The sequence below is a fragment of the Somniosus microcephalus genome, unplaced genomic scaffold, assembly GCF_052327205.1.
Source record: "Somniosus microcephalus isolate GS21.2 unplaced genomic scaffold, FLI_Smic_1.0 scaffold4, whole genome shotgun sequence".
Lineage (NCBI taxonomy): Eukaryota > Metazoa > Chordata > Chondrichthyes > Squaliformes > Somniosidae > Somniosus > Somniosus microcephalus.
The window spans coordinates 1082358-1226536 of NW_028225191.1; the positions used below are offsets into that span (position 1 = coordinate 1082358).

The following is a 144179-nucleotide window of genomic DNA, read 5'->3' on the forward strand; positions in this document are numbered from 1 at the left end:
GCCTCTGGTGATCCCTCGCAGGTCCGCTGCCTCTCCGGTCTCGGGGCTCTGTACTAAGTATCGCCTTACTCTATCTTGCACTGGTCCTGGTCTTAAACACATACTTTGGTTCTGTCTTCACAAAGGAGGGCACAAATAACCTCCCAGAGATGTTGGGGAACATAGGGTCTGATGAAAGGGTGGAACTGAAAGAAATCATTATCTGTAGGGAAATGGTGTTCGGGAAATTGATGGGATTGAAGGCCGATAAATCCCCAGAGCCTGATAATCTACATCCTAGGGTACTTAAGGAAGTGGCCCTAGAAATAGTAGATGCATTGCTGGTCATCTTCCAACATTCGATGGAATCTGGAACAGTACCCATGGATTGGCGGGTAGCTACTGTTACCCCACTATTCAAAAAAGGTGGTCGAGAGAAAACGGGGAATTATAGACTGGTAAGCCTGACATCGGTAGTGGGGAAAATGCTAGAGTCCATTATAAAGGATGTAATAGCAGAGCACTTGGGGAAAAAAGTGACCGGATCGGACAAAGTCAACATGGATTTACAAAAGGTAAATCATGCTTGACTAATTTACTGGAATTTTTTGAGGATGTAACTGGTAAAATAGATAAGGGAGAACCAGTGAATGTGGTGTATTTGGATTTTCAAAAGGCTTTTGATAAGGTCCCGCATAAGAGATTAGCGTGTAAAGTTAAGGCACATGGGATTGGGGGCAAGGTATTGAATTGGATAGAGAACTGGTTGGCAGACAGGAAGCAAAGAGTTGGAATAAACGTCTCTTTTTCCGAGTGGCAGGCAGTGACTAGTGGGGTACCGCAGGGATTGGTCCTAGGACCCCAGCTATTCACAATATATATTAATGATCTGGACGAGGGAACTAGATGTAATATCTCCAAGTTTGCAGACGACACAAAGCTGGGTGGGTGTGTGTGCTGTGAGGAGGATGCTGAGAAACTCCAGGATGATTTGGACAGGTTGGGTGATTGGGCAGAAGCATGGCAGATGCAATATTACATGGATAAATGCGAGGATATCCACTTGGTGTCAAAACCAGTAAGGCAGATTATTATCTGAATGGCAATAGATTGGGAGAAGGGGAAGTGCAACGAGACCTGGGCGTCCTTGTGCACCAGTCGCTGAAGGTAAGCATGCAGGTGCAGCAGGCGGTTAAGAAGGCAAATGGTACGTTGGCCTTCATAGCGAGAGGGTTTGAGTACAAGAACAAGGATGTCTTGTTGCAGTTGTACAGGGCCTTGGTGAGACCACACCTTGAGTATTGTGTGCAGTTTTGGTCACCTTATCTGAGGAAGGAAGTTCTTGCCATGGAGGGAGTGCAGTGAAGATTCACCAGACTGATACCTGGGATGGCAGGAATGACATATGAGGAGAGATTGGGTCGATTGGGCTTATACTCGCTGGAGTTTAGAAGAATGAGAGGGAATCCCATTGAAACGTATAAAAATTCTAACAGTACTGGACAGATTGGATGCAGGAAGGATGTTCCCGATGGCGGGTAAGTCCAGAACCAGGGGTCACAGTCTAAGGATAAGGAGTAAGCCATTTAGGACAGAGATGAGGAGGAATTTCTTCACCCAGAGAGTGGTGAACCTGTGGAATTCTCTACCACAGAAGGCAGTTGAGGCCAATTCATTAAATATATTCAAGAAGGAGTTGGATATATTTCTTAAGGCTAATGGGATCAAGGGATATGGGGAGAAGGCAGGGACCGGGTACTGAATTTGGATGATCAGCCATGATCTCATTGAATGGCGGAGCAGGCTCGAGGGGCCGGATGGCCGACTCCTGCCCCTATCTTCTATGTGTCTATGCAATGGAGGACCCACCATCCGTGGTTAACTAAAAAAGTTAAAGATAGTATTAAACTTAAAGAAAAAGCATATAATTGTGCAAAGATGGCTGGCAGGTCAGAAGATTGGACAGAATATAAAAAACAGCAAAGAATGACTAAAAGATTAATAAGGAGAGAAAAATTAGAGTGCCAGAGAAAGCTAGCTAGAAATATAAACACAGACAGTAAGAGTTTCTATAGATATTTAAAAAAGAAAAGAGTTAACAAAGTGAGCATTGGTCCTATAGAAAGTGAGTCTGGGGAATTAATAATGGAAAATAAGGAGATGGCAGTTGAATTGAACAGGTATTTTGCATCGGTCATCACTATAGAGGATTCAAGTAACTTCCCAGAAATAGCTGTAAATCAGGAAATGGAAGGGAGGGAGGAACTGAAGAAAATTACAATCACCAGGGAAGTGGTACTGAGCAAATTGTTGGAGCTGTGGGCTGACAAGTCCCCGGGTCCTGATGGACTTCATCCTAGGGTCTTAAAAGAAGTGGCTAGTGAGATAGTTGATGCATTGGTTTTAATTTTCCAAAATTCCCTAGATTCGGGGAAGGTTCCATTAGATTGGAAAATAGCAAATGTAACTCCTTTATTCAAAAAGGGAGGGAGACAGAAAGCAGGAAACTACAGGCCAGTTAGCTTAACATCTGTCATAGGGAAGATGTTAGAAGCTATTATTGAAGACGTTATCGCAGGGCACTTGGAAAAGTTCAAGGTAATCAGGCAGAGTCAACATGGTTTTGTGAAAGGGAAATCATGTTTAACCAATTTATTGGAGTTCTTTGAGGAAGTAACATGTGCTGTGGATAAAGGGGAACTGGTGGATGTACTGTACTTAGATTTCCAGAAGGCATTTGATGAAGTGCCACATCAAAGGTTATTGCAGAAAATTAAAGTTCATGGTGTAGGGAGTAACATGTTGGCATGGATAGAAGATTGGCTAGCTAATAGGAAACAGAGAGTAGGCATAAATGGGTCATTTTCTGGTTGGCAAGATGTAACGAGTGGTGTGCCACAGAGATCAGTGCTGGGACCTCAACTTTTTACAATTTATATAAATGACTTGGATGAAGGGACCGAAGGCATGGTTGCTAAATTTGCTGATGACACAAAGATAGGTAGGAAAGTAAATTGTGAGGAGGACATAAGGAGGCTACAAAGGGATATAGATAAGTTAATTGAGTGGGCAAATATCTGGCAAATGGAGTGTAATGTGGGAAAATGTGAAGTTGTCCATTTTGGCAGGAAGAATAAAAAAGAAGCATATTATCTAAATGGTGAGAGATTGCAGAGCTCTGAGATGCAGAGGGATCTGGGTGTCCTAATGCATGAATCGCAAAAGGTTAGTGTTCAGGTACAACAAGTAATCAGGAAAGCTAATAGAATGTTATTGTTTATTGCAAGGGAAACTGAATACAAAAGTAGGGAGGTTATGCTTCAGTTATACAGGGCATTGGTGAGACCACATCTGGAGCACTGTGTACAGTATTGGTCTCCTTATTTAAGGAAGGATGTAAATGCGTTGGAAGCAGTTCAGAGAAGGTTTACTAGACTAATACCTGGAATGGGCGGGTTGTCTTATGAGGAAAGGTTGGACAGGCTAGGCTTGTATCCGCTGGAGTTTAGAAGAGTAAGAGGTGACTTGATTGAAACATATAAGATCCTGAGGGGTCTGGACAGGGTGGATGTGGAGAGGATGTTTCCTCTTGTGGGAGAATCTAGAACTAGGGGTCACTGTTTAAAAATAAGGGGTCACCCATTTAAGACAGAGATGAGGAGAATTTTTTTCTCAGAGGGTCGTGAGTATTTCGAACTCTCTTCCTCAGAGGGCGGTGGAAGCAGAGTCTTTGAATATTTTTAAGGCAGAGGTAGATAGATTCTTGATAAGCAAGGGGGTGAAAGGTTATCGGGGGTAGGTGGGAATGTGGAGTAATCAGATCAGCCATGATCTTATTGAATGGCGGAGCAGGCTCGAGGGGCCGAGTGGCCGACTCCTGCTCCTAATTCGTATGTTCGTATGTAACCTATGCAGCAGCTGGGGCCTGAAAATCAGCTTCACTGCCCCTGGGCTGGGAAAGAGGGACATGAGGTAACATTCTCCCTCTTACCCCTTTCTACACTTCTTTTACAGGGTTTTAGAAGTGGAGCATTTACAGACAGGAAGCTCAGACCGAACATCACGTCAAGAACAGACAGAGTCGCTCAATTCATCAGGACCTGATTCAGTCGCTCCTCCAATCTGCTGGTACACCAGCGAGTTCACACTAATGCAAGACCTTTTAAATGTTCTGAGTGTGGGAAGAGCTTCAAAATATACAAGTACCTGAAGCAACACCAGTGACTACACACTGGGGAGAGCCCATTCACCGGCCCCGTGTTCCAGAAGGGATTCACTCAGTCATCCGCTCCGATGATACACCAGCAAGATCACACTGGGGAGAGACCTTTAACCCGCTCCGTGTGTGGGAAGCGATTAATTGCACCCTCCGTGCTGCTGAGACACCAGCTTGTCCACACCAATGTGAGACTGTTGACCTGCTCTGTGTTTTTGAAGCGATTCTCTCATTCTGCCACCCTCCTGAGACACCAGCTTGTTCACACTGATGAGAGACCGATTAAATGTTCTGACTGTGGGAAGAGATTTAAAAGGTCCCAGGATCTGAAGAGACACCAGCTGGAGAGAGCAGGAGAGATTCTGTTCACCTGCTCCGTGTGTGGGAAGAGATTCACTCGGTCCTCAAATCTGCTGGCACACCAGCAAGTTCACACTGGGGAGAGGCCAGTGAAACATTCTGACTGTAGGAAAAGCTTTCAAATATCCCAGGAGCTAAAGAGACACCACGTGGAGACAACAGGAAAGAGACCGTTCACCTGTTCCGTGTGTGGGAAGGGATTCACTCAGCCATCAAACCTGTTGAGACACCAGCAATATCACACTGATGAGAGACCATTTAAATGTTCTGACTGTGGGAAGAGCTTTAAAACCTCTGGGGATCTGAAGAAACACCAGTTGATTCACACCGATGAGAGACCATTTACATGTTCTGTCTGTGGAATGAGCTTTAAAAGCTCCAGGAATCTGAAGGGACACCAGCGTACTCACACTGGGGAGAGGCCATTCACCTGCTCCGTGTGTGGGAAGGGATTCACTCGGTCATCCAACCTGCTGGAACACCAGCGAGTTCACACTGATGAGAGACCATTTAAATGCTCTAACTGTGGGAAGAGCTTTAAAAGCTCCGGAGAGCTGAAGATACACCAGCGAGTTCACACTGGTGAGAGGCCATTCACCTGCTCCGTGTGTGGGAAGGGATTCACTCAGTCATCTAACCGGCTGACACACCAGCGAGTTCACACTGATGAGAGACCATTTAAATGTTCTGACTGTGGGAAGAGCTTTAAAACCTCTGGGGATCTGAAGGTACACCAGTTGGTTCACACTGAGGAGAGACCGTTTAAATGTTCTGACTGTGGGAAAAGGTTTAAAAGGTCCGGAGATCTGAAGGAACACCAGCGTACTCACACTGGGGAGAGGCCGTTCACCTGCTCCGTGTGTGGGAAGGGATTCACTCGGTCATCCCACCTGCTGCCACACCAGCAAGTTCACACTGATGAGAGACCATTTAAATGCTCTGACTGTGGTAAGAGCTTTAAAAGCCCCGGGGAGCTGAAGAGACACCAGCGAGTTCACACTGTTCTGTAGCACAGGGCCCTGCAGACAGCTGGGGTGACATGAACGTGGAATTGATGAATGTTTTATAAATTCCTGTACTGTTGTTTAATCTTTCAAGCTGTTGTGCTGATGATTCCCTTCGATTGACTGTTGATGGTGTTACATAGAATGTACAGGCCATTGGGCCCAACTGGTCCATGCCGGTGTTTATGCCCCACACCCACCCTACTTCAATTAACCCAATCAACATCTCCTCCCATTCCTTTCTCCCTTGTGTGGCTTCCCCATAAATCCATCTGTGCTGTTCACCTCAACTACTCCCTGTGGTAGCGAGTTCCCCATTCTCACCATTCTCTGGGTAAAGACATTTCTCCTGAATTCATTACTGGATTTATTAGTGACTATTTTAAGTTTGTGCCCTCATAACTATGATGAGACTCTGTTAAGCTGACCAGTATGTTGTTGTACTTTGTCTTTTTCTGATGAATTAAACATTACTGAGCCCTTGTACGCATGATATGGGATGAAGTTTTTTTTTATTCGTTCATGGGATGTGGGCGTCGCTGGCAAGGCCAGCATTTATTGCCCATCCCTAATTGCCCTTGAGAAGGTGGTGGTGAGCCGCCTTCTTGAACCGCTGCTGTCCGTGTGGTGAAGGTACTCCCACAGTGCTGTCAGGGAGGGAGTTCCAGGACTTTGACCCAGCGCCGATGAAGGAATGGCAATATACTTCCAAGTCAGAATGGTGTTTGACTTGGAGTTGGTGGTCATAGAGTCATAGAGTTATACAGCACAGAAAGAGGCCCTTCGGCCCATCGTGTCTGCACCGGCCATCAAGCCCCGTCTATTCTAATCCCATTTTCCAGCACTTGGTCCGTAGCCTTGTATGCTATGGCGGTTCAAGTACTCATCTAAATGCTTCTTGAACGTTGTGAGGGTTCCTGCCTCTACCACCCTTTCAGGCAGTGAGTTCCAGATTCCAACCACCCGCTGGGTGAAAAAGTTCTTCCTCAAATCCCCTCTAAACCTCCTGCCCCTTACCTTGGTTATTGACCCCTTTACTAAGGGGAAAAGTTCCTTTCTATCTACCCTATCTATGCCCCTCATAATTTTGTACACCTCAATCAGGTCCCCCCTCAGCCTTCTCTGCTCTAAGGAAAACAACCCCAGCCTGTCCAGTCTCTCTTCATAGCTGAAGCACTCCAGCCCAGGTAACATCCTGGTGAATCTCCTCTGCACCCTCTCCAATGCAATCACATCCTTCCTATAGTGTGGCGACCAGAACTGCACACAGTATTCAAGCTGTGGCCTAACTAGCGTTTTGTACAGCTCCATCATAACCTCCCTGCTCTTATATTCTGTGCTTCAGCTAATGAAGGCAAGTATCCCATATGCCTTTTTAACCACCTTATCTACCTGTCCTGCTGCCTTCAGGGATATATGTATTCTATCAGGTGTTCCCCTGCACCTGCTGCCCTTGTCCTTCTAGGTAGAAGAGGTCGCGGGTTTGGGAGGTGCTGCCGAAGAAGCCTTGGCGAGTTGTTGCAGTGCATCTTGTAGATGGTACACACTGCAGCCACGGTGCACCAGTGGTGGAGGGAGTGAATGTTTAAGGTGGTGGATGGGATGCCAATCAAGCGGGCTGCTTTGTCTTGGGTGGTGTCGAGCTTTTTGAGTGTTGTTGGAGCTGCACTCATCCAGACAAGTGGAGAGTATTCCATCACACTCCTGACTTGTGCCTTGTAGATGGTGGAAAGGCTTTGGGGAGTCAGGAGGTGAGACACTCGCCGCAGAATACCTAGCCTGTGACCTGCTCTTGTAACCACAGTATTTATGTGGCTGGTCCAGTTAAGTTTCTGGTCAATGGTGACCCCCAGGAAGTTGATGGTGGGGGATTCAGCGATGGTAATGCCGTTGAATGTCAAGGGGCGGTGGTTAGATGCTTGCTTGTCGGTGATAGTCGTTGCCTGGCACTTGTGTGGAGCGAATGTTACCTGCCACTTATCAGCTCAAGTGTTGAGTCTCAAGGGGTTTTATACCCTTATCTATATAACAATTAAGAAGGACTCCGGGGTGGAGAGTTTAGTTAACGGCCATTTTATTTAAAATGTGCTTCTTCACTCTATGCACTACATTTCCCATAGTGCATTGCAAATCACCACTACGGTATCCCATGTGGGACAATTCTAATACACATTCAAAATACACAACATATTTCCTCCCCCTTAAAATAGAATGTCCACAAAACAGAATGACTGAAAATGACTATAACTTTGGAAGAGAGGGTAGACTGCCTCTACATTCCGTTAACCCTGGTGATTATTCTGCCCCATGCACACAGGTTAGCACTAACTGTAACTAAGGTGCTCTGGAGGCTGCCTTTCTCTTTGGGGGTAACGCCTAGTCTCGGGAGCAGGCTCTGGCTGGCTCTCCCGTGACCCTGCAGGCGTGGCTTCCTCCCTCGATGGCACAAGAGTGGATGGTGCCACTGTCTCAGGGTCGGATGACCAGTCCCTGCTGGAGCCCCCAGCAGGTCCTTGATCCTCTGCTTCTTGGGTTACCTGTGGCGACTATCTTGGCAGTAACTGGTCTACATGCCGTCTCCATGTTCGGTCGTCTCCGGTGCGGACTCGGTATGAAACGGGGCCCGTCTTTTGAATGACCGTAGCCGGGACCTACCACCCCGGGGTGGTGTAGTTATGCGCGAGGACTTTGCCCCCCACCACAAAGTGTTCTTTGGACCTCTGAGCTCGTCTGCTGACTTGATCCTGCTGATTGGCGTGCACCACTGTTTCTGTGGACGTTGGCCTCAGCAGGTCAAGGCGTGTCCGTAGCTGCCTTCCCATGAGTAGGTAAGCAGGAGATGCTCCAGTCATAGCATGAGGCGTGTTTCGGTATTTCAGCAAGAAAGCATTCAGGCGCTGCTTTAGAGGAGCATCACTTCTTGCAGCTTTCAACGTGCGTTTCAGCATTCTGACAAACATCTCCACCAATCCATTCATGGATGGATGATAAGGCGTGGAGAATGTGTGCTGGATTCCATTGCTCTTGAGGAACTCCTCCATCTCCTGGGATGTGAACTGTGTTCCATTGTCGGTTACTGTCAGGGTTGGGGTCACGAGGCCGTGCAGACACGGGGCCGTGCTGTCCGGGCGAGGCTGGTTCTGGACCCAAGTGCAGACAAACGAGGCGAGAAGCAGATATGCTGTCTTAAATAACAGTACTTTACTAGAATCACACAGGTAAACAGTTACAAAACATAGGAGCTCAAGACAAGCTACCACATAGGCAAATGGCTAGTCAAGATAGGAACTCAAGACAAGCTACCATGAGGCAACCGACTTGTTAAGACTGAGCTCAAGACAAGCTACCCCAGGGCAACCGGCTTGTCAAGATAGGAACTCAAGACAAGCTACCACAGGGCAACCAGCTTGTGCAAAGTGAGCACCTTATCAAGACTAAGCAACTTGTCAGCACCTTGTCAAGACCGAGAACAACGGGAAGAACCACAGAACTTAAATACAAGCAAAAACATAACACAGATAAACAGTTATAGACATAGGAGCTCAAGACAAGCAACCACTAAGGCAACCGGCTTGTCAAGGCAAGCTACCACAGGGCAACAGGCTTGTCGAGACAGAGCACCTTGTCAAGACCAACTCCCTTGTCAGGACTGAGCACAGAGGGAAGAAACCACAGAACTTAAATACAAGCAAAAACAGGTGAAACCAATAAACCAGATAAAAGGCAGTTAAGTAATAAACAGGAGAAACAAGTAACAATTAACAAAGGGAAACCAACCAGTGAAGGTGCCATCTAGGGGTTATTGAAGGAACTGACCGGCACCCTCACCATTACGATCTGCTCCGGCGGACCAAATCGCCCGAACATCTCTCTCAGAGTCTCGATGGTTTTCTCCGTAGTGGTAGTGGACATTACTGCAACCTCCGGCCATTTGGAATGGGAGTCCACCACGACCAGGAACATCACTCCTTCCACTGGTCCCGCGAAGTCCAAATGGATCCGTTGCCACGGTGTCGCTGGCCATTCCCATGGATGCAGTGGCGCTGCTCTTGGCGTATCCCTGGTTGTCTCGCATGATGGACATGATTTCGCTTCAACTTCAATTTCATGATCCAGACCGGGCCACCAGAAGTAGCTTCATGCCAGCTCCTTCATCTGGACAATACCACAATGTCCTGAGTGCAGCCCGTTGAGGACATGTTTCCGCAGCTTTGGTGGTATGATCACTCGCATGCCCCAAAGGAGGCATTCTGACGTGACAGACAACTCCTTCCCTCTTGACAGGTAAGGTAGGAGCTCAGGTGGTGCATCTGACACCCGTGATCCATCTCCTCGCATCACTCGATCCAGCACCTTGGATAGTGTAGGGCCCACTCTGGTCTCTTTCTTGACCTGCCGGGCTGTGACAGGGGCATTGCTCACCATGTCAAAGTAGAAAATCTTCTGCTCACAGCCTTCAGAGGGCACAGGCAGCGGAAGTCTTGACAATCCATCCGCATTGCCATGTGCTGCTGACCTCCGGTATTTGATGTTGTAATTGTGTGCGCTTAACATCAGCGCCCAGCGCTGCATCCTGCATGCTGCCAGGGAGGGTATTCCTGTGTGTGGACCAAAGATCGATGTCCGAGGATGATGATCCATCAGCAAGGTGAATTTCCTTCCGAACAAGTAGTGATGGAACTTTTTGATTCCAAAGATGATGCCCAAAGCCTCTTTTTCGATCTGCGGGTATTTCACCTCCGCCTTGCTCAGGGACCTTGACGCGAATGCAATCAGCTTCTCTTCACCTGAGGGAAAGATGTGGGGCACGACCGCGCTGACGCCATAAGGCGACGCGTCACAGGCCAGCTGAATCTGCAACGACGGGTCAAAGTACGTCAACACTCTGGGGTCAGTCAAAGCTGCTTTGGCTTTCTTGAATGCAGCTTCGCACTCCTTCGTCCATGCCCAGGCCTTGCCTTGACACAGCAACTCATGTAATGGCTTCAACAGTGATGCCAGCTGTGGAATAAACTTTCTGTAATAGTTCAGGAGACCTAAGAATGACCACAGCTGGCCGACATTTGTAGGTGCAGGAGCGTCGGCAATGACTTTCACTTTCGACGGTGCTGTGTGTAGGCCGTCCGCGTCGATGACATGGCCTAGGTACTCCACTGATGGCTTGAAAAATTCGCATTTGTCCTTGCGAACACGTAAGCCATATTCTTCAAGTCTTCCCAGTGTCTTCGTCAGGTTCTGCAGATGTTCGTTGTCGTCCTTTCCTGTAAGAAGTTACACAACACCAGGTTATAGTCCAACAGTTTTATTTGAAATCACAAGCTTTCGGAGCGCTGCTCCTTCGTCAGGTGAAGTGGAGAGATGCATAAAGACACAGCTTATATAGTCAGAGAATAATGCCAGATGATTACAGGTAATCTTTCTGTGGTGATTATTCTTGTTTTATAAGAAGCATTGTAATTGGTTGCCTGTTTTCCTGCCTTGAGATATATGCTGTAAACTCATTGGTAGTTGATGTCATGTGACCTGTGGTGGCCATCTTAAATTCAGTTCAATTCAGTTCTCCACAGTTTTGGTTGAGACTGGGTGCTTAAGATGTGCTGCTGGTTTTTAAGGTTAATAAAGCCTAGCTTTTGAAAGGCAATCTACTCTTCATTTCAATTTATTAACCTTTTGCTATAATGGAATGATATCTTCAACCGGAACGATTTAATGCTGACCCTAATTCTGCAGGAGTGGATGATCAATGGAAACATTGGTATCGTACATTTAAATTTTTTTTGGGTGTGTTGGATCAGCAATCTCTAAAGTTGGATATACTAATCAACTACATTGCTCCAGATGTGTACAAGTATATTTTGGACTGTGAAACTTATGAATTGGCTATTGCTACGTTGGAAAAAAAATTTGTTAAACCCAAAAATGAGGTATTTGCACGTCACCTTTTATCTGCCCATAGGCAGCAGGCGGGAGAATCCTTGGATGCTTATTTACAAGCACTTCGGCGCCTTGGTGCTAACTGTAATTATAAGGCCGTGTCTGCAGAAGAATATAAGGAAGAGTCGGTACGGGATGCATTTATTAATGGATTACTGTCTAGATCAATTCGTCAGCGGTTATTAGAAAATAAGACCTTGGATCTCAAGAGTGCTTTTGAGCAAGCCTCTACATTGGATTTGGCTCAGAGAAGTTCGGATTCTTATGCTCTTTTTGATCGGCCTGCGACCGTGGTTTCGGCAGTTCTGGATGAAAAGGAATTATGTGGACTTAATAGGAGTGGTTTACCAGATTCCGAAACAGTTTCTACTTCGGCAGCTGTTGCCTCTAGGATTCAGAAGTATTATTTTTGCGGGAATGCCCGGCACCCCCGTCTGAAGTGCCCTGCCTGGGAGGCTGTGTGTAGTAAATGCGGCAAGGGAGGTCATTACGCACGTGTTTGCAAATCGGTTGCCTGCTCTGCGACCATTCAGCCTTTAGGGCGTTTATTGCATCAGTTTCTGCCGCCTTTGCCCATGGCCTAAACAAAGCTATAGTTATGGCCCAAGTTAATGGGTTAGAAGTGAAGGCCCTTATAGATACGGGCAGTACTGAGAGCTTTATAAGTCTTCAGTTTGTGAGGGAGAAGCGTTTTAAAATTTCGCCTGTTACCTATCAGGTGTGTATGGCTCAGACGACTCTCACCTCACAAGTAGCTGGTTGTTGCCTTGTGAAATTAATTCTCCTAGGTAATACGTATACTGATATACGCCTTTCTGTTCTGCCTAATCTCTGTGCGGATATTTTGATTGGTCATGATGTGCTTCAATTACATGAGTCTCTCAGTCTTTCTTTTGGAGGAACTAAGCCACCTTTGTCTATTTGTGGATTAACTTCTTTATCCATTTCTCCATTATCACTTTTTTCTAATTTGATGCTGGACTGTAAGCCAATTGCTACCAAGTCAAGAAGGTATAGCAGTCAGGATAAAGAATTTATTAATTCTGAAGTTCAACGTCTTTTATCGGAAGGAATCATTGAACCTAGTTTTTCGCCTTGGCGGGCACAGGTAGTTGTCACCACTAATGAGAGACATAAGAAGCAAATGGTGATAGACTACTCTCAAACTATTAACAGGTATACTCAATTAGATGCGTACCCCCTGCCTAAGATTGATGAGCTTATCAATAAAGTATCTCAATATAAGGTTTTTAGCACTATTGACCTAAAGAGTGCTTATCATCAGATTCCTATCGTTAAGAGGGACCAACCATATACGGCCTTTGAGGCTGGCGGAAAGCTGTATCAGTTTCGCCGAGTACCATTTGGTGTTACTAACGGTGTTGCCTGTTTTCAACGGGCAATGGATGCTTTTATAAGTGATAACTCTCTCTCTGATACCTTTTCATATTTAGATGACATCACGGTGTGTGGCAAATCAAGGGTGGAGCATGATTTTAATTTAGAAAGATTCCTTCAAGCTGCGGAAAAAGTTGGCCTAACTTTCAATAAAGAGAAGTGTATCTTTTCGACCACCAAGGTAAATTTACTGGGGTATATTATCTCGGGAAACAAGATTAAACCAGATCCAGAACGGCTGCGACCACTGATTGATTTACCTTGTCCTACTAATTCTAAGGCTTTGCAACGAGTTGTTGGACTGTTTTCTTATTATTCTAATTGGATTGCAAACTTCTCGCAGAAGATTCGGCCCCTTATTCAGGTTACGACATATCCTCTATCATGGGAGGCTAGGATGTGTTTTGATAATCTTAAAAAGGATATCCTTGGAGCAGTTGTGCATTCTATTGATGAGCAGGTTCCCTTTGTGATTGAGATGGACACTTCCGATTTTGCAATTGGGGCTACTCTGAACCAAAATGGAAGACCTGTGGCCTTTTTCTCACGTACTCTGAACAATAGTGAGAAGAGACATTCATCAATAGAGAAAGAGGCGTACGCAATAGTAGAAGCACTGCGTAAATGGAGACATTATTTATCGGGGTGACATTTTACGTTAGTAACTGACCAAAAATCTGTGTCCTTCATGTTTGATGTCAAACATTTTGGAAAGATTAAGAATGATAAAATAATGAGGTGGAGGATTGAGTTGGCATGCTACCATTTTGATATAGTTTATCGTCCGGGGAAGGATAATGTTGCCGCTGATGCGCTGTCGAGGGCTTATTGTTCTGTGATTCACGGAGATACGCTTATTAATCTTCATAATGCTTTGTGCCATCCTGGTGTTACGAGGATGATACACTTCGTATGCAGTAAGAATTTGCCCTTTTCAGTTGAAGACGTCAAGCGGATGACTTCGTCATGCTCTGTCTGTGCTCGGTGTAAACCGAATTTCTTTAAGCCTCAACGAGCTCATCTTATAAAGGCTACTTCTCCTTTTGAACGTTTGAGCGTCGATTTTAAGGGGCCTCTTCCTTCAACGACTCAGAATCTATATATATTTACTGTTGTGGATGAGTTTTCAAGGTTCCCTTTTGCTTTTCCTTTTGCAGATGTATCAGCTGCTACAGTTATCAAATGTCTGACTCAACTTTTTGTCATCTTTGGGATGCCTGCGTATATCCATTCGGATCAGGGAAGTTCTTTTATGTCTTCCCAGTTGAAGGAATACCTCCAGAGTCGGGGAATTTCTACTAGCAGAACTACCCCGTATAATCCCCAGGGTAATGGACAGTGCGAACGATACAATGGGGTGATCTGGAAGGCAGTTATGTTGGCTTTGACATCCCGGAACCTTAAGAATACACAGTGGGAAATGGTGCTGCCTGATGCCCTGCATTCCATTAGATCATTGCTTTCAACGGCTACTAATGTGACTCCCCATGAAAGGCTCTTTAACTATCCACGGAGATCCACTACGGGATATTTGGTACCTTCATGGCTTACTATGCGGGGACCTGTGCTGCTCCGACGCCATGTTAGACTGTCAAAGTATGATCCTTTAGTGGAGGAGGTGGAGCTATTGGAGGCAAATTCCCAATATGCTCACATTCGATTCCAAGATGGGAAAGAAAGTACGGTTTCAGTTAAAGACTTAGCTCCTTGTGGTGGCCAGCCCTCTTCTGAGGATATTATCAATAGCCATAATTCAGATAATGTTGATGTCGTCACAGATACTACGAATATTTCCAATCCGATTGCAGACACTTACAATTCTCTTAGTCTGCCCCCGATGGATATTCATGACCCTCCCAGTTTACCTTCTAATAGGACTTCCAATCCGGAAACCGTTGATAATCGGGATATTGATAGCCTCCCTGCAGAAGATATTTCTGTGTCTCCTGGTGTGGGAGGGCAAGGAACTTCAAGGTTAAGAAGGTCGACACGAACAAGATATCCGGTTGACCGATTAAAAATGGACTTTTAAAATAATTTGATAGTAAAATTTTTAAATTGTTGAAACATTATACATGTATTGTTTTAGTCATAAATAACTAATTGTAAATTGTAAAGGCTACCTAGGTTGAAGTATATTTTAAAAGGAGGGGTGAATGTGGTGATTATTCTTGTTTTATAAGAAGCATTGTAATTGGTTGCCTGTTTTCCTGCCTTGAGATATATGCTGTAAACTCATTGGTAGTTGATGTCATGTGACCTGTGGTGGCCATCTTAAATTCAGTTCAATTCAGTTCTCCACAGTTTTGGTTGAGACTGGGTGCTTAAGATGTGCTGCTGGTTTTTAAGGTTAATAAAGCCTAGCTTTTGAAAGGCAATCTACTCTTCATTTCACTTTCTAACTGCCATTTGTCGCACCTCGGCAGAGAGATAATCACAGCGATCAAAGGTGTGAATGGTGTCCAAACAGGTTAGTCAGGAAAACATTACATCAAAGAACAATGAGGTGGGGTCACAAGGGGTCAAATGTTGCAGATGCTGAGGTCTGTACGAAAAACAAAAAACAGACCGAAAAACATTTTTTTTGCTGGAAATCACAGCAGGTCCGGCCGCATCTGTGTAGAGAGAACAAGCCAATGACGACTCGAGTCTAGGTGACCCTACGTCAGGTGGGGTTACATGTAGCGTGACATGAACCCAAGATCGCGGTTGAGGCCGTCCTCATGAGTGCGGAACTTGGCTATCAGTTTCTGCTTGGCGATTTTGCATTGTCGTGTGTGTCTCGAAGGCCGCCTTGGAGAATGCTTACCCGAAGATCAGAGGCTGAATGTCCTTGACTGCTGAAGTCAAGTCAAGTCAAGCTGAACTGGGAGGGAACACACCTGCCTGGCGATTGTTGCGCGGTGTCCGTTCATCCGTTGTCGCAGTGTCTGCATGGTCTCACCAATGTATCATGCTCCGGGGCATCCTTTCCTGCAACGTATGAGGTAGACAACGTTGGCCGAGTCACATGAGTATGTACCATGTACCTGGTGGGTGGTGTCCTCACGTGTGATGATGGTATCTGTGTTGATGATCTGGCATGTCTTGCAGAGGTTGCCGTGGCAGGGTTGTGTGGTGTCGTGGTCGCTGTTCTCCTGAAAGCTGGGTAATTTGCTGCGAACGATGGTCTGTTTGAGGTTAGGCGGCTGTTTGAAGGCGAGTAGTGGAGGCGTGGGGATGGCCTTAGTGAGGTGTTCATCATCATTGATGACATGTTGAAGGCTGCGAAGAACATGGCGTAGTTTCTCCGCTCTGGGGAAGTACTGGACGACAAAGGGTACTCTGTTGGTTGTGTCCCGTGTTTGTCTTCTGAGGAGGTCGGTGCGATTTTTTTGCTGTGGCCCATCGGAACTGTCGATCGACGAGTCGAGCGTCATATCCCATTCTTACGGGGGCGTCTTTCAGCGTCTGTAGGTGTCCATCGCGTTCCTCCTCGTCTGAGCAGATCCTGTGTATTCGCAGGGCTTGTCCATAGGGGATGGCTTCTTTAATGTGGTTAGGGTGGAAGCTGGAGAAGTGGAGCATCGTGAGGTTGTCCGTGGGCTTGCGGTAGAGTGAAGTGCTGAGGTGTCCGTCTTTGATGGAGATTCGTGTGTCCAAGAATGAAACGGATTCTGAGGAGTAGTCCATGGTGAGTTTGATGGTGGGATGGAACTTGTTGATGTTATCGTGTAGTCTTTTCAGTGATTCTTCGCCGTGGGTCCATAGGAAGAAAATGTCGTCGATGTATCTGGCGTATAGCATTGGTTGGAGGTCCTGTGCAGCGAAGAAGTCTTGCTCGAACTTGTGCATGAAGATGTTGGCGTATTGGGGTGCGAATTTTGTCCCCATGGCTGTTCTGTGTGTTTGGGTAAAGAACTGGTTGTCGAAGGTGAAGACATTGTGGTCAAGGATGAAGCGGATGAGTTGTAGGATGGCGTCTGGAGATTGGCTGTTGTTGGTGTTCAGTACTGAGGCTGTCGCAGCGATGCCGTCATCGTGGGGGATACTGGTGTAGAGTGCCGAGACGTCCATCGTGGCAAGGAGTGTTCCTGGTTCAACTGATCCGTGGGTGCTGAGTTTCTGTAAGAAGTCTGTAGTGTCACGACAGAAGCTGGGGGTTCCCTGTACGATGGGTTTCAGTATGCCCTCGACGTATCCAGAGAGGTTCTCACACAGGGTTCCGTTGCCTGATACGACAGGACGTCCGGGTGTGTTGGCTTTGTGTATCTTTGGGAGGCAGTAGAAGTCTCCCACGTGGGGAATACATGGGATGAGAGCGCGTAGGATGTTTTGAAGGTCTGGATCAAAGGTCTTGATCAGTCTGTTGAGTTGGCGGGTGTGTTCTTTGGTCGGATCTGCGGGTAACTATCTGTAGTGTTCCTGGTTGTCCAGTTGTCGGTATGCTTCTTTGCAATAGTCCGTCCTGTTCTGTATGACGATGGCTCCTCCTTTGTCTGCTGGTTTGATGACGATGTTGCGGTTGGTCTTGAGAGCGTGGATGGTGTTGCGTTGTGCTCGGGTGACATTCTGGACTGTCTTGTGAGTGCGGCTGATGAATCTGGCATTGATGCATCTCCTGACAGCTTGAGCATACATATCAAGCTTAGGGCAGTGACCCTCCGGAGAGGTCCAATTTGACTATTTCTTCTTCGGTTGTTGCACTGCGGATCCCTCTGTCTGCTGTTCCGGATCATTGGTTGTCTCATTGGGTTCGCTGCTGACATCTTGGGATTTGTGGAAGAATTCCCGGTGCCTCATTCTCCTAATGAATTCCTCCGTGTCTGCCGCGAGACCGATGGGGTCCATTTTGGTGGTGGGGCAGAAATTGAGCCCTCGGCTGAGAACTTCAATTTCGTCTGGTTGAAGGGTGTAGTCGGACAAGTTGACGATGGACTTCCCTGTGGTTTCAACCGTGGTACCGGGGGCGGCTTGGTTGCTGCTGGTGGTGATGCCGAGTTTCTCAAGCTTCCTGTTCTTGGTGTGCATGTAGGCAGTGTAGTTCCGTTGCCTTGTCTGTTTGGCAGTGTCTCGTAGCTGGTCTGCTGTGTCCTGAGCACAGGCTGAGAATATGGACTCTATCTCGGTTTCGAGGTTGCGGCGTCTGCTGTAGAGCTGGTGTACGAGATGGTTGAGGAGTGTGCGAGAGGTACGACGGCAGAGTCTCTCAGCGTAGTGTGTGTTGTAGGTCGACTTGAGTGGGTTCGTGATCTGTAGTCCTTTTGGGATCTTGTCTGCTTTCTTGCATCTCTCTAGAAACTTGATGTCTGTGTCGATATGCGCGATCTTCTTGGAGATCCTCTCCACTTTGAGCCGGCAGTTTGTGGTGTCGATAGTAGTCATGGTGTGGAGATGCCGGAGTTGGACTGGGGTGGACAAATGTAAGAAGTCACACAACACCAGGTTATAGTCCAACAGTTTTATTTGAAATCACAAGCTTTCGGAGCGCTGCTCCTTCGTCAGATGAAGTGGAGAGATGCATAAAGACACAGCTTATATAGTCAGAGAATAATGCCAGATGATAACAGGTAATCTTTCTAACTACCATTTGTCGCACCTCAGCAGAGAGATAATCACAGCGATCAAAGGTGTGAATGGTGTCCAAACAGGTCAGTCAGGAAAACATTACATCAAAGAACAATGAGGTGGGGTCACAAGGGGTTAAATGTTGCAGATGCTGGGGTCTGTATGAAAAACAAAAAACAGACCAAAAAACATTTTTTTTGCTGGAAATCACAGCAGGTCCGGCCGCATCTGTGTAGAGAGAACAAGCCAATGACGACTCGAGTCTGGGTGACCCTACATCAGGTGGGGTTACATGTAGCATGACATGAACCCAAGATCGCGGTTGAGGCCGTCCTCATGAGTGCGGAACTTGGCTATCAGTTTCTGCTCAGCGATTTTGCGTTGTCGTGTGTCTCGAAGGCCGCCTTGGAGAATGCTTACCCGAAGATCGGAGGCTGAATGTCCTTGACTGCTGAAGTGTTCCCTGACTGGGAGGGAACACTCCTGCCTGGCGATTGTTGCGCAGTGTCCGTTCATCCGTTGTCGCAGTGTCTGCATGGTCTCGCCGATGTACCATGCTCCGGGGCATCCTTTCCTGCAACGTATGAGGTAGACAACGTTGGCCGAGTCACATGAGTATGTACCATGTACCTGGTGGGTGGTGTCCTCACATGTGATGATGGTATCTGTGTTGATGATCTGGCATGTCTTGCAGAGGTTGCTGTGGCAGGGTTGTGTGGTGTCGTGGTCGCTGTTCTCCTGAAAGCTGGGTAATTTGCTGCGAACGATGGTCTGTTTGAGGTTAGGTGGCTGTTTGAAGGCGAGTAGTGGAGGCACGGGGATGGCCTTAGCGAGGTGTTCATCATCATCGATGACATGTTGAAGGCTGCGAAGAACATGGCATAGTTTCTCCGCTCCGGGGAAGTACTGGACGATGAAGGGTACTCTGTTGGTTGTGTCCCGTGTTTGTCTTCTGATGATTTCCTGTGACAAGGATATCGTCGAGATAACATTGTACCCCTGGAATGCCGCTTAAGATCTGGTCCATAGTCCGCTGAAACAATGCTGGTGCTGACGTTGTACCAAAGGGTAGGTGACAGTACCTGTAGAGGCCCTTGTGGGTGGCGATGGTGAGGTACTTCTGTGAGTCCTCTTCTACATGCATCTGCAAGTAGGCTTGGCATAGATCAATCTTGCTAAACTTCTGACCACCTGCTAGACCCGCGAAAAGATCTTCAATGATGGGGAGGGGGTACTGTTCAGCTGAGAGCACAGGATTCACTGTTACTTTGAAATCTCCACATAAGCGAACCACGCCGTCACTCTTCATCACTGGTACCACGGGCGTGGCCACTCACTGTGTAAAACCAGCACCAGGACCCCTATCTTGACCAGACACTCCAGGTTAGCCTCCACCTTTGGTCTGAGGGCGTAGGGAACGTTCCTGGCCTTCAGGAATCGTGGCTGGCTGTCAGGCTTCACCTTGAGTTTGACCGTAATCCCCTTCATACTCCCCAATTCTCCGTCAAAGACAGCCGTATGCTTTGTCAACACTGCCGCTAGCCCCACCTCTTCGACTGACACCACATTCACTTTTTTCCAATCCAGATGAATTTTCTCCAACCATTGCCTGCCCATCAGGGATGGATAGTCACCCTTGACCACGTAAACTGGCAGCATCACAGTTTGTCCATTAAGCTCCACCTTGACCTCCGTCTTACCCAGCATTGGGACCGTTTCCCCAGTGTAGGTCTTTAAGATGAGCTTGGCCGGCTTCAGTGATAGGTGGTTCAGTTTTTCTTTGAATAGATTCTCTGAAATCAAGGAGACAGCGGCCCCCGTATCCATTTTGACCGGTATTCCCTCTAGTAGTGGAGTGACTCCATTCACCGTTAACACATGGAGATTCAGCTCCCCATCAGAGTCTGTGTCACTGTCTTCCTGTTCTTGTTTCACCATGTGTAGGTTTCTCTTTTTAGAACGCCAGTTGGATGCGTTTCCTTGTTTGTTTTTGTGTGTCTCTGTGTAGGATTGTTTGCTTTGCCCTTTACACACACGTTCAATGTGTCCTTTCTTTTCACATTTCTGACAGGTCAGGTCTTTACACCAGCATTCAGATGGCTGATGACCTGACCTACATCTGTAACACTCTCTGGCGCCACTTGCATGCTTATCCGGTGTAGCTGCTACCCTGTGCACTCTTGTTGCAGCCCCCAACAGCTGTGCATCTTTAGCTGCTAACTCCATAGACACAGCGAGCTCCACTGCTGACTTAAGCGTCCGTTTGTCAGTCGTGAGTAAGCACTTCTGTGTTGCTTCACATCTTAATCCACACACAAACCTATCACGGACAGTGTCATTTAGAGTTTCACCAAACTCATGATGCTCAGTTAGCTTCTTTAGCACTGCAACATATTCGGCTATGGACTCACCCTCCCCTTGGTTTTGTTTGTGAAACCTGAACCTCTCAGCAATCAGCAGCGGCTTGGGTGCGTAATGTGTTTCCAAAACTTCCACAATCTGATCATATGTCTTAGCGCCGGGCTTATCCGGGTGCATCAAACTCCATAACAAGCCAAATGTTTTTGCTCCGATCACACTGAGGAACATCACCACTTTCACGTCATCTTTAATGCCATTTGCAGACACAAAAAATCCGAAACGCTCTGTATAAGCACTCCATTGCTCCGCCGTTTCATCAAATGGTCCAAACGCACAGCCATTTTTAAAATTTTTATTTTAGTCCTTTTCCTCCACTTCATTTCACTGTATCATTACTCTCCCCCTTCTTATTTGTGTAACACATGAACCGCCACCTTTACGAGGTGATTTCATCAGCACTAAACTGCGGGCGCGCCATTAAGGAAAGACAGGAATTTCTTACTTTAAACATCGCCGATTCCAGTGCAAAGTGATGCGCAAGTCCCTCGTCCTCATCGCCAGTTTTGTTGTGTCTCAAGGCATTTTAGACCCTTATCTATATAACAATTAAGGAGGACTCCGGGGTGGAGAGTTTAGTTAATGGCCATTTTATTTAAAATGTGCTTCTTCACTCAATGCACTGCATTTCCCATAGTGCATTGCAAATCACCACTATGGTATCCCATGTGGGACAATTCTAATACACATTCAAAATACACAACACCAAGCCTGAATGTCGTCCAGGTCTTGTTGCATGCGGGCATGGACGGCTTCATTATCTGAGGAGTTGCAAATGGAACTGAATACTGTGCAGTTATCAGCGAACATCCCCACTTCTGACCTTATGTTGGAGGGAAGGTCATTGATGAAGCAGTTGAAGATGGTTGGGCCGAGGACACTGCCCTCAGGAACTCCTGCAGCGATATCCTGGGGCTGTGATGATTGACCTCCAACCACCACAACCATCTTCCTTTGTGCTCGGTCTGACTCCAGCCAGTGGAGAGTTTCCCCCCGACTGACTAGCATTGAGGTAATAGTGAGAGTAATAAGGGAAGCGAAACAGGACATTAGAAATAAATGAGAGACAAGGAAAGAAAAACTAAAGATCAAAGTAAGAAAGAGACAAACGAAGGAGATGAGAAGAAAAGAATTTGAGGAGAAAGTGAGTGATGATAAGAAACATTGACATTTCAAAAATGAGACAGGAGAGGAGAAGATAAGTAAGAAGAAAGAAAGATCTTGAATATGTACAGCACCTTTCACAATTTCAGGACATCTCCAAGCGCTGTGCAGCAATTGCAGGACTTCTGACATGTGGTCATGTAGGAATGTAATGTAGCAGCCAATTAGAGAGAGATGAGTAGAGAAAGAGCAGGAAATGAAAATATACGGACAAAATGAGGGACGTAGTTTTTAAAAATTTGTTCATGGGATCTGGGTGTCGCTGGTAATGCCAGCATTTATTGCCCATCCCTAATTGCCCTTGAGAAAGTGGTGGGGAGCCGCCTTCTTGAACTGCTGCAGTCCGTGTGGTGAAGGTACTCCCACAGTGCTGTTCGGGAGGGAGTTCCAGGATTTTGACCCAGCGACGACGAAGGATCGGCGATATACTTCCAAGTCAGGATGGTGTGTAACATGGAGGGGAACCTGGAGGTAGTGGTGTTCCCATGCACCTGCTGCCCTTGTCCTTCTAGTTGGTAGAGGTCACAGAGTCATAACGGCACAAAAGGAGGCCATTCGGCCCATCGAGTCCATGCCAGCTCTCTGTAGAGCAATCCAGTCAGTCCCATTCCCCCGCTCTATCCCCGTAGCCCTGCAAGTTTATTTCCCTCAAGTGCCTATCCAGTCTCCCCTTGAAAACATTGAATGTCTCCGCTTCCACCACTTCCGTCAGCAGTGAGTTCCAGGTCATCACCACTCGCTGCGTAAAAAAGTTTTTCCTCACAGGCCCCTGTATCTCTTGCCCAAAACCTTAAATCTGTGTCCCCTAGTCCTTGTACCATCAACTAGTGGGCACAGCCTTTCCCCGTCTAGCCTATCCAAACCCGTCATAATCTTGCACAGCTCTATCAAATCACCCCTCAACCTCTTTTACTCTAATGACAACAAATCCAGCTTCTCCAACCTGTCCTTGTAGCGAAGATCCCCCATCCCCGGAACCATTCTGGTAAATCTCCTCTACACCCTCTCAATGGCCTTCACATCCTTCCTAAAGTGCGGTGACAAAAACTGGACGCAATACTCCAGTTGTGGCCTAACTAGCGCTTTATAAAGGTTCAGCATAACTTCTGAGGCGCGAGTTGGGTAGGATTGATTGGGGAATGTCACTCAAAGGGTTGACGGTGGATAGGCAATGGCAAACATTCAAAGACCGCATGGATGAACTACAGAATTTGTTCATCCCAGTTTGGCATAAAAATAAAACAAAAATGGTGACTCAACCGTGGCTAACAAGGGAAATTAGGGATAGCATAAGATCCAAGGAGAGGACATATAAGTTGGCCAGAAAAAGCAGTAAACCTGAGGATTGGGAGCAGTTTAGGATTCAACAAAGGAGGACAAAGGGATTAATCAAGAACGGGAAAATAGAATATGAGAGTAAGCTTGCCGGGAACATAAAAACTGACTGTAAAAGCTTTTATAGATATGTGAAGAGAAAAAGATTGGTGAAGTCAAGCGTAGGTCCCTTGCAGTCAGAATCAGGGGAATTTATAATGGGGAACAAAGAAATGGCTGACCAATTAAATACATATTTTGGTTCTGTCTTCACAAAGGAGGACACAAATAACCTCCCAGAGATATTGGGGAATATAGGGTCTGATGAAAGGGAGGAACTGAAAGAAATCAGCATTTGTAGGGAAATTGTGTTAGGGAAATTGATGGGATTGAAGGCCGATAAATCCCCAGGGCCTGATAATCTACATCCGAGGGTACTTAAGGAAGTGGCCCTAGAAATAGTAGATGCATTGCTGATCATCTTCTAACATTCAATGGAATCTGGAACAGTACCCATGGATTGGAGGGTAGCTAATGTTACCCCACTATTCAAAAAAGGTGGCAGAGAGAAAACGGTAAGCCTGACATCGGTAGTGGGGAAAATGCTAGAGTCCATTATAAAAGATGTAATAGCAGAGCACTTGGAAAACAGTGACAGGATCAGACAAAGTCAACTTGGATTTACAAAAGGTAAATCATGCTTGACTAATCTCCTGGAATTTTTTGAGGATGTAACTGGTAAAATAGATAAGGGAGAACCAGTGGATGTGGTGTATTTGGACTTTCAGAAGGCTTTCGATAAGGTCCCGCATAAGAGATTAGCGTGTAAAGTTAAGGCACATGGGATTGGGGGCAAGGTATTGACTTGGATAGAGAACTGGTTGGCAGACAGAAAGCAAAGAGTTGGAATAAACGGGTCTTTTTCCAAGTGGCAGGCAGTGACTAGTGGGGTACTGCAGGGATCGGTCCTTGGACCCCAGCTATTCACAATATATATTAATGATCTAGACAAGGGAACTAGATGTAATATCTCCAAATCTGCAGACGACACAAAGCTGGGTGGGCGTGTGTGCTGTGAGGAGGATGCCGAGAAACTCCAGGATGATTTGGACAGGTTGGGTGATTGGGCAAAAGCATGGCAGATGCAATATAATGTGGATAAATGTGAGGTTATCCACTTTGGTGGCAAAAACAGGAAGGCAGATTATTATCTGAATGGCAATAGATTGGGAGAAGGAGAAGTGCAACGAGACCTGGGTGTCCTTGTGCACCAGTCGCTGAAGGTAAGCATGCAGGTGCAACAGGAGGTTAAGAAGGGAAATGGTATGTTGGCCTTCGTAGTGAGAGGGTTTGAGTACAGGAACAAGGATGTCTTGCTGCAGTTGTACAGGGCCTTGGTGAGACCACATCTTGAGTATTGTGTGCAGTTTTGGTCGCCTTATCTGAGGAAGGATGTTCTTGCCATGGAAGGAGATCAGCGAAGATTCACCAGGCTGATACCTGGGATGGCAGGAATGACGTATGAGGAGAGATTGGGTCGACTGGGCTTGTACTCGCTGGAGTTTAGAAGAATGAGAGGGGATCTCATTGAAACTTATAAAATTCTGACAGGACTGGACAGACTGGATGCAGGAAGGATGTTCCCGATGGTCGGGGAGTCCAGAACCAGGAGTCACAGTCTAAGGATAAGGGGCAGGCAATTTATGACAGAAATTAGGAGGAATTTCTTCACCCAGAGAGTGGTGAACCTGTGGAATTCTCTACCACAGAAGACAGTGGAGGCCAGTTCATTAAATATATTCAAGAAGGAGTTTGATATATTTCTTAAGGCTAAAGTGGTCAAGGGGTATGGAGAGAAGGCAGGGACAGGGTACTGAGTTTGGATGATCAGCCATGATCGCATTGAATGGCGGAGCAGGCTCGAGGGGCCGAATGGCCTACTCCTGCTCCTGTCTTCTATGTTCCTATGTTTCTATATACTTGCATTGGAGGAAGTTCAGAGAAGGTTCACGAGGTTGATTCTGGAGATGAAGGGGTTGTCTTATGAGGAAAGGTTGGGCAGGTTGGGCCGATACTCATTGGAGTTTAGAAGAATGAGAGGGGATCTTATTGAAACATAAGATTCTGAGGGGGCTCGACAGGGTGGATGCTGAGAGGATGTTTCCCCTCGTGGGGGAATCTAGAACTCGGGGGCATAGTCTCAGAATAAGGGGGTCGCCCATTAAGACGGAGATGAGGAGGAATTTCTTCTCTGAGGGCCGTGAATCTTTGGAATTCTCTACCCCAGAGAGCTGTGGAGGCGGAGTCACTGAATATATTCAAGGCTGAGACAGACAGATGTTTGAACTACAGGGGGGTCGAGGGTTGTGGGGAACAGGCAGAAAAGTGGAGGTGAGGCCGAGATCAGATCAGCCATGATCTTATTGAATGGTGGAGCAGGCTCGAGGGGCCGAATGGCCGACTCCTGCTCCTGTTCCTTATGTTCTTATTCTTACGATTTACAGACGGGAAACTCAAACAAAACTTCCTATCAAGATCTGAGAGAGTCACTCGATTCATCAGGACCTGAAATTCATCGGCCTTTGAGTGCGGAAGGAGAAATGTTTGTTCTGTCTGTGGGAAAAGTTTTCAAACATCAGTGTGAGTGGAAAAGCACCGACACACACACACCCACCCGAGTGAGAGTGTTCCAGTGCACTGAGCACCGACACACACACACCCACCTGAGTGAGAGTGTTCCAGTGTACTGAGCACCGACACACACACACCCACCCGAGTGAGAGTGTTCCAGTGCACTGAGCACCGACACACACACACACCCACCTGAGTGAGAGTATTCCAGTGCACTGACTGTGGAAAGAGGTTTAACCAGTTACACAGCCTGAAAAAACATCGCACCATTCACAGCGGGGAGAATCCGTATACGTGTTCTGTGTGTGGACGAGGCTTCAACTGATCGTCCAACCTGGAGAGACACAAGGATACCCGCACCACGGAGAAACGGTGGAAATGTGGGGACTGTGGGAAGGGATTTGACCGCCCATCCCAGCTGAAATCTCATCGACGCAGTCACACCGGGGAGAGGCCGTTCACCTGCTCCGAGTGTGGGAAGGGATTTACTCTGTTTTCCAGACTCCACTTACACCAGTGAGTTCACACTGGGGAGAGACCTTTTAAATGCTGTGACTGTGGGAACTGCTTTAAAATCTCTGCGGATCTAATTAAACAGCAGCTTGTTCACACTGATGAAAGACCGTTGAGTTGCACTCAGTGCGAGAAGAGCTTCAGGCAGTCATCTCACCTCATTCAACACCAGCGAATTCACACTGGGGAGAGGCCGTTCACCTGCTCTGTGTGTGGGAATGGATTCACTTCTGCATCCAACCTGCTGAGACACCAGCGAGTTCACACTGGGGAGAGGATATTCACCTGCTCTGTGTGTGGGAAGGGATTCACTCAGTCCTCCAACCTGCCGAGACACCAGTGAGTTCACACTGGGGAGAGGATATTCACCTGCTCTGTGTGTGGGAAGGGATTCACTCAGTCCTCCAACCTGCTGAGACACCAGCAAGTTCACAAGTGACTGGAGGGGTTAGATTCTGATGTTAATCACATCCTTTGTTTGTTTGTGCTGATGTTAATAACCCCTATAACTGGGCTGGAGTTTAAGTTTCTGGATATCTGTCAAACCAGTTTTGGTGTAAACACATCCTGTGTTGTGTTCTTTATTTCTGTAAGATAGGAGGAGACGAATTGATGTCCTTTCTCTTTCCAGATTATTTCAGTTTTTCTACCTTCAGTTACTCTCATGGACAAGTCCCAGCTCCCCATACCTTCCAGAGTGCCTCTCCTAGCCTTGGGATCCAGGGAAGGTGTCTGTTTTGGTGTAAATTTATTTATAAGTACTTCCAGAAGACATTTGATAAAGTCCCACACAAGAGACTGTTATCTAAGGTAGAAGCCCACGGAAATGAGGGCAAATTATTGACCTGGTTAGGAAATTGACTGAGTGGCAAGAGACGGAGAGTAGGGATAATGGGCCGGACTCCAATTGGCAGGATGTGACGAGTGGTGTCCCGCAGGGATCTGTGCTGGGGCTCAACTATTCACTGTGTTTATTAACGACTTAGATGATGGCATAGAACGTCATATATCCAAATTTGCCAATGACACAAAGATAGGCGGCATTGTAGGCAGTTTGGATGAAAGCATAAAATTACAAAGGGATATTGACAGATTAAGTGAATGGCAAATGGATTTCAATGTAGGCAAATGTGAGATCATCCACTTTGGACCTAAAAAGGATCGAACAGGGTCCTTTTTAAATGGTGAAAAGCTGAAAACAGTGGAGGTCCAAAGAGACTTGGGGGTCGAGGTACAGAGATCATTCAAATGTCATGAACAGGTACAGAGAATAATCAGAAAGGCGAATGGAATGCTGGCCTTTCTATCTGGAGGACTAGAATAGAAGGGAGGAGAAGTTATGCTGCAGCTACACAGAACCCTGGTGAGACCAGACCTGGAGCACTGTGAGCAGTTCTGGGCACCTCACCTGTCACTTTAATTCTCCGCTCCACTCCCTCTCTGTCCTCGGCCTCTTACACTATTCCAACGAAGCTCAACGTAAGCTCGAGGAACAGCACCTCATCTTTCGATCAGGCACTTTACAGACTTCTGGACTCAACATAGAAACATAGAAGATAGGAGCAGGAGTCGGCCATTCGACCCCTCGAGCCTGCTCCGCCATTCAATGAGATCATGGCTGTTCATCCAAACTCAGTACCCGGTCGCTGCTTTCTCCCCATATCCCTTGATCCCTTTAGCCTTAAGAAATATATCCAACTCCTTCTTGAATATATTTAATGAATTGGCCTCAACTGCCCTCTGTGGCAGAGAATTCCACAGGTTCACCACTCTCTGGGTGAAGAAATTCCTCCTCATCTCTGTCCTAAATGGCTCACCCCTTATCCTTAGACTGTGACCCCTGGTTCTGGACTCCCCGACCATTGGGAACATCCCTCCAGCATCTAGTCTGTCTAGTCCTGATAGAATTTTATAAGTTTCAATGAGATCCCCACTCATTCTTCTAAACTCCAGTGAGTATAAGCCCAATCGACCCAATCTCTCCTCATACGTCATTCCTGCCATCCCAGGTATCAGCCTGGTGAATCTTCACTGCACTCCCTCCATGGCAAGAACATCCTTCCTCAGATAAGGCGACCAAAACTGCACACAATACTCAAGGTGTGGTCTCACCAAGGCCCTGTACAACTGCAGCAAGACATCCTTGTTCCTGTACTCAAACCCTCTCACTACGAAGGCCAACATACCATTTGCCTTCTTAACCGCCTGCTGCACCTGCATGCTTACCTTCAGCGATTGGTGCACAAGGACACCCAGGTCTCGTTGCACTTCCTCTTTTCTCAATCTATTGCCATTCAGATAATAATCTGCCTTCCTGTTTTTGACACCAAAGTGGATAATCTCGCATTTATCCACATTATACTGCCATGCATCTGCCCAATCACCCAACCTGTCCAAATCATACTGGAGTTTCTCGGCATCCTCCTCACAGCACACACGCCCACCCAGCTTTATGTCATCTGCAAACTTGGAGATATTACATCTAGTTCCCTCGTCTAGATCATTAATATATATTGTGAATAGCTGGGGTCCTAGGACCGATCCCTGTGGTACCCCACTAGTCACTGCCTGCCACTCAGAAAAAGACCTGTTTATTCCAACTCTTTGCTTCCTGTCTGCCAACCAGTTCTCTATCCAAGTCAGTGCCTTGCCCCCAATCCCATGTGTTTTAACTTTGCACGCTAATCTCTTTTGTGGGACCTTATCGAAAGCCTTCTGAAAGTCCAAATACACCACATCTACTGGTTCTCCCTGATCTATTCTACCAGTTACATCCTCAAAAAATTCCAGTGGATCAGAGAAGCATGATTTACCTTTTGTAAATCCATGTTGACTTTGTCCGATCCTGTCACTGTTTTACAAGTGCTCTGCTAATACATCTTTTATAATGGACTCTAATACTCTAGAGGGAGCTTTACTCTGCATCTAACTCGTGCTGTTCCTGCCCTGGGAGTGTTTGATGGGACAGTGTAGAGGGAGCTTTGCTCTGTATCTAACCTGTGCTGTACCTGCCCTGGGAGTGTTTGATGGGACAGTGTAGAGGGAGCTTTACTCTGTATCTAACCCGTGCTGTACCTGGCCTGGGAGTGTTTGATGGGATAATACAGAGGGAACTTTACTCTGTATCTAACCTATGCTGCACCAGCCCTGGGAGTGTTTGATGGGGACAGTGTAGAGGGAGCTTTACTCTGTATCTAACCCGTGCTGTACCTGCCCTGGGAGTGTTTGATGGGACAGTGTAGAGGGAGCTTTATTATGTATCTAACCCGTGCTGTACCTGGCCTGGGAGTGTTTGATGGGGACAGTGTAGAGGGAGCTTTACTCTGTATCTAACCCGTGCTGTACCTGCCCTGGGAGTGTTTGATGGGACAGTGTAGAGGGAGCTTTACTCTGTATCTAACCCATGCTGTACCTGGCCTGGGAGTGTTTGATGGGACAGTGTAGAGGGAGCTTTACTCTGTATCTAACCCGTGCTGTACCTGCCCTGGGAGTTTTTGATGGGACAGTGTAGAGGGAGCTTTACTCTGTATCTAACCCGTGCTGTACCTGCCCTGGGAGTGTTTGATGGGACAGTGTAGAGGGAGCTTTATTATGTATCTAACCCGTGCTGTACCTGGCCTGGGAGTGTTTGATGGGACAGTGTAGAGGGAGCTTTATTCTGTATCTAACCCATGCTGTACCTGCCCTGGGAGTGTTTGATGGGACAGTGTAGAGGGAGCTTTACACTGTGTCTAACCCATGCTGTACCTCCCCTGGGAGTGTTTGATGGGACAGTGTAGAGGGAGCTTTACGCTGTATCTAACCCGTGCTGTACCTGCCCTGGGATTGTTTGATGGGGCAGTGTAGGGGGAGCTTTACACTGTATCTAACCCGTGCTGTACCTGCCCTGGGAGTGTTTGATGGGATAATACAGAGGGAGCCTATTGCCCATGATGCACCCTCCAATTAATGCTCCGATGGTCCCAGCACTTGATCCCCCTGAAGATCCCTTCACTTATTGGCTCTGGTGCCCTTCCTGTTACAGGGAATAGACCTGTTTCAGAGCACAAAGGAGGGAGAGGTAATATCCTTGCCGTATCCCAAACACCATTCCCACAAACCGTCTCTCTCTGCCAAAGCAGGAGGGAGAAACACTCAGATATAAAGTGAGGGGAGACTTTCTGGAGTATAAAGCAAGAGGTTGAAATGGGGCCTTTGAATAGTGGGACCTCACATTCAGAGGATGGGAGGGAGAATTTATCAGTGGTAATTTTGGGAGTCAGTGCTCCCTGCCTGGAGTCTCAGTACGCGGGAGCAGGGTTGGAGACGGGACTGATTGTACAACCTGCGTTCATGCCCAGTGAGACTGCACACCAGGAGCAAAGCCTGGTCATGTGACTCTGCAATACCTAGAGTGGGAGGGGTTTGGGCTGCTTTGTGACATGGTCCCTGGCTCCTTTCTGATGTCACCTGGAGATGGTTTACGTCCCTGGTTACGCAGCATCAGTGGGAGTCACTTTGGGTGGAGCTGGACATGTAGTCTGTTTTCAAAGGATTTGGGAAATAGATATGTTTGGCCCAGAAATTCGGGTCGGAGGCTTCCCGTGGGTGCAAGCCTCCGACCTGCACTTACCTAGCACGCCGGCCGTTGTGCTGTGGGCCCGCGTGGGATTCCGATCCTGGGCCTCCTCCAACTGCCGGCGCGCAGTGCTTGCGTATCCCGGGACGCAGTTAGTTTGAAGCATCCCCTGGGATCACGTGGGCCATGGAGAGCCAATGGTAGCCCATTCATAAATTTGACAGGAAGAGCTGTCAAAACTATAAATACTATAAGCCCCAAAACATCACTAAAGCTTCAAATACATTTTTAGAAAAACATCACATTTTTAAAATAACTATAAATTACATAAAATAACTATTTTAAACAATAATTTAAATTTTTGAAAAAATTAATTACATTTTCTAACGGGGCTAAAAATAAACTTACCTTTCTTTAAAGTATTTAAAAATAATAAACCTGTGGAAAAAATGTTCTAACTTTAATTAATTCACCACTTACCTTGTTAAAAGCAGGCCTTGCGACAGCTTTTCACATGTGTAACTCCTGGAGACTTACCTTCCCGGAGAAACCTGGAGAAAAAACGGAATTTCCAGGCGCACGCGCTGCCTCTCCGGCGCACGCGTTCGACCTCTGAACCCCTTCCTTTAAGGGAACGGAAGTTCCGGTTTCCCGCGTACGCGCAGTGCATAAGAACATCAGAAATAGGAGCAGGAGTAGGCCAATCGGCCCCTCGAGCCTGTTCCGCCATTCAATAAAATCATGGCTGATCTGATCCTAACCGCCAATCCACTATCACAGAACCATCTCCTGAATCTAACAGAATTAGACACACGAAATAGGAGCAGGATCAGGCTACACGGCCCCTGGGCCCGCTCCGCTACCCACAGGGCCATGGCCGATCCGAACCTAGACTCATGTCCAAATTCCTGCCCGCTCCCCGTAACCCTTAATTCCCTTTACTTCTAGGAAACTGTCTATTTCTGTTTTAAATTTATGTAACGATGTAGCTTCTACAGCTTTTTGGGGCAGCATATTCCATGGACCTACCACCCTCTGAGTGAAGTAGTTCCTCCTCATCTCAGTTTTGAAAGAGCAGCCCCTTATTCTAACACTATGCCCCCAGTTCTAGTTTCACCCATCATCGGGAACATCCTCCCCGCATCCACCCGATCCAACCCCTTCACAATCTTATATGTTTCAATAAGATCGCCTCTCATTCTTCTGAACTCCAATGAGTAGAGTCCCAATCTACTCAACCTCTCCTCATATGTCCATCCCCTCATCCCCGGGATTAACCGAGTGAACCTTCTTTGTACTGACTCGAGAGCAAGTATGTCCTTTCTTAAGTATGGACACCAAAACTGTACGCAGTATTCCAGGTGCGGTCTCACCAATACCTTGTACAACTGAAGCAATACCTCCCTATTTTTATATTCTATCCCCCTAGCAATGAAAGCCAACATTCCATTGGCCTTCTTAATCACTTGCTGCACCTGCATACTAACCTTTTGAGTTTCGTGCACCAGGACCCCCAGATCCCTTTGTACTTCAGTACTTTCCAGTTTCTTGCCATTAAGATAATAACTTGCTCTACGATTTTTCCTGCCAAAGTGCATAACCTCACACTTTCCAGTATTGTATTCCATCTGCCAAATCTCTGCCCACTTACTTAGCCTGTCGATGTCCCCTTGCAGGTCTTTTATGTCCTCCTCACTCACTACTTTCCCTCCCATGTTAGTATCATCTGCAAACTTTGATATGTTACACTCGGTCCCCTCCTCCAAATTGTTAATATAGATTGTAAAGAGTTGGGGACCCAGCACTGACCCCTGCGGAACACCACTAGTTACTGATTGCCAGTCTGAGAATGAACCATTTATCCCAACTCTCTGCCTTCTGTTAGATAGCCAATCCTTTATCCATGCCAGAATATTACCCCCAATCCCGTGATTTTTTATCTTAAGCAATAATCTTTTGTGTGGCACCTTGTCAAATGCCTTTTGGAAGTCTAAATACACTACGTCCACTGGTTCCCCTTTATCCACCCTATACGTTACTTCCTCAAAGAACTCCAGCAAATTTGTCAAACATGACTTCCCCTTCATAAAACCATGCTGACTTTGTCCTATTAAATTATGATTATGCAAATGTCCTGTTACTGTCTCCTTCATAATGGACTCCAAAATTTTACCTACCACAGATGTTAGGCTAACCGGTCTATAGTTTCCAGCCTTCTGTCTACTGCCCTTTTTAAATAAGGGTGTTACATTAGCAGTTTTCCAGTCTGCCGGGACCTTTGCCGAGTCCAGGGAGTTTTGGAAAATTATTACCAATGCATCCACAATCGCTACCGCCACTTCCCTCAAGACCCTAGGATGTAAGCCATCAGGTCCAGGTAATTTATCCGCCTTGAGTCCCATTATTTTACCGAGTACCACTTCCTTAGTGATTTTGATCGTGTTTAGCTCCTCCCCCCCCTTTCGCCCCCTGTTTGTCCAGTGTTGGGATAGTCTTAGTGTCTTCTACTGTAAAGACTGATGTAAAATATTCATTCAGTGTTTTTGCCATCTCCATATTTCCCACCATTAATTTCCCGGTCTCATCCTCTAAGGGACCAACATTTACTTTAGCCACCCTTTTTCTTTTTATATAACTACAAAAACTCTTACTATCTGTTTTTATATTTTTTGCCAATTTACTTTCATAATCTATCTTCCCTTTCTTAATCAATCTTTTTGTTATTTATTGCTGTCTTTTAAAGTTTTCCCAATCCTCTATCCTCTCACTAGATTTGGCTACCTTATATGCCCTTGTTTTTAGTCGAATACTATCCTTAATTTCTTTACTTAGCCACGGATGGCTGTCTTTTCTTTTACACCCTTTTCTTCTCAGTGGAATATATATTTTTTGGAAGTTGTAAAATAACTCCTTAAATGTACACCACTGATCATGTATCGTCTTACCCTTTAATCTATTTTCCCACTCCCCTCTACTCAATTCCGCTCTCATACCTTCATAGTCTCCTTTATTCAAGCTTAGCACGCTTGTTTGAGATCCAACCTTCTCACCCTCTAATTGAATATGGAATTCAACCATGTTATGGTCACTCATTCCAAGGGGATCCTTTACTAGGACATTTTTAATTAATCCCGTCTCGTTACACAGGACCAGATCTAAGGTTGCTTGCCCCCTGGTCGGTTCAGTTACATACTGCTCAAGAAACCCATCCCTAATACACTCAATGAACTCATCCTCAAGGCTGCCCTGCCCAATTTGATTTGTCCAATTAATATGATAGTTAAAATCCCCCATAATTATAGATGTTCCCTTATTGCAAGCCTCAACTATTTCCTGATTAGTACTCCGTCCAACAGAGATGCCACTGTTCGGAGGCCTGTAGACTACGCCCACTAGTGTTTTTTTCCCGTTATTATTCCTTACCTCCACCCAAACTGTTTCATTATCCTGATCTTTTGACCCAATATCATTTCTCTGTATTACAGTGATTCCTTCCTTTATTAACATAGCCACCCCACCTCCCCTTCCTTCTTGCCTGTCCTTCCTGATCATTAAATAACCTGGTATGTTTAATTCCCAGGCATTGTCACCCTGCAGCCATGTTTCTGTAATGGCCACAAGATCATACCCATATGTAGTTATTTGTGCCATTAACTCATCTATTTTGTTACGAATGCTACGTGCATTCAGATAGAGAACTTTCAAAGATGTTTTGTGACACTTAGTTCCTGCTTTTGCCCTTTTTATTACTTTACCTTTTACTCCATACCTTCTGCCCCTTCCTGACACGCTCTGGTTTTTAATTTCCCCACTGCTACCTAAGTCTATGACCTTCTCTGTTGTCATTTTTATTATTTGCTCTCTAGGAACCTCCCCCCCCACTAGTTAGTTTAAAGCCCTCTCTGCAGCCCTAGTTATATGATCCGCCAGGACTCTAGTCCCAGCACTGGCCAAGTGAAGCCCGTCCCAATGGAACAGCTCCCTCCTGCCCCAGTACTGGTGCCAGTGTCCCAGGAAGCAAAACCCATTTCTCCCACACCAGTCTTTGAGCCACGCATTTAACTCTCTAATTTTATTTGGCCTAGCCAAATTTGCTCGTGGCTCAGGTAATAATCCAGAGATTATTACCCTTGTGGTTCTGCTTTTTAATTTGGCCCCTAGCTGCTCAAACTCCCTCAGCAGAACCTCCTTCCTTGTCCTATCTATGTCGTTGGTACCAACATGGACCACGACAACTGGATCCTCCCCCTCCCACTCCAAGTTTCTCTCCAGTCCAGAGGAGATGTCCTTAACCCTGGCACCGGGCAGGCAACACAGCCTCCGGGACTCTCGCTCTCGGCTGCAAAGAACTCTATCTATCCCCCTAACGATACTATCCCCTACCACTACAACATTTCTTTTAACTCCCCCCACTTGAATGGCCCCCTGCTCCACGGTGCTGTGGCCAGGTTGCTCATCCTCCCTGCAGTCCCTGCTCCCCTCCCCACAGGGAGTAAGAGCCTCGAACCTGTTGGACAAGTTCAAGGGCTGCGGCTCCTCCAACACTACCTCCTGGATCCCCGTACCTGCCTCACTTCTAGTCACACCATCCTGACCCTGGCCACGGACTACATCTGAATTAATTAATCTAATTGGTGTGACTACCTCGTGATACACAGAGTCCAGGTAACTCTCCCCCTCCCTGATGTGTCTCAGTGTTTGAAGCTCGGACTCCAGCTCTTCAACACGGAGCCGGAGTTCCTCGAGCAGCCAACACTTACTGCAAATGTGATCACCGTGAGCATCAATGGTGTTCACCAGCTCCCACATATTGCAGTAGCAACACATCACCTGATCTCCCATTCTATGTAATTAATTAAATTTATTAATATTATTTTTAAATATCCTCTGCCCCGATTCTAGATGGTGAATATCACACCTTAAAAACTATAAACCAAAGAGATTTAAGCTTAAAAGGGAGAAATACTTACCAACCAATCACTTACCCGCTTTCTGGTGACGTCACACTTGGATTACTTTTTACCTCTCTCCTTCCAGACTGGAGACTGGAGACTGGTAAAACTTACCTGGTCTCTGGGACTTTTATAGCCCCGCTCTGCCGCTCAGGATTCCCGCCGACGCTGTGAGGCCTTACCTGGTCTCTGGGACTTTTATAGCCCCGCTCTGCCACTCGAGATTCCCGCCGACGCTGTGAGGCCTTACCTGGTCTCTGGGACTTTTATAGCCCCGCTCTGCCGCTCAGGATTCCCGCCGACGCTGTGAGGCCTTACCTGGTCTCTGGGACTTTTATAGCCCCGCTCTGCCGCTCAGGATTCCCGCCGACGCTGTGAGGCTTTACCTGGTCTCTGGGACTTTTATAGCCCCGCTCTGCCGCTCAGGATTCCCGCCGACGTTGTGAGGCCTTACCTGGTCTCTGGGACTTTTATAGCCCCGCTCTGCCGCTCAGGATTCCCGCCGACGCTGTGAGGCCTTACCTGGTCTCTGGGACTTTTATAGCCCCGCTCTGCCGCTCAGGATTCCCGCCGACGCTGTGAGGCCTTACCTGGCCTCTAGGACTTTTATAGCCCCGCTCTGCCGCTCAGGATTCCCGCCGACGCTGTGAGGCCTTACCTGGCCTCTGGGACTTTTATAGCCCTGCTCTGCTGCTCGAGATTCCCGCCGACGCTGTGAGGCCTTACCTGGTCTCTGGGGCCTTTTATAGCCCCGCTCTGCTGCTCGAGATTCCCGCCGACGCTGTGATGCCTTACCTGGTCTCTGGGGCCTTTTATAGCCCCGCTCTGCCGCTCAGGTTTCCCGCCGACGCTGTGAGGCCTTACCTGGTCTCTGGGGACTTTTATACCCCGCTCTGCCGCTCAGGTTTCCTGCCGACGCATGCATGAAACCGGCACTTCCTTTGGGCCTACGGGTGAGTACCCAGCGCGTACTCACCCGTGGAGACCCGAATTTCTGGGCCAGGTTATTTTGTCATTTTCCTTTGATGTAGTTAAAATATATTATTATGGTGTATAAAAGGAGCATGGTTTTCAACAGTTTGCCAGAGTGTACTCAAAAGATACAGAAACGGGTAAAGTCACTCTCTGTGATGACCGATCACCTTTATTGATGCACAGTAACGTCTGTTCCGTATACTCCACTACGAAGTCTCGTGCTTACTGGAAACGTGTTGTTGTGAGCCAGAGGGGAAAGGAGGTTGCTTAACAAAAGGCGCTATAGAAATGCAAGTCGTTCTTTTCTTTCTGCATCTCCAGATAGAATTGCGAGAATGAAAACGACAGGAATCGTGTTCAATGGTTTCTAGATTTTATTGACAGGACACCTCCTGCAGAATCCACACTTTGATTGTGATTATTTGCTGGGCATCTTGATACCGCTCTCCAGTTGCAGTTGACACACGAAGAAAGAATTGGCAAGTTCGGCCAAGCAATGCCACAAGTTTTTTCTATTAGTTCATTCGTGAGAAATGAGTGTCACTGGCAAGGCCGGCATTTATTTCCCCATTCCCCAGTTGGCCCAAGAAGGTGGTGGTGGACCTTCATCGTTGTAAAGGTTTGATACAACTGAGTTGCTGACTAGGCCACTTCAGATGGTAATTAAGAGTCAACAATGTTGTTGCGAGACTGGAGTCACATATACAACATGATGAATTTATATAGCGCCTTTAACATAGCACAATGTCCCAAGGCGCTTCACAGGAGCGTCAACCAGACACAAACTTGACCCCGAGCCACACAAGGAAATATTTGGACAGGTTGGTCATGGAGGTAGGTTTAAATGAGCATCTTAACGGAGGAGAGAGAAGTAGAGAGGTTTAGGGAGGGGATTCCAGATCTTAGGGCCGGGAGAGCTGAAGGCACGGCCGTCGATGGAGGGGCGAAGGAAGTGTGGGATGCACAAGAGGCCAGAATTAGAGGAGCGCAGGGTTGTGGGGCCGCCGGAGAAGGTTACAGAGATGGGGAGGGGTGAAGGAAGTGGGGGATGCGCAAGAGGGCCAATGTAGGAAGAACGCAGAGAACTCAGACAGTTGGAGGGCTGCAGAGGATTACAGAGTTGAGGGGAACGATGAATGATCCCGGAAGGCAGCTGGATTGAGAAGCATCGAGAGCGTCCCAGCTCGAATGTCGACCCGTCGGCTCAGAGCCGGCAGTGAAAGCCTCCGCCCACCACGATGGTCTCCCCAGTGATGTAGGTGGCGTCCTGCGAGCAGAGGAAGGAGACTGTACCGGCGCACTCCTCCGGCTCACCAATCCGGCGCATGGCGATGCTCTTCTCGAACCGCCGGCGTGAGCCCTCATCTGACCACAGGGCAGAGCTGAAGTCGGTCTTGATGATGCCGGGGGCCAGGCAGTTGACCCGGATGTTGGCGGGCCCCAGCTCGTCGGCCAGCACCTTGGTCAGGCCCAGCAGCGCTGTCTTGCTGACGCTGTAGGGCCCGATGGCGGGGAAGGGCTGGTAGCCGGCGGTGGAGCTCACCAGCACGATGGAGCCCCCACCTTGCCGCTCCATGTGTGGCACCACCAGCTGGGCCAAGAGGAAGGGGGCCTTGACGTTGACCTCGAAGATCTTGTCCCAGGCCTCCTCCGGGCAGTCCAGGGTCCTCCCGGCGAAGGGGTTGACAGCGGCGTTGCAGACCAGGATGTCGATGGCTCCGTGGCGCCTCAGTGTCCCACTGACAAGCTCCTCCAGGTCCGCCCGCTTGCCCGCGTGGCAGACGGTGCCCGAGACCTCCAGCCCCTCGGCCCGCAGCTGGCCCAGGGCACTGTCCACGTTGGCCTGCTTGCGGCTGCTGATGACCACCCGGGCCCCATCCCGGGCCAGGCGCCGGGCGATGGCCAGCCCAATGCCCCGGGTGGAGGCAGTCACCAGGGCCACTTTGCCAGTCAACAGTGCAGGGTGCATGGTGGCAACAGCGGGGACTCTGACCCCTTTCTTCGGTCAAGTGTTTGTCTGCCGCCCTCAATGGGCGGGGTCAGGGCTCAGCCAATGGGAGCCCGACCTCCGCGCCGAGGCCTCTGGGACTTGTAGTCTCCCCAGCGCCACCCACGTGTCCCCAGGGGCCAATCAGGAGCCAGCCAGGTGAAGCTGTCCAATCAGCGCCCGGGAGGGCCGGGCAGGGCTGCTTGGCTGCGAGGAAAATGGCGGCGGTAGACGGGAAACGGCGCTTTAATTATCTCCAACCACCGGACGGAAAGCATCCATCGCCCTGATCGGGGTCGCCGCTGAGCAGCGGAGAACATTACCCCAGGGGCCGGCCGCCCCCCCCCGCCCCATCAAACCACCGCACCGAGGGGAGGGCGCCCGGAGCGGCGAGGCAGAAAATGGCGGCGCCGCTTTCCTCCCCGTCCTTCTAGGCCCCGCCAACCCTCAGCGCCGCCGCTCGTCATTGGATAAACCACATGTCACTCAGCAGCCTCTTGGCCAATGAATGAGCAACAAACGGTGGAGGGGCGGGGCGGGAGCCCGGCTCCAATTGTCAGCCAATGGCTCAGTGAGCAGCGCCCTCGCCTCCGAGTCACAGGGTCCCGGGTTAGAGTCCCGCCCACCCTCAGCGCCGCGGCTCGCCATTGGATAACCCGCATGTCACTCAGCAGCCTCTTGGCCAACGAATGAGCAACAAACGGGGGCGGGGCGGGCAGTGCCCTCGCCTCTGAGTCAGAGAGTCCCAGGATCGAATCCCACCGCCGACCTCATTACAAACCTTGATCCAAACATGGACAAATGGAGCTAAATTGCAATTTTACTAAGAGTTCATCAGGATATAACAAGCAGGGTGAGTAAAGCTCCCTCGACACTGTCCCATCAAACACTCCCAGGGCAGGTACAGCACGGGTTAGATACAGAGTAAAGCTACCTCTACACTGTCCCATCAAACACTCCCAGGGCAGGTACAGCACGGGTTAGATGCAGAGTAAAGCTCCCGCTACACTGTCCCATCAAACCCTCCCAGGGCAGGTACAGCACGGGTTAGATACAGAGTAAATCACCCTCTACATTGTCCCATCAAACACTTCCAGGGCAGGTACAGCACGGGTTAGAAACAGAGTAAAGCTCCCTCTACACTGTCCCATCAAACACTCCCAGGGCAGGTACAGCACGGGTTAGATACAGAGTAAAGCTCCCTCTACACTGTCCCATCAAACACTCCCAGGGCAGGTACAGCACGGGTTAGATGCAGAGTAAAGCTCCCTCTACACTGTCCCATCAAACACTCCCAGGGCAGGTACAGCACGGGTTAGATGCAGAGTAAAGCTCCCTCTACAATGTCCCAGTGAACACTCCCAGGGCAGGTACAGCACAGGTTAGATACAGAGTAAAGCTCCCTCTACACTGTCCTATATAACACTCCCAGGGCAGTTATAGCATGGGTAAGTTACAGAGTAAAGTTCCCTCTATACTGTCCCATCAAGTACTTCCAGTGTAGGTACAGCACGGGTTAAATACAGAGTAAAGCTCCCTCTACACTGTCCCATCAAACACTCCCAGGGCAGGTACAGCATGAGTTAGATACAGAGTAAAGCTCCCTCTACACTGTCCCCAGCACACACTCCCAGGGCAGGTACAGCACAGGTTAGATACAGAGTAAAGCTCCCTCTACACTTTCCCATCAAACACTCCCAGGGCAGGTACAGCATGGGTTAGATACAGAGTGAAGCTCCCTCTACACTGCCCCATCGAACACTGCCAGGGCAGGTACAGCATGGGTTATATGCAGAGTAAGGCTCCCTCTACACTGTCCCATCAAACACTCCCAGGGCAGGTACAGCACGGGTTATATACAGAGTAAAGCTCCCTCTACACTGTCCCATCAAACACTCCCAGGGCAGGTACAACACGGGTTAGATACAGAGTAAAGCTCCCTCTACACTGTCCCATCAAACACTCCCAGGGCAGGTACAGCACGTGTTAGATACAGAGTAAAGCTCCCTCTACACTGTCCCATCAAACACTACCAGGACAGGTACAGCACGCATTAGATACAGAGTAAAGCTCCCTGTACACTGCCCCATCAAACACTGCCAGGGCAGGTACAGCACGGGTTATATACAGAATAAATCTCCCTCTACACTGTCCCATCAAACACTCACAGGGCAGGTACAGCATGGGTTATATACAGCGTAAAGCTCCCTCTACAATGTCCCATCAAACACTCCCAAGGCAGGAACAGCATGGGTTAGAATCAGAGTAAAGCTCCCACTACACTGTCCCATTAAACACTCCCAGGGCAGGTACAGCACGGGTTAGATACAGAGTAAAGCTCCCTCTACACTGTCCCATCAAACACCCCCAGGGCAGGTACAGCACGGGTTAGATACAGAGTAAAGGTCCCTCTACACCGTCCCATCAAACACCCCTGGGGCAGGGACAGCATGGGTCAGATACAGAGTAAAGCAGCCCCTACACTTTCCCATCAAGCACTCCTAGGACAAGTACAGCATGAGTTAGATACAGAGTAAAGCTCCCTCTACACTGTCCCATCAAACACTGCCAGTTCAGGTACAGCACGGGTAAAATACAGAGTAAAGCTCCCTCTACACTGTCCCATCAAACACTCCCAGGGCAGGTACAGCATGGGTTAGATACAGAGTAAAGCTCCCTCTACACTGTCCCATCAAACACTCCCAGGGCAGGTATAGCACGGGTTAGATACAGAATAAAGCTCCCGCTACACTGTCCCATCAAACACTCCCAGGGCAGGTACAGCACGGGTTATATACACAGTAAAACTCCCTCTGCAATGAACCATCAAACACTCCCAAGGCAGGTACAGCGCGGGTTAGATACAGAGTAGAGGTCCCTCTACACTGTCCCATCAAACACCCCTGGGGCAGGTACAGCATGGGTTAGATACAGAGTAAAGCTCCCTCTACACTGTCCCATCAAACACTCCCAGGGCAGGAACAGCACGGGTTAGATACAGATGTAACCCCTTCACAGTTCTCTAGATATATGTGAGATGTGGTCTCTGTTGTGGACAGTATTCTATAGTCCAGTAAGGAGATCACTACTACAATGGCTTAATTCTAATTATCTTACTTTATAGTTTTAACGTCAGACAGTATAAGAAGATTACGGGTCAATGACCTAAATTAGACATTTGCATACATTAGAATGAATCTAGACATAATAAACATACATTCTCCATTTATATGGATTCAAAGGAGAATCTGTCCCTGTGTCCAAATTCGAGTGCACTCTTTCGTTGGCGCACTTAAGTTGGAGCTCATGGTATGTATAATGTCTGCAAGACTTACGACTCCGAACCCCTTCGTTGAATTCTCTTCACGATCACTGAATCCCACTTTGAGTTCTGGATGCAGAGCTACTAATACGAAGGGCGGCGGCCGAGTTTGGAAGCCCGGGATGGGATGCGGCAGCCATTTGCCTCCTGAGCCCTCTTTTCAGAGCTCCTGCCCTCTTTTCTTCCAGTCGCTCGCGTTTCCCGCTCGAAAAACCCGACTCCACCCCTTCCTCCTGGGGTTTCTGCCTGGAGACTGCGCAGCCTCACTGTCTGCAACAGTTGATACTGGTGCAGAATTATGGAAAGTCTGCTCTTAGTCACATTGTGTCCTTAAAAGTTCTTGCCGTACCTTCACATGGGCAACTTTAACCCAGGGATTTATAACAATGATAATACAGTGTCTAAGTTAAAGATTGATAACCATACTTAGCGTACATAACATTTCCAGTGGGTATTACACTCCCCCCCTATCAAATATAGGCATGTCCCCATGACTAATGAACTTTACACATAAGTGGTTGCATGCTTCCCAACCATGTATAAAGGGAGGTAACATATCGAACCGTAGGGGCTATCATTACACTTGGCACTCCTAGTGTACTGTATGTCAATCTTTCAGGAACCTTCTTAACTCGCTGTGAGCTCCTTATTTCAGATACCCGGTCTTCAGTTCTTTCAACTACGTTGGAGGCGTTGGTTCCTTTGTTATCATGCCTTTCAGTCTCTTTTATCTCCTTCTCGGAAGCATCTGGTTCTTCCCAGACCATGTCCAAGTCTGAGCTAAATGGTTCAGACAATTCATCCAGATTCTGTCTTATGCGTCTTTCTGGGAGGTCGTACCATAGATCCCATTCTTCATCTTCCGACTCATCAGGTTCCTCATGATCCACACACTGTGTCATGGGTTTTCTGTCTTCTGGAACAAAGTTTTCCTGGTTTCTCGTTTTTTTCCTTCTTCTTCTCTGCAGTGTTCTCCTACTAGGTGTCGGCTCATTATCCGCTGGCGGATCCAGACGCACTTGCTGTCCCAATGGCAGGATATGATTCCAGTGCAGTATTTTTATGGGTCCATTCCCACCTGCAGGTTTTAGCCGAAACACAGGTAGTTGTGACATTTGACTTTCAACAATGTAAGGTGTAGAAGCCCAGCGGTCTGCTAACTTATGTTTCCCTTGAAGTCCTAGGTTCCGTATGAGAACTCGGTCACCAGGCATGAGTTGGGAAAAACAGATCTTCTGGTCATACCTCTGCTTATTTCCTTTATTCTGTTTGGCAGAAACAGACTCAGCAAGTTCATAAGCAGCTTGCAATTCCTTTCTCATGTCAGACACATACTTGAGGTAAGTTCTCTGTGATGTGCCATCACTGGATACTCCGAAACACAAATCCACCGGCATCCTCGCTTCACGTCCAAACATGAGGTAGTACGGTGAAAAACCAGTAGCGTCATTTCGGGTACAATTATAAGAATGAACAAGATGTCCAATGTGCCGACTCCACTTGTTCTTTCGCTTTGAATCCAGCGTTCCAAGCATGTCTAACAAAGTACGGTTAAACCGCTCAGGTTGAGGATCTCCCTGAGGATGGTATGGAGTTGTTCTTGACTTCTCAATCCCGAGCATGGACAACAACTCATGTATAAGTCTACTTTCAAAGTCTCTACCTTGATCACTGTGTATTCACTTTGGCAGTCCATAGTGGATGAAGTATTTCTCCCACAACACTTTGGCAACGGTGGATGCTTTCTGATCCTTTGTGGGAAAAGCTTGGGCGTAGCGAGTATAATGACCTGTAATGACCAAGACATTTGCGGTATTGCTGGAATCGGGTTCGATGGACAGAAAATCCATACAGACAAGGTCTAGAGGTCCATCACTTTGCATGTGAAACAGAGGAGCAACTCTTTTAGGTAAAGTCTTTCTCTGGACACAGCGTGCACAGGACTTGCAGAACTCCTCAACCGCAGACTTCATACGCGGCCAATAGAATCTGTCCTTGACCAACCCATAGGTCTTATCTACTCCCAGATGACCTGTGTCATCATGCAAAGACTTCATCACTATTTCCCTGTACTTTTCAGCCAGGACCAACTGTGAATGACATGGTTTAGTGGGTGGGTGAGTGATTCTACACAACACTCCCTCTTTAATTTCCAAGTGGTCCCATTCTCTTAGGAGCAGATGACAGTCAGGATGTTTTGATTTGTCGATCTGTGTAATATCACCCAGACGGAGAGCTGAAAACACCTCATGAATACAGGGATCCTCCTGTTGTGCTTTGGATATTTCAGATGAACACAACATGGGTAAGTTTTGTACATCCAAACTGGAAAGGTTGCAAAATGCCTGGGGAATAGCATGCATTGACGCTCCCAAGTGGTCAATCTCTCGGGCATGAAATGAATTCTTTGGTCCAGATACCACAGACGTCTGACACATTACTTTCACATCTGCTGAAGCAACATCTTTCCACTCTGGTTTCTGGTAGTGTGGGCGACGAGACAGAGCATCTGCATCAATGTTCTGGTTCCCAGGTCTGTACCTGAGACTAAAGTCGTAAGCAGATAGTGCAGCAAGCCAGCGGTGGCCGGTGGCATCAAGTTTTGCCGAAGTCAACACATAGGTTAATGGATTATTGTCTGTCCTCACTTCAAACTTCGCTCCATACAGATAATCCTGCAGCTTATCCACCACCCCCCACTTCAATGCCAAGAATTCTAGCTTATGAGCTGGGTAGTTACGCTCCGATGGCGTAAGACTGCGACTGATGAACGCTACGGGTCTCAGCCCTGCTCCTTGGTCCTGATACAACACACCACCCAACCCTTCTTGACTGGCATCCACGTGTAGCACATATGGCAGCTGTGGGTTTGCAAAAGCCAACACGGGGGCTTGAGTAAGACTTTGCTTTAAGGTGTGAAAGGCCTCTTCGCATTTCTCATCCCATCTAACACCAAAAGGCTCAGAGGGTTTGAAGTAGTCCTTGTTCTCTTTACCTTTAGCCTTTTTCTTCCTCTCGGCTGGTGGGAGGTAACCAGCCAGCAGCTGATTCAGAGGATGGGCCACTTTGGAGTAATCCTGCACAAAGCGCCTGTAATATCCGCAGAACCCAAGAAATGACCGCAAGGCAGTCACTGTGTTTGGTTTGGGCCATGTGGTAACAGCTTCGATCTTGGATGGATCTGTGGCTACTCCATCCTGTGATACAATATGCCCCACATAGGACACGGATGTTTGGCAAACTGACACTTGTCCAATGATAGCTTGAGACCTGCATCCTCCAGGCGACCAAGCACTTTCAGCAACCGAGCTTCGTGTTCTTCAAGGGTTGCCCCAAACACAATGATATCATCCAAGTACACCAATACTTCGAGCAAGTTCATGTCCCCAACTGTTTGTTCCATTATTCTTTGAAAAGTTGCTGGAGTGCCTGAAACTCCCTGTGGCATCCTTTCAAATTGGTAGAACCCAACTGGACATATAAAGGCTGTCTTTTCTTTGTCCGATTCACTCATCGGTATTTGGTAGTATCCACTTCTGAGATCCAACACACTGAACCACTTGCTTCCATTAAGACAAGCCAGTGCATCCTCAATTCTTGGAACGGTGTATTGGTCGGGAATAGTACGTCTGTTAAGCGTCCTAAAGTCCACACACATCCGAATCTTTCCATTCTTTTTCCTCACCACCACTATAGGAGATGCATAAGGACTCCTGGACTCGGTAATGATCTCAGCTTCTTTTAACTGCGACAGGTGCTGTCTCACTGCTTCGATGTCAGCTGGTGCCAGCCGTCGAGACCTCTCCCGAAAGGGTTTATCCTCGGTAATTCTGATAGAATGGCGAGTACTCTTACTACAACCAACATCAAACTCATGAGTAGAGAAAACTCCTCTCCGCTCCATCATCTTCCTGACTAATCGGTCCTTCCATTCTTTAGGAACGAATGAATCTCCAAAGTTGAAGGAGGAGGGTGTCAGATCTCCAGTTGAGTTAACTTTGGACTCTTCCTTCACATGTGACGACAGCACATTTACAGGAAACAGATGCGCAATCGGCATTCCTTTCCTCAATGTGATTCCTTTGCCTGACATATTCCTCACGGTCACTGTAACTCTCCTTGACATCACAGCTGTCGGGGTCTGCAACTCTGGTCTCACCAGAAGCTCATTTGGAAACCGTGACTCTTCTGCAGGATCATCAGGTGACTCTATCAGAATGGCTTCAGTACCTGGCGTTCCAGGGAATTTTGGTATCCCAGGGATTCTAGCCACTCCTCCAGGACACAGGGTGATAGGTTTGGCTCGAACGTACCACACAGTTCCTCTTTTGCTATCATCTACATCGGAAGAAAGTTCAGGCAGTTTCTCAAAAGCCTTTTTGAAAACAGGGTGAATGTTGTTAAGTCTGTGTGTTATAGTGATAATTACTACACAGACTACAAGAGTAAATTCAACAGGTCTTTACTGGTTGGAGGTAGGGACTATACTGAATACAATATTACTACACAGTGCTTATATACCGGTGTGGTCACCACCGGTATTACGTATACAGCAGCCAGAGAAAGTAGTACATCTCTTAAGGTGGAACAGGCTTAAGTTCTCTTAAGGTGGAACAGGTTACATACACCACAATCCTCCCTTTTTAGCTTAACAGTCATATCCCCATTTAACATAACATAATAACATATATACATATATAACTTCAGGTATAACAGTTCAAAGGTTCAGTCTCTCAGGAGGCTTTCTGATGCGGCTTGGATAACGCCTCTCAGTAGTCTCTGATTCTTGTTGTTGAGGTGCCTCCTCTATTTGGTTTCCAATGTATTGGGTGTCATCATCATCAAGTACATTCCCTGCCGAGGTAGATGCTTCAGGTTCATTAACGTCTTCCACAGTTGTCTCTGTCACAACCATGGGTTCGACCCTTGCTCTCGACTCTACCAGTTGATCCGCATGACGCCTTATCACATTATGACCAATATCTACTGTGTACATCAGAGGTCCTTGTCTGGCCCGAATTGTTCCGGACTGCCATTTTTCGTTTCCATAGCCCCTTGCCAACACTGGTTGTCCTATGTCGAAAGTTCGAGTGGTCTTGTTGTTAATATGCCGAAACTGTTTGTTTTCCACTTCCCTCCGCACATTTGGTTTTAACAAGTCCAACTTGGACCGCAACCTCCTGTTATAAAACATCATGGCAGGACTTTGGTTAGTCACTGCATGATCGGCGTTTCGATATGACATCAGGAACTTGTCGACCTTGTGTTGCAGCGGAATCTGATCATCGTTCATGGCCTTAATTGCCTTTTTGAATGTCTGGACAAATCTTTCAGCCAACCCGTTTGTCGCCGGATGATATGGGGCAGAGGTATAATGTTTTACTCCATTCTTCTTTTAAGAATTGTCAGAATTCTTCCGATACAAACTGTGGTCCGTTGTCCGAACAGATCTGTTCTGGCAATCCGTTCCTTGCGAATATTGTTCTTAACACCGCAATTGTCTTTTCTGAAGTAGTGGTATTCATCTTGATGACTTCTGGCCATTTGGAATGTGCGTCCACCATGATTAGGAACATGGAGTCCATGAATGGACCAGCAAAGTCAATGTGTATGCGTTGCCATGGGGCTGAAGGCCATTCCCATGGGTGTAGCGGTGCTATCGGAGGTGCATTTTGCACTTTTTGGCACCCAGCGCAGCTTTTCGTTAACTCCTCAATCTGTTGGTCAATACCCGGCCACCATACATAAGCCCTAGCAAGACTTTTCATTTTAACTCCCCCCAGATGACCTTCATGCAGTTCATTTAAAACTCTTTCCCTTAACTTGGGAGGAATAATCACTCTTGTCCCGTACATCAAAGTACCATGGCAGACGGACAGCTGGTCTCGCCTTGCCGAAAATGCCGGTAACAGAGGATCACCCCGTGTTGGCCATCCTATCACTGTCACCTCGTAGACTCTGGACAGTGTCGGGTCGTTCCTGGTTTCTCTTTCAATACTTGCATTGGTGACTGGTAAACACTCGATGATGGTCGAATGAAATAACTCAACAGGGTCAACTTTCGTCATGTCTTCTTCTTCAGGTAGTGGCAGGCGCGACAGCCCATCAGCATTGCCATGCTGTTTCGTACCTTTGAATTCTATTTGATATTGATGTGCCCCTAGGAAAAGAGACCATCTCTGGAGACGCTGCGCTGCCATCACCGAAACACCCTTCTTAGGGTTAAAAATGGATACTAACGGTTGATGGTCTGTCAGAAGTGTGAATTTTTGGCCCTGCAGGTAATGATTAAACTTCTTCACTCCCCATACAAGGCTAAGAGCCTCCCTATCGATCTGCGCATAGTTGCGCTCAGCGGAGGTCAATGATCTGGATGCAAACGCGACTGGCCTTTCCGTGCCATTTGGCAACTTGTGTGAGAGTACTGCCCCAATACCATATGGAGAAGCATCACAAGCCAACCGAATAGGCAGTGTCGGGTTGAAGTGAGCCAACACTTCCTCTGAGGTGATCAATTCTTTGCTTTTGTGAAATGCCTTCTTACAGTTTTCGCCCCATTCCCATGGTACCCCTTTCTGTAAAAGAGCGTTTAACGGGTGCAGTACCGTGGATAGATTTGGCAGAAATTTATGGTAATAGTTAATTAATCCTAGAAACGACCTCAACTGAGAGACATTCTCCGGAGCGGGAGCCTTTACAACTGCCTCAATCTTGTCAGGAGACTTATGAAGCCCCTCCCGGTCAATGACATGGCCACAGTACGAGATCCGCTTCTGGAAGAACTCACATTTCTGCCGATTTACTCTAAGTCCATACTCTTTCAGTCTGTTGAGCACCAGTTCCAAGTTTGCGAGATGTTGTTCATCACCATCACCTGTGATCAGAATATCGTCCAGGTAACATTGTGTGCCTGGAATTCCCTGTAATACCTGCTCCATGGCCCTCTGCCAAATTGCTGGAGCCGATGCCACTCCAAAAACCAGCCTATTGTACCAGTACAACCCTCGATGCGTGTTGATCGTGAGGTATTGGCATGACTCTTCCTCAACCTCCATATGCAAGTACGCCTGCGCCAGGTCTATCTTGGTGAAGTGTTTCCCGCCAGACAAGGAAGCGAAAATATCCTCAATCCATGGAAGCGGATACTGCACCGTGTGAAGCACCGGATTAACGGTGATTTTGAAATCTCCACAGATGCGAACCTTCCCTGGATCTCCTGGCTTGTTGCTCGCAGGACATTTCATAACGGGAACAATGGGCGTAGCCCACTCACTCCAATCTACCTTAGACAGTACACCTGAACGTTCTAGTGCTTCCAGTTCCGCTTCAACAGTAGGTCGTATTGCATAGGGTACCGGTCTGGCTTTAAAAAATTTTGGTTGTGCATGTTCATCAATCTTGATGTTTGCCGTAGTTCCTCTCAGTGTTCCCAGTCCCTGCTGGAACACCTCTTTAGCATCATCCAATATTCTGGACAATCGTTTAGGTTTGACATCTGTTTCCCCGGCATCTACCGTTAGTGCCTTCAAGGAGTGCCAGTCCATATTCATTTTCCTAATCCACTCCCGTCCTAGTAGTGGTGGACCTCCTTCAGGTAGCACATATAAGTCCATTACTTGGCTTTCTTCGCCCTTGTGGACCACTTCTACCTCTATTTTTCCGATGGGGTACACTCTTTGCCCCGTGTATGTTTTCAATATAATCTCCGTATCCTGTAGGGGAATATGTTGGAATAACCTTCTGTAATCTTTCTTATTCATGACCGTCAATGCCGATCCAGTGTCCAATTCCATTTTTACTTGGACTCCTGCTATCTGAAGAGTGACCCAAATTGTTTGGAGATCTGCATCCTTACCAACGTTGTGTACTCTTAAGCTATCCAGTTCATTACTGCTAGCGTCTGAATCTGACTTCTGTTCGGTCAAACTGTTCTTTGTCACCTTGTGTACCTTTGCGTATTTTCCTTGCGGTGACTTTTTGTTGCTGGTCTTCTTTCCTGACCGGCATACTTTAGCTATGTGGCCAAGCCTGCCACACGTTCTGCATTCTTGGTTTTTAAACCAACACTGGTTCTGATCGTGCGTTGTCTTTCCACAACGATAACATTTGACAGAACTCAAACCCAATTTGTTTGTGCCGAGTTCCGGTGACCGTAGCTGCATTACTGCCGTGCCTCTCGCTGCAGCTTCGTGTGCTGCTGCCATAGTGACTGCCTTCTCAAGCGTCAGCTCATTCTCCTCGAGCAGTCGCTTTTGTGTATCCTGTTTAAATGAACCACACACAAATTTATCTCGTAGTGCCTCTGTCAGTCCCGTTCCAAACTGACAATATTTTACTAGCTTACGTAATTCCATCAAATATTCAGCATTGCTTTCATTCTGCAGCTGCCTTCTGTCATAAAATTTAAATCGTTCCGCTAGCATCAGCGGCGTGGGGTTTAGATGATTTTTCAGGACAGTAACAATCTCATCGAACGTCTTATCCGCCGGTTCATCTGGTGATAACAGGTGTTTCAATTGCCCGTATGTCTTCGCACCCATTAAATTTAATAATGTTAGTGCTTTATCTGCATCAGGAATTTTATTTGCCTTACAATAATTTTGTATGCATTCTACATACATGGCCCAATCTTCGATGTCACTATCAAAGGTATTAATGTTCCCATGTTTAGGCATCGTTGCAATTTATTGTATTTTTATGTTATCCAAGATGGCGGCTTCCCGCTCTTGTCGTCGTCCTCTGCCCACAAAATGGCGGTTTTCCCACGCTTGGCGGTCTTCAACCGTCCCCCGACGCTGTCTCCGCTTCACCGTGGCTCTCGCACCTTCAGTTTCCCCAGACGCTGCGCCTTTTAGCCCGAATGCGGCCCTTATCTCCGGTCGCGATCGATCTCACCGCCCTTATTCCTCCGTCTTCCCTCCCCGTCTGTACAGCCAACGCGGTTGACTTTCTGTCGCGCCGCTGCCCGGCTTACCCACCACCGAGGTAGAAAGAAGAAAGCTGACAGTCGCTGATGGAGGTTTCGAGGTCAGGATGTCTTCTGCACTCCGGTTTCGCGATGCCTGCCGCTCGACGTGTCTTCCAGTAGGGTGATGAGGGTGGAAACCTCTCTTCGACGTCCTGTCTGTGGACGAAGCCGCCGTGGAAATAACTGCCGCAGGGTAAGAATTGGACTCGTCGCCCCTGTTAAGTCTGTGTGTTATAGTGATAATTACTACACAGACTACAAGAGTAAATTCAACAGGTCTTTACTGGTTGGAGGTCGGGACTATACTGAATACAATATCACTACACAGTACTTATATACCGGTGGTCACCACCGGTATTACGTATACAGCAGCCAGAGAAAGTAGTACATCTCTTAAGGTGGAACAGGCTTAAGTTCTCTTAAGGTGGAACAGGTTACATACACCACAACAGTGACCATAATTCGGTGACCGTGACCATAATTCGGTGACAGTGACCATAATTCGGTGAGATTTAAAGTAGTCATGGAAAAGGACAAAGATGGACCGGAAATAAAGGTTCTAAATTGGGGGAAGGACGATTTTAATATGATAAGGCAGGATCTGGCCAAAGTGGACTGGGATCAGCTACTTGTCGGAAAATCCACACCAGAGCAGTGGGAGTCTTTCAGAAAGGAAAGAGAGAGAGTACAACGCCAGCATGTTCCTGTAAAGGTCAAGGGTGGGACCAACAAGCCCAGGGAGCCCTGGATGTCAAGGGACATACAAGAATGGTTTAGGGAAAAAAGGGAGGCTTTTGGCAGATACAAAGGACTAAGAACAGTGGAAGCCCTAGAGGAGTATAGAAAGTGCAGGGGGGTACTTAAAAAAGAAATTAGGAGAACGAAGAGGGGTCATGAAAAAACACTGGCAGGCAAAATAAAGGAAAATCCCACGGTGTTTTATTAGTATATTAAAGGCAAGAGGAAAACCAGGGAAAGAGTAGAGCCCATTAGGGACCAAAGTGGCAATCTGTGTGTAGAGCCAGAAGATGTAGGTGAGGTTTTAAATTAATATTTTGCATCTGTGTTCACTATGGAGAAGGACGATGCAGGCATAGAAATCAGGCAGGGGGATTGTGATATACTTGAACAAATTAGTATTGAGAGGGAGGAGGTACTCGTGGTTTTAGCGGGCTTAAAAGTGGATAAACCCCCAGGCCCAGATGAGATGTATCCCAGGCTGCTGTGAGAGGCAAGGGAGGAGATTGCAGGGGCTCTGACACAAATTTTCAGAACCTCTCTGGCCACAGGGGAGGTGCCAGAGGACTGGAGAACAGCTAACGTAGTACCATTATTCAAGAAGGGTAGTAGTAGGGATAAACCAGGGCATTACAGGCCAGTGAGCCTAACATCAGTGGTAGGGAAATTATTGGAAAAAATTCTGAGGGACAGAATTAGTCTCCACTTGGAGAGGCAAGGATTAATCAAGGATAGTCAGCATGGCTTTGTCAGGGGGAGATCATGTCTAACCAATTTGATTGAATTTTGAGAGGGGGTGACTAGGTGTGTGCATGAGGGTAGTGCAGTTGAAGTAGTCTACATGGACTTCAGTAAGGCTTTTGACAAAGTCCCACATGGGAGACTGGTCAAGAAGGTAAGAGCCCATGGGATCCAGGGCAATTTGGCACATTGGATCTAAAATTGGCTTAGTGGCAGGAGGCAGAGGGTGATGGTCAAAGGTTGTTTTTGTGACTGGAAGCCTGTGTCCAGTGGTGTACCGCAGGGATCGGTGCTGGGTCCTTTGCTGCTTGTAGTGTACATTAATGATTTAGATATGAATGTAGGAGGTATGATCAGTAAGTTCGCTGATGACACGAAAATTGGTGGAGTGGTAAATAGCGAGTTGGGAAGCCTCAGGCTACAGGAGAATATAGACGGGTTGGTTAGATGGGCAGCACAGTGGCAAATGGAATTTAACCCTGAAAAGTGTGAGGTGATGCATTTTGGGAGGACTAACAAGGGAATACACAATGAATGGTAGGACCCTAGGAAGGACAGAGGATCAGCGGGACCTTGGTGTGCATGTACACAGATCCCTGAGAGCAGCAGGACAGCTAGATAGGGTGGTTAAGAAGGCATATAGGATACTTGCCTTCATTAGCCGAGGCATAGAATATAAGAGCAGGGAGGTTATGATGGAGCTGTACAAAACGCTAGTTAGGCCACAGCTGGAATACTGTTTGCAGTTCTGGTCGCCACACTATAGGAAGGATGTGATTGCATTGGAGAGGGTGCCGAGGAGATTCACCAGGGTGTTACCTGGGCTGGAGCGCTTCAGCTATGAAGAGAGACTGGACAGGCTGGGGTTGTTTTCCTTAGAGCAGGGAAGGCTGAGGGGGGACCTGATTGAGGTGTACAAAATTATGAGGGGCATAGATAGGGTAGATAGAAAGGAACTTTTCCCCTTAGTAGAGGGGTCAATAACAAGGGGCATAGATTCAAGGTAAGGGGCAGGAGGTTTAGAGGGGATTTGAGGAAAAACTTTTTCACCCAGAGGGTGGTTGGAATCTGGAACTCACTGCCTGCAAGGGTGGTAGAGGCAGGAACCCTCACAACATTCAAGAAGCATTTAGATGAGCACTTGAAACGCCATAGCATGCAAGGCTACGGACCAAGTGCTGGAAAATGGGATTAGAATAGACAGGGCTTGGTGGCCGGCGCGGGCACGATGGGCCGAAGGGCCCCTTTCTGTGCTGTATAAATCTATGACTCTATGGTAGCACTCTTGCCTCTGAGGCATAAGGTTGTGGGTTCAAGTCCCACTCCAGAGACTTGAGCACAAAAATTCAGGCTGACACTCCAGTGCAGTACTGAGGCACTGTCAGAGGTGGCGTCTTTCGGATGAGACATTAAACTGAGGCCCTGTCTGCTCTCTCAGGTGGATGTAAAAGATCCCATGGCACAATTTTGAGAAAGAAAGACTTGTATTTATATAGTGCTTTCATGACCAGCAGACGTCTTGAAGTGCTTTACAGCCAATGAAGTACGTTTGAGGTGTAATCACTGTTGTAATGTGGGAAAGAGCAGGGGAAATATCCCCGGTGTCCGAGCCAATGTTTATCCCTCAATCAATGGAACAAAAGGATAATAGCAAAATACTGCGGATGCTGGAAATCTGAAATAACAACAGGAAATGCTGGAAACACTCAGCAGGCCAGGCAACATCCGTAGAGAGAGAAACAGAGTTAACAAAAAGATAGATTATCTGGTCATTATCACATTGCTGTTTGTGGGAGCTTGCTGTGCGCTATTTGACTGCCGCATTTCTTACATTACAACAGTGACTACACTTCAAAAGTACTTCATTGGCTGTAAAGCACTTTGGGACGTCCGGTGGTGTTGAAAGGCGCTATAGAAATGCAAGTGTTTCTTTCTTCACTGGTCTCACCAGCGACCTCTACTGGCTGATGGTTGATTGACAGCCGAGAGTCCACGCATGCGCACAGGGAGCAGCGGTTTGGGCCGAGTCCGGCACAGTGACCCCTCCCGGTCACCAAGGGCAACAACCGCGCATGCCCAGAGGAGACCAGCCCCCTCCCCCATTCAGAGCTGCACCTGCGCACTCGGATCCTGCCGGACGGAGTCAGCGCGGGACATTCCGGGGAAAGCCCTTGGTGTCGGGTCCAGAGTCGCGATCGGTGACGCAAAGTGAGTTTTCTCCGGTCCGATTGGGTGGAGATTCGTGCGGGGTGCGGGGGGAGGGGTGGATCGGGAAAGAACAAAGAGAAATAGAAAAACCTGAGAGTCGGCGAGGCCCCGGACCAAGCGGCGTCAGTTGGACGGCGCACGTGACCTCCTCGGGGACACGTGACCCAGCTCAGGGCCTGATTGACGGGAGCTTCTGACCAATAGGGAGCGAGCGGGGCGGGGCTGGAGGAGCGAGCCGGCGGCGGGTCCTCCAACCAATCGGGGAGCCTGAGGGGCGGGACTTGCGCCGGCTGATTGTCTGATCCGCAGGGCAGCGAGTTTCTCCAGTCCCTTGTTCAGGGCCCGGGGCCAGGGGAGGCTGTGGGCCTTTATTCCCCGCATTGGACACAAGGCTCTTTGGCTCACAACACACTGGCTCAGGTTTTAATAGAGACTTTTTAAATTCATCAATAAAAGCAGATAAACCCCGTGCTTCTGTGGAACAAACTTTCTAATATTTTATAGAATCATAGAATGGTTACAGCACAGAAGGAGGCCATTCAGCCCGTCGAGCCCGTGCCGGCTCTCTGCAAGACCACTTCAGCGAGTCCCACTCCCCGCCCTTTCCCCGTAACCCTGCACATTTCTTTACTTCAGGCATTTATCCAATTCCCTTTTGAAAGCTGTGATTGAATCTGCCTCCACCACTCTTTCAGGCAGTGCATTCCAGATCCTAACCATTCACTGAGTAAAAAAGTTTTTCCTCATGTCGCCTTTGGTTCTTCTGCCAATCACCTTAAATCTGTGTCCTCTGGTTCGCGACCGTTCTGCCAATGTGAACAGTTTCTATCTACTCTGTCCAGAACCCTCATCATTTTGAGCACCTCTATCAAATTTCCTCTCAACCTTCTCTACTCGAAGGAGAACAACCCCAACTTCTCGAGTCTATCCACGTAACTGAAGTCCCTCATCCCTGGAACCATTCTTGTAAATCTTTTCTGCACCCTCTCTGAGGCCTTCACATCCTTCCCAAAGTGCGGTGCCCAGAATTGGACACAATACTCCAGTTGAGGCCGAACCAGTGTTTTATAAAGGTTCATCATAACCTCCTTGCTTTTGTACTCTATACCTCTATTTATTAAGCCCAGGATCCCGTATGCTTTTTTAACCACTTTCTCAACCTGCCCTGCCACCTTCAATTATTTGTGCACACATACCCCCAGGTCTCTCTGTTCCTGCACCCACTTTAGGATTGTACCCTTTAGTTTATATTGCCTCTCCTCATTCTTCCTACCAAAATATATCAGTTCGCACTTTTCTGCGTTAAATTTCATCTCCCATGTGTCCGCCCATTCCACCAGCCTGTCTATGTCCTCTTGAAGTCTATCACTATCCTCCTCACTGTTCACTATACTTCCAAGTTCTGTGTCATCTGCATATTTTGAAACTGTGCCCTGTGCACCCAAGTCAAAGTCATTAATATATATCAAGAAAAGCACTGATCCTAGTACCGACCCCTGGGGAACACCACTGTGTACCTTCCTCCAGTCTGAAAAACAACCGTCCACCACTACTCTCTGTTTCCTGTCACTTTGCCAATTTTGTATCCATGCTGCCACTGTCCCTATTATTCCATGGGTATCAACTTTGCTGGTAAGCCTAGTATGTGGCTCTTTGTCGAACGCCTTTTGGAAATCCATGTACACCACGTTAACCGCATTGCCCTCATCAACCCTCTCTGTTACCTCATCAAAAAACTCAATCAGAATCAGAGCGGCCGGGCCCCAGCACCAGGAAACCCAGGGTGCAGCGCCTCCCCCATCCGAGCCGCCGCTTCCCGGTTTCTGCAGCCGGTTCCACCAAGTCCAACTCGGGACAAAGGACAGGAGCCAGGCTCCCAGAATGGCCCGTGGCCCCGGAGAGCATTTGCACTCTCAGCGGGGACATCATCGCGTTGGATAGAGCGGTTTCTGGGGCGCGGTGATTGTGGGTGCTGCGGCCACCATTAGTCAACAGCTGTGGGGAAGAGTTTTATTGCAGGTGATGGCAGGTAGGTCCCTGGCCGCCTGTGTAGGTCTTTTTGTTGCTTCAGTTTGAACTGGAATGGAGATGGAGGAGAAGCTGCTGGGTTTAACCCCCAGTACTTCTGAGCCCAGGAGGACCCAACAATTTCCAATGTGTGACAGTCAAGGGTGGTGGATTCTGGGGGAGATTAGGTTGTTACACAGACACTGTCCCTACAATGTAAAAGAGTATTGTTTTAGGAATAAGTATTTCTGTAGAGGCTTTTAATCCATTTTACATATACAGATTTGTTTTAATTCATTCTTGGGATGTGGGCGTCGCTCGCAAGACCAGAATATGTTGCCAATTCCCATCTTCCCGTTGAGGTGATGGTGGGTGACTTTTTTTAAAATTCACTGATGGGATGTGGGCGTCGCTGGCTGGCTAGGCCAGCATTTATTGCCCATCCCTAATTGCCCTTGAGAAGATGGTGGTGGGCCGCCTTCTTGAACCGCTGTGTGGTGTGGTGAAGGTACTCCCACAATGCTGTTGTGTAAGGAGTTCCAGGATTTTCACCCAGTGATGATGTAGCAACAGCGATATATGTCCAAGTCAGAATGGTGTGTGACTGGGAGAACTTGGAGGTGATGGTGCTCCCATGCACCTTCTGCCTTTGTCCTTCTAGGTGCTGGAGGTTGCGGGTTTTGGAGGTTCTGTCAAAGTTCTGGTCGAGTTGCAGATGTATAAAGTCCGTCTCCTTCACCCCCTCCCACTCCCACCTCTCTCTCTCTCTCTCCTCCCATAGAGGCCAGAGGCCCAGACCAGGTGGCAGATTCCCTTCAGCGAGGGACATTAGTGAACCAGTGGGATTTTATGACAATCCGGCAGCTTTCATGGTCACTTTTTTCTAGTGCTGGCCCCACAAACAACCAGATTCATTGAGCTCAATTTCACAACCTGCCTCTTTAGTGGGTTCTCTCTCACGCTCCGTTTTAAATTCATTTTACAGGGTATTAGAAGGGGAGGATTTGCAGACAGGAAACTCAAACCAAACATCACGTCAAGATCTGACAGTCACTCGATTCATCAGGAACTGAATATCATCGGCCTTTGAATATGGAAGCAAAAAGCACCGTTCACATCGGGGAGAGGCCGTTCACCTGCTCCGAGTGTGGGAAGGGATTCACTAATTCATCCCGCCTGCTGAGACACCAGCGAGTTCACACTGATGAGAGACCTTTTAACTGCTCGGACTGTGGGAAGTGCTTTAAAAGTTCCGGGGCACTGATACACCATCAACGTGTTCACACTGGGGAGAGACCGTTCAGGTGCTCGCACTGCGGGACTGGGTTTGGGCAGTCATCTGACCTCACTGTACACCAGCGAGTTCACACTGGGGAGAGGCCATTCACCTGCTCCGTGTGTGGGAAGGGATTCACTCGCTCATCCCACCTGCTGACACACCAGCGAGTTCATACTGGGGAGAGGCCATTCACCTGCTCCGTGTGTGGGAAGGGATTCGCTCGTTCATCCACCCTGCTGATACACCAGCGAGTTCACACTGATGAGAGACCTTTTAAATGCTCGGACTGTGGGAAGTGCTATAAAGTGTCCGGGGAACTGATACGCCATCAACGTGTTCACACTGATGAGAGACCGTTCAGGTGCTCTCACTGCGGGACTGGGTTCAGGCGATCATCTGACCTCACTGTACACCTGTGCACTCACACTGGGGAGAGGCCGTTCACCTGCTCTCACTGCGGGACTGGGTTTAGGCAGTCATCTGAGCTCACTATACACCAGCGCACTCACACTGGGGAGCAGCCGTTCACCTGCTCCGTGTGTGGGAAGGGATTCACTCGCTCATCCCACCTGCTGACACACCAGCGCACTCACACTGTGGAGAGGCCATTCACCTGCCCCGAGTGTGGGAAGGGATTCACTGAGTCATCCACCCTGCTGACACACCAGCGAGTTCACACTGGGGAGAGGCCGTTCACCTGCCCCGAGTGTGGGAAGGGATTCACTCAGTCATCCCACCTGCTGAGACACCAGCGAGTTCACACTGGGGAGAGGCCGTTCACCTGCCCTGAGTGTGGGAAGGGATTCACTCAGTCATCCAACCTACTGACACACCAGCGAGTTCACAAGTGACTGCAGGGATTGGATTCTGTTGTTGCTGCTGTTAATCACATTCAGGACTGAACCATGTTCATTCTGACAGGTGGGGATTGTTTCTGCTGATGTTAATAAGTCCGGGAACTGGGCTGGAGTTTAATATTCTGGATAGATGTCAAATAAATCAGCTTTGTGTTAAACACATTGTTGCAGATTTTCTTCTTTCCCACCTGAGTGTTTAGCATCACCTGGCTGGAGCTCAGAAAGGACAATCTGGGGGAGGATCGTACGGTGGGAACAGAACTCCAGCCTGGACACAGTCCTTCAGGGCCACACTGAGAGGGGCAAACGGCACTTTGGTCTTTCTCGTCTCTCTTCACTGACAGCAAAGTTACCGTGCGGGTTAATCTTGAGGCGTGTGCGAAATGTGTCCCAGCTGCTCTCTGCCATGGTTTAGAGCTCTTAGACACGGAACTGGAGGCTCCTTTACGAATGTAGCCCAGTGCTTTTTATTTAATGGCCTTATTAACCTGTGTTGCTACTTTTAGTGATTTGTGTATCTGTATCCCTGGATCCCTCTGCTCCTCCAGCCCATTTAGACTATTAGGGGGAAATTCGGTGGCGCCCCCTTTGGGTCGCTAACGTCACCGGGGCTAATTTTAGCGCCCTGAAAAAGTTAGCGCCCCTGTGCATTAAATTCAGTGGTAGCGCCCCAGGCAGGAGGCGGGGTGGTACTGGAAGCACTCCCCTCCCTCTTGAGGCGCTACCAGTGAATTTCACGGTGCTTTGTGTAACATCGCCATACCCATCGGCACATAGCACCATGTTATAGCAGACCTCCCTCCCTGACTAAAGGGGAGGGGCCTAGCACTGCGCACACCGGGGCCCTGCTGGGCCACTGGGGAACGGGGTGTTGGATCAAGAGGAGCGCCGGGCTGAGAGATCGTGGCCGGCACCCTGAAGAATAAAGGGGAAACATAGAAACATAGAAGATAGGAGCAGGAGTAGGCCATTCGGCCCTTTGAGCCTGCTCCGCCATTCAATGAGATCATGGCTGATCATCCAAATTCAGTACCCTGTCCCTGCCTTCTCCCCATATCCCTTGATCCCTTTAGCCTTAAGAAATATATCCAACTCTTTTTGAATATATTTAATGAACTGGCCTCCACCGCCCTCTGTGGCAGAGAATTCCACAGGTTCACCACTCTCTGGGTGAAGAAATTCCTCCTGATTTCAGTCCTACATGGCTTACCCCTTATCCTTAGACTATGACCCCTGGTTCTGGACTCCCCGGCAATCATAAAAATCCTTCCTGCATCTACTCTGTCCAGACCTGACAGAATTTTATAGGTTTCGATGAGATCCCCTCTCATTCTTCTAAACTCCAGTGAGTATAATCCCAATCGACACAATCTCTCCTCATACGTCATTCCTGCCATCCCAGGTATCAGCCTGGTGAATCTTCGCTGCACTCCTTCCATGGCAAGAACGTCCTTCCTCAGGTAAGGCGACCAAAACTGCACACAATACTCAAGGTGCGGTCTCACCAAGGCCCTGTACAACTGTAGCAAGACATCCTTATTCCTGTACTCGAACCCTCTTGCTACGAAGGCCAACACACCATTTGCCTTCTTAACTGCCTGCTGCACCTGCATGCTTACCTTCAGCGACTGGTGCACAAGAACACCCAGGTCTCTTTGCACTTCCCCCTTCTCCCAATCTATTGCCATTCAAATAATAATCTGCCTTCCTGTTTTTGCCACCAAAGTGGATAACCTCACATTTATCCACATTATAGTGCATTTGCCATGTTTCTGCCCAATCACCCAATCTGTCCAAATCGTACTGGAGTTTCACGACATCCTCCTCACAGCTTACCCTCCCACCCAGCTTTGTGTCGTCTGCAAATTTGGAGATATTACATCCAATTCCCCCATCCAGATCATTAATATATATTGTGAACAGCTGGAGTCCTAGGACCGATCCTTGCGGTACCCCACTCGTCACTGCCTGCCACTCGGAAAACGACCCGTTTATTCCAACTCTTTGCTTTCTGTCCACCAACCAGTTCTCTATCCAGGTCAATACCTTGCCCCCAATCCCATGTGCCTCAATTTTGCACGCTAATCTCTTATGTGGGACCTTATCGAAAGCCTTCTGAAAGTCCAAATACACCACATCCACTGGTTCTCCCTTATCTATTTTACCAGTTACATCCTCAAAAAATTCCAGTAGATTAGTCAAGCACAATTTACCTTTTGTAAATCCATGTTGACTTTGTCCGATCCTGTCACTGCTTTCCAAGTGCTCTGCTATTACATCTTTTATAATAGACTCTAGCATTTTCCCCATGACCGATGTCAGGCTTACCGGACTATAATTTCCCGCTTTTTCTCTACCACCTTTTTTGAATAGTGGGGTAACATTAGCTACCCTCCAATCCATGGGTACTGTTCCAGAGTCTATCGAGTTCTGGAAGATGACCAGCAATGCATCTACTATTTCTAGGTCCACTTCCTTAAGTACCCTGGGATGTAGATTATCAGGCTCTGGGGATTTATCGGCTTTCAGTCCCATCAATTTTCCTAACTCCATTTCCCGACAAATACTGATTTCTTTCAGTTCCACCCTTTCATCAGGCCCTATGTCCCCCGGCATCTCTGGGAGGTTATTTGTGTCCTCCTTTGTGAAGACAGAACCAAAGTATGAATTTAGTTGGTCTGCCATTTCTTTGTTTCCCATTATAAATTCCCCTGATTCTGACTGCAAGGGACCTATGCTTGACTTCACCAATCTTTTTCTCTTCACATATCTATAAAAGCTTTTACAGTCAGTTTTTATGTTCCCTGATAGCTTACTCTCATATTCTATTTTCCCTTTCTTAATTAATCCCTTTGTCCTCCTTTGTTGAATCCTAAACTGCTCCCAATCCTCAGGATTATTGCTTTTTCTGGCCAATTTATATGTCATCTCCTTGGATCTTATGCTATCCCTAATTTCCCTTGTTAGCCACGGTTGAGTCACCTTTTTTGTTTTATTTTTATGCCAAACTGGGATGAACAAATTCTGTAGCTCATCCATTCGGTCTTTGAATGTTTGCCATTGCCTATCCACCGTCAACCCTTTGAGTGCCATTCCCCAATCAATCCTACCCAACTCGCTCCTCAGACCATCGTAGTTTCCTTTATTTAAATTGAGGACCCTAGTCTCTGAGTCAACTACTTCATTCTCTATCTTAATGAAGAATTCGATCATATTATGATCGCTCAGACACAAGGGGCCTCGTACAAAATAAAAAGTTGCCGCCCGACACCTGCCCTTTAAGTGGCGTCGCCATGGTTGCAGGAACGACCCCTGACCCTGTCAGACATATCGTCCAGCGATAGGTCAGGGGTCGCAACCCAAGTTTGCAGCCGGGGTGCTGCGCATGGCGATGACGTCATTGCCGGCGGTGCAGTGCCGCGGGGCGCTACTGGCTACCGCCACCGCTAACCTCCCGCTGATTATCACAGGAGGCACAAAGCAACCCAATTTCACCCCCTTGTCCAAGTAGTGAGTGGCCTCCATATTCTTCCCACCAAAACACACCACCTCACACTGACCTATAGTGAAATTCATTAACACACCACCTCATACTGATCTACAGTGAAATTCATTTGCCAATTACATGCTCATTCTGAAATTTATTAATGTCTTCTTGCATTTTGTTTTCCTCAGTATTAACTCTACCTCCCAATTTGGTGTCATCGACAAACTTTGAAATTGTTCTTCTGATTCCCGAGTCCTAATCGTTTATGAACAACAGTGATCCCAGCACCGATCCCTGTGGAACTCCACTTCCCACCTTTTGCCAGTCTGAGTAGCTGCTCCCAACCCCATCTCTCTGTTTTCTGTTTTGTGACCAGCTTGCTATATCAATAAACAGTATGTAAGATCGACAAGATGACCAAGGTCAGGCCGTGTGGAGTGAAGGGCCCGGCAGCAGAATGAATGGAAAGCTGGCTACAAAACAGAAATCAGAGGGTTGGAGTTAAGGGAAGTTTGTTGCGATCTTTCCATCCATTCTGCTGCCTGGCCCTTGACTCCACATGGCCTGACTGTGGTCATCTTGTGGACCGTACATACTGCAGACACAGTGCACCAGTGGTGGAGGAGGTGGATATTGAGTCCTGTGGCAGGGGCGTCCCTGACAGGGTTACAGATCCTTCAGCCACTGGAGCAACATGGAGGCTCTTGTTCGGGGCCTGAGGCCCACCCTGGGTGTTTGTAAAGCGGATAATGTTGAGTGTTTTAATAATGGGGCTCGGGGCCTACCTGCAGTTTATTAATCTCCCGACCCCGCTCCCGCCGACCAGCAGCTCCGCCCGGCGACCGCGCGGGGCTTTCTTTGTAAAGTCAGTGAGGGAAACATGACCCGGGCCCACGGCCTGATTGACGGGAGCTTCTGACCAATAGGGAGTGAGCGGGGTGGGGCTGGAGGAGCGAGCTTGCGGTGGGTCCTCCAACCAATTGGGGAGCCCGCGGGGCGGGACTTGTGCCGGCTGATTGTCTGATCCGCAGGGCAGCGAGTTTCTCCAGTCCCTTGTTCAGGGCCCGGGGCCAGGGGAGGCTGTGGGCCTTTATTCCCCTCATTGGACACAAGGCTCTTTGGCTCACAACACACTGGCTCAGATTGCAATACAGACTTTTTTAATTCATGAATAAAAGCAGATAAACCTCGTGCTTCTGTGGCACAAACTTTTTAATATTTGGGAGTAAAAGTACAAGTTTTTGTCCCTCTGGGGAATTTGTTATTAGTTTCAGGAAACAACAACCACTTGTATTTATAAAGCGCCTTTAATGTAGTGAAACATCCCAAGGTTCTTCACAGGAGCGTTAGAAAACAAAATCTGACACCGAGCCACATAAAGCGATATTCGGGCAGATGATCAAAAGCTTGGTCAAAGAAGTAGGTTTAAAGAAGGAGAGAGAGGTAGAGAGATGGAGAGGTTTAGGGAAGGAATTCCAGAGCTTAGGGCCCAGGCAGCTGAAGGCACGGCCACCAATGTGGAGCGATTAAAATCGGGGATGCTCAAGAGGCCGGAATTAGAGGAGCACAAATATCTCGGAAGGTTGTAGGGGCTGGAAGAGATTCCAGAGATAGGGAGGGGCGAGGCCACGGAGGGATTTGAAAACCAGGATGAGAATTTTAAGGATGAGACACTTGAGGAAAAGCAGGGAGTGGGGGAGGGTCAAGCCCTTATGGGACAGGGTCGCTAATTCTGTTCTGGGACAGTTACTGGGACAGACTGTATCTCCCCTCTCCTCCACACAGGGATTTGTGGGAGTTAAAGGGACAGTAATTCTCCTTGTTTTGCGAGATTGTAATTAAAGGGACACTGCTCTGAGATGGCTGCGAACTTTTAGTTCCGCCAGCCTTTCTAAAACATCTTCCTTTTTTGAGGATCTGTGTGAACAGGCTGGTGACTCAGCAGGTGGGATGAGCTCTGAAACATCTTTGCACAGTCAGATCATTTAAAGGGTCTCTCATCGGTTCTGGGGCAGGAGGGATCTGGTTAACAGTGATCACAATATCATTAGGTTTAAAGTAGTTATGGAAAGGGACAAAATAAAATCAACGGTGAAAATACCCAGCTGGAAGAGAGTCAATTTCAGTGATTTGAGAAGGGATCGAGCACAGGTGGACTGGAAACAAAGATTGTCCAGGAAAACAGTGAATGACCAATGGCAGGTCTTCAAGGCTGAGATAGTTCTGGTACAAACCAAGCATAAGGAGGGAAGATAGGCCATCCAAAGCTGGAGCTCCCGATGACAAAGGATATCGAGGTTAGAATAAAACAGAAAAAGGAGGTTTACGACAAATGTCAGGTACAGAATAGAGTCAAAAACCAGGCAGAATACAGAGAGTGCGGGGGAAATTGAAACAGGATTTAAGGGCAAAGAGAATATGAGAAAAGATTAGGGGGTAACATAAAAGGGAAAAAATCTTCTATAAACGTGAAAAGTAAAAGGATAGTTAAAGGAATGGTGGGACCGATCAGCGACCAAATAGGGGCTCATCATAAGAACATAAGAAATAGGAGCAGGAGTCGGCCATTTGGCCCCTCGAGCCTGCTCCGCCATTTAATGAGATCATGGCTGATCTGATCTTGGGTTCAGCTCCATTTCCCCGCCCACTCCCCATAACCCACCACTCCCTTATTGTTCCAAAATCTGTCTATCTCCACCTTAAATGTATTTAATGACCCAGCCTCCACAGCTCTCTGGGGCAGAGAATCCCACAGATTTACGACCCTCGGAGAGAAGAAATTCCTCCTCATCTCAGTTCTAAAAGGGCGACCCTTTATTCTGAAACTGTGCCCCCGAGTTCTAGATTCCCCACGAGGGGAAACATCCTCTCTGCATCTACCCTGTCGAGCCCCCTCAGTATCTTATATGTTTCAATAAGATCACCTCTCATTCTTCTAAACTCCAATGAGTATCGGCCCAGCCTGCTCAACCTTTCCTCATAAGTCAACCCCCTCACCCCAGGAATCAATCTCGTGAACCGTCTCTGAACTGCCTCCAATGCAAGTATATCCCTCCTTAAATAAGGAGACCAAAACTGCATGCTAACTTTTTGTGTTTCATGAAAAAGGACCCCCAGGTCACTCTGTACTGCAGCATTTTGTAATCTCTCTCCATTTAAATAATGATTTGCTTCAGTACCCTGTCCCTGCCTTCTCCCCATATCCCTTGATCCCTTTAGCCTTAAGAAATATATCCAACTCCTTCTTGAATATATTTAATGAATTGGCCTCTACTGCCTTCTGTGGTAGAGAATTCCACAGGTTCACCACTCTCTGGGTGAAGAAATTCCTCCTCATCTCTGTCCTAAATGGCTTACCCCTTATCCTTAGACTGTGACCCCTGGTTCTGGACTCCCCCGCCATCGGGAACATCCTTCCTGCATTTGACCCATTTATCCTGACTCTCTGTTTTCTGTTAGTTAGCCAATCCTCTATCCATGCTAATATATTACCCTCAACCCCGTGAGCTCTTATCGTGTGCAGTAACCTTTTATGTGGCACCTTATCGAATGCCCTCTGGAAATCCAAATGCACATCCGCTGGTTCCCCTTTATCCACCCTATTCATTACATCATCAAAGAACTCCAGCAAATTTGTCAACATGATTTCCGTTTCATAAAACCATGCTGACTCTGCTTGACTGTATTATGATCATACGGAGGCAGAGGGCGTGGCTGAGGTACTGAATGAGTACTTTGCATCTGTCTCCACAAAAGAAGAGGATGAAGTTAATGTCGCAGTAGAGGAGGGGGGAGTAGAGAAATTGGATAAAAATGGATAGAAAGGAGGTGCTAAATAGGTTGTCATCACTCAAAGTTAACAAGTCACCCGGTCCAGATGCGATGCATCCTAGGTTGCTGAGGGAAGCTAGGGTGGAGATAGCAGAAGCTCCGACCACAATCTTTCAATCTCCCTCAGATATATGGGATTGGTGCCAGAAGACTGGAGCATAGCAAATGTTACACCCCTGTTTAAAAAAGGGGAGAGGGATAAACCTGGTAACTACAGGCCAATCAGTCTAATGTCAGTGGTGGGTGAACGACTGGAGACCACTGTCAAGGACAAAACAGGCCAACATCCCCAGCATCGAAGCTTTGACCATGCTTGTTCAGCTCCGATGGGCGGGTCACATTGTCCGCATGCCCAGTACGAGACTCCCAAAACAAGCGCTCCACTCAGAGCTCCGACACGGCAAGAGAGCCCCAGGTGGGCAGAGGAAACGCTTCAAGGACACCCTCAAAGCCTCCTTGAAAACGTGCAACATCCCCACCGACACCTGTGAATCCCTGGCCCAAGACCGCACAAAGTGGAGAAGCATCCGGGAAGGTGCCGAACACCTCGAGTCTCTCCGCCGGGAGCAAGGGGAAGCCAAACGCAAGGAGCGCACATCAACCCACCCACCCGCCCCTTCAACCACTGTCTGCCCCACCTGTGACAGAGACTGTAGGTCCCGCATTGGACTCACCAGTCACCTGAGAACTCATTTTTAATGTGGAAGCAAGTCATCCTCGGTTCCGAGGGACTGCCTAAGAAGAAGATATAATTGGAGTAAGACTTCTTTACTCCTGTACTCAAATCCTCTTGTAATGAAGGCCAGCATAGCATTTGCCTTCTTAACCGCCTTTCATGACCACCGGACGTCCCAAAGCGCTTTACAGCCAATGAAGTACTTTTGAAGTGTAGTCACTGTTGTAATGTGGGAAACGTGGCAGTCAATTTGCGCACAGCAAGCTCCCACAAACAGCAATGTGATAATGACCAGATAATCTGTTTCTTCATCATGTTGATTGAGGGATAAATATTGGGCTCAAAACACCGGGGATAACTTCTTCGAAATAGCACCACGGGATCTTTTACGTCCACCTGAGGGGGCAGACGGGGGCCTCGGTTTAACGTCTCATCCGTAAGACGGCACCTCCGATACTGCAGCGCTCCTTCATTACTGCCCCTCCGACAATGCGGCGCTCCACATTACAGCCCCTCCGACAATGCGGCACTCCCTCAGTACCACCCCTCCAACAGTGCGGCGCTCCCACAGTACAGCCCCTCCGATAGAGCAGCACTCCCTCAGTATTGCCCCTCCGACAGTGCAGAGCTCCCTCGGTACTGCCCCTCCGACAGTGCAGCACTCCCTCAGTACTGCCCCTCCGACTGTGCGGCGCTCCCTCAGTACTGACCCTCCAACAGTGCGGCACTCTCCCAGTACTGCCCCTCCGACAGTGCGGCGCTCCCTCAGTATTGCCCCTCCGACAGTGCAGCGCTCCCTTAGTACTGCCCCTCCGACATTGCGGCGCTCCCTCAGTACTGACCTTCCGACAGTGCGGCTCTCCCTCAGTACTGCCCCTCCGACAGTGCAGCGCTCCCTCAGTACTGCCCCTCCGACATTGCGGCGCTCCCTCACTACTGACCCTCCAACAGTGCAGCGCTCCCTCAGTACTGCCCCTCCGACAGTGCAGCGCTCCCTCAGTACTGGCCCTCCGACAGTGCAACGCTCCCTCAGTACTGCCCCTCCGACAGTGCGGCGCTCCCTCAGTACTGCCCCTCCGACAGTGCAACGCTCCCTCAGTACTGCACTGGAGTGTCAGCCTCGCTTTATGTGCTCAAGTCCCTGGAGCGGGATTTGAACCCACAACCTTCTGACTCTGCTATCCACTGAGCCACAGCTGACTCCAGTCTTTTACACAGTTTCATCATAACTTCCTTGCTTTTGCACTCTACGCCTCTCCTAAAGCAGGGGAGTTATGATGAATTGTTGAACAGTTTTTTTTGCAGAGTGACCCAGGCTGTGTGTAGGAAACAATTTTGCATTTGAAAGAAGCTTGTATTGTGAAGCTTGTGCCCCTTTGCCAGGCCCGCTGCCTGCGGCCCCTCTCCCAGATTCCAGCCCCAGCTCTGTGCTGACTGAGCTGCTCTCACCTGGGGACAGCGCGTCACAATCGGCCCCAGCGCACCTGAGCTGGAAACCAAGGTCCCGCCCCCTTGCCGCGCCGCCATTGGTTGGAGGACCAGACCGCCCAGTTCAGTCCTCCCAGCTCAGCCCGCTTCCTATTGGTCAGCGCTCCCGTCAGTGAGAGGCCCGGGCCGGCCTCCATCCACCTGAATGGGCCTCTTCCTCTGATGGCATCACAATCGGGCCCCAGCCCACCAGTACGATAGCAAAATACTGCAGATGCTGGAAATCCGAAATAACAACAAAAAATGCTGGAAAAACTCAGCAGGTCAGGCAACATCCGTGGAGAGAAATTTGAGTTGACGTTTCAGGTTGAGACCCTTCTTCAAAACTGAAAATAAAATAAAACAGATCGAAGGCAGTGCTGCGATCGAACAGAAGAACTAAAAGAGACAATAAAAGGTATTCGAACCCAGACGAGATGGTAATAGGCCAGTGGGAGACAAAAGGCAGCTGAGATTAGGTGTGAAGTGTACTGACAGGTAAGAGACAGCTGCCAGGTGGGAGAGAGAAACAAAAGGAAAGGCGGGGGGGGGGGGGTGCGGGGAAAGAGACCCAAAACAAAGGGGTGGAAAAAATTATAAGTAAAAAGGTAATAGGGGCCGAGGTTATGATCTGAAATTGTCTTCCGGTCGTCTGTCATTTTAATTCACCGCTCCATTCCAACTCAGACCTCACCATCCTTCGCCTCTTCCATCGTTCCACGGAAGCTCAACGTGAACTCGAGGAACAGCACCTCATCTTCCGATTAGGCACTTTGCAGCCTTCTGGACTCAATATCAAGTTCAACAATTTCAGATCATAACCTCGGCCCCTATTACCTTTTTACTTATAATTTTTTCCACACCTTTGTTTTGGGTCTTCCCCGCCCCCCCCCCTTTCTGTTTGTTTCTCTCTCCCACCTGGCAGCTGTCTCTTACCTGCCAGTACACTTCACACCTAATCTCAGCTGCCTTTTGTCTCCACTGGCCTATTACCATCTCATCTGGGTTCGAATACCTTTTATTGTCTCTTAGTTCTTTTGTTCGATCGCAGCACTGCCTTCGATCTATTTTCCTTTATTTTCAGTTTTGAACAAGGGTCTCAACCCGAAACGTCAACTCAAATTTCTCTCCACGGATGTTGCCTGACCTGCTGAGTTTTTCCAGCATTTTCTGTTGTTATTCCCAGCCCACCAGCGCCGGGGAGGAAGGTCCCATCCCCTAGCCGCACCACCATTGGTTGGAGGACCAAGCCACCCAGTTCAGTCCTCTTCCTGTTGATCAGCACTCCCGTCAGTCAGAATCACATTGCTCCGGCTCACTCCGCTCCCCCCCCACGCGGTGCAATCCACTCCGTTCGGCGTCCGCAGAGGTCCCGCCCGCCTCTCAGGTTTGGTTTTTCTCGTAGTTTACTTCATAATCTCGCTCTCCGCTCCCCCCGTCACCTCAATTTAAATTGCTTCCCCAAACACTTTACTCTACCCCGGCCGCTGATTCCGCCTCTTCCCCGGGCCCGGCCATCCGTCTGCTACCCGGAGGCCCCGCGCAGGCGCACTGGCAGCCTCGTGTTGTGGTGAGGGGGCCGAATGAGCATGCGCGGCCCCGCCTCTCCACATTTAAAGGGACATCCACCCCTCCACATTTAAAGGGACATCCACCCTCTCCCCTCCACATTTAAAGGGACAACCACCCCCTCCACAATGAAAGGGACACCCACCCCCTCTACATTTAAAGGGATGCCCACCTTCTCCACATTTAAAGGGACTCCCGCCCCCCTTTCATTGTTTCTTCAGATTAAACAAAGAAGAAACATAGAAGATAGGAACAGGGGTCGGCCATTTGGCCCCTCGAGCCTGCTCCGCCATTCAATGAGATCATGACTGATCATCCAAACTCAGTGCCCTGTCCCTGCTTTCTCCCCATATCCCTTGATCCCTTTAGCCTTAAGAAATATATCCAACTCCTTCTTGAATATATTTAATGAATTGGCCTCTACTGCCTTCTATGGTAGAGAATTCCATAGGTTCACCACTCTCTGGGTGAAGAAATTCCTCTTCATCTCTAAGTCTAAGGATAAGGGGTAAGCCATTTAGGACAGAGATGAGGAGGAATTTCTTCACCCAGAGAGTGGTGAACCTGTGGAATTCTCTACCACACAAGGCAATTGAGGCCAATTCATTAAATGTATTCAAGGAGTTAGATATATTTCTTAAGGCTAAAGGGATCAAGAGATATGGGGAGAAGACAGGGACAGGGTACTGAATTTGGATCATCAGCCATGATCTCATTGAATGGCGGAGCAGGCTCGAGGGGCCGAATGGCCTACTCCTGCTCCTATCTTCTATGTTTCTATTTATCTGTTCAGCCTTGGTCAGCCTGCAAAAACTCTGAAATGTTTAATAATGAAATCAGGGAGTCAAAAAGCTGAGGTGAGGCAGTTTAAAAAGACAGTCCCTGACCAGAGATTGCTGGATGCTGACACTCGGTGCTCACGAGGATAGAATGTCCCATTCCCCAGGCACGGACATCCAGCACCTCGATCACAGCAACAATTCACAAAACAACGGCAATACAACTTGGAGCAGAGACGGTTAATTGGAGTTGTGATCGAGGTGCTCAAAATTATCAGGGGTTTTGATCGAGCAAACAAGGAGAAGCTGTTGTCACTGGCAGGAGGGTCGGTAACGAGAGGACACAGATTTCAGATCATTGGCAAAAGAATCTAGAGAGGAAATGAGGAGACTTTTTTTACTCAGCGAATTGTGATGATCTGGAATGCACTGCCTGAATGGGAGGTGGAAGCAGATTCAATAGTAACTTTCAAAAGGGAATTGGATATATACTAAAGGCAGAAATTTGCAGGGCTGTGGGGAAAGAGCAGGGCAGTGGGACTAATTGCATCGCTCTTTCAGAGAGCCGGCACCAGCACGATGGGCCGTAAGGCATCCTACTGTGCTCTATGATTCTATAACATCAGCTTCTCTCTGCTCACCAGTACTGAGAGAACAGGGAATAATCTTTAAATCCAGCCGAGTTATTGGGGGCTCTTAACATTAACAAGCCCCAGTTGCCTGAATTAACATGGTTCAGTCCTGGATGTGATTAAAGGCATCGGACACAGTGGAATCGAACCACCGCAGTCACACTGTGGACACTCTGGTGTGTCAGCGGATGGGATACACCAGGGAATCCCTTTCCACACACTGAGGTTGACTCTAATGATCGGGAGTCCCAGGGTTTCGGATACCAGATAATCAAGCTCACAAGAACACAAATTGTCTCTCCAGACTTTATTAAGAGCGCTGCATAACACAGATCGGGTGATAATTCCCTCAATCTGGAGAATAGAAGTACAGTGGATTCGCGCGCGATCTTCTCGAGTCTGTTCCAACTGACAACGGCTTAAGTGGCCTGTTCTTATACACAAGCTTGGTTACCGCTCAGGAAATGGGATTGTTTGGACCCGTCTGTTGACCGCCTCCTGAACTCCTGCTAACTCAGGGAATTTAGTCCATCTGTGACCAGACTATAACCACAAGCCCGTCTGGTTATCACACCTATACGGTCCATGAGGTTATTATCAGATTCACACCCAGACGTTGTGCCTTCACTTGTCTGGCACTTCATCCCATAACACGGGTACAGGGGCTCAGTAATGTTTCATTCATCAGAAAAAGACAAAGTACAACAACATACTGGTCAGCTTAACAGAATCTCATCATATTTATGGGGCTATAAATAAAAAAGTCACTAATAAATCCAGGAGGGAATTCAGGAGAAACTTCTTTACCCAGAGAGTGATGAGAATGTGGAACTCGCTACCACAAGGAGTAGTTGTGGACAGCTTTAAGTTCCTCGGAGTCCACATCACGGAAGACCTCTCCTGGTCCTTCAATACCTCCTCTCTGGTGAAGAAGGCCCAGCAGCGCCTATATTTCCTAAGGAGGCTGAAGAGATGTAACCTGTCACCCCTGATCCTCTCTAACTTTTACCGCTGCACAATAGAGAGCATCCTGACGAACTGTATCACAGTATGGTATGGCAGCTGTAGCTACTATGACCGGAAAGCCCTGCAGCGGGTAGTCAAAACTGCCCAACGCATTACCGGCACCCGGCTACCGACCATAGAGCACATATACCAGAAACGCTGTTTACGGAGGTCACGGTCCATCACCAAAGACCCTACCCACCCCAGCCACAGTATGTTCGCCCTCCTGCCATCTGGGAGACGCTACAGATGCATTCGCACCCGTACGACCAGATTTAGGAACAGCTTCTTTCCCAGGGCTGTCATCCTACTGAACTCCACAAATAAACTCTAAAGCCTGCACATCTGCCAATGCACTTTATTATGGTTATGTTTATGTTAATGTATTACAAGCCAAATGTATGTTGAATGTTTAAATGTCTTAATCTAAATGTACATTCTCGGGAGCCGCAAGCCTACATTTCGTTGTACTGCACTTGTGCACTAACAATGACAATAAAGTTGATTATTATTATTATTGAGGCCAATGGTATAGATGTATTTAAGGAGAAGCCAGATAAACATAGGAGGATATGTCGGAGGAGGCTCGTGTGGAGCATAAACCCCGGCATGGACCAGTTGGGCCGAATGGCCTGTTTCTGTGATGTACATTCAATGTAATAACATGAACAGTCCACCGGCGCGCTCGAGGCCTTCCGTGACCGGTGGGTACCGGAGGGACTGGCGTGCATCATCACCACCGAAAATAGAATTTTAATTTAATTTATGTTTCCTTTAAACTTTTTTTGGTTATGTTACAGGTTTTATTGGTTGTGATGGTTGACTTTTAATAGGCAATTGCCTGTGATAAGGAGAAAAACAAAAATAACATTAACAGTCAAATCAAGGAAATCATCAGCACAACAGATTGAAAGATTAAACAATAGTACAAGAATTTATAAAACATTCTTCCATTCCACGTTCATGTCACCCCAGCTGTTTGCAGGGCCCTGCGCTACAGAACAGTGTGAACTCGCTGGTGTCTCAGCAGGTGATTGGAGCGTTTAAAGCTCTTCCCACAGTCAGAACATTTAAACGCTCTCTCATCAGTGCGAACTCGCTGGTGTTGCTTCAGGTCCCCAGATGCTTTAAAGCTCTTCCCACAGTCAGAACATTTAAATGATTTCTCATCAGTGTGAACAAGATGGTGTCGCTTCAGGGCCCCGGAGTATTTAAAGCTCTTCTGACAGACAGAACATTTAAATGGTTTCTCATCAGTGTGAACAAGCTGGTGTGTGGTCAGAGCCCCAGAGCATTTAAAGCTCTTCCCGCAGTCAGAACATTTAAACGGTCTCTCATCAGTGTGAACAAGCTGGTGTTCCTTCACATCCCCAGGGTGTTTAAAGCTCTTCTGACAGACCGAACATTTAAATGGTTTCTCATCAGTGTGAACAAGCTGATGTGTGGTCAGAGCCCCAGAGCATTTAAAGCTCTTCCCACAGTCAGAACATGTAAAGGCTCTCTCATCAGTGTGAACAAGCTGGTGTTCCTTCAGATCCCTGGTGCATTTAAAGCTCTTCTGACAGACCGAACATTTAAATGGTTTCTCATCAGTGTGAACAAGCTGGTGTCTCAGCAGGGTAGATGAATCAGAGAATCCCTTCCCACACACAGAGCAGGGAAATGGCCTCTCCCCAGTGTGAACTCGCTGGTGTCTGGTCAGAACCCTGGAGGTTTTAAAACTCTTCCCACAGTCAGAACATGTAAACGGACTCTCATCGGTGTGAACAAGCTGGTGTCTGGTCACAGCCCCGGAGTATTTGAAGCTCTTCCCACAGTCAGAACATTTAAACGCTCTCTCATCGGAGTGAGCTTGCTGGTGTCTCAGCAGGTGGGATGGATAAACAAATCCCTTCCCACACACGGAGCAGGTGAACGGACTGTCCCCAGGGTGACTGCGCCGATGAGCATCTGACGCAGATGGGGAACTGAATCTCTTCCCGCTGTCCCCACCTTTACCCGGTTTCTCCCCGGTGTGACGGTGCACGTGTCTCGCCAAGGCAGGCAATCGGCTGAAGGCGAGTCCACACATGGAACACGTGTGTGGTTTGTCAGCACTGCAATCGCTGCTCTCTCCTTCCATGTGCAAAGGCCGATGATATTCAGGCCCTGATGAATCGAGTGACTCTGTCTGATCCTGAGGTGATGTTTGGTCTGAGCTTACTGTCTGCAAATGCTCCATTTCTGAAACCCTGTAAAAGGAGTGTAGAAAGTAGTAAGAGGGAGAATGTTGTCTCATGTCGCTCTTTCCCAGCCCAGGGGTAGTGAAGCTGATTTTCAGGTTCCAGTTGTCCCCAGGTGAGAGCAGATCAGTCAGCACAGAGCTGGGGCTGGAATCTGGGAGAGGGGCCGCAGGCAGCACAGAGCTGGAGCTGGAATCTGGGAGAGTGGCCGCAGGCAGCACAGAGCTGGGGCTGGAATCTTGGAGAGGGGCCGCAGGCAGCACAGAGCTGGGGCTGGAATCTGGGAGAGGGGCCGCAGGCAGCACAGAGCTGGGGCTGGAATCTGGGAGAGGGGCAGCAGGCAGCACAGAGCTGGGGCTGGAATCTGGGAGAGGGGCCGCAGGCAGCACAGAGCTGGGGCTGGAATCTGGGAGAGGGGCAGCAGTCAGCACAGAGCTGGAGCTGGAATCTGGGAGAGGGGCCGCAGGCAGCACAGAGCTGGAGCTGGATTCTGGGAGAGGGGCCACAGGCAGCGGGCCTGGCAAAGGGACAATCACTGATTGAATAATAAACAGGGGTAAGGGCACACTAACCTCACATCAGATATATCTATAGCTTAAGTAGACAGATTTTAAGCCAAACGATGGGACTGATGGCTGCAATTCCTGTGCCATGCGGGAACTCCGGGACGCTTCACATGTCCTGGTGAACCGCGTGTGCAGGAAGCGCCTCCAGTGGCTGGAACTCGAGCTCAGGGTCTCTGAGCTTGGGGAACGGCTGCAGTCACTGCCGGGCAGACGGGAGGCTGAGAGTTTCCTGGAGCGCACGTTCCAGGAGGTGGTCACCCCGCAGCCACAGAGAGTTTGTGGGAATTGTAACTGGGTGGCCGCCCAGCAGGGTTTGAGGAGGCAAGGCAGTGCAGGAATCCCCCGGGAGTGCGGCGCTCTCAAACCGGTTTTCAGTGCTGAATCCCGGTGAGGGTGACGACACCTCGGGGGGGGGGGGAGGGGAGTGCAGTCTAGAGCACATCCACTGCACTGTGGGGCAAGGCCAATTTCAGTGGGATGAGAATGGATCTGGCCCGGGTAAATTGGAATCAAAGATTGGCAGGCAAAACTGTAGAGGAACAATGGGCTGCCTTTAAAGAGGAAATAATTCAGGTACAGTCGAGGTACATTCCCACTAAGGGGAAATGTAGGGCAACTAAAGTCAGAGCTCCCTGGATGACGAAAGAGATAGAGAGTAAGATGAAGCAGAAAAAGAGCGTGTATGACAGATGTCAGGTCGAGAATACATCTGAGAATCAGGCTAAATATAGAAAGTTCAGAGGAGAAGTGAAAAAGAAAATACGAAGGGCAAAGAGAGAGCCTGAGAATAGAATAGCAGCTAACATAAAAGGTAATCCAAAAGTCTTCTATAGGCATATAAATAATAAACAGGTAGTTAGAGGAGGGGTGGGACCGATTAGGGACCAAAAAGGAGACCTACGCACGGAGGCAGAGGGTAAGGCTGAGGTACTAAATCAGTACTTTGCATCTGTCTTCACCAAGGAAGAAGATGCTGCCATAGACATAGTGAAGGAGGAGGTAGAGGAGATACTGGATGGGAGAAAATTGATAAAGACAAGGTACTAGAAAGGCTGGCTGTACTTAAAGTAAATAAGTCACCAGGACCGGATGGGAGGCATCCTAGTACGCTGAGGGAAGTGAAGGAAGAAATTGCGGAGGTACTGGCCATAACCTTCCAAATCCTCATTAGAAACTGGGGTGGTGCCAGAGGACTGGAGAATTGCAAATGTCACACCCTTGTTCAAAAAAGGGTGTAAGGACAAACCCAGCAACCACGGGCCAGTCATTTTGACCTCGGGAGTGGGGAAGCTTTTAGAAACAAAAATCAGGGACAAAATTAACAGTGTGGATTAATTAAGGAAAGCCAGCATGGATTTGTTAAAGGTAAATCGTGTTTAACCAACTTGATGGAGTTTTTTGATGAGGTAACAGAGAGGGTTGATCACAGAATCACAGAAACCCCACAGTGCAGATAGAGGCCATTTCGGCCCATCGAGCCTGCACCGACACATGCCCCACCCGATCCCCGTAACAACTACACCAACACATGTCCCACCCTATCCCCGTAACCCCACGTATTTTATCCCCCTAACACTAAGGGTCAATTTATCATAGCCAATCAACCTAACCCGCACATCTTTGGACTGTGGGAGGAAACCGGAGCACCCGGAGAAAACCAACGCAAACACGGGGAGAATGTGCAAACTCCACACAGACAGTCGCCCGAGGCCGGATTCGAACCCGGGTCCCTGGTGCTGTGAGGCAACAGTGCTAACCACTATGCCACCATTGATGAGGGCACTGCGGTTGACGTGGTGTGCATGGATTTCCAAGGCGTTCGACAAAGTGCCACATAATAGGCTTACCAGCAAAGTTGAAGCCCATGGAATAAAAGGGACAGTGGCTGCCTGGATAGGGAATTGGCTAAGTGACAGGAAACAGTGAGTAGTGGTGAACGGTTGTTTTTCAGACTGGAGGAAGGTACACAGTGGCGTTCCCCAGGGGTCGGTTCTAGGGCCACTGCTTTTCTTGATATATATTAATGACTTGGATGTGGGTGTACAAGGCACAATTTCAAAATCTGCAGATGACACAGAACTTGGAAGTATAGTGAACAGTGAGGAGGATAGTGATAGACTTCAAGTGGACATAGACAGGCTGGTGGAATGGGCGGACACGTAGCAGATTAAATTTAATGCAGAAAAGTGTGAAGTGATACGTTTTGGTAGAAAGAATGAGGAGAGGAAATCTAAACTAAAGGGTACAATCCTAAAGTGGGTGCATGAACAGAGAGACCTGGGGGTATATGTGCACAAATCATTGAATGTGGCAGGGCAGGTTGAGAAAGCAGTTAAAAAAGCTTACGGGAACCTGGGCTTCATGAATAGAGGTATAGAGTACAGAAGTGTGAAATTATGATGAAACTGTATAAAACACTGGTTCGACCTCAACTGGAGTATTGTGTCCAATTCTGGGCACCGCACTTTAGGAAGGATGTGAAGGCCTTAGAGAGGGTGCAGAAAAGATTTACGAGAATGATTCCAGGGATGAGGGACTTCAGTTACATTGATAGACTGGAGAAGCTGGGGTTGTTCTCCTTGGAGCAGAGAAGATTGAGAGGAGATTTGATAGAGGTGTTCAAAATCAAGAGGGGTCTGGACAGAGTAGATAGAGAGAAACTCTTCCAATTGGCAGAGGGGTCGAGAACCAGAGGACACAGATTTAAGGTGATTGACAAAAGAACCACAGGCGACATGAGGAAAAACTTTTTTACGCAGCGAGTGGTTAGGATCTGGAATGCACTGCCTGAAAGGGTGGTGGAGGCAGATTCAATCACCGCTTTCAAAAGGGAATTGGATAAGTACCTGAAAGAGAAATATTGCAGGACTTCAGATTCCTGGGGCAGGAGGGACCAGTTCTGGGGCAGGAGGGACCTGTCCAAGGTGGACGGGTTGCACCTCAACAGAGCTGGGACCAATGTCCTCATGGGGCGGTTAACTAGTGCTGTGGGGGAGGGTTTAAATTAATTTGACAGGGGGATGGGCACCAGGATGAAACATTAGAGAGGAGAAACAAGGTGAAGAGAGGACTGGGAGAGACAAGTAGCACCAGAGGGACAGAACTGCTGGTCATCTTCCAAAATTCGATAGTCTCTGGAACAGTTCCCATGGATTGGCGGGTAGCTAATGTTACCCCAGTATTCAAAAAAGGTGGTAGAGAGAAAACGGGAAATTATAGACCGGTAAGCCTGACATCGGTAGTGGGGAAAATGCTAGAGTCCATTATAAAAGATGTAATAGCAAAGCACTTGGAAAACAGTGACAGGATCGGACAAAGTCAACATGGATTCACAAAAGGTAAATCGTGCTTGACTAATCTACTGGAATTTTTTGAGGATGTAACTGGTAGAATAGATAAGGGAGAACCAGTGGATGTGGTGTATTTGGACATTCAGAAGGCTTTCGATAAGGTCCCGCATAAGAGATTAAAGTGTAAAGTTAAGGCACATGGGATTGGGGGCAAGGGACTGACTTGGATAAAGAACTGGTTGGCAGACAGGAAGCAAAGAGTTGGAATAAACGGCTCTTTTTCCGAGTGGCAGGCAGTGACTAGTGGGGTACTGCAGGGATCGGTCCTAGGACCCCAGCTATTCACAATATATATAAAATGATGATCTATACAAGGGAACTAAATGTAATATCTCCAAGCTTGCAGACGACACAAAGCTGGGTGGGCGTGTGTGCTGTGAGGAGGATGCCGAGAAACTCCAGTATAATTTGGACAGGTAGGGTGATTGGGCAGAAGCATGGCAGATGCAGTATAATGTGGATAAATGCGAGGTTATCCACTTTGGTGGCAAAAACAGGAAGGCAGATTATTATCTGAACGGCAATAGATTGGAAGAAGGGGAAGTGCAGCGAGACCTGGGTGTCCTTGTGCACCAGTCGCTGAAGGTAAACATGCAGGTGCAGCAGGCGGTCAAGAAGGCAAATGGTATGTTGGCCTTCATAGCGAGAGGGTTCGAGTACAAGAACAAGGATTTCATGCTGCAGTTGTACAGGGCCTTGGTGAGACCACACCTTGAGTATTGTGTGCAGTTTTGGTCGCCTTATCTGAGGAAGGGTGTCCTTGTCATGGAGGGAGTGCGGCGAAGATTCACCAGACTGATACCTGGGATGGCAGGAATGACGTATGAGGAGAGATTGGATCGATTAGACTTATACTCACTGGAGTTTAGAAGAATGAGAGGGGATCTCATTGAAACTTATAAAATTCTAACAGGACTGGACAGACTGGATGCAGGAAGAATGTTGCTGATGGCCGGGGTGTCCAGAACCAGGGGTCACAGTCTCAGGATAAGGAGTAAGCCATTTAGGACAGAGATGAGGAGGAATTTCTTCACCCAGAGAGTGGTGAACCTGTGGAATTCTCTACCACAGAAGGCAGTAGAGGCCAATTCATTAAATATATTCAAGAAGGAGTTGGATATATTTCTTAAGGCTAAAGGGATCAAGGGATATGGGGAGAAGGCAGGGACAGGGTACCGAAATTGGATGATCAGCCATGATCTCATTGAATGGCGGAGCAGGCTCGAGGGGCCGAATGGCCTACTCCTGCTCCTATCTTCTATGTTTCTATGAACCCCAGGACCAGGCCCCTATGGGGAATAGGTATGCAGATCTAGGCGCAAAAGTAGCTGCGAAGAAATGCAACCAGAGGACGCGTTCAAAAACAAAATAAGTATGGTCATGATAGTGGGGTACAGGAAGTGAATATAATGGAGCTACAAGAAAATACAAGTAAAGAGCAAAAGAAGAAATGGAGACAAGCTGGCGCGCAATTACAAGATGGAATTTGGAAATGGGGCCCACGTAACCAGGTGGTGGCACCGGAATGTTGTAGACAACAACTGATGGCGCTATACCATGGTGTAACACATACTGGCAGAAGTAACATGTTGCACCTACTGACACAGTACTGGTGGTGGCCACAGATAGGTCGAGAAGTAGCGAAATATTGCCACCGCTGTATAATATGCGCAAGAATAATGTAGGACAGAGATGTAGAGTTAGAGTAGCAAACCAACCCAGGCCCCAAGGACCCTGGGAAAACTTACAAATTGACTTTACCGGCCCCTTAGCGCAGGACCGGGGGAAGAAATATTGCCTGGTAATAATTGACCAATTTACCAGGTGGGTGGAAGCCTTTGCCACCTGAGACTGCTCTGCAAAAACAGGTGCACTAATATTGGCTACCGAGGTTATACCCCATTGGGGAGTGCCTCTGCAAATTGACTCAGACAACGGCACTCATTTCACCGGCAAAATAATGAAAGAAATCTGTAAGCTGCTACATGTGACACAAAAATATCACATACCATATCACCCCCAGAGCTCGGGGATGGTAGAAAGAATGAATAGGACACTGAAAAACGCACCGACAAAAGCCATCCAAGAAACAGGGAAGGGATGGTCGGAATTATTACCCAGCATACTAATGAGGCTGCGAGCCACCCCAGGACGAACGACCGGACTGACCCCCTATGAATTAATGACAGGACGAGCTATGAGACTACCAGAGGATTTGGCTGGAGGGGTGGGAGAACCAGGACCAGTACAAGATAGATTAAGGCGATACTTAGTACAACTATTCTAAGCATAGTCTTAGAATAAGGGGCTGCTCTTTCAAAACTGAGATGAGGAGGAACTACTTCACGCAGAGGGTGGTAGGTCCATGGAATATGCTGCCCCAAAAAGCTGTAGAAGCTACATCATTACATAAATTTAAAACAGAAATAGACAGTTTCCTAGAAGTAAAGGGAATTAAGGGTTACGGGGAGCGGGCAGGAATTTGGACATGAGTCTAGGTTCGGATCGGTCATGGCCCTGTGGGTAGCGGAGCGGGCCCAGGGGCCGTGTAGCCTGATCCTGCTCCTATTTCGTGTGTCTAATTCTGTTAGATTCAGGAGATGGTTCTGTGATAGTAGATTGGTGGTTAGGATCAGATCAGCCATGATCTTATTGAATGGCGGAGCAGGCTCGAGGGGCCGATTGGCCTACTCCTGCTCCTATTTCTTATGTTCTTATGTTAAATCAGGAGGTACAAGCACTAAATAAAGAAGTGAGGAACCAACAACAGATTAAAGATCTAGAAAGGCAGAATGCTGGACTTAAACCAGATGAGTTGCCCAGAATAGGTCAACAAGTAATGACGCAAGTTATCGGAAGAAAGGGAATGGGGCCCGTTGGATGGGGCCATGTACTGTATTAATGACAAGTGATACGTGTGATTGTCTACAGGAACCGATGGGTATGCGATGGAAGCAATGGACCCAGGTGAAACCATTTAACACTAAAGACCCCCATTCTACCCTCTCCTCTAGGGGAAAGAGCTCGGAAGACGACCAGACCTCTGTTTAAATTACAGATAAACATGGATCCAGTCGACCCTTTAAATCAGAGGGTCCGTCTCGGGGAGAAGAAGCTCTCCCGGTTTACCCTTACACCTGGGAACTCATTTTTAATGTGGAAGCAAGTCATCTTCGGTTCCGAGGGACTTCCTAAGAAGAAGAAGATATAATTGGAGTAAGACTTATTTACTCCTGTATTCAAATCCTCTTGTAATGAAGGCCAGCATACCATTTGCCTTCTTAACTGCCTTTCACAACCACCGGACGTCCCAAAGCGCTTTACAGCCAATGAAGTATTTTTGAAGTGTAATCACTGTTGTAATGTGGGAAACGCGGCAGCCAATTTGCACACAGCAAGCTCCCACAAACAGCAATGAGATAATGACCAGATAATCTGTTCTTTCATCATGATGATTGAGGGATAAATATTGGGCTCAAAACACCGAGGATAACTTCTTCGAAATAGCACAACGGGATGTTTTACATCCACCTGAGGGGGCAGACGGGGGCCTCGGTTTAACGTCTCATCCGTAGGACGGCACCTCCGACAGTGCAGCGCTCCTTCATTACTGCCCCTCCGATGGAGCAGCGCTTCCGCAGTACTGCCCAACCGATGGAGCAGCGCTCCCTCAGTACTGCCCCTCCGACAGTGCGGCGCTCCCTCAGCACTGCCCCTCCGACAGTGCGGCGCTCCCTCTGCACTGCCCCTCCGACGGAGCTCCGCTCCCTCAACACTGCCACTCCGACAGTGTGGCGCTCCCTCAGTACTGCCCCTCCGACAGTGTGGCGCTCCCTCAGCACTGCCACTCCGACAGTGTGGTGCTCCCTCAGTACTGCCCCTCCGACAGTGCGCCGCTCACTCAGCACCGCACTGGAGTGTCAGCCTCGCTTTATGTGCTCAAGTCCCTGGAGTGGGATTTGAACCCACAACCTTCTGACTCTGCTATCCACTGAGCCACAGCTGACTCCAGTCTTTCACAGTTTCATCATAACTTCCTTGCTTTTGCACTCTACGCCTCTCCTAAAGCAGGGGAGTTATGATGAATTGTTAAACAGTTTTTTTTGCAGTGACCAAGGCTGTCTGCAGGAAACAATTGTGCATTTGAAAGAAGCTTGTATTGTGAAGCTTGTGCCCCTTTGCCAGGCCCGCTGCCTGCGGCCCCTCTCCCAGATTCCAGCCCCAGCTCTGTGCTGACTGAGCTGCTCTCACCTGGAGACAGCGCGTCACAATCGGCCCCAGCGCACCTGAGCTGGAGAGGAGGCCCCGCCCCCTTGCCGCGCCGCCATTGGTTGGAGGACCAGGCCGCCCAGTTCAGTCCTCCCACCTCAGCCCTCGTCCTATTGGTCAGCGCTCCCGTCAGTCAGAATCACATTGCTCCGGCTCACTCCGCCCCCACGCGCGGCTCAATCCGCTCCGTTCGGCTTCCGCGGAGGTCCCGCCCGCCCGCCCGACCGACTCTCAGGTTTGGTTTTTCTCGTCTTTTACTTTATAATCTCGCTCCCCGCCTCACCTCGATTTAAATCGATTCCCCAACACTTTACCCCGGCCGCTGATTCCACCTCTTCCCCAGGCCCGACCTTCCGTCCGCTCCCCGGAGGCTCCGCGCAGGCGCACTGGCAGGGGAACGGAGGGTGATTGACAGGTGACGATTGATAGAAGCGCCTGCCCGCGCTGTGATTGGTGCAGAGGAAGGCAAGTGGGCGTGTCCGGCCCCCGGGCCCACGTGGGGGAATCAAAGGCTGGCTGGAGCGCATGCGCAGCCCGCCTCGCACCGTTGGGAAGCTTTTCAAATATTTTTTTTTGCGAAACAAATTGAAAACACTCATTAATTCCCCCAACCTCCTCCCATCTAAAGTGCGATTATTATTATTTTTGTTTTTCCTCATTTGTGTGGGGTGTCTTTTTTTTACCTTGCGGTGGCGTGCGCCGATCCAACCGACTCCTGGGCGTTGCGTGCTGGCGTCAGTGCGTAATCGGAGGGGGGTGATTGACGCGAGGCGCCCGCCAATCAGGAGCGCGGAAAATGCTGGGAGGACCGGGCGGGCTGACGGTCCTCTAACCAATGGCGGCGCGGGAGGGAGTGAGGGGGCGGGACCTCGGTGGGCTGCAGGCCGCTTTCCTGCTTTCATTGTCTGCGGGAGCTGTTAAAGGGAAGGGGAGGAGGGGGTGGAAAAAAAAACCCAGCTTGTGAGTGTTTATTCCTTTCCATTACCTTTATTGCAAGGCTATTCATCAACTGCATTCATTTAAAAATAAGTGAACCTTTTCTCTTTTCGACTCTTATCCAGAACAAAGAGCCCTGGTGCTGTGAACATTTTGGTGGGCAGCCACTTTTAAAGGGACAAAGACCAGCATTCTTCCTCCTCTCTCTCTCTTGTGAGTATTTGTGGTGGGTGAGAGGAGGGGGGGTGAGTCAAAGGGGAATGCGGCCCCTTTTCAACAAAAAAAATTGCTTGGCTATTTAAAGGGGAATGGGTGCCCCCCAGGTATTTAATAGAGTCATAGAGTTTTACAGCAGAGAAAGAGGCCCTTCGGCCCATCGTGTCTGCGCCGCCCATCCATCCCTGTCCAGTCTAATCCCATTTTCCAGCATTTGGTCCATAGCCTCGTATGCAATGGCATTTCAAGTGCTCATCCAAATGCTTCTTGAATGTTGTGAGGGTTCCTGCCTCCACCACCCTTTCAGGCATTGAATTCCACATTCCAACCACCCTCTGAGTGAAAAAGTTCCTCCTCAAATCCCCTCTAAATCTCCTGCCCCTTACCCTGAATCTATGCCCCCTTGTTATTGACCCCCCTACTAAGGGGAAAAGTTCCTCTTTATCTACCCTATCTATGCCCCTCATCATTTTGTACACCTCAATCGGGTCCCCCCTCAGCCTTCTCTGCTCCAAGGAAAACAACCCCAGCCTGTCCAGCCTCTCTTCATAGCTGAGGCACTCCATCCCAGGTAACATCCTGGTGAATCTTCTCTGCACCCTCTCCAAAGCAATCACATCCTTCCTATAGTGAGGCGACCAGAACTGCACACAGTACTCCAGCTGTGGCCTCACCAGCGTTTTGTACAGCTCCATCATAACCTCCCTGCTCTTATATTCTATGCCTCGGCTAATGAAGGCAAGTATCCCATATGCCTTTTTAACCACCTTATCTACCTGCTCCGCTGCCTTCAGGGATCTCTGTACATGCACACCAAGGTCCCTCTGACCCTCTGTACTTCCTAGGGTCCTACCACTCATTGTGTATTCCCTTGCCTTATTTGTCCGTCCAAAATGCATCACCTCGCACTTTTCAGGGTTAAATTCCATTTGCCACTTTTCCGCCCATCTGACCAACCCGTTTATATCGTCCTGTAGCCTGAGGCTTTCCTCCTCGCAATTTACCACCCCACCAATTTTCGTGTCATCTGCGAAACTTATAACATTCTGGCAGGACTGGACAGACTGGATGCAGGAAGGATGTTCCCGATGGCGGGGGAGTCCAGATCCAGTGCCTCTCTCTGTATCATGTCAGAGCAGGGAGGTTCTGCTTCAACTGTACAAAACACCAGTTGGGCCACCGGCTAGAGTGCTGCGTGCAGTTCTGCTCGCCCCATTGCAGGAAAGATGTGACTGCTCGAGATGGGAGATTTACGAGGATGTTGCCAGGACTAGAGAATTTCAGCTACAACGAAAGATTGAATACATAGAAACATAGAAGATAATCTACATCCAAGGGTACTTAAGGAAGTAGCCCTAGAAATAGTAGATGCATTGCTGGTCATCTTCCAAAATTCGATAGACTCTGGAACAGTACCCATGGATTGGCGGGTAGCTAATGTTACCCCACTGTTCAAAAAAGGTGGTAGAGAGAAAACGGGGAATTACAGACCGGTAAACCTGACATTGGTACTGGGGAAAATGCTAGAGTCCATTATAAAAGATGTAATAGCAGAGCACTTGGAAAACAGTGATCGGATCGGACAAAGTCAACATGGATTTACAAAAGGTAAATCATGCTTGACTAATCTACTGGAATGTTTTGAGGACGTAACTGGTAAAATAGATAAGGAAGAACCAGTGGATGTGGTGTATTTGGACTTTCGAAAGGCTTTCGATAAGGTCCTGCATAAGGCATAGAAACATAGAAGATAGGAGCAGGAGTAGGCCATTCGGCCCCTCGAGACTGCTCCACCATTCCGTGCAATCATGGCTGATCATCCAAGTTCAGTACCCGGTCCCTGCTTTCTCCCCATACCCCTTGATCCCTTTAGCCTTAAGAAATATATCCAACTCCTTCTTGAATATATTTAATGAATTGGCCTCTACTGCCTTCTGTGGTAGAGAATTCCACAGGTTCATCACTCTCTGGGTGAAGAAATTCCTCCTCATCTCTGTCCTAAATGGCTTACCCCTTATCCTTAGACTGTGACCCCTGGATCTGGACTCCCCCGCCATCGGGAACATCCTTCCTGCATCCAGTCTGTCCAGTCCTGCCAGAATGTTATAAGTTTCAATGCGATCCCCTCTCATTCTTCTAAACTCCAGTGAGTATAAGCCCAATCAACACAATCTCTCCTCATACATCATTCCTGCCATCCCAGGTATCAGCCTGGTGAATCTTGGCTGGACTCCTTCCATGGCAAGAACATCCTTCCTCAGATAAGGCGACCAAAACTGCACACAATACTCAAGGTGTGGCCTCCCCAAGGCCCTGCACAACTGCAGCAAGACATCCTTGTTCCTGTACTCAAACCCTCTCGCTATGAAGGCCAACATACCATTTGCCTTCTTAACCGCCTGCTGCACCTGCATGCTTCCCTTCAGCGACTGGTGCACAAGGACACCCAGGTCTCGTTGCACTTCCCCCTTCTCCCAATCTATTGCCGTTCAGATGATAATCTGCCTTCCTGTATTTGACACTAAAGTGGATAACCTCACATTTATCCACATTATATTGCATCTGCCATGCTTCTGCCCAATCACCCAACCTGTCCAAATCATCCTGTAGTTTCTTGGCATCCTCCTCACAGCACACACGCCCACCCAGCTTTGTGTCGTCTGCAAATTTGGAGATATTACATCTAGTTCCCTTGTCTGGATCATTAATATATATTGTGAATAGCTGGGGTCCAAGGACCGATCCCTGCGGTACCCCACTAGTCACTGCCTGCCACTCGGAAAAAGAGCCATTTATTCCAACTCTTTGCTTTCTATCTGCCAACCAGTTCTCTATCCAAGTCAATACCTTGCCCCCCAATCCCATATGCCTTAACTTTACACGCTAATCTCTTACGTTGGACCTTATCGAAAGCCTTCTGAAAGTCCAAATACACCACATCCACTGGTTCGCCCTTATCTATTTTATTAGTTACATCCTCAAAAAATTCCAGTAGATTAGTCAAGCACGATTTACCTTTTGTTAAATCCATGTTGACTTTGTCCGATCCTGTCACTGTTTTCCAAGTGCTCTGCTATTACATCTTTTATAATGGACTCTAGCATTTTCCCCACTATCGATGTCAGGCTTACCGGTCTGTAATTCCCCGTTTTCTCTCTACCACCTTTATTGAATAGTGGGGTAACATTAGCAACCCTCCAATCCATGGGTACTGTTCCAGATTCCATCGAAAACCCAGCAGCTTCTCCTCCATCTCCACTCCAGCTCAAACTGCTGCAACAAAAAGACCTACACAGGCGGCCAGGGACCGACTTCCGTCACCTGCAATAAAACTCTTCCCGACAGCCGCTGACTAATGGCGGCCGCAGCACCCACAATTCCCCGCACCCCAGAAACCGCTCTATCCAACGGGCTGATTTCCCCGCTGAGAGTGCGCATGCTCCCCGGGGCCGCGGGCCATTCTGGGCGCCTGGCTCCTGTCCTTTGTCCCGAGTCAGATTCGGTGGAACAGGCTGAAGAAACCGGGAAGCGGCAGCTCGGATGGGGGAGGCACTGCACCCTGGGTTTCCTGGTACCGGGGCTCTGGCCGCACGTCCACCGGGCCCGGCCACTCTGATTCTGATTGAGCTTTTTGATGAGGTAACAGAGAGGGTTGATGAGGGCAGTGCGGTTAACGTGGAGTACATGGAATTCCAAAAGGCGTTCGACAGCGTGTAAAGTTAAGGCCCATGGGATTGGGGGCAAGGTATTGACTTGGATAGAGAACTGGTTGGCAGACAGAAAGCCAAGAGTTGGAATAAACGGGTCTTTTTCTGAGTGGCAGGCAGTGACTAGTGGGGTACCGCAGGGATCGGTCCTTGGACCCCAGCTATTCACAATATATATTAATGATCTGGATGAGGGAACTAGATGTAATATCTGCAAGTTTGCAGACGACACAAAGCTGGGTGGGCGTGTGTGCTGTGAGGAGGATGCCGAGAAACTCCAGTATGATTTGGACAGGTTGGGTGATTGGGCAGAAGCATGGCAGATGCAATATAACGTGGATAAATGCGAGGTTATCCACTTTGGTGTCAAAAACAGGAAGGCAGATTATTATCTGAATGGCAATAGATTGGGAGATGGGGAAGTGCAACGAAACCTGGGTGTCCTTGTGCACCAGTCGCTGAAGGTAAGCATGCAGGTGCAGCAGGCGGTTCAGAAGGCAAATGGTATGTTGGCCTTCGTAGCGAGAGGGTTTGAGTACAGGAACAAGGATGTCTTGCTGCAGTTGTACAGGGCCTTGGTGAGACCACATCTTGAGTATTGTGTGCAGTTTTGGTCGCCTTATCTGAGGAAGGATGTTCTTGCCATGGAGGGAGTGCACCGAAGATTCACCAGGCTGATACCTGGGATGGCAGGAATGATGTATGAGGAGAGATTGGGTCGATTTGGCTTGTACTCGCTGGAGTTCGGAAGAATGAGAGGGGATCTTATTGAAACTTATAAAATTCTAACGGGACTAGACAGACTAGATGCTGGAAGGATGTTCCCGATGGTCGGGGAGTCCAGAACCAGGGGTCACAGTCTTAGGATAAGGGGTAAACCATTTAGGACAGAGATGAGGAGGAATTTCTTCACCCAGAGAGTGGTGAACCTGTGGAATTCTCTACCACAGAAGGCAGTGGAGGCCAATTCATTAAATATATTCAAGAAGGAGTTAGATATAATTCTTAAGGCTAAAGGGATCAAGGGATATGGGGAGAAGGCAGGGACAGGGTACTGAATTTGGATGATCAGCCATGATCTCATTAAATGGCGGAGCAGGCTCGAGGGGCCGAATGCTCCTATCTTCTATGTTTCTATGTTCAGCCTCAGACAAATGTTAGGGAGAGGGATGGAGTCAGTGGCTAGGGAACAGAGTTTGTGGGGTGTCTGTCCCTTTAACTACAATTCATAGAATTATAGAAATTTACAGCACAGGAGGAGGCCATTCGGCCCATCTTGTCCGTGCCGGCCGACAAAGAGCTCTCCACCCTAATCCCACTTTCCAGCACTTGGCCCGTAGCCTTGTAGGTTACGGCACTTCAAGTACATATCCAAGTACTTTTTAAATGTGATGAGGGTCTCTCCCTCTACCACCCTTTCAGGCAGTGAGTTCCAGACCCCCACCACCCTCTGGGTGAAAAACATTTCTCCTCAAATCCCCTCTAAACTTCCAACCAATTAATTTAAATCTGTGCCCCCTGGTTATTGATCTGTCTGCTAAGGGAAATAGGTCCTTCCTATCCACTCTCTCTCTGCCCCTCATTATTTTATACACCTCAATCAGGTCTCCCCTCAGCCTCCTCTGTTCCAAAGAAAACAACCCCAGCCTCTCCAATCTTTCCTGGTAGCTAAAATTCTCTAGTCCTGGCAACATCCTCGTAAATCTCCCGTCTCGAGCAGTCACATCTTTCCTGCAATGGGGCGACCAGAACTGCACGCAGCACTCTAGCGGTGGCCTAACTGGTGTTTTGTACAGTTCAAGCAGAACCTCCCTGCTCTTACACGATACAGAAAGAGAGAGGCACTGACATATGAGGAGAGATTGGGTCGATTGGGCTTATACTCGCTGGAGTTTAGAAGAATGAGAGGGGATCTCATTGAAACTTATAAAATTCTAACAGGACTAGACAGACTAGATGCAGGAAGGATGTTCCCGATGGCCGGGGAGTCCAGAACCAGGGGTCACAGTCTAAGGATAAGGGGTAGGCCATTTAGGACAGAGATGAGGAGGAATTTCTTCACCCAGAGAGTGGTGAACCTGTGGAATTCTCTACCACAGAAGGCAGTAGAGGCCAATTCATTAAATATATTCAAGAAGGAGTTGGATATATTTCTTAAGGCTAAAGGGATATGGGGAGAAAGCAGGGACAGGTTACTGAATTCGGATGATCAGCCATGATCGCATTGAATGGCGGAGCAGGCTCGAGGGGCCGAATGACCTACTCCTGCTCCTATCTTCTATGTTTCTATGTTTCCCTCACTGATCGTGGCTCTTTACCAACACCGACTTTACAAAGAAAGCCCCGTGCGGCAGCCTGGAGCTCAGGGGCCCAGCGCGCAGGCGCGGAGGAGGATGATTGACAGGGGCCCAGGGGGTGTGCTGAGCATGCGCGGTGCGGGCCGGGCGCCTGTGGAGCAGGAGAGGGCGGGGCCATGGGGCGCTGCGTGGTGTCAGCCACAACTCAGCGCGGCGGCTGGAGCGCTTTCTGGAGCGCGGGGGCTTGTGGGAATTGCAGCCGCCATTACTGTTGATACTTTCAACCAACCTGTGCAGCAGCTGGGGCCTGAAAATCAGCTTCACTGCCCCTGGGCTGGGAAAGGGGGACATGAGACAACATTCTCCCTCTTACCCCTTTCTACACTCCTTTTACAGGGTTTTAGAAATGGAGCATTTACAGACAGGAAGCTCAGACCAAACATCACGTCAGGATCTGACAGAGTCGCTCAATTCATCAGGACCTGAATATCATCGGCCTTTGCACATGGAAGGAGAGAGCAGCGATCACAGCACAGACAAACCGCACACGTGTTCCGTGTGTGGACTCGGATTCAGCCGATCGCCTGACCTGGCGAGACACGTGCTCCGTCACACCGGGGAGAAACCGGGTAAAGGCGGGGACAGCGGGAAGGGATTCAGTTCCCCGTCTACATCAGAAGTTCATCCGCACAGTCACCCTGGGGACAGTCCGTTCACCTGCTCCGTGTGTGGGAAGGGATTCACTTGCACATCTCACCTGCTGAGACACCAGAGAGTTCACACTGATGAGAGACCGTTTCAATGTTCCGACTGTGGTAAGAGCTTCAAATTCTCCAGGGATCTGAAGGAACACCAGCTTGTCCACACTGATGAAAGACCGTTTCAATGTTCCGACTGTGGTAAGAGCTTCAAATTCTCCAGGGATCTGAAGGAACACCAGCTTGTCCACACTGATGAAAGACCGTTTACATGTTCCAACTGTGGGAAGAGTTTTAAAAGCTCCAGGGTTCTGACCAGTCACCAGCGAGTTCACACCGGGGAGAGGCCATTTCCCTGCTCTGTGTGTGGGAAGGGATTCACTGATTCATCGACCCTGCTGACACACCAGCTTGTTCACACTGATGAGAAACCATTTAAATGTTCTGACTGTGGGAAGAGCTTTAAATGCCCCAGGGATCTGAAGGATCACCAGCTTGTTCACACCGATGAGAGACCGTTTACATGTTCTGACTGTGGGAAGAGTTTTAAAAGCTCCGGGGCTCTGACCAAACACCAGCGAGTTCACACTGGGGAGAGGCCATTTCCCTGCTCTGTGTGTGGGAAGGGATTCACTGATTCATCTAACTTGCTGATACACCAGCTTGTTCACACTGATGAGAGACCCTTTAAATGTTCTGACTGTGGGAAGACCTTTAAAAGATCCGGGGCTCTGACTACACACCAGCTTGTTCACACTGATGAGAGGCCGTTTACATGTTCTGACTGTGGGAAGAGCTTTAAATACTCCCGGGACCTGACTACACACCAGCTTGTTCACACAGATCAGAGACCGTTTACATGTTCTGACTGTGGTAAGAGTTTTAAACGCTCCAGGGCTCTGACCAGACACCAGCAAGTTCACACTGGGGAGAGGCCATTTCCCTGCTCTGTGTGTGGGAAGGGATTCTTGCAGTCCACCAACCTGCTGGCACACCAGCTTGTTCACACTGATGAGAGAGCGTTTACATGTTCTGACTGTGGGGAGAGCTTTAAAAGCTCCAATGACCTGCTGAGACACCAGCGCGTTCACACTGTTCTGTAATGCAGGGCCCTGTAGACAGCTGGGGTGACATGAACGTGGAATGGATGAATGTTTTATAAATTCTTGGACTGCTGTTTAAACTTTCAATCTGTTGTGCTGATGATTCCCTTGATTTGACTGTTAATGTTATTTTTGTTTTTCTCCTTATCACAGGCAATTGCCTATTAAAAGTCAACCATCACAACCAATAAAACCTGGAACATAACAACAAAAGTTGAAAGGAAACTTAAATGAAATTAAAATTCTATTTTCGGTGGTGATGATGCACGCCAGTCCCTCCAGTACCCACCGGTCACGGAAGGCCTCGAGCGCACCGGTGGACTGTTCATGTTATTACATCGAATGTACAGCACAGAAACAGGCCATTCGGCCCAACTGGTCCATGCCGGGGTTTATGCTCCACACGAGCCTCCTCCAACATATCCTCCTATGTTTATCTGGCTTCTCCTTAAATACATCTATACCATTGGCCTCAACTACTCCTTGTGGGAGTGAGTTCCCCATTCTCATCACTCTCTGGGTAAAGAAGTTTCTCCTGAATTCCCTCCTGGATTTATTGGTGACTTTTATATTTAGAGCCACATAAATATGATGAGATTCTGTTAAGCTGAGCAGTATGTTGTTGTACTTTGTCTTTTTCTGATGAATGAAGCATTACTGAGCCCCTGTACCCGTGTTATGGGATGAAGTGCCAGACAAGAAAAGACAGAACGTCTGGGTGTGAATCTGATAACCTCACGGACCGTATAGGTGTGATAAAGAGACGGGCTTGTGGTTATAGTCTGGTCACAGATGGTCTAAATTCCCTGAATTAGCAGGAGTTCAGGAGGCGGTCAACAGACGGGTCCAAACAATCCCATTTCCTGAGTGGTAACCAAGCTTGTGTATAAGAACAGGCCACTTAAGCCATTGTCAGTTGGAACAGACTCGAGAAGATCGCGCGTGAATCCACTGTACTTCTATTCTCCAGATTGAGGGCATTATCACCCGATCTGTGTTATGCAGCGCCCTTAATAAAGTCTGGAGAGACAATTTGTGTTCTTGTGAGCTTGATTATCTGGTATCCGAAACCCTGGGACTCCCGATCATTAGAGTCAACCTCAGTGTGTGGAAAGGGATTCCCTGGTGTATCCCACCCGCTGACACACCAGAGTGTCCACAGTGTGACTGCGGTGGTTCGATTCCACTGTTTCCGATGCCTTTAATCACATCCAGGACTGAACCGTGTTAATTCAGGCAACTGGGGCTTGTTAATGTTAAGAGCCCCCAATAACTGGGCTGGATTTAAAGATTATTCCCTGTTCTCTCAGTACTAGTGAGCAGAGAGAAGCTGATGTTATAGAATCATAGAGCACAGTGGGATGCCTTTCGGCCCATCGTGCTGGTGCCGGCTCTCTGAAAGAGCGATGCAATTAGTCCCACTGCCCTGCTCTTTCCCCACAGCCCTGCAAATTTCTGGTTTTAGTATATATCCAATTCCCTTTTGAAAGTTACTATTGAATCTGCTTCCACCTCCCATTCAGGCAGTGCATTCCAGATCATCACAATTCGCTGTGTAAAAAAAGTCTCCTCATTTCCTCTCTCGATTCTTTTGCCAATGATCTGAAATCTGTGTCCTCTCGTTACCGACCCTCCTGCCAGTGACAACAGCTTCTCCTTGTTTGCTCAATCAAAACCCCTCATAATTTTGAGCACCTCGATCACAGCTCCACTTAACCGTCTCTGCTCCAAGTTATATTGCAAGTGTTTTGTGAATTGTTGCTGTGATCGAGGTGCTGGATGTCCGTGCCTGGGGAATGGGACATTCTATCCTCGTGAGCACCGAGTGTCAGCATCCAGCAATCTCTGGTCAGGGACTGTCTTTTTAAACTGCCTCACCTGAGCTTTTTGACTCCCTGATTTCATTATTAAACATTTCAGAGTTTTTGCAGACTGACCAAGGCTAAACAGATAAATGCGAGGTATTACATATTGGTAGGAAGAATGGGGAGGTCACTTATCACTTGGAGGGTGCGAGTCTTGGTGGGGTAGAGGAACAAAGGGATCTCGGAGTACAAATACACAAATCACTAAAAGTTGCAACACAGGTTAGCAAGGCCATAAAAAAAAAAGCAAACCAAGCACTAGGGTTTATTTCTAGAGGTATAGAATTGAAAAGTAGTGAAGTTATGCTAAACCTGTATCGAACCTTGGTTAGACCACACTTAGAGTACTGCGTACAGTTCTGGTCGCCATATTATAAGAAGGATATAGAGGCACTGGAGAGGGTGCAGAGAAGATTTACAAGGATGACACCAGAAATGTGAGGGTATACATATCAGGAAAGGATGAACAGGCTGGGTCTCTTTTCTCTTGAAAACAGAAGGTTGAGGGGTGACCTAATAGAGGTCTTTAAAATTATGAAAATTTTTGATAGAGTGGATACAGAGAGAATGTTTCCACTTGTGGGGAAGAGCATAACTAGAGGCCATCAATATAAGATAGTCACCAAGAAATCCAATCGGGAATTCAGAAGAAACTTCTTTACCCAGAGAGTGGTGAGAATGTGGAACTCGCTGCCACAGGGAGTGGTTGAAGCGAATAGTATCGATGCATTTAAGGGGAGGCTAGACAAGCATATGAGGGAGAAGGGAATCGAGGGTTATGCTGATAGATTTAGATGAGGAAAGACGGGAGGAGGCTCGAGTGGAGCATAAACACCGGCATGGACTGGTTGGGCCGAATGGCCTGTTTCTGTGCCGTATATCCGATGTAATCCTATGTCAAGTATCCCAGCTGGCTTAGCTCCAGGCACTTTAGCTCAGTGGGCAGCACTCTCACCTCTGAGTCAGAAGGTCGTGGGTTCAAGTCCCAGTCCAGAGACTTGAGCATAAAAATCTAGGCTGACACTCCAGTACTGAGGGAGTGCTGCGCTGTCAGAGGTGCCGTCTTTCGGATGAGATGTTAAACCGAGGCCCCCGTCTGCTCTTTCAGGTGGATGTAAAAGATCCCATGGCACTACATTGAAGAAGAGCAGCGGAGTTCTCCCCGGTGTCCTGGGGCCAATATTTATCCCTCAATCAACATCACTGAAATAGATTATCTGGTCATTGTCACATTGCTGTTTGTGGGAGCTTGCTGTGCACCAATTGGCTGCCGCCTTTCCTACATTACAACAGTGACTACACTTCAGAAGTACTTCATTGGCTGTAAAGCACTCTGGGACACCCTGAGGTTGTGAAAGGTGCTATATAAATGCAAGTCTTTCTTTCTCAGCAAGAGGGCGAGTGTCAGTGGTTGGATGGAGGAGCTCAGTGTTGTCACTGGGTGGACACAGACAGATTGAAGCTAAAAGACAGGGAATGCTGAAGTTTGGAATGATAACACCCAAAGTCAGGAGATGAGCCCTTTGCCTCGATAAGGGAGGTGGTTGCTAAGAGACCCACAGACCTAATAACACTGCAAACTGCTCCGGCAGCAGACTTGTTGCAACATGTGAGGTCACGAGTGAGTTGGTGCCCAGACAACAGAGGCTTGGGCATTCCTGAGAGAGACAAACTGGTTCTGTAACCGGGAGAACAGGTTGAGGGAGTCACCCTACGTGGGACGGCTCGTCTGAGGTGTTAACACAGAGTCAGCTTGGGAATGGGATGATCAATGAATCATAGAGTCATAGAAATTTACAGCACAGAAGGAGGCCATTCGGCCCATCTTGTCCGTGCCGGCCGACAAAGAGCTATCCTCCCTAATCCCACTTTCCAGCACTTGGTCCGTAGCCTTGTAGGTTACGGCACTTCAAGTACATATCTGTTAGGGTGAAAATTATATAGCTTAAAGCAGCAACATAAAGAATTAAAGAATGTTTTGTAAGAAGTGAACTTGTAAATAAGAAACAAGACAAAATAAACTCAGCTTAAGAGGGGGCGGCTCAGCTCGGGACACAACCTGTAATTCCCCCTTAGGCTTTACAACATTCGCTGCCCTCATTTTGTGTTAAATTCACAAAGCTTCCATCTTTGTCCCATGAGGATTCCCCATAGTATGTCTAAGTGCTGTTGTGGTGGGCAAGGGGCAGGAATTAACTGTTTGTGACTGTTCCCATTAAAACCATTGTGCTTGACATTAATTGAATTGAGGAATAGTCGACATTTTTAAGTAGTTTCTTGCCAGATTGAGGGTAGGCAAGATAATTGATAGAAGGCCTCCAATCAAATTACATCAGTGCCCTTCAGCCAGTCAGATTAATGTGTTCAAATGAGGCAAAATAAAATGAACAGTTATTGAATGTGGGAAACACTAAATATTTCACATTTATTCAGTGGTGCAGCCTTCTGCAAACTATTTGCTGGAAGCCCTTTGGATGTATTAATGTAATTCTACTATTCTATAATGCAAAGTCGATGAATCAGAATTGTGTGTATTGATGAGTTACAGTAATTGGTAGCTGCAAAACTGGCCATTTTGTAATTAACCGTTAAAAAGTGCCCAAAGTTCTGGAAGGTTCCATATCATTTAATGTTGCCAAACTAGTATCCTGTGAGGACCGGGGAGTTGTTGCTGGGGGAGCGAGATTGGGTGAAGACACCTGTGTGTAATATTTTGCGAGAATGTATAAAAGAAGTTTCAATACCTTGTTGCTAAGGGAACGTGATTGGGTGAGGACAAGAGAATTGTTGCTGGGGGAGAATGTTGTCAATTTCTGTCCTGGACTCTCAGTGATGGCTTTTGGAAACTCCTTTCACCGTCTGTGAGAAGGGCAGGATTGACAGACGGGGAAACTCAAACCAAACTTCACATCGAGATCTCAGAGAGTCACTCCATTCATCAGGACCTGAAATTCATCGGCCTTTTGAGTGCGGAAGGAGAAATGTTTGGGAGGTAAGTAGCACGGAGTCCAGTTCTACGGAGTACTGCGTCTACAGAGTGCTTAACTCGGGAATTGGGTGAGTGAGCGAATTCGATGAGGTGGGGGTAAGAGGGGCTGCTTGATACGTGAAAAAATATAAACAACTGGGGTTTAATTAGGACTGTGGGCGAAGTTACAGTAAAGACCTAAAGCATATAGCTAAATGTAATAAATTAAACAAGGTTATTACCTAGATTAAAAACTATTAATAGACAATTGGGTATTTCAAAACTTGAAAACCTAATTAGTTAAATAAAATACAATAGAGATGGCCGGGCAGGTGATGTGTTGCAGCTGTAGCATGTGGGAGCTGGTGGACCCCAGTGTGATCCACAGCAACCACACAGAGTCATAGAGGCACAGAAGGAGGCCATTCGGCCCATCGAGTCCGTGCCAGCTCTCTGTCGAGCAATCCAGTCAGTCCCACTCCCCCGCTCTATCCCCGTAGCCCTGCAAGTTTATTTCCCTCAAGTGTCTATCCAGTCTCCCCTTGAAAACATTGAGTGTCTCCGCTTCCACCACTTCCGTCGGCAGCGAGTTCCAGGTCCTCATCACTCGCTGCGTAAAAAAGTTTTTCCTCACATCCCGCCCTGTATCTCTTACCCAAAACCTTAAATCTGTGTCCCCTAGTCCTTGTACCATCAACTAGTGGGCACAGCCTTTCACCGTCTAGCCTATCCAAACCCGTCATAATCCTGTACACCTCTGTCAAATCACCCCTCAACCTCCTTTGCTCTAATGAAAACAAATCCAGCTTCTCCAACCTGTCCTTGTAGCTAAGATCCCCCATCCCCGGAACCATTCTGGTAAATCTCCTCTGCACCCACTCAAGGGCCTTCACATCCTTCCTAAAGTGTGGTGACCAGAAGTGTCTGCAACTCGAGGAACTTCGGCTCAGAGTTAGTCATAAAGTTATACAGCACAGAAAGAGGCCCTTCGGCCCATCGTGTCCGCGCCGGCCATCAAGCCCAGTCTATTCTAATCCCATTTTCCAGCACTGGGTCCGTAGCCTTGTATGCTATGGTGTTTCAAGTGCTCATCTAAATGCTTCTTGAATGTTGTTAGGGTTCCTGCCTCTACCACCCTTTCAGGCAGTGAGTTCCAGATTCCAACCACCCTCTGGGTGAAAAAGTTTCTCCTCAAATCCCCTCTAAACCTCCTGCCCCTTACTTTGAAACTATGCCCCCTGGTTATTGACCCCTCTACTAAGGGAAAAAGTTCCTTTCTATCTCCCCTATCTATAACCCTCATAATTTTGTACACCTCAATCAGGTTCCCCCTCAGCCTTCTCTGCTCCAACGAAAACAACCCCAGCCTGTCCAGTCTCTCTTCATATCTGAAGCGCTCCAGCCCAGGTAACATCCTGGTGAATCTCCTCTGCACCCTCTCCAATGCAATCGCATCCTTCCTATATTGTGGCTACCAGAACTGCACACAGTACTCCAGCTGTGGCCTAACTAGCATTTTGTACAGCTCCATCATAACCTCCCTGCTCTTATATTCTATGCCTCGGCTATTGAAACCAAGTATCCCATATGCCTTTTTAACCACCTTATCCACCTGTCCTGCTGCCTTCAGGGATCTATGTACATGCACACCAAGGTCCCTCTGATCCTCTGTCCTTCCTAGGGTCCTACCATTCATTGTGTATTCCCTTGCCTTGTTAGTCCTCCCAAAATGCATCACCTCACACTTTTCAGGGTTAAATTCCATTTGCCACTGTTCTGCCCATCTGACCAACCCGTCTATATCATCCTGTAGCCTGAGGCTTCTCTCCTTGCTATTTACCACTCCACCAATTTTTGTGTCATCTGCGAACTTACTGATCATACCGCCTACATTCATATCTAAATCATTAATGTACACGACAAACAGCAAAGGACCCAGCACCGATCCCTGCGGTACACCACTGGACACAGGCTTCCAGTCACAAAAACAACCTTCAACCATCACCCTCTACCTCCTGCCACTAAGCCAATTTTGGATCCAATGTGCCAAATTGCCCTGGATCCCATGGGTTCTTACCTTCTTGACCAATCTCCCATGTGGGACTTTGTCAAAAGCCTTACTAAAGTCCATGTAGACTACATCAACTGCACTACCCTCATCCACACACCTAGTCACCCCCTCTCAAAATTCAATCAAATTGGTTAGACATGATCTCCCCCTGACAAAGCCATGCTGACTATCCTTGATTAATCCTTGCCTCTCTAAGTGGAGACTAATTCTGTCCCTCAGAATTTTTTCCAATAATTTCCCTACCACTGATGTTAGGCTCACTGGCCTGTAATTCCCTGGTTTATCCCTACTACCCTTGTTGAATAATGGTACTACGTTAGCTGTCCTCCAGTCCTCCGGCACTTCCACTGTGGCCAGAGAGGTTCTGAAAATTTGTGTCAGAGCCCCTGCAATCTCCTCCCTTGCCTCACACAGCAGCCTGGGATACATCTCGTCTGGGCCTGGGGGTTTATCCACTTTTAAGCCCACTAAAACCACTAGTACCTCCTCCCTCTCAATACTAATTTGTTCAAGTATATCACAATCCCCCCTGCCTGATTTCTATGCCTGCATCGTCCTTCTCCATAGTGAACACAGATGCAAAATATTAATTTAAAACCTCACCTTCATCTTCTGGCTCTACACACAGATTGCCACTTTGGTCCCTAATGGGCTCTACTCTTTCCCTGGTTATCCTCTTGCCCTTAATATACTAATAAAACACCTTGGGATTTTCCTTTATTTTGCCTGCCAGTGTTTTTTCATGACCCCTCTTCGTTCTCCTAATTTCTTTTTTAAGTACCCCCCTGCACTTTCTATACTCCTCTAGGGCTTCCAGTGTTTTTAGTCCTTTGTATCTGCCAAAAGCCCCCCTTTTTTTCCTAATCCATTCTTGTATGTCCCTTGACATCCAGGGTTCCCTGGGCTTGTTGGTCCCACCCTTGACCTTTACAGGAACATGTTGGCGTTGTACTCTCTCTATTTCCTTTCTGAAAGACTCCCACTGCTCTGATGTGGATTGTCCTACAAGTAGTTGATCCCAGTCCACTTTGGCCAGATCCTGCCTTATCATATTAAAAATCGGCCTTCCCCCAATTTAGATCCTTTATTTCCAGTCCATCTTTGTCCTTTTCCATAACTACTTTAAATCTCACCGAATTATGGTCACTGTCACCAAAATGCTCACCTACTAACCCTTCTACCACGTGCCCTGCTACATTCCCTCGAATTAGGTCCAGTACCGCCCCTCTCTTGTAGGACTTTCTACATGTTGGCTGAAAAAGCTCTCCTGGATGCACTTTAAGAATTCCACACCCTCTAAGCCTTTCACACTCTGACTATCCCAGTTAATATTGGGGAAGTTGAAATCCCCAACAATTACTACCCTATTATTTCTACACCTCTGAGATTTGCCGACATATCTGTTCCTCTATCTCCCCCTTACTGTATGGGGGCCTATAGTACACTCCCAGCAAAGTGCTTGCCCCCTTTTTGTTTTTAAGTTCTACCCATATGGCCTCATTAGAGGAACCTGCTAAGGTATCATCCCTCCTTATAGCAGAAATTGACTCCTTGATTAATATTACTAACCTGATTTTTGGTCAACTCTTGGCGTATTCACGTTTAATAAGTCTCCGGGAGAAGGAGTCGCTTCACTTGTACTGGTTCCTGGGGCCTGATCACCTTCCCCAGGAGCAGGGCCTTGACCCTGACTTTATTCACTTGTACTGGTTCCTGTGGCCTGTTCACCTTCCCCAGGAGCACGGCCTTGATTCTGGGGGTGTTTTATTGCACCGCATGGTGTACTTGAGAAGAGCCCCATCAGGGCGAGTGCGGGGGGGTCAGGGGGCGCGTGCGGGGGGGTCAGGGGGCGCGTGCGGGAGGGTCAGGGGGCGCGTGCGGGAGGGTCAGGGGGCGAGTGCGGGAGGGTCAGGGGGCGAGTGCGGGAGGGTCAGGGGGCGAGTGCGGGAGGGTCGGGGGCGCGTGCGGGAGGGTCAGGGGGCGCGTGCGGGAGGGTCAGGGGGCGAGTGCGGGAGGGTCAGGGGGCGAGTGCGGGAGGGTCAGGGGGCGAGTGCGGGAGGGTCAGGGGGCGAGTGCGGGAGGGTCAGGCGGCGAGTGCAGGAGCGTCCATCTCCAGGACATGTGTGTCTGAGTCAATGGGACTCTCTCTGACCTTTCTCCCCGGTCCATCTCCAGGACCAGTGTGTATCTGAGTCAATGGGACTCTCTCTGACCTTTCACCCCAGTCCATCTCCAGGACCAGTGTGTATCTGAGTCAACGGGACTCTCTCTGACCTTTCACCCCAGTCCATCTCCAGGACCAGTGTGTATCTGAGTCAATGGGACTCTCTCTGACCTTTCTCCACAGTCCATCTCCAGGACCAGTGTGTATCTGAGTCAACGGGATTCTCTCTGACCTATTTCCCCAGTCCATCTCCAGGACCAGTTTGTATCTGAGTCAATGGGACTCTCTCTGACCTTTCACCCCAGTCCATCTCCAGGACCAGTGTGTATCTGAGTCAATGGGGCTCTCTCTGACCTTTCTCCCCAGTCGATCTCCAGGACCAGTGTGCATCTGAGTCAATGGGACTCTCTCTGACCTTTCCCCCCAGTGCATCTCCAGGACCAGTGTGTATCTGAGTCAATGGGACTCTCTCTGACCTTTCTCCCCGGTCCATCTCCAGGACCAGTGTGTATCGGAGTCAATGGGACTCTGACCTTTCTCCCCAGTCCATCTCCAGGACCAGAGTGTATCTGAGTCAATGGGACTCTCTCTGACCTTTCTCCCCAGTCCATCTCCAGGACCAGTGTGTATCTGAATCAATGGGACTCTCTCTGACCTTTCTCCCCAGTCCATCACCAGGACCAGTGTGTATCTGAGTCAATGGGACTCTCTTTGACCTTGTTCCACAGTCGATCTCTGGAAGCTCTTTGAATCGGAAGGGTTCTCTCCGGTTGGTGCTCTCACAATCCTGTGCTGGTTCATCTGCTGTTGTTCCTCAGTCTACAATCCCTGTTTACTTCGAGCTGAGCACCTTCCTCAATCACACCATCTCTCACCGGGACATCTAATTGTGGCAAAGCAGAAAATAAGAACAATATTGAAAACGTGAAATAATATAATGTAGACTTTTAATCTGCTTACTAATAATTCAATTTCAAGGCCGAGTATTTGTTTGATTTTGTGCCTTTCCTCAGATCCCCAGTTGCGGGGCTGTGTGTTTAGTTTGGAGATTTTCCTCAGATCCCCAGTTGCGGGGCTGTGTGTTTAGTTTGGGGATTTTCCTCAGATCCCCAGTTGCGGGGCTGTGTGTGTAGTTTGGAGATTTTCCTCAGATCCCCAGTTGCGGGGCTGTGTGTTTAGTTTGGGGATTTTCCTCAGATCCCCAGTTGCGGGGCTGTGTGTTTAGTTTGGAGATTTTCCTCAGATCCCCAGTTGCGGGGCTGTGTGCTTAGTTTGGAGATTTTCCTCAGATCCCCTGTTGCGGGGCTGTGTGTTTAGTTTGGAGATTTTCCTCAGATCCCCAGTTGCGGGGCTGTGTGTTTAGTTTGGAGATTTTCCTCAGATCCCCAGTTGCGGGGCTGTGTGTTTAGTTTGGAGATTTTCCTCAGATCCCCAGTTGCGGGGCTGTGTGTTTAGTTTGGGGATTTTCCTCAGATCCCCAGTTGCGGGGCTGTGTGTTTAGTTTGGAGATTTTCCTCAGATCCCCAGTTGCGGGGCTGTGTGCTTAGTTTGGAGATTTTCCTCACTACATTTCCGGCCTCCTGAGACTCCCCCATTCTCACTGCTCTGGGCGGAAATGCGCCATTTTCTGTGCGGAGTTACTGCCCGGAGCGGTGACCCTGTGACCCTCCCTCGCTGTGATCTAAACTCGGGGCTGAGCAGCCGTTGTCGGGCCGGGTGCTGAATGGAGCCGAGTTCCCTCAGTCACAGAACAGGCCCTGTAACCCGGGCAACAAGCCTGTTTCTGACCGGCCCAGCACACAGCAAACCCATGATCAGCAGGGGAGCAGCACTGCGCCTGCGCGGGAGAGAGAGAGAAAGGGACGGCACTGCGCCTGTGCCGGAGGGCGAGAAAGGGAGCGGCACTGCGCCTGCACAGGAGGGCAGGGGAGCGGCACTGCGCCTGCGCGGGAGAGAGAGAGATAGAGAGAGCAAGGGAGCGCCACTGCGCCTGCGCGGGAGTGCGTAAGGGAGCGGAACTGTGCCTGCGCCGGAGTGCAAGGAGCGGCACTGCGCCTGCATGGAAGAGAGAAAGGGAGCGGCACTGCGCCTGCGCGGGAAAGAGTAAGGGAGCGGCACTGCGCCTGCGCGGGAAAGAGTAAGGGAGCGGCACTGCGCCTGCGCCGGAGTGCAAGGAGCGGCACTGCGCCTGCGCGGGAGTGCAAGTCTGCGTCACAGCGCCTGCGCGGGAGAGAGAAAGGGAGTGGTACTGCACCTGCGCGGGAGAGCGATGTCGCACGAACGCATCACTATCGCTCCCAGTGGTGGGAGGACTACATCGGAACATATTGTCAGGAGGAGGCCATTCAGCCCCTCCAGCCTGTGTCACCAGCCCATTCCATTCACTCCACCTGATTTCAAGAAAGGGTTGAGCATACTGGATACAGCAAACACCTGACAACTAGCCGCGCCTCTAGCCAAGCTGTTCCAGTACAGCTACAACGCTGGCATCTATCCGACAATGTGGAAAACTGCCCAGGTATGTCCTGTCCACAAAAAGCAGGACAAATCTAACCTGGCCAATTACCGCCCCATCAGTCTACCCTCAATGATCAGCAAAGTGATAGAAGGTCTCATCGACAGTGCTGTCAAGCAGCACTTACTCACCAATAACCTGCTCAATGATGCCCAGTTTGGGTTCCGCCAAGACAGTTCGGCTCCCAACCTCATTACAGCCTTGGTCCAAACATGGACAAAGGAGCTGAATACCAGAGGTGAGGGGCAAATGTAAGAAGTCACACAACACCAGGTTATAGTCCAACAGTTTTATTTGAAATCACAAGCTTTCGGAGCGCTGCTCCTTCGTCAGGTGAAGGGGAGGTGAGGGGAGGTGAGAGTGACTGCCCTCGGCATCAAGGCTGCATTTGACCAACTGTGGCATCAAGGAGCCCTAGTAAAACTGAAGTCAATGGGAATCGGTTGGGGGGGGGGGCGGGGAGGAACCTCCACTGGCTGGAGTCATACCTAGCACAAAGGAAGATTGGCTGTGGTGATTGAAGGTCAATCATCTCAGCCCCAAGACATCGCTGCAGGAGTTCCTCAGGGCAGTGTCCTAGGCCCAATCATCTTCAGCTGCTTCATCAACGACCTTCCCTCCAACAAGAGGTCAGAAATGGGGATGTTCGCTGATGACTGCAGCGAGGTGATTTACTTCCTGTTACCTTACACTGTACACACACAGCCCGAGAATGGCCTCTCCCTTCCCCCACTCACTCCATGTTCCGGAAATATTTCCTGCTTCAATCTGTCTCGTACAAACAGCCCCGACTGCCGCTGAACTTACCCGACACAAAGCCCATCTGCGGACACAGTCCTAGTGCGATGTGCTGCTGTGAGGAGGCTGCTGTTTGTTCCCTTACTCGGGCCCGTGCTATCTCCACTCCCTGATGTGGTCAGCGATCTTCAACCGAGCACAGAGGAAACGGCCCCCGCTGGCAGAGCTTGGGGAGGGGAGCTTGCAGGATCCTTCCTGTCGCTTTAAACAGTGTGGCGAGAGGGGGAGGAGCAGGCAAGTGTTTATCACGCATGCTCAGACCTCTCTCCTGACGCAAATTAAAAGAAGCAACAGCAAAAAAAACACTTTGAACTTATATAGCACATTTAAATGAATAAATCATCCCAATGAGCTTGAAAGGAGCGTTATCAAAGAAACATTGTCACCGAGACAGATAAGGAGATATTAGGAGAGGGGAAAGCAACCCTGGACACACGTCAGTTGCTGCCGGTGAGTGTGAGAGTGATGCGAATCCTGTCCCTCAGAGCGATTTGTTTCCCCATACTGTATGGAAGGATGGAGAGGAACAGGTTCTGTCAATCTCTGACACTGAACTGCTGCTGAGCGGGGAGTTTAATCAGTCTCTGCCTGTCTCCGGTGGGTGAGTAGGCGACAGATACCAGACAAGTTCCCGGGCCTGTGTGACTGTCACCCCCTGTGTCTTTCTCTGTGCCTTGTGTACAGGATCAATCCCCAGTCCCTCTATCCCCCAGCCCTGCCTGTTATATCTGGATCGATGCTGAACCTCTCAGTTTTCGGTCTATTGAAACCAAGTTCAAGGCATGTGTGGTGAACAGAATGTCTCACTATTTCTGTGAATAATACTATCATCTAAAAGCAGGCTAGGATCCACACAGCCAAACTGTGACATGTTCCTGCCTCTAAATCTCGGTAACAGACTGCGTGGACCGCTTGGCTCAGAGTACGACCATTCAGACTGATACAGTCTCTCTGTCTCTCTGTCTCTGGTTGCTGTCTCTGGGTGTTGAGAATGGAATGCACAGGACACCAGTTGCTCTGTTCTGTTCCTCAGTTTTGGGGAGAGATAGACAGAGAGAGGCGGTGAGATCATCATTTCTATTTTCATATAAATCAAACTTATTCCTGCCTGCGAACAATATAATACCTTCAAACCAGATATGGGTGAACACAGCCAGAGCTGTGATTGGCTCCTGCCCCTGAATCTGGGGAACAGACACTGTGAGGAGCGCCGGCCTCAAGAGTGTTTAACACTGACTGAGCTGGGAAACTCCAACTAACCCCGAGAATCGGCAGCACAGGCCGAGCGGAGAGGAAAACCTGTCCTGTGAACTGTAAATCTGGGAACAGATTGTGCTGTGAATGAGCAGAGTGAACATTATGTCAGCGAGAGTGTGTTAAAGGGGCGGGTGGGTTAGACTAATGTCACTGTGTTTGTGTGCCCGCTCTCATCGCCGGATTTCAGAGACCCTCTTGTGTAAAATTCAAAGATTTCCCTGTCATAGGATCGCTCCCCCCTGATGTGGGAATTAAATGTGAAGTTTTAGTTGATTTCAAATTTCAGTCGAAAAACAGTGAACATGTCCGCGATCGGGTGAGAGAGCGCGATCAGTGCAGCAAAGAAACGGTTTTAAATCGAAATTGCTGTCTTGAATTCTGATGAAACTTTCTCGACAGCAAACATCCCGGTCTTCGAGACAGAAAGAGACCAATCTGGGAATGTGGAGTGCCCGAGTTTAATTGTAATCGGAGAGTTAATGAGGAGAGAGAAACACAGAGAGGCTGGAGGGGCCGGGAGCTGACAGCAGGGTGTCTCCGCCCCGTCCGCTCGCTGCCTTTAAGTTGCTCTGTGCCGCCGCCTCTCGTTTCATTTCTGACCCAGCTCTGACTGTCAGAGAGATTTTCTACAGAGTCGCCGACATGACCGAGACTGCAGCCGCCAAAATGGCTCCTCCTGCCGCCGCTCAAACCAAGGCTCCCAGCAAGAAGAAGGCGGCTCCCCACTCCAAGCCAGCCGGTCCCACGTTGGGCGAACAGAAACTCAAGGTTGTGGCGAGTGGCAGCGGTCGCAAGGGGATGTCCCTGGTTGCGATAAAGAAGGCTCTGGCTGCCAACGGCGTCGACGTGCTGAAGCTCCGGTCCCAGATCAGGTTAAGTATCAAGATGAAAGTGGGAAACGGCTCCCTGGAGCAGAACAAGGGCACGGGCGCCACGGGTTCCTTCAGGCTTGCTAAGAAGGAATCCCAGCGGAAAGAGGGAAAGAAGGTGAAGAAACCAGCAGCCAAGAAATCTGCAGTAAAGAAACCGGCAGCCAAGAAACCAGCAGCCAAGAAACCAGCAGCCAAGAAATCTCCAGCCAAGAAACCAGCAGCCAAGAAATCTCCAGCCAAGAAACCAGCAGCCAAGAAAACAATCACCAAGAAACCAGCAGCCAAGAAAACAATCACCAAGAAGGCAGCAACGTCTAAAAAGACAGCGAAAGCGGCGGCTGGGAAGAAGGTGGTGGGGAAGAAGCCCAAGAGCCCCAAGAAGGCCACAGGCAGAAAGGTGAAGGCGGCCAAGAAGGTGGAAAAACCCAAGGCCAAGCCCAAATCAGCAAAGTCTCAGAAAGCAGCCAGCAAAAGAAAATAAAAAGGACAACTGTAGTGTATGTACCTTTAAGAGGAACTATGTTTTTGAAGCCCCTGTATACTGTAGTACCAGTAGTAACCACTCGGGTATATAAGCCTGTATAGCGTCTTGTGTAGTTAGTTCACCTCCAGACTTTGTTCAGTAAACACTTGTTAAATCAACTCCTGCATTCCGTGTCTCCATTAACACATGGATCTAACAACAACTTGTAAACATCTGAACCCAAAGGCTCTTCTCAGAGCCACCCATGTCTTTCCAAAAAGAGGTGATTGCGGAATCATATGATCCATGTCCCGGGGCCGGGCTCAGATTCCAGATTGAAATCATTTCAAATGAACCCCGGCTCCCTGGTGACTCGCTGATTTTCGCTGCACCCACCCTGATACGCTTATCAATTACTTCATAAAAGGTGATGAGTCGAAGAAGAGATGATGAGTCGAAAGAAGAGATGAATAAGGCTTTTATTAGCTAAGAAGAGACCATGCTTCTTCGTGAGTGACTGAACAAGTCTGAACGAAACCCACACAGTGGTGGGTGGAGTCAGCTGAGGCATGCCTCCATACACAGCGCCACCCAGAGGTGGCAATATACAATACAGTGGTTTACCACATTCACCCCTTGTTTAATGTGAAGTCCGGCGGGGTGAAGGGTACTACAAGTTAAGTCTATCAGGAGGCCTTGTCTGACGTCCTGATCGTCGTGGTGGCGGCGGTGGTGTTACAGCATCCGACGTCGGGTCTGGTGTCTGGGTGGTTGGTGAAGATTCCTGGGGCTTTGGCATGCCGTCTGCAAGGGTTGGGTTGGGAGGGGTGGTGGGGGATAACAGTGGTAAGGGGGATAACGGTGGTAATTCAGGGGTACCCGAGGGTGCGAGATCTCGTATGGAGACCGTGTCCTCCCGCCCGTCTGGGTATGTCACCCAGGCATACTGGGGGTTGGCGTGTAGGAGGTGCACCCGCTCGACCAGGGGGTCCGTTTTATGCGTCCTCACATGCCTCCGCAGTAGGACGGGCCCAGGAGAAGTCAACCATGCCGGTAGCGAGGTTCCCGATGTAGACTTCCGGGGGAAAACGAACATTTTCTCATGAGGGGTCGCATTAGTGGCAGTACAAAGCAGTGACCGAATGGAGTGAAGCGCTGCAGGGAGGACCTCCTGCCAGCGGGAGGTCGGAAGGCCCTTAGATTTTAGTGCTAAGAGGACTGCCTTCCAAACCGTCGCGTTCTCCCTTTCCACCTGGCCGTTCCCCCGGGGGTTGTAACTGGTGGTCCTGCTCGTGGCGATACCTCTTGTTAGCAGGTACTGCCGAAGTTCGTCGCTCATGAACGATGAGCCCCTGTCGCTATGTATATAGCTGGGGAACCCGAACAGAGCGAAGATGTCATTCAGACACTTGATGACCGTGGTACTGGTCATGTCTGGGCAAGGGATGGCAAAGGGGAAACGGGAGTACTCATCAACTATGTTGAGGAAGTACACATTGCGGTCAGCGGAGGGGAGGGGCCCTTTAAAATCGACGCTCAGGCGTTCGAAGGGGCGGGTGGCCTTGATCAGGCTTGCTCTGTCCGGCCTATAGAAGTGCGGTTTGCACTCGGCGCAGATTTGGCAGCTCTTGGTCATGGTCCTGACCTCCTCGATGGAGTAGGGCAGGTTACGGGATTTGATAAAATGGAAAAACCTGGTGACCCCCGGGTGGCAGAGGTCATTGTGGAGGGACTGCAGCCTATCACTCTGCGCGTTGGCGCATGTACCACGTGATAGGGCATCTGGGGGCTCATTGAGTTTCCCTGGCCGATACAAGATATCATAATTGTAGGTGGAGAGTTCGATTCTCCACCTCAAGATCTTGTCGTTCTTGATTTTACCCCTCTGCTTATTATTAAACATAAAAGCTACTGAACGCTGGTCAGTGAGCAGGGTAAATCGTTTCCCGGCCAGGTAATGCCTCCAGTGACGCACCGCTTCTACAATAGCCTGGGCCTCCTTTTCGACGGAGGAGTGTCTCGTCTCGGGGCCCTGGAGGGTCCTTGAGAAAAAGGCCACGGGTCTGCCCGCCTGGTTAAGGGTCGCGGCTAGGGCGAAGTCGGAGGCATCGCTCTCCACTTGGAAGGGGATGGACTCATCCACCGCGTGCATTGCGGCCTTCGCGATATCGTTCTTGATAAGAGTGAAGGCTGCACACGCCTCTGGTGTCAGGGGGAAGGAGGTGGCTTTGATGAGGGGCCTGGCTTTGTCTGCATAGAGGGGCACCCACTGGGCGTAGTAGGAGAAAAACCCCAGGCATCTCTTCAGTGCTTTTTGGCAGTGGGGAAGGGGTAGCTCCATTAGGGGGCGCATTCTGTCGGGGTCGGGCCCGATGACTCCGTTCTCCACCACGCAGCCGAGGATGGCCAGGCGCTTGGTGTGAAACATACATTTTTCCTTATTGTACGTTAGGTTCAGCCGTTGGGCCGTACGGAGGAAATTTGCTAGATTAACGTCGTGGTCCTGCTGGTCGTGGCCGCAGATGGTGACGTTATCCAAATAGGGGAAGGTTGCCCGCAGCGCGTTCTGGTCAACCATTCGGTCCATCTCCCTTTGGAAGACCGAAACCCCATTGGTGACGCCGAAGGGGACCCTAAGGAAGTGGTAGAGGCGGCCGTTTGCCTCGAAGGCAGTATACTGGCGGTCCTCATGGCGGATGGGCAGCTGGTGGTACGCTGACTTAAGGTCGATGGTGGAGAATACTTTGTATTGCGCAATCTGATTGACCATATCAGATATGCGAGGGAGGGGGTACGCGTCCAGCTGGGTGTACCGGTTTATGGTTTGGCTGTAGTCGATTACCATGCGGCGTTTTGCAGTGGTTTTAACGACTACAACCTGGGCTCGCCAGGGGCTAGTGCTACCTTCGATAATGCCCTCCTTCAAGAGCCGCTCCACCTCAGAGCTGATAAAAGCTCTGTCCCCGGCACTGTACCGCCTGCTTTTGGTAGCGATGGGTTTACAGTCGCGGGTGAGGTTAGCGAACAGGGGAGGGGGGGGGACTTTTAATGTGGAAAGGCTGCAGGTGGTTTGCAGCGGGCGATTTAAAAGTTGTTGGTTGCAGACTGTGAGTGGGGGGAGGGGTCCACCGTATGCTAGTGTGACACTCTTAAGGTGGCACTGAAAATCCAACCCTAGCAGGACGGCAGCGCAAAGACGGGGCAGGACTAGCAGTTTAAATTTTTTATATTCAGTGCCCCCTACTGACAGGATCACCACACAGTAGCCGCTGATGTCCATTAACTGGGACTTGGACGCCATAGAAATGCGATGGTGCATTGGCAGAATCGTGAGGGAGTGGCTACGTACCGTGTCGGGGTGGACGAAACTCTCTGTGCTCCCGCTGTCGATCAGGCAACTGGTGGCGCGGCCGTTTACCGCGATATCCATCATGGAGCTGGATAGATGGTGAGGGAGGGCTTGATCCAGCGTCACGGAGGCCAGTATGTGGCTTAGTGAGTCACTATAGTCATCCGCCGAGACGGTGGTCGGTTCCGGTGACGAAATGGCGGTTGAGTGCGTTGGATACGATGGCGGCGGATGCCATGCGGCCGGGGGTACACAAAATGGCGGATAAGATGGCTGCTCCCACGGCCCGCACGCTGCGCTGCTGGCTGGCTTCCCCTTGCAGGCGTTAGCGTAATGGCCTTTCTTCCCGCAGCCCGAGCAGGTAGCTGTCTTAGCTGGGCAGTGCGCTCTGGGATGTTTTAACTGGCCACAGAAATAGCATTTTTGGGCCTGGTTACTGGGCATCGAAGCAGTTCTTACCGGAGGCTGCTGTCTCGGTTGGGTCGCTGCAGCGGTTGGTGCCGGGGGCGGCGGTCCCGTGTCCCACGGTTTCGATTGCCATGTCTCGGCGCCGTTACGGGGGTATGCCTCGAGGTTTCGGTGGGCCTCCTCTAACGAGAGCGCAAGGGCAATGGCCGTCTTCAGGTCGGGTTCCTTGCTTTCTAGCAGTCTCTGCCGGGTGTGGTCTGACTGGAGGCCCCTGACGAAGGCATCACAGGCGAGTCCCTGCGCGTGCTCCACAGCCGTTACCGCTTTACAATCGCAGTCTCTGCAGAGTGCCAGTAGCGCCCGTGCAAATGCCCCTACCGATTCTCCCGGTTGCTGCCTGCGGGATCCCAAGAGGTGTCGGGCGTAAATTGTGTTCACTGGGCGCGTATATTGCCCTTTTAGTAGCTCGAGGGCCGCCACGTACGTATTAGAGTCCCGGATTAGCATATATACTTGATGGCTCACCTGGGCGGTCAAAATTTTCAGTTTGTGATCCTCCTCTGTAACCTGTGAGATTGCGAGGAAGGATTCAAAGCAGCTCAGCCAGTGTTCAAACTTGGCTGATGCACCCACATCTTGAGGGTCGAGGTCCAGGCGTGGTGGTCTGAGGGCTCTCAGCAATGTCTGCTGTATCCGTTGCTGTTGTTGCTCCTCAGGTGTCGCCATTTAACTTTTAGCTAATAAAATTGATACGCTTATCAATTACTTCATAAAAGGTGATGAGTCGAAGAAGAGATGATGAGTCGAAAGAAGAGATGAATAAGGCTTTTATTAGCTAAGAAGAGACCATGCTTCTTCGTGAGTGACTGAACAAGTCTGAACGAAACCCACACAGTGGTGGGTGGAGTCAGCTGAGGCATGCCTCCATACACAGCGCCACCCAGAGGTGGCAATATACAATACAGTGGTTTACCACACACCCCTCCCCCAGTGTCTGCAATAAAACAGAGAGAGAATGGGATGTCCGGGCCGGGCCTCACTCTAACTGGGGGGGTGTTCGACTCCAGTCTCAGTTCATGGTCATTTTCAGTTCACGGTCATTTTCAGTTCACAGGTTCAGGGTGAAAGTCTCTGAGACGCTGACACTGGCGGAGATACCCCACATCACAACTCGAACCCCAACACATGAGATTCTCCAAATCAACTGGAATAAGGTGTTTGTAAACTGCTGAACCCGTCTGTGAGGGGAAGTGTGGGGAGATGGAATAAGGTCAGAGATTGACATGGAAGGAGACGGGTCGACTTGTGATCGAAGGGACTGTATATAGGCGGGAATATTACTGATTGTTAATTGTAACAGGATCTTACTTAAAATATTCTGGTTTCAGGGAACCCTTGAATATGAAGCCCGAGTCTGTAAGGGTTTGTGCGGCGCGCTGTGTTTCGGTTCTACTGTCAATAAATGGTTTGAAATTGGCGGTTGCAGATAGCTGGAGGTGGATAATTGATTTACAAATAGATTCAGTCCCACACTCTGATACAGTAGCAGATACTAGCAGAAATGGAATTAATTTCAAACTAACATCAAGTGCCAGAGTCTGATAGATGCAGTAAGAATCCCACTTTCATAAACCGAGTAAGTAGCAGATACATGCGGAATTCTTCGGTGAAAGACAGTACGAGCGGGCAGCACGGTGGCATAGTGGTTAGCACTGTTGCCTCACAGCGCCAGGGACCCGGGTTCGAATCCGGCCTCGGGCGACTGTCTGTGTGGAGTTTGCACATTCTCCCCGTGTTTGCGTGGGTTTACTCCGGGTGCTCCGGTTTCCTCCCACAGTCCAAAGATGTGCAGGTTAGGTTGATTGGCTATGATAAATTGATCCTTAGTGTTAGGGGGGATTAAATACATGGGGTTACGGGGATAGGGTGGGATATGTGTTGGTGTAGGGGTTATGGGGATCGGGTGGGATATGTGTCGGTGCAGGCTCGATGGGCCGAAATGGCCTCTATCTGTACTGTGGGGTTTCTGTGTGATTCTGTGTGTGTGAGAGACTGACCGATTCAGCACTAATATGACACTAACATGCAGTCCCAGAGACTGACAAATACAGAATGAAACTCACACTCAGTACCAGGGACTGACATCTTAGACTTAGACTTGCACAACATCCCAGTGAATGACAGATACGGAATGAATCCCACACTACACTCAGTACCAGAGACTGACAGATCCAGAATTAATCTTAGACATGCACACCATCCCAGTGAATGACAGATACAGAATGAATCTCAAACTCGCACATCCCAGTGACAGACAGATACAAAATTAATGTCACACACACATACACTACCAGAGAATGACAGATTCTGAATGAATCCCAACACTGACACACGGTACCAGAGTCTGACGGATACAGATGGAGTCCCACCCTGACACATGGTATCAGTGACGGACAGGAAATGAATGGATCTCACACGCACATACTGTAACAGAGACTGAGATTGGTAATGATTCCAACACTTACATAAATCACCAGAGACTGAATAATACAGAACTATTCCAATACACACACTCACAGTACTAGAGACGGGCAGATACTGAACTAAAGTGGTGGAGACCACACTGCAAGACATGAATATAGTGCACTGGTTGGAGGAAGTACATCTAAATTGCTGTCTCGTCCGGAAGAAGTGCTTGGGACCCCAGATAATGGTCTGGGAATTGGTGCATGGATATATGCTCTTGCAATTACCTTTCTGACTACAGGGGGCGTGCTGGTGACAAAATCTCAATCTGATTGGATACATAAAGAAGCCAATCATAGAGATGCAGAACAATGGAATTTGACATCACTCTTCAGCAGCCAATCACAACCATTGCCTTCACCCATCCCTCATTAGCATAGGACTGTGGGGCTGCCTATATATTCCGAGCCCGGCGCGGGTTTGCGTCGTTTTGTGTCTGAAATCGAGTTTGAGAATGGTTGATGAAAAGAAACCAGTTGCCAAGAAGGGCGCCAAGAAAACCGTCAGTAAACCGGCAGTGAAGGGCGGCAAGAAGCGCAGAAAGTCGAGGAAGGAGAGTTACTCCATCTACATCTACAAAGTGATGAAGCAGGTTCACCCCGACACCGGCATCTCCTCCAAGGCCATGGGCATCATGAACTCGTTTGTGAACGAGATTTTTGAGCGCATCGCGGGTGAGGTTTCCCGCCTGGCCCATTACAACAAGCGGCACACCATCAGCTCCCGGGAGATCCAGACCGCCGTGCGCCTGCTGCTGCCCGGGGAGCTGGCCAAGCACGCCGTGTCGGAAGGGACAAAGGCGGTGACCAAATACACCAGCTCCAAGTAAAACTCCACGCTGTCCTGAAAGAACAAACCCCAAAACACAACGGCTCTTTTAAGAGCTACCCAAAATCTCTCTGAAAGAGCTACACAAACTCATCTCTCTTTAGACACAATTTACTGTAATTATTTCCGTAACAAGTGTGTTTTGAGAACGTTTGAAGTTCCAGCCGTAGATTTAGTTTTGAATTCTCAGATAAGCACTTTCACTGCCCGGATCAACCTTAGCGTCGCTGTTGTATTTCCCGTCCAGTAAAGTACAAACACGGTCCCTGATCGCTCTTTCCCTTTGATCTCAGACCCATTCACTTGCAGCGCCTTCCGACAAATTAAAAGCTTGTTTTCGAGATGAGACTCTGATTTCAGTCACCTCAATCTCTGCAAAAACATTTTCATTTTTTTCAATGCCAGTTGGGAGTCAATCCTTTTATTAACCCGAGACTTCCTGCAGTGTAACAACCCAGAATGGGGTTTCTTAGAGACCAGAACGCGGTCAGTTTGAACGCTCTGTCCCTCTTCTCTTCTCACAGCAGGACTCCCAGATCTGGTTTCACTCCCGCAGCAGCGCCTGCGCAAAGGATCATTCGATAATCTGAATCCTCACTTTTACAGAGATTGAGCTGGAATGTGTCCCGTTACAGAATCAATGGGGATTTAATCCCACCCGTTAAAGTTCGCTATTGAACCCGGAATTAATCCTGATTGTAACAGCCTGGAATTTGCAAGGGAGAGATGGAAGAAGACAAAAGGAATAAAAAACTGTCCGGAAATCTTTGGCTAATAGTTAATTTATTAACTTAATTCGCTGGGTTAGGAAAATATTGGCGGGTTTTTTGAAATTAAAAATCGTTGGCGGTCTGACTGTTGAGGACAGTTATTTCCACACACTTGCCATTGGCGGAAAAACAGACTGTGATTGGTCACCGGAAAACACCAATGGAATTCACCACAGAGCGACCAATCACAAGTTTGCTGTCTGCATTCCTCCAGAAGGTAGAAGGGCGGCAGATGTGGGCGGAGTTTATCATTATTTCTTTCAACGAGTGGATTTTGGAAATGTCTGGAAGAGGAAAAACCAGCGGTATAGCTCGGGCCAAGACCAAATCCCGCTCATCCCGGGCCGGACTGCAGTTCCCTGTGGGCCGTGTTCACAGGCTCCTGCGAAAGGGCAACTACGCTGAACGTGTGGGTGCCGGAGCTCTGGTCTACATGGCTGCTGTGCTCGAGTATCTGACCGCTGAAATCCTGGAGCTGGCCGGCAACGCGGCCCGCGACAACAAGACCACCCGCATCATCCCCAGACACCTGCAGCTGGCCATCCGCAACGACAAGGAGCTCAACAAGCTGCTGGGAAAGGTGACCATTGCTCAGGGCGGGGTACTGCCTAATATCCAGGCGGTGCTGCTTCCCAAGAAAACCAGCACTGCCAGCTCCAAGAGCAAGTAAAGTGGACAAGATTCAATCTAATAACCCAAAGGCTCTTTTCAGAGCCACCCACTGTATCTGTGAAAGGGCTGCTTACTATTTAGCCATTTTCGGTAAACTGTCTGTCCAGCATGTAGAAATCCAGATCCAGAAACACTGCAGCGGGCTTGCTGTGAGCGAATATTCAGATCAGTGATTCAATATAGATGAGGACTGGCTTCAGAGAAAAACAAAACACACGGAACCCTAACGTGAGCGCAGCACTCAATGAACACGTTGTTAGGAGAGCCGAATATGAACGGATGTTAAGAACCGAGTATAAAGTGAGTGAGCGGCTACCATTCCTTATTGGGACAATAATTCCATAGGGAGAACGATATACACCCTGACCCATACAAACATTCCCTTTTTATTTGGGAGACAGGATCTAACCAGAATTGCAGCTCTGGTTAATTTTTAAATAGTTCAAATAGTAACTGAAGTTCCCACCTGTCCCTGCATTAAGAGCTGGTTTTAAAGGTGAGTATCAGACTTCAGGCACCTCGTTCTCTCTCTCGGATCCATCCCGGTATGTGGAGTTGGATCAATTCTCTCACTCCGGCGCAGGCGCAGTGACGCACCTTGCCCTCACGCAGGCGCAGTGCCGCTCCTTGCCCACTCACGCAGGCGCAGTGCCGCTCCTTGCCCTCTCACGCAGGCGCAGTGCCGCTCCTTGCCCTCACACGCAGGCGCAGTGCCGCTCCTTGCGCTCCCACGCAGGCGCAGTGCCGCTCCTTGCCCTCCCAGGCAGGCGCAGTGCCGCTCCCTTGCCTCTTTCTTCCGCGCAGGCGCAGTGCCGCTCCCTTGCCCGCAGGCGCAGGCGCAGTGCCGCTCCCGTTCTCTCTCTCGCTCGCTCTCTCTCTCTCCCGCGCATGCGCAGTGCCGCTCCCTTTCTCTCTCTCTCTCTCCCGAGCAGGCGCAGTGCCGCTCCCCTGCTGATCCTGGGTTTGCTGTGTGCTGGGCCGGGCGGCGCCGGCCGTTCAGAAACAGGCTGGTTGCCCGGATTACAGGGCCCGCTCTGTGACTGAGGGAACTCGGCCCGACAGCGGCTGCTCAGCCCCGAGTTTAGATCACAGCGAGGGAGGCTCACAGGGTCACCGCTCCGGTTAGTAACTCCGCACAGAAAATGGCGCATTTCCGTCCAGAGCAGTGAGAATGGGGGAGTCTCAGGAAGCCGGAAATTCACAGTGAGTAAAATCTCCAAACTAAACACACAGCCCCGCAACTGGGGATCTGAGGAAAATCTCCAAACTAAACACACAGCCCCGCAACTGGGGATCTGAGGAAAATCTCCAAACTAAACACACAGCCCCGCAACTGGGGATCTGAGCAAAATCTCCAAACTAAACACACAGCCCCGCAACTGGGGATCTGAGCAAAATCTCCAAACTAAACACACAGCCCAGCAACTGGGGATCTGAGCAAAATCTCCAAACTGAACACACAGCCCGGCAACTGGGGATCTGAGCAAAATCTCCAAACTAAACACACAGCCCCGCAACTGGGGGTCTGAGGAAAATCTCCAAACTAAACACACAGCCCCGCAACTGGGGATCTGAGGAAAATCTCCAAACTAAACACACAGCCCCGCAACTGGGGATCTGAGGAAAATCTCCAAACTAAACACAGCCCCGCAACTGGGGATCTGAGGAAAATCTCCAAACTAAACACACAGCCCCGCAACTGGGGATCTGAGCAAAATCTCCAAACTGAACACACAGCCCCGCAACTGGGGATCTGAGGAAAATCTCCAAACTGAACACACAGCCCCGCAACTGGGGATCTGAGCAAAATCTCCAAACTGAACACACAGCCCCGCAACTGGGGATCTGAGGAAAGGCACAAAATCAAACAAATACTCGGCCTTGAAATTGAATTATTAGTAAGCAGATTGAAAGTCTACATTATATTATTTCACGCTTTCAATATTGTTCTTATTTTCTGCTTTGCCACAATTAGATGTCCCGGTGAGAGATGGTGTGATTGAGGAAGGTGCTCAGCTCGAAGTAAACAGGGATTGTAGACTGAGGAACGACAGCAGGTGAACCAGCACAGGATTGTGAGAGCACCAACCGGAGAGAACCCTTCCGATTCAAAGAGCTTCCAGAGATCGACTGTGGAACAAGGTAAGAGAAAGTCCCATTGACTCAGATACACACTGGTCCTGGTGATGGACTGGGGAGAAAGGTCAGAGAGAGTCCCATTGACTCAGATACACACTGGTCCTGGAGATGCACTGGGGAGAAAGGTCTGAGAGAGTCCCATTGACTCAGATACACACTGGTCCTGGAGATGGACTGGGGAGAAAGGTCAGAGATTCCCATTGACTCAGATACACACTGGTCCTGGAGATGGAATTGGGAGAAAGGTCAGAGAGAGTCCCATTGACTCAGATACACACTGGTCCTGGAGATGGACTGGGGAGAAGGTCAGCGAGAGTCCCATTGACTCAGATACACACTGGTCCTGGAGATGGACTGGGGAGAAAGGTCAGAGAGAGTCCCATTGACTCCGATACACACTGGTCCTGGAGATGGACCGGGAAGAAAGGTCAGAGAGAGTCCCAATGACTCAGATACACACTGGTCCTGGAGATGGACCGGGGAGAAAGGTCAGAGAGAGTCCCATTGACTCAGATACACACTGGTCCTGGAGATGGACGCTCCCGCACTCGCCCCCTGACCCTCCCGCACTCGCCCCCTGACCCTCCCGCACTCGCCCCCTGACCCTCCCGCACTCGCCCCCTGACCCTCCCGCACTCGCCCTGATGGGGCTCTTCTCAAGTACACCATGCGGTGCAATAAAACACCCCCAGAATCAAGGCCCTGCTCCTGGGGAAGGTGATCAGGCCCCAGGAACCAGTACAAGTGAATAAAGTCAGGGTCAAGGCCCTGCTCCTGGGGAAGGTGATCAGGCCCCAGGAACCAGTACAAGTGAAGCAACTCCTTCTGCCGGAGACTTATTAAACGTGAATACGCCAAGAGTTGACCAAAAATCAGGTTAGTAATATTAATCAAGGAGTCAATTTCTGCTATAAGGAGGGATGATACCTTAGCAGGTTCCTCTAATGAGGCCATATGGGTAGAACTTAAAAACAAAAAGGGGGCAAGCACTTTGCTGGGCATGTACTATAGGCCCCCATACAGTAAGGGGGAGATAGAGGAACAGATATGTCGGCAAATCTCAGAGGTGTAGAAATAATAGGGTAGTAATTGTTGGGGATTTCAACTTCCCCAATATTAACTGGGATAGTCAGTGTGAAAGGCTTAGAGGGTGTGGAATTCTTAAAGTGCATCCAGGAGAGCTTTTTCAGCCAACATGTAGAAAGTCCTACAAGAGAGGGGCGGTACTGGACCTAATTCGAGGGAATGTAGCAGGGCACGTGGTAGAAGGGTTCGTAGCAGAGCATTTTGGTGACAGTGACCATAATTCGGTGAGATTTAAAGTAGTTATGGAAAAGGACAAAGATGGACCGGAAATAAAGGATCTAAATTGGGGGAAGGCCAATTTTTAATATGATAAGGCAGGATCTGGCCAAAGTGGACTGGGATCAACTACTTGTAGGAAAATCCACATCAGAGCAGTGGGAGTCTTTCAGAAAGGAAATAGAGAGAGTACAATGCCAACATGTTCCTGTAAAGGTCAAGGGTGGGACCAACAAGCCCAGGGAACCCTGGATGTCAAGGGACATACAAGAATGGATTAGGAAAAAAAGGGAGGCTTTTGGCAGGTACAAAGGACTAAAAACACTGGAAGCCCTAAAGGAGTATAGAAAGTGCAGGGGGGTACTTAAAAAAGAAATTAGGAGAACGAAGAGGGGTCATGAAAAAACACTGGCAGGCAAAATAAAGGAAAATCCCAAGGTGTTTTATTAGTATATTAAGGGCAAGAGGATAACCAGGGAAAGAGTAGAGCCCATTAGGGACCAAAGTGGCAATCTGTGTGCAGAGCCAGAAGATGAAGGTGAGGTTTTAAATTAATATTTTGCATCTGTGTTCACTATGGAGAAGGACGATGCAGGCATAGAAATCAGGCAAGGGGGATTGTGATATACTTGAACAAATTAGTATTGAGAGGGAGGAGGTACTAGTGGTTTTAGCAGGCTTAAAAGTGGATAAACCCCCAGGCCCAGACGAGATGTATCCCAGCCTGCTGTGTGAGGCAAGGGAGGAGATTGCAGGGGCTCTGACACAAATTTTCAGAACCTCTCTGACCACAGGGGAGGTGCCAGAGGACTGGAGAACAGCTAACGTAGTACCATTATTCAAGAAGGGTAGTAGTAGGGATAAACCAGGGAATTACAGGCCAGTGAGCCGAACATCAGTGGTAGGGAAATTATTGGAAAAAATTCTGAGGGACAGAATTAGTCTCCACTTGGAGAGGCAAGGATTAATCAAGGATAGTCAGCATGGCTTTGTCAGGGGGAGATCATGTCTAACCAATTTGACTGAATTTTTCAATGGGGGTGACTAGGTGTGTGGATGAGGGCAGTCCAGTTGATGTAGTCTACATGGACTTCAGTCAGGCTTTTGACAAAGTCCCACATGGGAGACTGGTCAAGAAGGTAAGAGCCCATGGGATCCAGGGCAATTTGGCACATTGGATCCAAAATTGGCTTAGTGGCAGGAGGCAGAGGGTGATGGTCGAAGGTTGTTTTTGTGACTGGAAGCCTGTGTCCACTGGTGTAACGCAGGGATCAGTGCTGGGTCCCTTGCTGTTTGTCGTGTACATTAAGGATTTAGATATGAATGTAGGAGGTATGATCAGTAAGTTCGCAGATGACATGAAAATTGGTGGAGTGGTAAATAGCGAGGAGGGAAGCCTCAGGCTACAGGAGAATATAGACGGGTTGGTTGGATGGGCAGCACAGTGGCAAATGGAATTTAACCCTGAAAAGTGTGAGGTGATGCATTTTGGGAGGACTAACAAGGGAATACACAATGAATGGTAGGACCCTAGGAAGGACAGAGGATCAGCGGGCCCTTGGCGTGCATGTACACAGATCCCTGAGAGCAGCAGGACAGCTAGATAGGGTGGTTAAGAAGGCATATGGGATACTTGCCTTCATTAGCCGAGGCATAGAATATAAGAGCAGGGAGGTTATGATGGAGCTGTACAAAATGCTAGTTAGGCCACAGCTGGAATACTGTTTGCAGTTCTGGTCGCCACACTATAGGAAGGATGTGATTGCATTGGAGAGGGTGCAGAGGAGATTCACCAGGGTGTTACCTGGGCTGGAGCGCTTCAGCTATGAAGAGAGACTGGACAGGCTGGGGTTGTTTTCCTTAGAGCAGGGAAGGCTGAGGGGGGACCTGATTGAGGTGTACAAATTATATGGGGCATAGATAGGGTAGATAGAAAGGAACTTTTCCCCTTTTAGTGGAGGGGTCAATAACAAGGGGGCATAGATTCAAGGTAAGGGGCAGGAGGTTTAGAGGGGATTTGAGGAAAAACTTTTTCACCCAGAGGGTGGTTGGAATCTGGAACTCACTGCCTGAAAGGGTGGTAGAGGCAGGAACCCTCACAACATTCAAGAAGCATTTAGATGAGCACTTGAAACGCCATAGCATACAAGGCTACGGACCAAGTGCTGGAAAATGGGATTAGATTAGACAGGGCTTGATGGCAGGCGCGGGCACGATGGGCTGAAGGGCCCCTTTCTGTGCTGTATAAATCTATGACTCTATGGTAGCACTCTTGCCTCTGAGGCATAAGGTTGTGGGTTCAAGTCCCACTCCAGAGAATTGAGCGCAAAAATCCAGGCTGACACTCCAGTGCAGTACTGAGGCACTGTCAGAGGTGACGTCTTTCGGATGAGACATTAAACTGAGCCCCTGTCTGCTCTCTCAGGTGGATGTAAAAGATCCCATGGCACTATTTTGAGAAAGAAAGACTTGCATTTATATAGTGCTTTCATGACCAGCAGACGTCTTGAAGTGCTTTACAGCCAATGAAGTATGTTTGAGGTGTAATCACTGTTGTAATGTGGGAAAGAGCAGGGGAAATATCCCCGGTGTCCTAGCCAATGTTTATCCCTCAATCAATGGAACAAAAGGATAATAGCAAAATACTGCAGATGCTGGAAATCTGAAATAACAACAGGAAATGCTGGAAACACTCAGCAGGCCAGGCAACATCCGTAGAGAGAGAAACAGAGTTAACAAAAAGATAGATTATCTGGTCATTATCACATTGCTGTTTGTGGGAGCTTGCTGTGCGCTATTTGACTGCTGCATTTCCTACATTACAACAGTGACTACACTTCAAAAGTACTTCATTGGCTGTAAAGCACTTTGGGACGTCCGGTGGTGTTGAAAGGCGCTATAGAAACGCAAGTGTTTCTTTCTTCACTGGTCTCACCAGTGACCTCTTCTGGCTGATGGTTGATTGACAGCCGAGAGTCCGCGCATGCGCACAGGGAGCGGCGGTTTGGGCCGAGTCCGGCACAGTGACCCCTCCCGGTCACCAAGGGCAACAACCGCGCATGCCCAGAGGAGACCAGCCCCCTCCCCCATTCAGAGCTGCGCCTGCGCACTCGGATCCTGCCGGACGGAGTCGGCGCGGGACATTCCGGGGAAAGTCCTTGGTGTCGGGTCCAGAGTTGCGATCGGTGACGCAAAGTGAGTTTTCTCCGGTCCGATTGGGTGGAGATTCGTGCGGGGTGGGGGGGGAGGGGTGGATCGGGAGAGAACAAAGAGAAATAGTAAAACCTGAGAGTCGGCGAGGCCCCGGACCAAGCGGCGTCAGTTGGACGGCGCACGTGACCTCGGGGACACGTGACCCAGCCCAGGGCCTGATTGACGGGAGCTTCCGACCAATAGGGAGCGAGCGGGGTGGGGCTGGAGGAGCGAGCTGGCGGCGGGTCCTCCAACCAATCAGGGAGCCCGAGGGGCGGGCCTAGTGCCGGCTGATTGTCTGATCCGCAGGGCAGCGAGTTTCTCCAGTCCCTTGTTCAGGACCCGGGGCCAGGGGAGGCTGTGGGCCTTTATTCCCCTCATTGGACACAAGGCTCTTTGGCTCACAACACACTGGCTCAGGTTTTAATGGAGACTTTTTAAATTCATCAATAAAAGCAGATAAACCTCGTGCTTCTGTGGAACAAACTTTCTAATATTTTATAGAATCATAAAATGGTTACAGCACAGAAGGAGGCCATTCGGCCCGTCGAGCCCGTGCCGGCTCTCTGCAAGACCACTTCAGCGAGTCCCACTCCCCGCCCTTTCCCTGTAACCCTGCACATTTCTTTACTTCAGATACTTATCCAATTCCCTTTTGAAAGCGGTGATTGAATCTGCCTCCACCACCCTTTCAGGCAGTGCATTCCAGATCCTAACCACTCGCTGCGTAAAAAAGTTTTTCCTCATGTCGCCTTTGGTTCTTCTGCCAATCACCTTAAATCTGTGTCCTCTGGTTCTCGACCCTTCCGCCAATGGGAACAGTTTCCACTCTGTCCAGACCCATCATGATTTTGAACACCTCTATCAAATCTCCTCTCTACCTTCTCTGCTGTAAGGAGAACCACCCCAGCTTCTCGAGTCTATCCACATAACTGAAGTCCCTCATCCCTTATCCCTGGAACCATTGTTGTAAATCTTTTCTGCACCCTCTCTGAGGCCTTCACATCCTTCATAAAGTGCGGTGCCCAGAATTGGACACAATTCACCAGTTGAGGCCGAACCACTGTTTTATAAAGGTTGATCATAACCTCCTTGCTTTTGGACTCTATGCCTCTATTTATAAAGCCCAGGATCCCGTATGCTTTTTTAACCGCTTTCTCAACCTGCCCTGCCACTTTCAATGATTTGTGCACATATAGCCCCAGGTCTCTCTGTTCATGCACACACTTTAGAATTGTACCCTTTAGTTTATATTGCCTCTCCTCGATCTTCCTACCAAAATGTATTACTCCGCACTTTTCTGCGTTAAATTTCATCTCCCACGTGTCCGCCCATTCCACCAGCCTGTCTATGTCTTCTTGAAGTCTATCACTCTCCTCCTCACTGTTCACTATACTTCCACATTTTCTGTCATCTGCAAATTTTGAAATTGTGCCCTGTACACCCAAGTCTAAGTCATTAATATATATCAAGTAAAGCAGTGGTCCTTGTGCCGACCCCTGGGGAACACCACTGTATACCTTCCTCCAGTCCGAAAAACAACCATTCACCACTACTCTCTGTTTTCTGTCACTTTGCCAATTTTGTATCCATGTTGCCACTGTCCCTTTTATTCCATGGGCTTCAACTTTGCTGGCAAGCCTATTATGTGGCACTTGTCGAACGCCTTTTGGAAAACCATGTACACCACGTTAACCGCATTGCCCTCATCAACCCTCTCTGTTACCTCATCAAAAAACTAAATCAGAATCAGAGCGGCCGGGCCCGGCAGACGTGCGGACAGAGCCCCGGCACCAGGAAACCCAGGGTGCAGTGCCTCCCCCATCCGAGCCGCCGCTTCCCGGTTTCTTCAGCCGGTTCCACTGAGTCCGAATTGGGAAAAGGACAGGAGCCAGGCTCCCAGAATGGCCCGCGGCCCCGGGGAGCATGCGCACTCTCAGCGGGGAAATCAGCGCATTGGATAGAGCGGTTTCTGGGGCGCGGGGAATTGTGGGTGCTGCGGCCGCCATTAGTCAGCGGCTGTCGGGAAGACTTTTATTGCAGGCTGACGGAAGGTAGGTCCCTGGCTGCATATGTAGGTCTTTTTGTTGCTTCATTGTTGAGGATGTAACTAGTAAAATAGATAAGGGAGAACCAGTGGATGTTGTGTATTTGGACTTTCAGAAGGCTTTCGATAAGGTCCCGCATAAGAGATTAGCATGTAAAGTTAAGGCACATGGGATTGGGGGCAAGGTATTGACTTGGATAGAGAACTGGTTGGCAGACAGAAAGCAAAGAGTTGGAATAAATGGGTCTTTTTCCGAGTGGCAGGCAGTTACTAGTGGGATACCGCAGGGATTGGTCCTTGGACCCCAGCTATTCACAATATATATTTATGATCTAGATAAGTGAACTAGATGTAATATCTCCAAATTTGCAGATGACACAAAGCTGGGTGGGCGTGTGTGCTGTGAGGAGGATGCCGAGAAACTACAGGATGATTTGGACAGGTTGGGTGATTGGGCAGAAGCATAGCAGATGCAATATAACGTGGATAAATGTGAGGTTATCCACATTGGTGGCCAAAACAGGAAGGCAGGTTCTTATCTGAATGGCAATAGATTGGGAGAAGGGGAAGTGCAACGAGACCTGGGTGTCCTTGTGCACCTGTCGCTGAAGGTAAGCATGCAGGTGCAGTAGGTGGTTAAGAAGGCAAATGGTATGTTGGCCTTCATAGTGAGAGGGTTCGAGTACAGGAACAAGGATGTCTTGCTGCAGTTGTACAGGGCCTTGGTAAGACCACATCTTGAGTATTGTGTGCAGTTTTGGTCGCCTTATCTGAGGAAGGATGTTCTTGCCGTGGAAGGAGTTCAGCGAAGATTCACCAGGCTGATACCTGGGATGGGAGGAATGACGTATGAGGAGAGATTGGGACGATTGGGCTTGTACTCGCTGGAGTTTAGAAGAATGAGAGGGGATCTCATTGAAACTTATAAAATTCTGACAGGACTGGACAGACTAGATGCAGGAAGGATGTTCCCGATGGTCGGGGAGTCCAGAACCAGGGGTCACAGTCTAAGGATAAGGGGTAGGCCATTTAGGACAGAAATTAGGAGGAATTTCTTCACCCAGAGAGTGATGAACCTGTGGAATTCTCTACCACAGAAGGCAGTAGAGGCCAATACATTAAATATAGTCAAGAAGGAGTTGGATATATTTCTTAAGGCTAAAGGGATCAAGGGGTATGGGGAGAAAACAGGGACTGGGTACTGAATTTTGATGATCAGCCATGATCGCATTGCATGGCGGAGCAGGCTAGAGGGGCCGAATGGCCTACTCCTGCTCCTATCTTCTATGTTTGTATGTTTCTATGCTTCAGTTTGAGATGGAGGAGAAGCTGCTGGGTTTAACCCCCAGTACTTCTGAGCCCAGGAGGACCCAACAATTTCCAATGTGAGACTGTCAAAGGAGGTGGATTCTAGGGGAGATCAGGTTGTTACACAGACACTGTCCGTACAATGTAAAAGAGTATTGTTTTAGGAACAAGTATTTCTGTAGAGGCTTTTAATCCAGTTTACATCTACAGATTTGTTTTAATTCATTCTTGGGATGTGGGCGTAGCTCGCAAGAGCAGCAAATATTGCCAATCCCCAGTTGCCCATTGAGAAGGGGGTGGTGAGTCCCCTTCTTGAACTACTGCAGTCCGTGTGGTGAAGGTATTCCCACAAAGTTGTTCGGTAAGGAGTTCCAGGATTATGATCCAGCAACGATGAAAATATCTGAGTCAGGATGATGTGTGACTTGGAGGGGAACTTGGATGTGATGGTGCTCCCATGCAACAGCTGCCCTTGTCTTTCTAGGTGGAGGTTGCGGGTTTTGGAGGTTCTATCAAAGTTCTGGTCGAGTTGCAGATGTATAAAGTTCCTTTCCTTCGCCCCCTCCCACTCCCACCTCTCTCTCTCTCTCTCTCTCTCTCCTCCCATAGAGGCCAGAGTCTTGTGTAGGCCCAGACCAGGTGGTGGATTCCCTTCCCTGAAGGACATTAGTGAACCAGTTGGGTTTTTATGACAATCCGGCAGCTTTCATGGTCACTTTTTCTAGTGCCGGCCCCACAATTGACCAGATTCATTGAGCTCAATTTCACAACCTGCCTTTGCTTTCTTGTGGGTTGTCTCTCATGCTCCCTGTTTTAAATTAATTTTACAGGGCACTGGAAGGGGAAGATTTACAGATGGTAAGCTCAGACCAAACATCACATCAAGATCTGACAGTCACTCGACTCATCGGATCTGAATATCACCGGCCTCTGAACATGGAAGCAAAAAGCACCGTTCACAGCGGGGAGAAACCGTACACGTGTTCTGTGTGTGGACGAGGCTTCAGCCGATCTTCTGGCCTATCGAGACACAAGCGTATTCACACTGGGGAGAGGCCGTTCACCTGCTTTGAGTGTGGGAAGGGATTCACTGAGTCATCTGACCTTCAGACACACCAGCGTGTTCACACCGGGGAGAGGCCGTTCACCTGCTCTGAGTGTGGGAAGGGATTCACTAATTCATCTCACCTACTGAGACACCAGCGTGTTCACACTGGGGCGAGGCCGTTCACCTGCTCTGAGTGTGGAAAGGGATTCACTAATTCATCTCACCTGCTGACACACCAGCGAGTTCACACTGGGGAGAGGCCGTTCACCTGCCCTGTGTGTGGGAAGGGATTCACTCTGTCATCCAAACTGCTGACACACCAGCGAGTTCACACTGGGGAGAGGCCGTTCGCCTGCCCTGTGTGTGGGAAGGGATTCACCGAGTCATCCAGCCTGCTGAATCACCAGCGAGTTCACACTGATGAGAGACCATTTAAATGCTCGGACTGTGGGAAGTGCTATAAAACTTCCTGGGATCTGACATACCATCAAAATGTTCACACTGTGGAGAGGCCGTTCAGGTGCTCTCACTGCGGGACTGGGTTCAGGCGATCATCTGAGCTCACTGTACACCAGCGCACTCACACTGGGGAGAGGATGTTCACCTGCTCCGTGTGTGGGAAGGGATTCACTCAATCATCCGACCTGCTGAGACACCAGCGAGTTCACACTGGGGAGAGGCCGTTCACCTGCTCCGTGTGTGGGAAGGGATTCACTCGCTCATCCCACCTGCTAAGACACCAGCGAATTCACTCTGATGAGAGACCATTTAAATGCTTGGACTGTGGGAAATGCTATAAAAGTTCCGGGGAACTGACATACCATCAAAGTGTTCACACTGTGGAGAAGCCGTTCACCTGCTCCGTGTGTGGGAAGGGATTCACTCGCTCGTCCCACCTGCTGAGACACCAGCGAGTTCACGTGTGACTGCAGCGGTTGGATTCTATTGTTTTTGCTGCTGTTAATCACATCCAGGACTGAACCATGTTCATTCTGACAGTTGGGGTTTGTTTCTGCTGATGTTAATAACTCCTGTAACTGGGCTGGAGTTTAATATTCTGGATAGGTGTCAAATAAATCAGCTTTGCTTTAAACACATTGCTGTAGATTTTTGTCTTTCCCACCTGAGTGTTTAGCATCACCTGGCTGGAGCTCAGAAAGGACAAACTGGGGGAGGATCATACGGTGGGAACAGAACTCCAGCCTGGACACAGTCCTTCAGAGCCACACTGAGAGGGGCAAACGGCACTTTGGTCTTTCTCATCTCTCTTCACTGACAGCAAAGTCCCCATGAGGGTTAATCTCGAGGCGTGTGAGAAATGTGTCCCAGCCACTCTTTGCCATGGTTCAGAGCTCCGAGGCATGGAACAGGAGGCTCCTTTACGAATGTAGCCCAGTGCTTTTAGTTTAATGGCCTTATTAACCAGTGTCGCTACTTTTAGTGATTTGTGTATCTGTATCCCTGGATCCCTCTGCTCCTCCAGCCCTTTTAGACTCTTAGGGGGAAAATTCGGTGATGCCCCCTTTGGGTCGCTAACGTCGTTGGGGCTAATTTTAGCGCCCCGAAAATGTTAGCGCCCCTGCACATTAAATTCAGTGGAAGCACCCCAGGCAGGAGGCGGGGTGCGACTGGAAGCGCTCCCCTCCTTGAGGCGCTACCAGTGAATTTTACGGCGCTTCGTGTAACAGCACCACGCCCGTCGGCACATAGCACCGGGTCATAGCAGACCTCCATCCCTGATTAAAGGGGAGGGGCCTAGCACTGCGCACACCGGGGCCCTGCTGGAACACCAGGGAGTGGGGTGTCGGATGAAGAGGAGCGCCGGGCTGAGCGATCGCGGCTGACACCCCGAAGAAGAAAGGGGAAGGGGGCAGGTGCTGGCAGTCGGCCAAAATAAAAAGTTGCCGCCCGACACCTGCCCTTTAAGTGGCGTCGCCACGGCTGCAGGAATGACCCCTGACCCTGTCGGACATATCGTCCGGCGATAAGTCAGGGGTCGCATACCCAAGGTTGCAGCCGGGGTGCTGCGCATGGCAATGACGTTATTGCCGGCGGTGCAGTGCTGCGGGGCGCTACCAGCGACCGCCGCGGCTAACCTCCCGCTGAATATCGCGGGAGGCACAAAGCAACCCAATTTCACGCCCTTGTCCGAGTAGTGTGTGGCTTCCTTATTCTTCCCACCAAAACACACCACCTCACACTGATCTATAGTGAAATTCATTAACACACCACCTCACACTGATCTACAGTGAAATTCATTAACACACCACCTCACACTGATCTATAGTGAAATATCTCCAAATTTGCAGACGACACAAAGCTGGGTGGGAGGGTAAGCTGCGAGGAGGATGTAGGGAAACTCCACTACGATTTGGACAGGTTGGGTGATTGGGCAGAAACATGGCAAATGCACTATAATGTGGATAAATGTGAGGTTATCCACTTTGGTGGCAAAAACAGGAAGGCAGATTATTATTTGAATGGCAATAGATTGGGAGAAGGGGAAGTGCAAAGAGACCTGGGTGTCCTTGTGCACCAGTCGCTGAAGGTAAGCATGCAGGTGCAGCAGGCGGTTAAGAAGGCAAATGGTATGTTGGCCTTCGTAGCAAGAGGGTTCGAGTACAGGAACAAGGATGTCTTGCTACAGTTGTACAGGGCCTTGGTGAGACCGCACCTTGAGTATTGTGTGCAGTTTTGGTCACCTTACCTGAGGAAAGACGTTCTTGCCATGGAGGGAGTGCAGCGAAGATTCACCAGGCTGATACCTGGGATGGCAGGAATGACGTATGAGGAGAGATTGTGTCAATTGGGCTTATACTCACTGGAGTTTAGAAGATTGAGAGGGGATCTCATCGAAACCTATAAAATTCTGTCAGGTCTGGACAGACTAGATGCAGGAAGGATGTTTCTGATGGCCGGGGAGTCCAGAACCAGGGGTCATAGTCTAAGAATAAGGGGTAAGCCACTTAGGACTGAAATGAGGAGGAATTTCTTCACCCAGAGCGTGGTGAACCTGTGGAATTCTCTGCCACCGAGAGCGGTGGAGGCCAATTCATTAAACTTATTCAAGAAAGAGTTGGATATATTTCTTGAGGCTAAAGGGATCAAGTGATATGGGGAAAAGGCAGGGACAGGGTACTGAATTTGGATGATCAGCCATGATCACATTGAATGGTGGAGCAGGCTCGAAGGGCCAAATGGCCTACTCCTGCTCCTATCTTCTATGTTTCTATGTAACACACCACCTCACACTGATCTATAGTGGAATTCATTAAAACACCACCTCACACTGATGTATAGTGAAATTCATTAACACACCACCTCACACTGATCTATAGTGAAATTCATTAACATACCACCTCACACTGATCTATAGTGAAATTCATTAACACACCACCTCACACTGATCTACAGTGAAATTCATTAACACACCACCTCACACTGATCTATAATGAAATTCATTAACACACCACCTCACACTGATCTGTAGTGAAATTCATTAACACACAACCTCACACTGATCTATAGTGAAATTCATTAAAACACCCCCTCACACTGATCTATAGTGAAATTCATTAACACACCACCTCACACTGATCTACAGTAAAATTTATTAACACACCACCTCACACTGATCTACAGTGAAATTCATTAACACACCACCTCACACTGATCTATAGTGACATTCATTAATGCACCACCTCACACTGATCTACAGTGATATTCATTAACACACCACCTCATACTGATCTATAGTGAAATTCATTAACACACCACCTCACATTGATCTACAGTGAAATTCATTGACACACCACCTCACACTGATCGACAGTGAAATTCATTAACACACCACCTCACACTGATCTACAGTGAAATTCATTAACACACCACCTCACACTGATCTACAGTGATATTCATTAACACGCCACCTGACACTGATCTATAGAGAAATTCATTAACACACCACCTCACATTGATCTATAGTGAAATTCATTAACACACCACCTCACACTGATCTATAATGAAATTCATTAACACACCACCTCACACTGATCTGTAGTGAAATTCATTAACACACAACCTCACACTGATCTACAGTGAAATTTATTAACACACCACCTCACACTGATCTACAGTGAAATTCATTAACACACCACCTCACACTGATCTATAGTGAAATTCATTAACACACCACCTCACCCTGATCTATAGTGAAATTCATTAACACACCACCTCACACTGATCTATAGCGAAATTCATTAACACACCACCTCACACTGATCTACAGTGAAATTCATTAACACACCACCTCACACTGATCTACAGTGATATTCATTAACACACCACCTCACACTGATCTATAGTGAAATTCATTAACACACCACCTCACATTGATCTATAGTGAAATTCATTAACACACCACCTCACGCTGATCTACAGTGATATTCATTAACACACCACCTCACACGGATCTATAGTGAAATTCATTAACACACCACCTCATGCTGATCTACAGTGATATTCATTAACACACCACCTCACACGGATCTATAGTGAAATTCATTAACACACCACCTCACATTGACCTATGGTGACATTAGGGGGATAGATAGAGTTCTTTGCAGCCGAGAGCAAGAGTCCTGAAGGCTGTGTTGCCTGCCCGGTGCCAGGGTTAAGGACATCTCCTCTGGGCTGGAGAGAAACTTGGAGTGGGAGGGCGAGGATCCAGTTTTCGTGGTCCATGTTGGTACCAACGACATAGATAGGACAAGGAAGGAGGTTCTGCTGAGGGAGTTTGAGCAGCTAGGAGCCAAATTAAAAAGCAGAACCACAAGGGTAATAATCGCTGGATTACTACCTGAGCCACGTGCAAATTTGGCTAGGGTAAATAAAATTAGAGAGTTAAATGCGTGGCTCAAAGACTGGTGTGGGAGAAATGGGTTTGGCTTCCTGGGACACTGGCATCAGTACTGGGACAGGAGAGAGCTGTTCCATTGGGACGGACTTCACTTGGCCAGTGCTTGGACTAGAACCCTGGCGAATTGAATAACTAGAGCTGTAGAGAGGGCTTTAAACTAATTAGTGGGAGGGAGGTTTTAAGAGGGCGAAAAATAAAAATGACAGCGGAGAAGGCAATAGAGCAAGGTAACAGTGGGGGAATTAAAAACCAGAGCGTGTCAGAAAGGGTCAGAATGTATAATGAAAAAGGTAAAGTACTAAAAGAGGTAAAAGCAGGAATAAATTGTCAGAAAACATATTTGAAAGTTCTTTATCTGAATGCACGCAGCATTCGTAACAAAATTGACGAGTTGACGGCACAAATAAGTACACATGGGTATGATCTGGTGGCCATTACGGAAACATGGCTGCAAGATAATCATGACTGGGAACTAAACATACAAGGGTATTTGACAATTAGGACGGACAGACATGAAGGAAAGGGAGGTGGGGTTGCTATGTTAATCAAGGATGGAATCACTGCAATAGTCAAATGATATTGGGTCAAAGGATCAGGATAGTGAAACAGTTTGGGTGGAGATAAGGAATAATAAGGGGAAAAAGTCACCAGTGGGCGTAGTCTATAGGCCTCCTAACAGTTGCAACTCTGTTGGTCGGAGTATAAATCAGGAAATAGTTGGGGCTTGTAATAAGGGAACAGCTATAATCATGGGGGATTTTAACTTTCATATTGACTGGACTAATCAAATTGGGCATGTCAGCCTGAGGAAGAGTTCATAGAGTGTATTAGGGATGGGTTCCTTGAGCAGTATGTAACTGAACCAACCAGGGGGCAGGCAATCTTAGATCTGGTCCTGTGTAATGAGACAGGATTAATAAAAAATGTCCTAGTAAAGGATCCCCTTGGAATGAGTGACCATAATATGGTTGAATTCCAAATTCAGTTTGAGGGTGAGAGAGTTGGATCTCAAACCAACGTACTGAGCTTAAATAAAGGAGACTATGAAGGTATGAGAGTAGAATTGACTAAAGTTGACTGGGAAAACAGATTAAAGTGTAAGACGGTACAAGAGCAGTGGTCTACATTCAAGGAGATATTTCACATCTTTCAAGATAAATATATTCCACTGAGGAAAAAGGGGAGTAAAAGAAAAGACAGCCATCCGTGGCTTAGTAAAGTAATAAAGGATAGTATCCGACTGAAAACAAGGGCATATAAAGTAGCCAAATCTAGAGGGAGGATAGAAGATCGGGAAGCATTTAAAAGCCAGCAAACAATAACTAAAAGATTAATTAAGAAAGGGAAGACAGATTATGAAAGTAAACTAGCAAAAAATATAATAACAGATAGCAAGAGTTTCTACAGCTATATAAAAAGAAAAAGGGTGGCTAAAGTGAACGTTGGTCCCTTAGAGGATGGGACCGGGAAACTAGTGGTGGGGAACATGGAGATGGCAAAGACGCTGAACAAATATTTTGTATCAGTCTTTACAGTAGAGGACACTAAAAATATCCCAACACTGGACAAACAGGGGGCAATGGGGGGGGGGAGGAGCTAAACATGATTAAAATCACTAAGGAGATGGTACTCAGTAAAATAATGGGGCTTAAGGCGGATAAATCCCCCGGACCTGATGGCCTACATCCTAGGGTCTTGAGAGAAGTGGCGGTAGGGATTGTGGATGCATTGGTGATTATTTTCCAGAACTCCCTGGACTCAGGAAAGGTCCCGGCAGATTGGAAAACTGCTAATGTAACACCCTTATTTAAGAAGGGAAGTAGACAAAAAGCTGGAAACTATAGACCAGTTAGCCTAACATCTGTGGTTGGCAAAATTTTGGAGTCCATTATTAAGGAAACATTAACAGAGCATTTGGATAAATATAATTTAATAGGACAGAGTCAGCATGGTTTTACGAAGGGGAGGTCATGTTTGACAAATTTGCTCGAATTCTTTGAGGATGTAACATACAGGGTGGTTAGCACTGTTGCCTCACAGCGCCAGGGACCCGGGTTCAAATCCGGCCTCAGGTGACTGTCTGTGTGGAGTTTGCACATTCTCCCCGTGTTTGCTTGGGTTTCCTCCGGGTGCTCCGGTTTCCTCCCACAGTCCAAAGATGTGCGGGTTAGGTTGATTGGCCATGATAAAAAAATAAAAAAAATTGGCCCTTAGTGTTAGGGGGGGATTAAATATGTGGGGTTATGGGGTTACGGGGATAGGGCTTGGGTGGGATGGCTGTCGGTGTAGGGACCGGGTGCTAGGGTTTGGATGATCAGCCATGATCTTGTTGAATGGCGGAGCAGGCTCGAAGGGCTGAATGGCCTACTCCTGCTCCTAGCTTCTATGTTTCTATAAAGGGGAACCAGTGGATGTAGTGTATTTGGACTTCCAAAAGGCATTTGACAAGGTTCCACACAAAAGATTACTGATCAAGAGAAAAAATCACGGGATTGGGGGTAATATACTGGCATGGGTGGAAGATTGGCTATCTAACAGAAAACAAAGAGTTGGGATAAATGGTTCATTCTCGGGCTGGCAATCAGTAGCTAGTGGTGTTCCGCAGGGGTCAGTGCTGGGACCCCAACTCTGTACAATCTATATTAACGATTTGGAGGAAGGGACCGAGTGCAACATATCCAAGTTTGCCGATGATACAAAGATGGGAGGGAAAGCAGTGAGTGAGGAGGACATAAAAAACCTGCAAAAGGACATAGACAGGCTAAGTGAGTGGGCAGAGATTTGGCAGATGCAATATAATGTTGGAAAGTGTGAGGTTATGCACTTTGGCAGAAAAAATCAAAGAGCAAGTTATTATCTAAATGGAGAGAAACTGCAAAGTGCTACAATACAAAAGGATCTGGGCGTCCTCGTGCATGAAACACAAAAGGTTAGTATGCAGGTGCAGCAGGTGATCAGGAAGGCCAATGGAATCTTGGCTTTTATTGCAAGGGGGATGGAGTATAAAAACAAGGAAGTCTTGCTGCAGTTATACAAGGTATTGGTGAGGCCACACCTAGAATACTGCGTGCAGTTTTGTTTTCCATATTTTAGAAAAGATATACTTGCTCTCGAGGCGGTTCAGAGAAGGTTCACTCGGTTGATTCCGGAGATGAGGGGGTTGACGTATGAGGAAAGGTTGAGTAGGTTGGGACTCTACTCATGGGAGTTCAGAAGAATGAGAGGCGATCTTATTGAAACATATAAGATTGTGAGGGGGCTTGATCGGGTGGATGCAGTGAGGATGTTTCCACTGATGGGTGAGACTAGAACTAGGGGGCATAATCTTAGAATAAGGGGCTGCCCTTTCAAAACTGACATGAGGAGAAACTTCTTCACTCAGAGGGTAGTAAATCTATAGAATTTACTACCCCAGAGAGCTGTGGAAGCTGCAACATTAAATAAATTTAAAATGGAGATAGACAGTTTCCTAGCAGAAAAGGGAATTAGGAGTTATGGGAAGAGGGCAGGGAAGTGGACGTGAGTCTAGATCGGATCAGCCATGATCCTATTGAATGGCGGAGCAGGCACGAGGGGCCGTATGGCCTACTCCTGCTCCTACTTCTTATGTTCTTATGTTCATTAACACACCACCTCACACTGATCTACAGTGAAATTCATTAACACACCACCTCACACTCATCTACAGTGAAATTCATTAACACACCACCTCACACTGATCTACAGTGAAATTCATTAACACACCACCTCACAATGATCTATAGTGAACTTCATTTGCCAATTACACCCCCTCACACTGATCGATAGTGAAATTCATTAACACACCACCTCACACTGATCTACAGTGAAATTCATTAACACAGCACCTCACATTGATCTATAGTGAAATTCATTAACACACCACCTCACACTGATCTATAGTGAAATTCATTAACTCACCCCCTCACACTGATCTACAGTGAAATTCATTAACGCACCACCTCACACTGATCTACAGTGAAATACATTAACAAACCACCTCACACTGATCTACAGTGAAATTCATTAACACACCACCTCACACTGATCTATAGTGAAATTCATTAACACACCACCTCACACTGATCTATGGTGACATTAATTAACACACCACCTCACACTGATCCATAGTGAAATTCATTAACACACCACCTCACACTGATCTACAGCGAAATTCATTAACACACCACCTCACACTGATCTACAGTGAAGTTCATTAACACACCACCTCATACTGATCTTTCGTGAAATCCATTTGCCAATTACACCCCCATGCTGAAATTTATTAATGGCTTCTTGCATTTTGTCTTCCTCAGTATTAACTCTACCTTTTTTGGTGTTATCGACAAACTTTGAAATTGTTCTTCTGATTCCCGAGTCCAAATCGTTTATGAACAACAGTGATCCCAGCACCGATCCCTGTGGAACACCACTGTACCTGAACTCTTAAATTACTCTGCTCCTCTACTCCTTTTAAAGTTTTACATAAGAACATAAGAATTAGGAGCAGGAGTGGGTCACACGGCCCCTCAAGCCTGCTCCGCCATTCAATAAGATCATGACTGATCATCGACCTCAACTCCACTTTCCCACCCAATCCCCATATCCCTTGATTCCCCTAGAGTCCAAAAATCGATCTATCTCAGCCTTGAATATACTCAAAGACTCAGCATTCACAGCCCTCTGGGGCAGAGAATTCCAAAGATTCACAACCCTCTGAGTGAAGAAATTCCTCCTTATCTCAGTCTTAAATGGCCGACTCCTTATCCTGAGATTATGCCCCTTAGTTCTAGACACTCCAGCCAGGGGAAACAACCTCTCAGCATCTACCCTGTCAATACCCCTCAAAATCTTGTATGTTTCAACTTAAAATGTACATTTCCCCTCATTTTTCCTCCCAAAATGTATCACTTCACATATCTCTACATTAAATTTCATCTGACCTCTACCTGTTCAATTTACTAACCCATATATATCACATTGAAATCACTCTTCACAGTTCCCTACACTCCCTATTGTAGTCTCATCTAGATACTTTGATCTTGTGCTCCATAAACCCAAGCCCGGATCATTTGTCTATCTTCAGAAGAGCAATGGTCCCAACACTGACCCTGGGAGACACCACTGTTTACATCCCTCCAGTCTGAACATCCATTAACCACTACTCTCTGTCCTTTACAAAACTTCCTATCCACACTGCCCCACTCCCTTTAATACCGTGAGCCTTAACTTGTCCTCCCACTTTTAAAGGTTTGTGTACCTGAGCCGCTTGTTTCCTACAATACAACACTGTCAGTGACTACACTTCCAAAGTACTTCATTGGCTGTGAAGCACATTGCGACGTCCTGAGGTGGTGAAAGGTGCTATATAAATGCAAGTCTTTCTTTCTTGTAGGTTTTAGAGATATTAACATAACAAGGCTAAAATTCATTGACATCAAATGTCTTATGTAATATGCATTATGGGAAAGAGAAGTTTAGTCTGAGTTAGAAACTCAAACAGCTGTTTCATTGCAGACAGGTCGCTATGGCAACACTGATAAGACATTCCATTCACTGAATCGACTGGTTGCAATCTGTAATCAGATCAGGGGAAAGAACAGGGTGTGTCTGTTATTAAACACAATATAAGCTTAAAGCAGAGTGAGTAGTAGAATAGTGTAGGTATTGTCATATACCTAACCAATAACGGATTCAACTCAGAAGAACAACAAACTGGTTTTTAATGTTGAATTCGATTATTTACAGCAGACAACGGAGATTGATGTTGGAGAGCTGTGGAACAGGTCTTTCCCCAGCGGGGACGCCACGAGGACTGACTAGGCAGTCCGGAGGTTTGTGCGATGACGTCATCACGTTTGCGTCGTAACGTCATTGCTTTGTTCGCGTTTCCCACGCTTGGGGCATCACGTGACTTGTGTGATGACGTTAGCACGTGTATGTCCGCGTCATCGCGTTTACCCAGCACCCGGCACTGTAGCTGGCCGTTGCAGCCGAAGTCACGGGAGCGGGAGGCACCCGGCGCTGCAGCTGGCTGATGCGGCTGAAGTCGTGGGCGCGGGAGGCTGAGCTGTGCCGGCGGCCGTCGCGGGAGCGGGAGGCTGAGCTGCGCTGGCGGCCGTCGCGGGAGCAGTCACGTGACATGCGTCGTGACATCACTGTGTTCTTAAATGGGCAACGCCCCGTGCAAGCAAACTATATACAACGTTGAAGGGAATTCTGTACAACAGGTAAGTGACATTCGGTAGTGCCACTACATACGCCCCCCCAGAATTCCCTTCAACGTACAAAGTCAAATGGTGAAGTGGTCCGACTAGCTTGTCTGAAGGAATCCTGTAGTGCCGAGGCGGAGGCTGTTGGGCAGCTGGCGATCAGGCAGGCGCTTGTATGATCTGCCGTAACGACGAAGGTGTCCGGTGGTCTCGGCGGTCGTGCTGTCTCAACTTGGCGGGCGAGGTCTAAAGATGCTGGTTGTGAAAGGATCCTTATGCGCGTCATCATGGCGAATAAAACATATCCATCATGCGAAGGACCGTAGAGACGTGCGACCTCTGCAGCCAGTGGCTCAAAGCGGGCGCCGGGGCGAAACAGCTGGCCGCGTCATAGTGACTGGCAGGTTGGGCAGACGTGGACCATGGCGTTGTCGGTGTTGTTAGGAAGTCCCCTGTCGAACAAAATCTGCAGGAACGCCGTAACGGGGATCCAGGAGGAAATGAACGTGGGCCTAGTCAGTCGGGTAACTTGCTGAGCAGGCGAGCAAACTCATTGGCAGTCGGGAACACACGGAATGGTGCATGCCGTAGTGTTACCACGGTAACTCTGAAACGAGCTAACAGTTGCTGCGTTGATCAGTGATCAGGGATGGACAGCAATCGTCCCGCGTGGCCAGTCGCGGCCACGGGATGCCCGTAGACCCATACCTCATTGTTCGGAGTGTCGGTTGTTGTTTCGTTCATGGGGAAAACTGCCGGGAGTGCGGCAATGCCTCGCTTTCATGCCGAGCTGCACGCGGTAGTTTACACAAACCAGCAGGCTGACGGGCTGGTGCGGTGTCGGCGGGGGATGAGTCGTCGTGGCTCACGAGGGATGGGTCCTCGTGGTTCGCGAGGGATGGGTCCTCGTGGTTCGCGAGGGATGGGTCCTCGTGCTTCGTGAGGGATGGGTCCTCATGGTTCGCGAGGAGTGCGTCCTTGTGGTTTGCGGGGGTGAGTCCTCGTGGTACCTCTGCAGGGGCGCGCACTGATCTTGTGGGCCCGAACGTGCCATACCCACGCTGTAAGGGATTTAAACTTGCTGTTCCTTGAAGGGTGTCAAGGAGGCGGACGACCCCAGAGTCGGTAGAGCAGTCGAGTATGGAGACCTCGTTGGTCTGCACCACATCAATGTTCTAGGCGAACGGGGCTTCCACCTGAAGAAAGCACGAGGGCGATTGTTGCTCCAAGGGTAGCTGAGCGAAACGGCTTTAGCTTCCATGCGTGCTTCTTTTGTGAAAATCGTTCACAAAACTTGGGGTCTGGCTGCGCTGCTTTCGTGAAAAACGTGCACGAAAAACGGAGTCACCAATCAATGTAGGAATTGATGAGCTCCCACACTCACGTCGTCTGGTCACCAATGTAGGTATTGGTGGTCGTCGACTGTTGTTCATTGGTCGTTGTTCATCGGATGTTGTTCGCCATGCTCTTCTTCTGTGAAATCGTTCACAGAGACGGGTTTCAGACTGTGCGCTGTTTCCGTGGAAAACGTTCACGGAGACGGGGTCACCAATGTAGGTGTTGGACGAATTCAGCTGTGCACGTTGTTCATCTTCTGTGAAGGCGAGGTTTCGGGGTCACCAATGTAGGTGTTGTTGGCTGTGCTTCTTCCGCGAAAACCATTCACGGATACGGGGTCACCAATGTAGGTGTTGTTGGCTGCGCTTCTTCCGCGAAAAACGTTCACGGATACGGGGTCACCAATGTAGATATTGTCGTATACCTAACCAATAACGGAGTTCAACTCAGAAGAACAACAAACTGGTTTTTAATGTTGAACCAACCAGAGATCAGGCCATCTTAGACTGGGTATTATGTAACGAGAAAGGATTAATTAGCAATTTTGTTGTAAGAGGCCCCTTGGGTCGGGGCGATCATAATATGATCGAATTCTTCATTAAGATGGAGAATGAAGTAGTTGACTCGGAGACTAGGGTCCTCAATTTAAATAAAGGAAACTATGATGGCCTGAGGAGCGAGTTGGGTAGGATTGATTGGGGAATGGCACTCAAAGGGTTGATGGTGGATAGGCAATGGCAAACATTCAAAGACCGAATGGATGAACTACAGAATTTGTTCATCCCATTTTGGCATAAAAATAAAACAAAAAAGCTGACCCAACCATGGCTAACAAGGGAAATAAGGGATAGCATAAGGTCCAAGGAGAGGGCATATAAATTGGCCAGAAAAAGCAATAATCCTGAGGATTGGGAGCAGTTTAAATTCAACAAAGTGGGACAAAGGGATTAATTAAGAAAGGGAAAATAGAATATGAGAGTAAGCTTGCAGAGAACATAAAAACTGACTGTAAAAGCTTTTATAGATATGTGAAGAGAAAAAGATTGGTGAAGTCAAGTGTAGGTCCCTTGCAGTCAGAATCGGGGGAATTTATAATGGGGAACAAAGAAATGGCTGACCAACTAAATACATATTTTGGTTCTGTCTTCACAAAGGAGGACACAAATAACCTCCCAGAGATGCCAGGGAACATAGGGTCTGATGAAAGGGTGGAACTGAAAGGAATCAGTATTTGTAGGGAAATGGTGTTCGGAAAATTGATGGGACTGAAGGCCAATAAATCGCCAGGGCCTGATAATCTACATCCCAGGGTACTTAAGGAAGTGGCCCTAGAAATAGTAGATGCATTGCTGGTCATCTTCCAGAACTCGATAGACTCTGGAACGGTACCCATGGATTGGCGGGTAGCTAATATTACCCCACTATTCAAAAAAGGTGGTAGAGAAAAGGCGGGGAATTATAGACCGGTAAGCTTGACATCGGTAGTGGGGAAAATGCTAGAGTCCATTATAAAAGATGTAATAGCAGAGCACTTGGAAAGCAGTGACTGGATTGGACAAAGTCAACATGGATTTACAAAAGGTAAATCATGCTTGACTAATCTACTGGAATTTTTTGAGGATGTAACTGGTAAAATAGATAAGGGAGAACCAGTGGATGTGGTGTATTTGGACTTTCAGAAGGCTTTCGATAAGGTCCCGCATAAGAGATTAGCGTGCAAAGTTAAGGCACATGGGATTGGGGGCAAGGTATTGACTTGGATAGAGAACTGGTTGGCGGACAGAAATCAAAGAGTTGGAATAAACGGGTCGTTTTCCGAGTGGCAGGCAGTGACTAGTGGGGTACCGCAAGGATCGGTCCGAGGACCCCAGCTGTTCACAATATATATTAATGATCTGGACGAGGGAATTGGATGTAATATCTCCAAATTTGCAGACGACACAAAGCTGGGTGGGAGGGTATGCTGTGAGGAGGATGTCGTGAAACTCCAGCACGATTTGGACAGGTTGGGTGATTGGGCAGAAACATGGCAAATGCACTATAATGTGGATAAATGTGAGGTTATCCACTTTGGTGGCAAAAACAGGAAGGCAGATTATTATTTGAATGGTAATAGATTGGGAGAAGGGGAAGTGCAAAGAGACCTGGGTGTTCTTGTACATCAGTCGCTGAAGGTAAGCATGCAGGTGCAGCAGGCAGTTAAGAAGGCAAATGGTATGTTGGCCTTCGTAGCAAGAGGGTTTGAGTACAAGAACAAGGATGTCTTGCTGCAGTTGTACAGGGCCTTGGTGAGACCACACCTTGAGTATTGTGTGCAGTTTTGGTCGCCTTACCTGAGGAAGGACGTTCTTGCCATGGAAGGAGTGCAGCGAAGATTCACCAGACTGATACCTGGGATGGCAGGAATGACGTATGAGGAGAGATTATGTCGATTGGGCTTATACTCACTGGAGTTTAGAAGATTGAGAGGGAATCTCATCGAAACCTATAAAATTCTGTCAGGCCTGGACAGACTAGATGCAGGAAGGATGTTTCTGATGGCCGGGGAGTCCAGAACCAGGGGTCATAGTCTAAGGATAAGGGGTAAGCCATTTAGCACTGAAATGAGGAGGAATTTCTTCACCCAGAGAGTGGTGAACCTGTGGAATTCTCTGCCACAGAGGGCGCTGGAGGCCAGTTCATTAAGTATATTCAAGAAAGAGTTGGATATATTTCTTAAGGCTAAAGGGATCAAGGGATATGGGGAGAAGGCAGGGACCGGGTACTGAATTTGGATGATCAGCCATGATCTCATTGAATGGCGGAGCAGGCTTGAAGGGCCGAATGGCCTACTCCTGCTCCTATCTTCTATGTTTCTATGTTTGTGCACGGAGTGCTGTGCATTGAGTGCTGCTAGAGTTTTGTAAGAGGGAGAGTTCGGGCAAGTGGGAGTTGAGGGTGTGTTTTTGCTCTGTTTTGTTCCCCACTCCCAGGCTTAGACAGCGCTGCGGAAGCGGAGCAGCGAGACGAGTCAACCAAACAGGCCCCGCAGACAGTATTCAAGGAGGAGGTTGGTGATCAGGTGGTTGGTTGGTTTTCTTCCTTCTCATTTATTCCTTTAAGTTGGTAAGTCCTATTGAATAGTGGTGTAATAGTATCATCTATATCGGGGCAGAGGGTCTTCATAACTAATAATAATAAATGTAATTAATTACATAGATATGGGTGAACAAGTGATGTGCCACTGTTGTAAAATGTGGGAGCTGGTGGACCCTATTGAGGCTCACGGTGATTACATTTGCGATAAGTGTTTGCTGCTAGAGGAACTGAACCTCCATGTTAAAGAGCTTGAGACTGAGCTTCAGTCACTGTGACACATCAGGGAGGGGGAGAAATTCCTGGACTCTATGTTGCAGGAGGTGGTCACACCTATTAAATTAATTACTGCAGATGTAGTCCATGGTCAGGGACAGGACGTGTGACTACGAGTGAGGAAGGTACAGGGATCCAGGATGTAGTGTTGAAGGAGACGCAGCCCTTGCTCTTGTCAAGTAGGATCGAGGTTCTTACTCCCTGTGAGGGCGGGAGCGGAGACTGCAGGGAGGATGAGCAACCTGGCCACAGCACCGTGGTACAGGGGGCCATTCAAGTGGAGGGAGTGAAAAGAAATGTTGTAGTGGTAGGGGATAGTATCATTAGGGGGATAGATAGGGTTCTCTGCAGTCAAGAGCGGGAGTCCCGAAGGCTGTGTTGCCTGCCCGGTGCCAGCGTTAAGGACATCTCCTCTGGGCTGGAAAGAAATTTGGAGTGGGAGGGGGAGGATCCAGTTGTCGTGGTCCATGTTGGTACAAACGACGTAGATAGGACAAGGAAGACAGTTCTGTTAAAGGAGTATGAGCAGCTAGGGGTCAAATTAAAAAGCAGAACCTCAAGGGTAATAATCTCTGGGTTATTACCTGGGCCACGAGCGAATTTGGCTAGGATAAATAAAATTAAAGAGTTAAATGCGTGGCTCAAAGACTGGTGTGGGAGAAATGGGTTTTGCTTCTTGGGACACTGGCACCAGTACTGGGACAGGAGGGAGCTGTTCCGTTGGGACGGACTCCACTTGGCCAGTGCTGGGACTAGAGTCCTGGCAAATCGTATAACGAGGGCTGTAGAGAGGGCTTTAAACTAATTAGTTGGGGGGGGGAGGTTTCTAGAGAGCAAATAATAGAAATGACAACGGAGAAGGTCATAGACTTAGGTAGCAGTGGGGGAATTAAAAAACAGAATGTGTCAGGAAGGGACAGAAGGTATGGAGTAAAAAATAAAGTACTAAAAGGGGAAAAAACAGGAACTAAGTGTTACAAAAAAATTTGAAAGTTCTTTATCTGAATGCACGTAGCATTCGTAACAAAATGAATGAGTTAATGGCACAAATAACGACATGTGGGTATGATCTTGTGGCCATTACAGAAACATGGCTGCAGGGTGACCATGACTGGGAATTAAACATACCAGGTTATTTAACAATCAGGAAGGACAGGCAGGAAGGGAGGGGAGGTGGGGTGGCTATGTTAATAAAGGAAGGAATCACTATAATACAGAGAAATGATATTGGGTCAAAGGAGCAGGATAGTGAAACAGTTTGGGTGGAGATAAGGAATAATAAGGGGAAAAAACACTAGTGGGTGTAGTCTATAGGCCTCCGAACAGTTGCAACTCTGTTGGACGGAGTATTAATCAGGAAATAGTTGAGGCTTGTAATAAGGGAACAGCTATAATTATGGGGGATTTTAATTATCATATTAACTGGACAAATCAAATTGGGCAGTACAGCCTTGAGGATGAGTTCATTGAATGTATTAGGGATGGGTTTCTTGAGCAGTATGTAACTGAACCGATCAGGGGGCAAGCAACCTTAGATTTGGTCCTGTGTAATGAGACAGGATGAATTAAAAATGTCCTAGTGAAGGATCCCCTTGGAATGAGTGACCATAACATGGTTGAATTTCATATTCAATTGGAGGGTGAGAAGGTTGGATCTCAAACAAGCGTGCTGAGCTTGAATAAAGGAGACTATGAAGGTAAGAGAGCGGAATTGATTAGAGTGGACTGGGAAAATAGATTAAAGGGTAAGACGGTACATGATAAGTGGTGTACATTTAAGGAGTTATTTTACAACTTCCAAAAAATATATATTCTACTGAGGAAAAAAGGGTGTAAAAGAAAAGATAGACATCCGTGGCTAAGTAAAGTAATTAAGGATAGTATCCGACTAAAAACAAGG

The 144179-nt window shown here is 48.4% G+C and overlaps 3 protein-coding genes and 3 pseudogenes across 6 annotated transcripts; 4 read left to right on the forward strand and 2 right to left on the reverse strand.

Annotated features, from left to right (window-relative positions):
- Nucleotides 1–1018: 1018 nt before the first annotated feature.
- On the forward strand, nucleotides 1019–6043 carry LOC147084035 (uncharacterized). The gene is made up of 2 exons (XM_085979939.1): nucleotides 1019–1057; nucleotides 4453–6043. The coding sequence occupies exons 1-2, from the start codon at nucleotides 1019–1021 to the stop codon at nucleotides 5563–5565; spliced, it is 1152 nt and encodes a 383-aa protein (XP_085836065.1). The 3' UTR covers nucleotides 5566–6043.
- Nucleotides 6044–16332: 10289 nt separating this feature from the next.
- Nucleotides 16333–18309, reverse strand: LOC147084036 (uncharacterized; annotated as a pseudogene).
- A 1170-nt stretch (nucleotides 18310–19479) lies between these two features.
- LOC147084037 (uncharacterized) lies at nucleotides 19480–59249 on the forward strand (annotated as a pseudogene).
- On the reverse strand, nucleotides 37320–39383 carry LOC147084038 (dehydrogenase/reductase SDR family member 4 pseudogene; annotated as a pseudogene).
- Nucleotides 59250–106069: 46820 nt separating the features above from the next.
- On the forward strand, nucleotides 106070–107028 carry LOC147084039 (histone H1.01-like). The gene has a single exon (XM_085979923.1). It carries the CDS (start codon nucleotides 106161–106163, stop codon nucleotides 106869–106871), a length of 711 nt encoding a protein of 236 aa, XP_085836049.1. The 5' UTR covers nucleotides 106070–106160; the 3' UTR covers nucleotides 106872–107028.
- A 7898-nt stretch (nucleotides 107029–114926) lies between these two features.
- On the forward strand, nucleotides 114927–127537 carry LOC147084040 (uncharacterized). Of its 4 annotated transcripts, none has more exons than XR_015075931.1 (3): nucleotides 114927–115706; nucleotides 117382–117548; nucleotides 126225–126447. XR_015075931.1 is itself a non-coding variant. In XM_085979956.1 (3 exons), the coding sequence occupies exon 3, from the start codon at nucleotides 126250–126252 to the stop codon at nucleotides 127366–127368; it is 1119 nt and encodes a 372-aa protein (XP_085836082.1). In that variant the 5' UTR covers nucleotides 115414–115706; nucleotides 117382–117548; nucleotides 126225–126249; the 3' UTR covers nucleotides 127369–127537. The 4 variants fall into 4 exon arrangements, 3 of the variants coding, with proteins under 3 accessions (XP_085836082.1, XP_085836080.1, XP_085836081.1); XM_085979956.1 differs by having other exon boundaries at nucleotides 115414–115706; nucleotides 126225–127537; XM_085979954.1 differs by lacking the exon at nucleotides 114927–115706 and adding an exon at nucleotides 116336–116609 and having other exon boundaries at nucleotides 126225–127537.
- Nucleotides 127538–144179: the final 16642 nt, after the last annotated feature.

Bases quoted from the DNA above. Each gene is read 5' to 3' on its own strand.
- LOC147084035 (XM_085979939.1), top strand. From the start codon at position 1,019: ATGGATAAATGCGAGGATATCCACTTGGTGTCAAAACCA. The intron at 1,058-4,452 runs GTAAGGCAGATT...CTGAGACACCAG, and splicing joins TCCACTTGGTGTCAAAACCA to CTTGTTCACACTGATGAGAG.
- LOC147084039 (XM_085979923.1), top strand. From the start codon at position 106,161: ATGACCGAGACTGCAGCCGCCAAAATGGCTCCTCCTGCCGCCGCTCAA.
- LOC147084040 (XM_085979956.1), top strand. From the start codon at position 126,250: ATGGTAAGCTCAGACCAAACATCACATCAAGATCTGACAGTCACTCGA.